The 118,975-nt window shown below is 44.9% G+C and overlaps 1 protein-coding gene and 1 long non-coding RNA gene across 2 annotated transcripts; one reads left to right on the top strand and one right to left on the bottom strand.

Moving 5' to 3' along the window:
* Positions 1-34,410: 34,410 nt before the first annotated feature.
* On the bottom strand, positions 34,411-82,567 carry LOC131423832 (uncharacterized). Its single transcript, XR_009225906.1, has 3 exons — positions 82,476-82,567; positions 39,392-39,507; positions 34,411-36,232 (listed from the first exon to the last, which is right to left on the bottom strand). It is a non-coding gene; the product is annotated as an uncharacterized LOC131423832 (long non-coding RNA).
* Positions 82,568-83,225: 658 nt separating this feature from the next.
* On the top strand, positions 83,226-86,691 carry Cbln1 (cerebellin 1 precursor). The gene is made up of 3 exons (XM_046435135.2): positions 83,226-83,502; positions 83,666-83,785; positions 85,042-86,691. The coding sequence occupies exons 1-3, from the start codon at positions 83,239-83,241 to the stop codon at positions 85,237-85,239; spliced, it is 582 nt and encodes a 193-aa protein (XP_046291091.1). The 5' UTR covers positions 83,226-83,238; the 3' UTR covers positions 85,240-86,691.
* The last annotated feature ends 32,284 nt before the right edge of the window (positions 86,692-118,975 follow it).

The following is a 118,975-nucleotide window of genomic DNA, read 5'->3' as shown; positions in this document are numbered from 1 at the left end:
AAACTGGTCACATCCACTTTATAGTCATGAGGGTCTGAGGATAAAGACCCTATTTGGGTCATCCCCACATCTCTTGTGGCATCAGGCACAGGGCCTGCCTGGCACAGAGCAGATGTGGGACAAGTGGTTTTTGAAATAACAAACATGCAGCAGATTAATATGCAAACAGTGACTGGATTGTCCAGAGGGACCACGGAGCAGATAAAACCCAGCAGGGGAGTCAATGAATGAGTCGAGGCTGGGAGGAGTCACTGCCTCGCTCTCTGTACTAGCCGTACTAGCCGGAGCCGAGGAACCAACTCACCCAAGTCCAGGTGAAAACAACCTCCACAACAAACAGACAGCTCAGAGGGGGCAGGCTTTGGCCAAAGCGCTGGGAGAGAGGAAAGGCTGCTGCTGCAGGGACTGGGCTGGGAGCTCCCACAGACCTCCCCTAGAGAGCTGTCGTGAGTACCTTGGGACCCTGGGCTCAGGGGACGAGGATCAGAAACCAAACAGGTGGGAGCCAGCGCTGGGGCTCCGTGTCCCTTCCACTTCTGTCCCTCTACCTGTCCAGCTGTCGCGCCCGGTCTCCTCTTATTCTGGCCATCTGCTTCTCTCTGTCACAACCAATGTCTCTTCGGTATTGCTTTCCTCGTGTCCTTGTTTCTTACGTGACATTTCAGCCTCAACGTTACCCATTGGCATTCTTCTTGGCTTGAGTTTCCAAAAAATAAGCGAAATCTGATATTGGAGTCCATGCCCTCTGGGCGAGGTTTGGTTTTCTCCTGGACAGCTGTCACCCTGATCTGGATGATGGCAGGGCTGGGTGGAGGCAGGCAGGGGACAGTCACTGGCTCTGTGGCCATTCCGCGGGAGCTGCCGACGGGGAGGCATTTCCTTGTATTTACAAGGAGCAAGAGTGATGGACCGTGCCCGGGGCATCTCCACCCAGGTTTCCTCTTCCTCAGATCTCTGGAGAGACCGGAAGGGCTGCTCATGTCTCCACAGGTGGCAACTGGAGGCTCTGTTAGGGGCTGGCATGGGAACGGGGCTTCCAGAACTCTACTCTTCAAACACGAGTTACTAGCTGTCTCTTTCAGCCGACCGACATTACGGTCGTCCTTTTTGGAAGAAACCTTGTTAGGGAGTGCGCGAGAATTACAGGCCACCACGCACAGGGGACCAAACTGAAAGGGAAAAAAGGTCCTTTAATGAGCAAGCCAGGCAAGCGACCGGGGGCAGCCTAGCACCTCAAAGAACTCCCGGCACCTGATTTTTGGAAGTACAGAGTTTATAAAGGCACAATCCACAAAAACCACAAGAACAATTGAGGTCCAGGTAGGTCAGACAGACCCTGTTGAGACATGTTTTGATTACATGAGAGAATTGTTTTGATTATACATTTCACAATCATTTTTTGTTACACACCAGGGCCATAGGGACACGGGAAGGTCCTACTGTACTGTCAACATAGATACAGCTGTCGGGGAGGCTGAAAAGACAACATTTAAGCAAGATACAAAGGAGTCAGGTCAGAACAAAATGGCGTTACTTTGGTTCTTTTTCATTTCAACCTAAAGTCAGGCCACCCAGGCCCCAGAGAGTCATGTGCAGGAACAGTGAGGAATTGAACTTGAGGACCGTCTGTGTTTGTGCATGTGGTGCCAGGTACAGTGCTGGGCACTGAGGAGGACAAGGCTGAGAAGAGCCAGTCTCTACCCTCAAGGTGCTTATCACTTCTTTGTGACAATATCTGTGGTCAAGTGGGCCTTGTGGTGTAGCCCCAGGTCCCTTCTCTGCTCTTCTGATATTTAGGTGAGTAAACAACACTTAGGTTGAGGGGGCAGGACCAAAATGCTCTAAGCCATTCAAAATCCAGTGGCTCTAACCGTCCCCAACCCCAGAGTGATTGACACAGGAGCCCAATCAACACGGAAGTGAGTGCTTTCACTGAGAATGTGGGGACAGACTGTCCCCCATGAATGGTAGGATATTTAGATGTGAAGCCTGGTGGTCATCTTGCCTTGGTGAGGGAGGCCAGCTACCCTGCAGATGAACCCCGTTCAGAGATGGGGGGCAGAGCCAAGAAGCTCCCTGAAAATGGAGCCAAAGTCTGGGTTTTCAGACTTGGAAGGTGTGACTCAATTTGAACTGTTCTGTCACTTGGAAAGTCTACGTGGTACAAGTTAACACAGGTGGGATGGTAAGAGCGCAATAGCAACCCCAGCAAAGAGCAGTGGGGCCCAGAGCAGGCCTTGGGCAAGTCTGCTTGGGGGAATCAGAGAAGCCCCTGTATCCGAGCTAGATCTTAAAGAGGGCTGAGGGCTGTGGCAGTGGGGACGTTACATTCCAGTGGGTGTGGACAGAGGCGTACCGGGAGGAGGAAATAACCTCAGGCCACCTAGGTTCCTGGAGACTTCTTCTGTCTAAAGAGTAGAGGCCCCTAGAACAGAGCTGGTTTGGAGCCAGAGGCTGAAGATGCACGAATACGTCACTGCTCTGGAAAGCTGCCTTGGTCCATTTTCTTTGTCAGTTGAATACCAGGCTGGGTAGCTTACCAGCAGTAGAAGTTTACTTAGTCTGGGGTTTATTTAGGCTGGGTTGTCCAAGTTCAAGGGTGAGAGTCTGGGGAGGGCCTCCTTTCTATGACATACCTGGTGGGAGGGCCTGTGAGCATGCACGAGACACAGAGAAGGGACAGGCAATGATTGGACTTCTAGCAAGGCCATCTCAAATAACGACCCCCCCGCCGTAGTAACAGCATTGAGGATACATGAGAACAGAGCTCCCATGACCTCATCACCTCTTCAAAGCCCCTCTTCTTAAAACTGCTACAATGGGAATTAAATTCCAACGTGCGTTTTGGAGGGGACATTCGAATCATAGCCAAAGCTTATTCATTCATTCAACCGGCCACTCTGAACGCCTCCTGTGGGGTGGGAACCTCTAGGTTGTCTGAGCGGAAATGGGGGTGGGTGGGGAGTGGGCAGGCTGAGTCAGAGACCCAGGAGGATGCTGTGGGTCAAACAAAGCCACACTGCTGGAAAGGCCTCGACTCCAAGTCCGGACCACACCTGGGACTGTATTGAGGGTTGGGAGAAAGAAATGAAGCTCGGGGCGCAGACATGGGGAAAGGGTAGGAGAGCATGTTTCCCCACCCCCACCAAGTGATAAGCATTGAAACCAGATTGTAAGGCAATTTATCTGTATGAGGTTTACTGAACCTTTGATTAAAAAGATGTTGGGAACAGCCGTGTCAAAGAAAGCAAGTGTGGCCCGGGAAGACCGTTTTTCCTGTGGTTTCTATTATCAGCACCAACATGTGGGCCTGTGCTTGGCTGGCCCACCCCCAGACGCTCCTCTGGCTCATGGGTGGGGGAGAGGAGATGGGTGGGCTAAGACAGAAGAGGTCTCCAGGAAGCTGAAGTGCACAGGGAGCCCTCCCTCTTGTCCTCCCCCCTCTTGGCCTCCTCTAAACGAGTGTCATGGCAGAACCTAAGAAGTCCAGGGGCTCTCTGAGTGCACCCGAAGAGCCACGATCCTAGGGCAGAACCCTGAGGCATTTAGCATCGGAGCTGGAAATGCCCCTGAAGGCCTCAGCATTTGCCCTCATTTCACAAATGGGAGGACACCAAACCCAGGGAGCCCAAGGTCACAGCAAAATCGTGGGGAACCCAGAAACTCCATCATAATGAATGAGGCCTGGGCTGAGTGCACTTCTGCCCAAATCTTTTCATATCTATCACACTGGATGGCAGGCGTTGGGGGTCTCCAGTTCAAGTGTAAGACAGAGAACCTAAAGGAGGGACGCTGACTGGATCTCCAACAGCAGGGAGCGTGGGGTGGATCACAGGCCACTCCTGAGAGGGCGACTGTCACTTGGTGTCAGGTGAATGTGGCCTTGTGGGAAGGGGACCCAGCACAGCCAGATATTCTGAAATTTTTTCTAGAGAAACTAGAAATCCTGCTTTGTATGTGAAACTAGTTGGAAACACATTTAAAAAGAAACGCTGGCTGGACAAAGCTCACGGGAGCCCTGCTCAGCCCTAGGGAGGCCCACTTCCTGCCTCTACTACCTCTACCTCCCCACCGCTGGGAGGCCTGTCAGGCCAAATGACAGGAGAAGAGTGAGGCCGAGAGAGTGGAGGGGGCTTTTTCAAGTCCACTGGTACCCCGTTCTCCCGACCCCCCCAGCCTGGTGGGCTTCCAAGGGTCACCCAGGTGTCACACTGTCAAGGGTCCAGGAGGCCTTGAATGCAGGGAAATGTATGACCACATCTTCACCCTGGCTCAGGCTGGGGAACCCAAGGGGGCGAAATCCACAGGGGCTTTCCACCTGGGTGCTGCATAGTCCTGAGGAGACAGGGTGGCTCTCTGTGTTGCTATTTTGTTCTACTTTCTGGCATTACTAGCCAGTGTCGCTGCATTATGCAAGGACAATTTAAAATATGTGTTTTCTTTTTAGTGAGAACTGTCTTCCCCGGGGCTCCTCCAAGTTCCAGAGAAAAGAGTGAAAAGGCATTGATCCCGAGTCTCAGCCAGGCGTCCCCGGCAGGAGGCTCTGACCTGGAGCAGCACCCCAGCCCTGTGTTCCAGGCTACTCCAGGCAAACGTCTCAGTTAGGTGGCAGGATGAGTGTGCGGTGGGGTGGGCTGCGACCCACTCATTCAGAGCCCTGCAGTCTGCTTCACCCTGAAATGTCCTTCCTCTGCTCTGCAGGACGCCACACAGGCTTCTGGCTTCCCAGGGGCACCAGCCTTGGGGCTGAATGGCCCTGAGTGTGCTGTGATAGACGGGAGAGCCGTGCAGGGCACTGTGGGGACAGGGCTGCCAGGAGCCAGGGAGCCCACAGGAGGCCCACCTGGCTGTGCTTCATTGCCAGTGACCTTGGTTTGCTACGTGGCCTCTTTCATCTTGCCTTCCAACTATGAAGAGACTAGAACTCAAGGAGGTGGCTGCAAACAGGTGACAGTGAGGTTTGGTTGACAGAGGTACTACCTGCCACCTGCAGCATGTTTTGGAGATCAAGGCGTTTCACACACTAAGATTTCAGATTTAATTACATAAATGGATGATCTGGTGTGACGGGGCCTGACTAGCACCCTGGGGTGGGGTGGGTGTCACCTGCTGCCACAGTCTCTACCTAGCCAACTGTACCCATCTATACAACATGCTGATCCCTTGAAGACATCTGAGTTTTTGACCTCAGGGTTACATAATAATTCTAACCACTAATAATTATAAAATCACAAAGTTACTTCACCCTGTCTCTGACCTAGAGAAACATACATTCTTTTTTAAAATTCTAATTTGTTATATATGATAGCAGAATGCATTGCAATCCATATTTCATGTATAGAGCACAATTTTTCATATCTCTGGTTGTGCACAAAGTAGAGTCACACCATTTATGCTTTCATACATGTACTTAGGGTCATGATATCCATCTCATTCCACCATCTTTTCTACCCCATGCCCCCTCCTTTGCCCTCCCACCCCTTTGTCCTATCTAGAGTTTGTCTAATCTTTCTCTGCTCCCCCTTAACCCCATTATGAATCAGCCTCCTTATATCAGAGAAAACATTCAGCATTTTGTTTTTTGGGGATTGGCTAACTTCACTTAGCATTATATTCTCCAACTCTGTCCATTTACCTGAAAATGCCATGAGTTTATTCTCTTTTAAGGCTGAATAATATTCCATTGTGTATATATACCACATTTTCTCTATCCATTCATCTACTGAAGGGCATCTAGGTTGGCTCCTCAGTTTATCTATTGTGAATTGTGCTGCTATAAACATTGATGTGGCTGTGTCCCTGTAGTAGGCTGTTTTTAAGTCCTTTGGGTATAGACTGAGTAGTGGGACAGCTGGGTCAAATGGTGGTTCCATTCCCAGTTTTCCAAGGACTCTCCATACTACTTTCCAGATTGGTTGCCCCAATTTGCAGTCCCACCAGCAATGTATGAGTGTACTATTCCCCCATATCCTCGCCAACAATTATTGTTGTTTGTCTTCATAATAGCTGCCATTCTGACTGGAGTGAGATGAAATCTTAGAGTAGTTTTGATTTGAATTTCTCTAATTGCTAGAGATGATGAGCATTTTTTTATATATAGGTGTTGACTGATTGTATATCCTCTTCTGAGAAGTATCTGTTCAGTTCCTTGGCCCATTTATTGATTGGGTTATTTGTTTTCTTGGTGTTTAGATTTTTGAGTTCTTTATATATACTGGAGATTAGTGCTCTATCTGATGTGTGTGTGGTAAAAATTTGCTCCCAAAATGTAGGCTCTCTATTCACCTCATTGATTATTGCTTTGCTAAGAAGGTTTTTAGTTTGAGACCATCCCATTTATTGATTCTTGATTTTAATTCTTGCACTATAGGAGGAGAAACAGACATTCTTAATCCTTACTACAGGTTTGGCACCCAAGGCTCAAAGGCATGTGGTCACCCAGGCCCTAGGGTGTCCAGTGACTGCGTGGTGAAGCAGGACTCACACCTGTCTGTACGCTGAACCCACCCTCCTTCCAGGCTGGTGTTAGGTGGCAAAGGAAACCCCAGTTCACCCCTCGATGGACTGTGGCTAAGGAACCTTTCAGCTCTCATTTCTGGAGACTTTACTGCTCTGCCACTGAGAGGAGAGTGGGAGAGGCTGAGAGGTTTGGAAAGGGTGGAAGGTTCTCTGATTACCTGCTCATTAGTCCCAGAAGGGGTAGGTGGGGAGGGGACATCTTTGCATGAAGGATTTATAGAGAGACTGGGCGGGGAGGTGGGCAGAGTTCAGGGTGAGGCGTAAGGGGAGTACGTCTGCATCTGTGACACCTCCCGACGCTCCCAGCTTCCCAGAAGGTGGACAGAAGCCCAGAAGCAGGGCAACTCGATCACAGGCCGGTGGCTTAGGTCTGGCTACAATCAGCCCGTCCTGCTCCGTAATGGCGGGAGGTTGGTGAGCAAGTCCCAGACCAATTATTTTCACTGTAATTTAAATAGGAAAACCCTCCTCACTCTCAGGAGTGTAGGGGAACACGCAGGGCTGCAGGAAGGCAGGATGGGATGCCACCGCCTTCCTTCTGTTGTGGGGAACCAGCCTCGGGGTTCCTCCTTGTAAAGAGCCCTGGGTGTGAGTTTTCATGCTTAGGGGACAGAAGGGGAGGTTGGGCTGACACGTGGCTCACAGTGGCGTGGCTCACAGTGGCACAGCTCACAGTGGCCCAGCTTTCTGCCATCCGACCCTATGATATCAGCTTTGGGTGAGAGGGAGGGGCAGGGGTGGGACTCATCCCCGGAGGGAATGTCTCCGATGGGGATCTCAGAGCAGGTGCTGGTTCCCGAGGGCTGCCGTCTTCCATGCCAGTCACCGTACTTGACATTTCTGTGTATTTCCTCATTTAATTTTCCGTATGAATCAGCAAAGGAGGTCTTATCGCCCCACACTACAGGTGGAGGGATTCAAAGAGCTCCAGGTGCTGGCTGAAGTCAGGGGAGCCCCTGTTCTTCCTCTTCCTCCTCCTTCTCAGGGAAGTGGTTATTATTCTTCTCATGGCACAGATAAAGGGACTGAGGCCCAGGAAGGGAAGTAATGGCCCCACAGTCAGCTGGTAGAGAGTCAAGAACTTGAACAACAGAAAGACCAGTGCCACACGATGTCACTCTTACGTAGAATGTGAAGAAGCTGTGCTCACAGAAGTGGGGCAGGGGGTGGGGAGTGCTGCTTCCCAGAGGTGGGGTGGGGGAGGGGCTGGTCAGTGGGTGCCCGGTGACAGGTATATAGGAGGAATAAGTTCTGTGTGCTGTCGCACAGCAGGTGACCCCAGCTAGCAGTGCTGTGCTATTTCCAAAGAGCGGGAAGAGAGGATTTTGAATGTTCTCATCACAAAGGAATAATGAATGTATAAGTGGATGGATATGCTAAGCACCCAAGTTATTAGTGAACCAAAACCCACGGTGGGCCTCCTAATTTGTACGATGGCATGTTGATGAAAGATGAAATTTAAAAATTAAAGCAAAGTTTAAGTGAGCCCCAGTCTTTGAATCCATTGCCCTTTCTACTTTGCTGAGCCCCAAAAGGTGCTTATGGTGAAACCGGAGAAGCCTCCGGCATGATCACATTCACAGGTGGAATCTGCAGAGACCTAAAGAGAGTGCCCAGGGGCTGGGGAGGGGAGCCCCTGGGGAAAGGCGAGGGTTACTCAAAGGCTGGAGACTCTGCCCTTGGCCTCTTTGACAAACCAACAAACACCACCACCAAATCCTCTCTTGCCTCCCTTTCCTCATCTGTGAAAAAGGACAAAATGACACTGGGTTTCTCATCAGTTATTGTGAAGTTACTTAATCAGCCACAGCTGGGAAGTAAAATTGCCTGCTGCCCTTATTTTGGTAAACAGCTGTGTGGGGTGGCAGGGAAGTCACCGGCCAGGTGCCCACTGCTGGGCCATTTCCACTCTCCTCTGAATTTTCCTGCGTCTGCTTGGGATCGTGGTGGGCCAGAGGAACCCCTTGGTAGTCCTATAGTTTGGAGGTTCAGTGACCCGCAAAGTGCCCATGTGAAGCCTTGGTCTCCAGGGTGGCAGTACTGGGAGGGCTGTGGACCTTTAGGAGGTGGGCCTGGCAGAGGTCCCCAAGTCACGGGGGTGTGCCCTCAGAAGGGGTTGTGGGTCCCTGTCTCTCAGCAGCGACAGGTTGAAGTGTAACCATGTGCCCACACAGGCTCCTGCTGTGGGGTGTCACCATCTGCTGCTGTGGTTGGAGACCCAACAAATAAGGCTGTCGATGTTGAACTTTGAACCTCCAAATGGGTCATCTAAATGAACCTTTTTTTCTGTATAAGTTAAATGCCTAGGTATTTTGTTGTAATGATGCTCAGCATGCAATGACCCAACATGGACTTAGGTTCCTGGATTCTGGGACACACAGGAGTGTCCCTCTGCAGTACATGAAGCCCTGAGGTCGTCCCCTCCCTGCCTTCTTACATCGGGACTTAGTTTCCCTCCTCCTTCCTCCTTTCATTTTCCAAGTGTCAGTGAACCGCCCTCCCCCCACCCACCAAGTCACATCCTGCCTCAGGGGACAGATGCTTCTTGTGCCTCAACATCTGTCACAGGGTCCCACACCCAGCACACATTCAGCAATGTCTGGAGATGCTTTGGGTTGTGTTTGGTGAGTGCTACTGGCATCCTGTGGGTAAGTGCCAGGGAGACTGCTAAATATCCTGTCCTGGCAAAGAATGATGAGCCTAACATGTCAACAGTGCTGAAGCTGGCATTTCCTGGTCTGTTGGGTGGCACAGACAAGTGTCTAAATGGCTAAAATTAAATGTTATGAGGTTATATAGTAGAAGTAGGTCCAGAGATGCATCAGAGGGAAGCAAAGAAAGTCCCCATGGAGGAAGTGACATCATCATGTCACCTGTTTATATTCGGTTGACTTGTTGGGGATGTCAGTACAGCTTTTCTAATAGTTCAAACCCCATCTGCTCTGGTCATTTCATTTGCACCCCTGGATCCAGCTGTGCCTGAAGTCCTGTACTGTCTGGTTAGGTGGTGCCTCTAGGTTTCTCTATTCCTTAGACCAGTCTGACTTGAGTTAGTTCTAATATGTAGAAAAGCCTCACACCCAAGTCATACTTGGATTTTGTGCAGGTTTTGCTAGCTTCTCACCCTTACCCACCTGATGGCCCCCAAATGATGGGGTGCCTCCTCCCTGTGGCTGGTGGCTTCCATTAGAGCTGCGGCTCTGGCATCAAAATATCCAAGCCTCCGTTGATCGAAGTGCTCCATCCGCCCAGACTCGGGAGCCACATTAGACGTGGCGTGCGGAACAGCTGCCCGCGCAGGGCTGGCAGTTAATTAAAAGCCCCGTGCATTTAGTGATTAACTAATCGCAGCGTGATGGCTGTCGGTGACGAGGCGGCGACTTCTCTGCTGGAGTCAGCTGAGAAACTCCAAATGTCTGCCTCCGGGCCACCAGCGGCAGCAGGAGGCTCAGGAGGCCCCCCGCGTTGACGTCCCAAGTATTTTGCCGAGTGGCTTCCCAGCTGTCTCTCCCGCTCACAGACAGCGAGAGGGGTGGGCGGGGCGGAGGGGCGAGGGCGGGGCGGAGGGGCGAGGGCGGGGCGGAGGGGCGAGGGCGGGGCGGAGGGGCGAGGGCGGGGCGGAGGGGCGAGGGCGGGGCGGAGGGGCGAGGGCGGGGCGGAGGGGCGAGGGCGGGGCGGAGGGGCGAGGGCGGGGCGGAGGGGCGAGGGCGGGGCGGAGGGGCGAGGGCGGGGCGGAGGCGTGGCTGTTCCTGCCGGGGCGGGAGAGGCCAGGAGGAGGTGCCCTAGGCGTCTGAGAACTGCGCAAACCTGTGCTCAGTGGGGCGGGAAGGAGGTGGCCTGGGCACTGGGCAGTCCTGGGATGAGCTCAGAAGTGTGCCAGATGACACAGACCTCTTGATTCCAGGGCAGTGTGGGACAGCGGTTAAGGGTACGGCGAGCCTGCAAACTGCCCAGACAGAAACAAGGCCGTCCGGGGGAGCAGGTCATCCCTGAAGACCCTCTGGAGCCTGGAGGGAAGAGGAGGATTTGGCCAGACTGCTGGTTGCCTCTCTCAGAGCTGCCTCGTTGCTTGTGTGGCCGCGGACGTGATTTTGAACCCCTCGGCCTCAGTTTCCTTTCCTGTAAAATCTAAGGTTAATGCCAGTGTCTCCATCCCAGAGTCATGGGAGGATTCTTCCATGTAAAGATCTGTGAACACAATTAACACGTGAAAAATATGAACTGGCCGCTGTCAGCTGGCGAAGCAGAGGGCGACTTGCTCACAGGGGAGAAATGGGGGTCATAAAAGAGAAAAGTGGCTTTGGCTCCCATCCCCCAGCTACTCCCCACTCCCCATCTCCCCCTAGACCAAGAAAGCTGGAGGCTGAGGCCAGGGGCCTTGGGCAGGGAGCCTAGGTGGGACCAAAGGGCTGCAGCTGCATCCGTCCCCTTCTGTCAGCAGAATTCCACAGGGGACTCAGGGGCTGTTTCCATGGCAGCCTGGGCTGGCACTCCCAGAGTGGTGTGGGGTGGTCAGCCCACTGCCTCTTTGCTGCCTCTGTTCTGCTCTTGGCTCCAGTTCTGTGGCTCCTAAGTCAGAGCCTGCTGGGCAGGGTGACCCTATACCTGGGAGTAGCTGTGACTTCCACGATATTAATGCTGCAGATTCTGGGGGCCACCACGTCTCAGTTCTATGTCTTGTTGCCACTGGGCTGCCTGCTTCTCCATAATTGTGACATCTGTGGCTGACACTTCTGTTTCTGGGCTGCTGGCCTTGTGTCCTGCTGAACTCAAACCCCTTGGAATCTCCCCTTGCTGGGTCTGGCTGAGTCACCAGGAAGACACTGGGCTGCCAACCCCAGCCACTGGCTCTGGCCAGCCCGAGCAAGGGTGCGGAGGAGAGGGTTGGGAAAGCAGGTCTTGGGAAGCCCAAGGTAGGGCAGAGCTGGGTCCAGTCCCCTCCTTGGGCTTTGCCATCTGTGTGTTCCTCTGCTTGACATTCCAGGGGACAAGAGAGCTGACAGGCTGAGCTGCTGTCACAGGATGCCCCCTCTGCCAGAGCATGTTCTTTGGGGAGGGATGGTGCCCATATTAGGGTGCTAGTGTCAGAAGGCAGGGGTGGATAACATGGGAAGCCTCGGCTGAGCCAGGTCCCAGAGCCCAGAAGGGGCCTGTGATATCCATGTCTGGGGGGTGGGAAGGAGATGACCTCTCCACTCCCCTAACATCTTTTCCAGGCCCTTCCCTGGGAGGCTAGGTCACAGCAGGGAAAAAGTCAGCAGGTAAATGTCCCTTCCCATTCCTCCCAAGTCCACCTCCCAAGTGTCTGGGAGAGTTTCCAAGTTCTGAGGAATGCTGAAGTAGGTTGACACAGGTTCTTGGGAGCAGAAGACGATCGACATTGCGGCAATGCTTCTGGCTGTTGTGTGACCTTGAGTAAGCCCCCTGATATCTCTGGGCCTTCGTCTCTTCACTGGGAATCAGAAAACACTGCAGACAAAGTGCTGGTCACAACTTAGGAAGGAGTGCTTCAGGGTCTGTCCTTCCACAGTGGGACCATGCTTCTTGTGGGCCTCCCCCTCCTTTTACCACCTGTCCTCTCCCTTCTCCAGCCCTTGCCCTTGGTGCTGGGACCTATCCCGGCATTGCTGCTGAAGAGGCTACTTTGGGAACCTTTCCCAGAACCTTGTCACTTCTCCTTAGCCTGGAGAGGTGACATGGCTGAGCAGTCAGCAGAAAGGGCTGGGTGACGGTGCAGGGGGGAGGCTGAGGTCCAAGGTGGCTGTTGGGTGGGGGAGTGGGGAGCCTGGGGAACAGCTGTGATGTGACTAAGGAGGGTAAGGACAGATCTTCAGCCTCCTTGGACAAGCTCAGTGCACCTTAGGTGCCTAATAGAGGACATTGAGGTCACATTCGCTACAGAAGAATCTCCAGAGTTGACTTCTCAGCCTGGATGGCTGGAGATAGGGTCAACAGGCAGGGCTCAGGGACCTTCATGGATTTGGGGGAAGTTCTTGGTCTTAACAGGGTCTGACCCTTATCAGATAATTCATCATGGATTTGGGGGAAGTTCTTGGTCTTAACCTTGTCTTAATTTGGGCTGCTATAGTAAAATATTGCAGACTGGTTGCCTGAAACAAGCATTTATTTTTCACAGTTCTGGAGGCTGGAATTCTGGTGTCAGGGGCCAGCATGGTAGGGCTCTGGTGGGGGCTCTCTTCCTGGTATACAGATGGCCGTCTTCTTGCTGTGTCCTTTCCTGGCAGGGAGCAGGGAAAGAGGGCACTAGGCCCATCCTGGGGGCTCTACCCTTGTGACTTAATCACCTCCCACAGGTCCCACCTCCCCATTATGTCGGAGGGTCAGGATTGCAATGTATGAATTTGGAGGGACACAAATCCTGGGTCTGTAACATGCCTTGGACTCGTGACAAATGATTCCTGTTCATGACTCATTGGCTTTATTTGAATTCCACAGAGAACTTAAGGCTAGAGATGCCGGAAGACTCGCTCAGGTTCATACAGTGGTGCCTTAGCTTGAGAGAAGTCTGTCATTCACGGAGGTGTGCCAGGGGCATGGTCCAGGGCTGGCCTCAGGCCTGCCTTGCTGGACACCTTATGGCCTGTGCAGGTCCAAGTGGGGCGGTGAGGGGAGTCTTGGGCCCCAGAAATAGAGCCCTGTGGAGGCCTTGGGTGAAAGTGGTTCATTAGGAAGTGTCCCGGCGTTCCAGGAAAGACCGGGTGGGGCTAGGGAGAGTGGGAGATAGAAAGGGCGGCTGGTGCAGCTGTTGGTTCTAGGGATGTGGCCTAGTGTCCTGCTGGGACCCAAATCTATTCCAAAGGAGTATAGATAAGTGGTCCAGGTCTAGCCTGACCTGTCCATGTCAGGGGCTTAGCTCTGAGTCTGTCTATCCTCAGGACCCTGCTTTTTTCTGTATGGCAGCACATGCTCCAGCCATCACATCTTCCTTTCCAGCCAGTGGGAGGAGGAAGGGAGAAGAACATTTCTCCAAATATCACATGACTCTTTGGCTTCCAGGTGTTTGGGGCCAGAAAGATCTAAGGTCCGTGGACACTTCAGCTAACAAGAGGGGTCAAGAAGTAAAGATTTTATTCCGGGCAGCCCATACCCAGCTAAAACAATTGGGTTCTGGTACTGAGGAAGGAGGAGAGATAGATGATGGGGGACAGAAGCAGCCACTGTCTTAGTTAGAAAGGATAAAAAATGAACTTGACCCATTTGCCTACCGCACTTGAGGACAGCACTGCCCTCTGCCTAGAGCTTGCCCTGTAGGATCCGATATGCAGTCCATCTTCACAGGGGTGCGTGGGGCTGGAAACTGGATTTCTGGGTCTATTAGACCCTTTCCCATGGGGATAAGACTCCACCCAAGGAACAACAGGCCCCACGGTGTGGACAGGGTCCCTGGAAACGTCCTGGGGGCGATGGAGGAACAGGCAGGGAGAACTTGGGACCAAGCCCTGAGCTGGGAGCCGGAGGCTGGGCTTTGAGCTCCTGAGTCTCTTAATTTTCAAGGTGACGTGGGACAGGCCTGTTAACCTCGAACACCCCTCAGTCTCAGCTCTGTGGTCAGTAGGATGAAGGCACTATGGGGAAGTCAGGTCAGGGTGAGGCAAGAAGCATTCCAATCCCGCTGTAGGAGAACAGGAACACCCCAGCAAACAAGAGAATGAGGATTTGAATGGAGCGGTTTTTTTTTTCACCACTGTAAATATACATAACAAAAAGGTGATTTTTACCATTTTAATCACTGAGTGGCATGCACACCCATTACCACCATCCACCTGCAAAAGTTTCTCATATTTTCCAACTAAACTCTATCTGCATAAAACACACACTCCCATCCCCTGCCCCATGCCACCAGCCACCATTCTACTTCCTGTCCCTGTGAATATGACCACTCTAGGAACCTCGGACAAGGGGAATCATACACATTTGTCTTTTTGTGTTGGCTGATTTCACTTAGCAAGATGTCTTCCAGGGCCATCGCTGTTGTAACCTATGTTAGAGTTTCCTTCCTTTTAAAGACCAAATAATATTCTATTGTATACGTTTTAGTCAACTTTTTTTTTTTGTGGCTGTGACCAAAAGACCTCACAAGGAAAATTTTGGAGGAGGAAAAGTTTATTTGGTGGCTCACCGTTTCAGTGGTCTCAGTCCATAAATCGCTAGCTCAATTCCCCAGGGCGCTAGGTGAGGCAGGACATCACCACAGGAGAGAGTGGTAAAGGGAGGCAGGTCAGGGTGCGACCACCAAGAAGCAGAGAGCTCCACTCAACAGGTACAAAATGCATACCTCAAAGGCATGTCCCCAGGGACCTACCTCCTCAACTACACCCTGTCTGCCTCTAGTTACCAGCCAGTTCATTCCTATCAGTGGATTAATGGACTGGTTAAGTTAAGGCTCTCCTAACCCCAGTGTTTCACCTCTAAACTTTCTTGCATTGTCTCACACTTGAGCTTTTGGGGGACACCACGTAGCTAAGCCATAACATTACGCTAAGCTGCATTTTCTCTGTCCTTCCACTGATGGACACTCTTTCCTTCCACCTTCTGGCTAGCGTGATTCATGCTGTTTTGAACTTGGGTATTTAAATAATCTGTTTGGGTCCCTGCTTTCTTTCCTACCTTATTATTTATTTAGTAATTATTTGTTGTGTGTCTGGGGGTTGAACCTAGATGCCCCACCACTGAGCTACTTCCCCAGTGCATTTTTTAAAAAAATTTGAGTTGAGATCTCAGTAAGTTACCTAGTTTGGCTTAAACTTGCAATCCTCCTGCCTCCGCCTTCCAAGTCATTGGGATTACAGGCGTGTGCCTGGCTCTAGGTTTCATCTTTCGTGAAATATTTAAAAAAATAAAATCTATGCCTAAAAGCTCATGACCAATAAAACATCAACATCTCAGGTAGACGCAAGATCAGTAAGGGCACCGCGGAGTCATCTGAGAGCACCCTGCACTGGGTGATTGTGTTTCTGGCATCTTCTTAAGGGTTCCTCCCGAGTGGCCTCGTTCTCTCAGCCTGGCGGTGGTGAGGTTGAAGTGAGCCTGCTCTGGGCACAGGGGACCTGGGGGCCTCAGCTGTGCTGACTTGGGGCCGGAGGAGCCCCCAGTTGGGAGGCTGGTCAGTGTTTCCTCTCCCTTTGGAGAGTTGTCTTCATTAGTCCCATCAGATGAGTTCCTCCTGAGGTCCAGGCAGCTGGATTACGGAGACTGGCACTGTGTCTTCCGTCCCTTTGAGTTGCTTTGCCAAGTGACAAAGCAAGAGCTGTATGTCCCTGCTCAGAGGTGGTACTCTGCGAGCTTGGCTTGAGGCCATTCTGGAGATGGGAGAGGACTGTTCCTAATGCGTTACCTGTTAGCTCAGCCCGACTGGGGGCTTAGTGCCGTGTGCAGGGGCGCGAGTCTCCCTGAGCGTGGCACACACTCCCGTGGAGGGTGTGAGGGAGGGCTTCTCCCAGGAGGATGCGCTCACACTTCTGAACTCATAGTTCCCTAGGATGAGAACCAGTTAACCCCTCCAAAGGGCAGTGTGGTCTTAGTCACTCCTCGAGCACCTGGTGACATTTGCGTTCCAGGCGGGAGTGAGCAGGGCATAGGAACTGATAAAGACACCATCCGTTGTGACCCTGATTTTAAAGAAGCTGATGCCTGAAAAAAAGTGTTCATATGTAGGGACATGTCAGGATATTTGCCATGTGGGAGAGCAAGTAAAGGGGTGACAAGAAGACACCTCAGCCCTTATCCGTGTGTGTGTGTGTGTGTGTGTGTGTGTGTGTGTGTGTGTGTGGCTGCGGAGGGATGCCCTGGCTCCAGCTGCCTTCGAGGGCTCATCCTTCCGAAGTGTGTACCTTGCCTGCTATCCTGAAGCTGACCAGCAGATGGCGAGAGTGTGACGGGAAAGACGGGGACTGCTGGTGCTGAGGCTGGGGGAGAGGGCGACAGAGGAGCGGAGGGGAGAGGAGAACCGGGGAGGAGAAGCCCGGGGAGGGGGCGGGGAGAGAATGAGAATGAACATTATTCTGTTTGGGCTCCCATAACACAAGCCAGACGCTGCGTGGCTTAAACCACAGAACTTTGTACAGCACCGTTCTGGAGGCTGGAAGTCCAAGGTCAAGGTGCTGGCAAGGCCGGAAAGGTTTTGCTCCGAGATTTCTTCTCTTGGCGAGTATGTTGCTCCTCTTGCTGTGTGCTCACAGGGCCTTTCCTGGTGGAGAGAGAGCTCTCTTCCTCTTTCAAGGATGCTGGTCCGATTGAATTAGGGCCGCTCCAAATAGACACACTGTCTTCTTACCTTGGAGATGAACTTCAGTTCGTGAATTTGTTCAATCCCTAGGGTAGAGAGACAGGAGGAAGAGAAACTGGGGGAGGTGAGGAGAGGGAGAGACAGAGGATGGGGGTGGCACCAGAAGTTGGGGAAGGAAAGCTGTGGTTCTGGGTTGGGTCAGGATTCTTGGTTCAGAACCAGTTTCCCTGTTAGATTAATTGTGACCTTGAGAACTCACTTCTCCCCTGGAGCTGCTCCGTCCTGAGGGGGGTAGTGACTGCTCTGTAGAGAGAGCTCTCGGGTGTCTGCCCTGCTACCCAAACTCATGTTGGGATTTAACTGCCATCGGAACAGTATTGAGATGGCACCTGTGAGAGGCGGTTAGGTCATGAGGGTTCTGCCCAGGTGACTGGATTAAGGCCACCATCTCAGGAGTGGGTTGGATATTGCAGAGAGGGGACCCTTCTGCCTTCCTCCACGGGGTGACACCAGATGCCAGCACCATGTTCCTGGACTTCCTAGCCTCTAGCATTGTAAGCCAAATAAATTTCTCTCATTTATAAATTCTCCATTCTGGTATTCTGCGGTAGGAGCAGAAAACGGACAGAACTGGCCCCTTTTGAGTTCTAAGTGACAGATACAGCAACCCTGTGAAATGGGCACTAACATTATCTCCGGTTTTTGGATGAGGAGATTTCAGATGAGGTCAGAGAAGTTAAGTGACCTGTGCAAGGTCACACAGAGGAACCCAGATCCTGGTATTCTCACCCTGTGGTCTAACTGGCAAGGCAAGAGCTCTGAGAGTCACAGAAGATACGACACAAAGGACCCCTTTTCTGAAGCCTCCAAAGGACTCTGGAGAAAGGGCTGGGATGAGGACGGCCCTTGCAGTGAGCAGGAGCCCCTGAAAACTGGCCCAGAAATCTAGGGACCCAGAAAAGTGCTTCCTGGACATCTGGTGACCAAATATGGCTACCTGACTGATGCTCTTCCAGCTCAGTTTGCTGAGGTGAGGCCCAGCTAGTTCTTGTCTTCTTCTCACCGTGTGCAGCGCCCTATGCAGAGAGGAGAATCCACTCCTCTCTCTCCGAGACACACGAGGGACGCCTAAATCTAATAAGTTAATCTAGACTCTGAGAAACAAGATTAAATTTTCAAATAAAGGCGAGCTCTGACAGCTCAGGCATAAATCTTTTATTTAAAATAGAGACTGAACCCATCCAAATGCAATCATTGAGGACAGATGCGGAGAGAAACAAGCTCTGAAAGAATGGACACGGCAAGGATTGCTCTTGGTGACACATCACACAGGGTGACCTTAAGCCCAGCCTGAGTGTCACCAGACAGTAGGGTCTTTGATTCCACTTCCATGCCACTTCTTGGTTGCAGGTGGTTCTGGGATCTGAAGGTGTCCCAAGGGCGCTTTTGAAGGGACACGATTCACATCCAAGCCATAACCCAGGGGGAAACCACACACCAACACCGACCTCCTGCTCTGCTGGGTGGGCGCTTCCGGTGTCAGATGCTGTCCATCCCCTGCCTGGTCACATTTCACCCTTGCAGCAAACCTTTGTACAGAAGGTAGGATGAGGCTCAGCAGGAGCAGGTTTCCGGGCCAAGGTCACACAGTTCATGACTGGCAGAGTTGAGATTCAGCCCGAGGCCTGCTGACTCCAGGGCCCGAGCTCCTTCTGTCTGACACTCTGGCTCGCAGACACCCAGAGATGCCAGGGACCTTGTGAAAAATACTGACACCTTGTTTATTCTAATTCAGGCAAAGAGAATAATTTCTCCTAAATACTGTCCCTTCTGGAAGCTGTTAGATGCTGTTACCTGACCTGTTTGCAGCAGCACAAATTCAAGAGTCACTCAGGTTAACTTATAGCTCTGGAGAACAAGGATTCCAAAATGGGCGATTCGTGATCCATGTTTGGGAAAATGTTTAACAGGATATTGCAAACAAAGCAACCCCCCCACCCATGCAAAACAGCATTTTTGTTAAATGTTAGGAAGTATTGCCTACTGTGACCCTTTCTAGAGAGTCCCGAAGTGCATTAGAATATTAAAGGCTCTGAGAAGCCCTGCAGAAAAGAATCCTGTCTAACCTCGTTTAGCCCAGCATTTCCTCAACTCCTTTGAATGTGAAATGTTTTGTTACCCTCATTGGACATGTGGCATGTGGACATTATGATGTCGCATAGACCTGTGCTATGTTTTGGATGTGGTTTGTCTCCCAAGGGCTTGTGTGTTGGAAGCTTGGTCTCCAGTGTGGTGATATTAAGACTTGGTGGGACCTTCAGGAGGTAGAGCCTAGTTGGGTCATTGGGATGTTGTGCTTGGAGGTCTTAAGTTAGACTTTGTGGGACCTTTAAATAGTTCTTGTGAGAGCAATTTGTTTTGAAAAACATGAGCTTGATCCCTACACTAGCTCTGGCTTACTGTTTTGCCATGGGGTCTCTCTCTTGCACAAGCTTCTGCATGATGTCCCATTCGCCATGATGTGACAAAGCCATAGGGTCAATTGCCAGAGCTGGCACTATGTTGTTTGGACTTTCAGCCTTATAAACCTCTTTTTGTTATAAGGTCTCTCTACCTCAGGTATTTCCTTATAGCAATGGAAAAATAACTAATCTATGTTCCAAGGAACCCATTTTGGGAAACAGTGATCTAAGCCAACCGTTATAAGTTGGCTCAGCTTCCTGCTTCTCCAGAATACAAATTTGTGGAATTTCACCATTAAATAATTGACACTATTGTAGAGATGTCCACAGAAGCAGCAACTGACACAGGTGATTCTCAATTCTGTTTAGAATGCACCTACTTGGTAATTTGATGAACATTGTGGGTATTTTCTGGTGTGACATACTCTTTCTCATATTTTATGCTCAGAGACACAGAATGTTGAGATCGGATTTTAGGGGTTCATGGGTCCTTGTTACCCTGAGGTTGGGTCATGAGCCTGTGCTTTAAGTCACTCTCAGCCAAAGTCCCTGGTGTCATTGCAGTCATGCACTAGGCCTTGGTCGGGTGGGACAAAGCTGTTGGGGGGGGAGCTACTGATGGAATCTGTGTCAAAGGGCCAGGTATACTCCTGGCTTTCTGACAAAGGGACCCTGGAGCGTTGTACCAAACTCCTGTGTTCAGTGAATGGGTGGGGGCGGGGACTGGAGGACTCCAGGCAGCTCTGAGAGCGACTTCTCCAGGGTCAGAGGGACTCTGCTCCCCAGAGCCCTGTGGAGGGCCTCAGAATCAGACCCCCACTTCTCTCTGAGCCTCCTCCCAGCCCAGCTGTTGCGATGCTTGCCCAACACCATCCCTGCCCTCTTTTTACAGCCTTGGGGAACAACCCACGCCCCACATTTAGCTTATTTTATGGAATGGGCCTCACCCCAGGATTCAGGTGTGGGCTCATGATTCAGGCCTGGACAATCAGATGGCACCATTCTTTGGTCACATGGATTGGATTAGGGGTAGGGAAGAGACCCGAGCCAGGACGATTAGTGCCGAAGGATCGCACCAGGTTTTTTTTTTTTTTTTTTTACTGAGAGAGAAGAGTTCTCATGGGGCTATTGATTAAAAGGTGTCTGGAGAGGCTGGTGGTCCCTCCCACCCATGAGGGGGGGGCTGCTGAGAATGGAGCCTCCATGGAGGAGGCCGGAGGTGAGAGGCGTAGAGTCCAGGTGTCCAGATGAAACTGTTAGAGGTCATGTCAAGCTGGGTCTGAGAGCAGGCTGCCCCCTACACTTTTGTGAGCCAATACATTCCTTTTCTTGCTTAAGACTATGTGAGCTGAACTCCTGTTACTTGCAATAGAAAAAAATGTCCTGATTCCCCTGTGTCAAAATCACATTCCCAGGCCTGTGCCAGTAGCTGAATAGGAACTCCCAAGAATAAGTACATAAGTACATCCTCAGGAATGTACTTATGATGATTTCCCCTGGTTCTGTACTATGGAGGATGAGGGAAGCCCACATGGAGAATGGGGGTGGGGGTGGGGGAAGGGAGGGAGAGAGAGAGAGAGAGAGAGAAGGGAGAAACGCTCAGTCCTAATATATCCAGCACAAGTAGGAGCCAGGCCACATGTCCCAGCTCCTGCTTGTAGGTCCATGTGGCAGGGGCTGGGTTCTCACCAACAGAATGTGAGCAGAAGTGGGGTCTGCCATTCTGGGGTCAGCTCATGAGAATCTCCCTGGGTATCTGTTCATGATTCTCCCCTCCTGAGTCAATGCCACAGACACGGTAACTACAGAAGCCAGGAAGGAAGGACCCTGGGCCTCAGCGTCATTCTGGGAGGCAAGTTTCAGAACAACACCAATCCGGTGAGGAAAAGCATCCATTGTGTTACGTCGGTGATACCTGGGTTACTTTTTCTGTTATTGCTGTTTCCGTAAGAGTGCATTTTTTAAATGAATTACAGAGAACTTTCCCATCTATGGATTCATCTGTGCCTTACACAAACTCTGGGTGGCAGTCTGAGAATGGCATTGTGCAAGACTTATCCTTATGTAGTTGGAGGGAGGATAAAACTGAATTCTAAGAAGAGCAAAGTTTGACATGGGTACAAAGAGAGCCGATGACGGGCCCTGCCTTGCTCTTAGCCCCCTTTGTCCTTGTGGGGCATCTCTCCCCAGAGTCTCAGAGACACCTTCCTACGGTGCGCCATCTGGCTTCCCCGGGGCTCCAGGGCTCTGCCTCTGTCCATGGTGCTGAACCCAGTTCTGTTTACAGAGCAGCATAATGAAAGGAGCCCGGATGCAAACAAGAGACAGAGCTGAGTTTTGCTTCTAAGCTCATGTTCCCTTGGCTTATCTTTTAACCTCGCCAATGTGAATTTTCTTATCTGTAAAAGGGAGGGTTATACCTTCCTCATGGGGTTGTTGTGAAGATCAAATACTGTGGAGAAACTGTTGATGTCATGTGCTTTCCCATCTCCTCTCCTCCCCTTTCTATATTGAACCTACTCCTTCTCCCTACAAGATCAGCAGGCGCACTGATGACAATTTCATAATCATATGCAATACTGACTTCAAGGGCCAGACCTCTTATGCTGGAGGTTTGTGTGAGTTAAGAGAAAAAGCAGACAGACTCTAGAGAGATTATCCTTCATATTCTACTGCCGTAGACTACAGAAAGTTACAGAATATTCTAAGAGTTTGAGAGAAATCTGAAACTTGAGGAAAAGTATGTCTGAATTTTTTGGGCCCCTGTTTTCTTCTTTTCTAACATGTAGGTAGTAGGTTCAGCTCAGCCCAATAGTTTCCAACCCTATAGAACAAGGACATAATTCAGTATCTCCTTACTCACTCATTGGTGCCCATCTTTGTAAAGATTTTGTCAACTAAACACACTGCACTTATTTAAGAATAATGAATTCTGGGCTGGGGCTGTAGCTCAGTGGTAGAGTGCTTGCCTAGCATATATGAGGCACTGGGTTTAATCCTCAGCACCACATAAAAATAAATAAAACAAAAGTATTGTGTCTATCTACAACTAAAAAATTTTTAAAAAAGGATAATGAATTAATTTCCTCAATTTTATTAATAAAAGACATTTAGAAGTGATTGTGCAATAAAACAGTATTAAGCTTCCCAGGTTAATTAGGTGGCTGATGCTTTAGTTAGTCTATGTGGTCTCATTATTGGCTAATATGTGGATCCCCCTAGGTTGTCTGAATTTTTGCCAAGAATCCAGACCCTGATGTTAATTCTGTGAATCTTGGGGCAGGAGTCATTGCTTTCAGTGGGCTCCCAGGACCTGTCCAGCTCTGACCTGATTCTGTTGAGCACTGTTGTGCTGAAAGGGATGGAGTGGAACCATAGACACCCATCCTCTGGTGTTCGGCTCCATCCACACCTGAAGCTGGAATTTATAGTTCCCACTATTCCCCTCATGAGGGACTGGAAATGCAAGAAGCATTCTGTGTGTGTGTGTGTGTGTGTGTGTGTGTGTATGTATGTGTGTCTGGAAGATTTATTTATTAATAAAAAATTGATTTATTAATTAAAAAACTGCAGCCCCTTGGTCTTCTTTCTCTTGACACACTGTCTTCCTGTTGCACATGACTTGGGGACATGGGGGGCCAATTTGAAACCAGAAGGATACTTAAAGCTAATGTTAGGGAGCTGATGTGATGGTTTCAATGACTGTCGTCACATTGCAGTGGCTGCTGGGATGTCACCTGATCCATCCTGGTGTGGTAAGCAAGGCCAGTCATTTATGTTGAAGGGCAGAAGAAGCTGTTCACCCACCCCCACCTGTAGGAGAGGATGTCACCATGAGAGAAGTGAGGCAGGACCAGGGACATCAAGGGCTACCTGGAGGCTTTGGCTTATTGTCAGCTGATGACATTGGCATCTGAAACTCAGATTCACTTGCCCTGCCCTAGACACTCAGTAAGGACTTGCTGAAGGTCGTCTCACTTCACAATGGATCTGTGATGATTTGTACCAAGAAATACACAAAATGGGGTAAAGCAAAGAGATGAAGAGATCAGGGCAAAAATAAGAGCAGGAAGACACAATAAGGCAAGATCATCACTGAATAATCTGAAATAAGATTAAGGGATAAGATCAGCGTGGACACCTACCTGCAGGAAGCCTGTCTGCAATAGTCTGAGAACGTGGGACTGGGCCTCCAAGTGGTCAAAGCATAGGTGGAAATATGATTGGTTCCGGAATTACCAGGCAGGTGACAAGGACTCTGAAAGGATCACATGGAGCAGTCCTGAGGATGCATGGAGGAAGGGGCCTGCCCTGACCTCAAGGGCTCAAGGGGGCTTCCTGTAGGAGATGGCACCCAGACCCTTGGGAATAAGCCTGTTTCTTCCAGGATTTTTGTTGGCACAGAAATAATTGGCCTCTATTAGGCTGGGGGAAAAGGCTGGTGCTGACTGTCTTAGGAGCAGCTATTTCAAAGTGAACTTTCAGAAATTATATCAATTATCTACTGGTGCATAACAAATCAGCCCCGAATTTAGTGGCTTGAATGAAAAGTAAACATGTATGACCTTCTAGCATTTTGTGAGTCAGGAATGGAGGAGCGACTGAGCTGGGTGGTTCTGGCTCAGGCTGTCTCTTGAGCTTGCAGACAAGAAGCCTCCTGGGGCTGCTGGCGGTTAGGGTTAGACTGCGTGGAGGACCTGCCTCCAAGGTGGCTCACCCACCCAGGTGACAAGTTAATGCTGACTGTGAGCAGGAGGCCCTGGCCCTTACCATGTGGACTTCAACAGAGCATGGCTTGCATGTCCTCATGACTTGACTCCCCCAGAGTGAGTCATCCAAGGCAGAGTGATGTGCAAGTCACAATGTCTTTGTGACCTCGTAGGGAAGGCACACTCTGTCATTCTTGCAACCTCCTATTAGTCCTGTTCAATTTGGGAGCGTGTGAACACCAAGGGGAAAAGCTCATTCAGAGTCATCTGGGAGGCTGGCACAAAAATAATAAGAAAATCAATAAAAATAGATGATAAAAACAACAACTATGGCTAACACACTCTGGAAGCCAAGTCTTTGTGCTACCTCTTTTATTCACATGACTCTCAATGAATCTTCTCAACAACTTACAGCTCGGGTGTTACCCTCAGCTCCACAATGCAGAGGAGGAAACAGATGCTTAGCAGTTGTGTGGGAGGTCCGAGATCACACAGCGAATTCCTGGTGGAGTCTGGATTTGAACCCAGGTCTTCGAGAGTCCAGAGTCCATTCTCCCGACTGTAGCCACATCACGCCTCTGCAGGCCCTTTCCCTCAGGAGGCACAGCTGCTCCCAGCCGTCTCTGTTCAGAAAGCTAAGCCACAGGGCCCAGGGAGCTGCAGCAGGAGGGCCGGTCCCTTAGAGTGGGACCTCAGCTCCGCAAGCTTCGTCTGGCGGAGGCCTTCCCCTCTTCCTGAGGAAGTCCCAGGGCTTCTCCCCTGATTTACAAACTGAGTAGGACCTTTTCAGTCTGCGGCTGCAGGGGCGGGAACTTCCTTGTGTTTTCCCAACCGCCAGCAGCCACAGGGAGGTGTAGGCAGGGAGGTGTAGGCGTGTCGCTTGCTGTAAGCCTGGGACCCCACCCTTCTTGCGGCTTGGTGGCTGCCACAGCTCAGATGCTAAGCAGGGGCATGGGGAACCCCAAACCTCTGTCAGCTGTCATCCCTGTAACAAAAGATGGGGGAGGATTAACTTGTCAAGAGGAAGGAAAAAGTTGACTTTGGCTCAGAATTTTGGAGGTTCCAGTCCATGGGCCTCACTTTGGGCCTGTGGGGAGGCAGTGCAGAGGGAACGGGTGGCGAAGGCGGACCACTGACCCCGGGCTAGGAGCAAGGAAGGAAGGAGGCCAGGTTCCCACAGTCCCCTCAGCACAACCTCTGACCTCAAGGATCCCCCAACAGGTCCCATCTCTCAAAGGTCCCAGCACCTCCCAATGGCCCCACCTCGGGACCAAGCCTTAAACACATGGACCCTCAGGGCCATTCACTATCCAAACGGTAGCAGGCCACGTGGTCCGTGTAGGCCATTAAATTTCAAATCTCCTCCAACGCCCCAGCCTCCTGCCTCGCTCCCAGCCCAGCCCCCCCCCCACCTGTCTTCCCAGCAAACTTGATGCACCTCCCCCATGCTGCTGCTTCCCAGAGGGGACACACTCCCCCACATTGAGGCCGTCAGTGTCCCCTGCCTCCTCCCAACCCACGCTCACCTCCTCAAGTCCTTCCACTGGGGACGAATCTCCGTCCTGGTGTTGCTCACTTTGTGTTGTGCATTGGGTGCTGTGTTCTTCCCTCTCTGTTGTGACCCCCTTTTGCTCCCAGTCTGGGGCTATACCTATCTGCAGGCTTTCTTTACAAGGTGCCATTGCTCTATCTCAAGACATTCTAGAACCTCCCCTCATCCTCTCTCTGCAATGCTGGTGTGTCTCTTGCCTCCCCGCAGTGGTGGGCTAATGGCAGAGAGTCAGGACGTCAACCTTACTCTGACACACAGGTGCCGGCAGCCTGAGAATAAAACCCCAACTCCTTTCCTGGTGGACGGGAACAGTGTGATTTGACCTCGCTCATCAGCCCTCACCTTCACTCTCTCCCCCGATTACTCACTGAGGTCCTGCCACACAGCTGGGATTCTGGTCCTCAGATGTGCCCCGCCGGTGCCTGCTCAGGGACTTTGCACCCACGGCTCCCTCTGCTGGAGCACACTGTCCCTGCACCCCTGCAGGGGCTCCTCCCTGTCTTTTGGACTCCCTGACACCTCTGTCTGCCTCCACACACCCCGGAGCCTGTCTGTTGTGATGCCCTGATGTATTTTTCGAGCTGCTTTATCAATTTCGAAAATGAGCCTTTGTAAAATTAGTTTCGCTTTATGATCTTTATCTTTTGGCAGGGACAAAGCTCTACCTGAACTGGGACCTTGCCCAGCTGGTTGCTGTCAGAGCCTCAGAAGGACTAGGCACATGGGCAGTTGTCACTGCATTAGCTGCTGCATGGAAAATTGCAACTTTGAAAGGTTCCTTCTCACTTGTCACCCAGACAGGCCTCCCCTGCACAGGTGGGTGGTCACAAATATGCTTATGTGAACGTCTGTCTCAGGGAGTCCTCTAAGCCCAGCCCTTTAGCATGGATGCATGGAGCAGGAGGTGAACTGAGGGGCCACCCCATTCTACACGATCTGCCTTTCAGAGCTCGGCCCTTGTGTGTCTCCAGCTCCCTCAAAATCCTGCGTGCAGCGCCTGGAGCACTTGTTGAGTGGGATCTTTTGAAACCATCGCGGCGACAACTTTGGTAATTGAAGAAGAAGGGTCTGTCAGGTCCTTCAGATGGAACTTGTGGGACAAGCTGACACCCGGAGTTCTCATTCTCAGTTGTGGGTTCCGGGTCACAGAGTGCAAAGGGCACGCCCCACTCTGCAGACGTGTTGATGGAAAACGGGACGACCTGCCGGAGACGCCGGGAGTCACAGGAGCGGCGCCATATCCTTCTGACACTTGAAAATTGCAACTTTGAAGGTTCCTTCTCACTTGTCACCCAGACAGGCCTCCCCTGCACAGACTGATTCCAGGCCTCGCCCTCCGAGGCTGGCTTTCCCACCTCCCCAGGACCAGTCGATGGGGATTGTTGAAACCCAGTTATGACCCCACAGCCTGCAAAGCACCTCAAGTGTCCTAGGCATGGGCGTTTCCGTGTTTAATCAGGACCTTCAGCTAGGACTGAAAATTGGACTGTGTCACCTCAAGCACTCCAGAGATGTTGGGCAGAGGTTGCTTCAGGCATGGCTGGCTCCAGGGGGCTCTGATAGTCTTTTCTTATTCATTTTATTGGCTCTTTTCATATGGTGGCTTAAGGGGGAAGGAGGTTCCTGGAAGCCCCAGATGCATTAATTTAATTGTGCAAATATTCTACGCATACCATTTCATTCACTCTTTTTTTTTCTTTCTGTTCCTTACATAAAAAAGGCAAAGTTTTACTTTAGGATATCTGTGCTGATACTCTAAGTGCTGAGAGACCCCTCCCTGTTCCCTCTAATTACATATCTTGCTCCCTGACCTCCTGCAAAGCTCTGTTCCCATTTCCCTTGTCAGTAAGGACAACCTTGACCACCTATTTGAATCTGGAATCCTCCTTCACACTCCTAATCCCTGCCTCCTTGCTCACCCTCCCCCACTGCACTTACTGCCTCCAAGGTCCTCTACACAGTACCTCATGGTTATCCCTCTTTTCCCCGGTGGCCCACTAGAGTGTCTGGTTTATTCACCAATGTATCCCAAGAACCTTATATAGTCCTGTTACATAGTAGTAGCTCAATTTGTTGGATGAATGAGTAAAGTAGAAAGAGAAACCAGGCACTAGAAATACACCATGAACAAACCTAAAATCCTCAGAGCTTTCCTGCCTTACCTTCCGGTGGGGATGGTGGACAGCAAACGAGATTTTAAAGGAGTACGAAATATCTGGAATTTCAAGTGGCAGTAAGTGCTGGGCAGGCAAGCACCGCAGATGCCCACGGTCCACATGAGATCCAGCCCCTGCTGTGGGCCAAGAACAAGGAGCCGCCTCTTCTGTTGTTTTAATTGTATTGTTTTTGGAAGCAGGAGAGGACGAGAATGCTGCTCATGATGGCAGTAAAGCTTCTCCAGACTGGTTTACAAGTTGTGTTTGCTTTTATTTTCATTCCTTCTCAATTTGGGAGTGGGAGTGGGCATCTCCCTGCCAATCCACCCTCCCCTTGACATTTCCCACTCCCATGATTTAAATGAAGGACGATGCAGATTGGCTGGGGGCTGCTGGTGTTCGGAAACCCTGGGCCTGGGCGTTGGCAGAGCCAGCTGCTGCGTGGAGGAGCCGCAACCCAAACCCATGAGCGGGTATTGACTCGTATTGGCGTTAATGCCTTTTTTTATTGACACAAGTGTTTTATCAAAATTCATCTGGGGAGGAACATCCATCTTCCCGTTGACTTAAAATAGAAGATATTACAGGGTGGGCTTTCTAGCTATCTAGTATGGACCTATGCATACAGATGGAGATGCACAATCAATACTTCATCATCAAATTATGATCTGGCTTTCAATGTTTTGCAGAAAGAGTCTGGAGATGAGTAATGAAGTACAACAATAATTTTGATGTTGCAAAGTGGTGTTTTGTTTTTTTTTTCTGTAAGAGGTGGAGCCTCCCCTTGGCCATCCTGTGCAGCCATAGGAGACCCCCACTGGCTGCAGAGGGATCTGGTGGATGGGATCTGGTGGAAGGCTGCCTAGGCTTTACTGCTTGCTTGGTAATTACTTGTGTGAAGGAACATGCACTCTTGTCTGTGTCGCTGGTGGCCCACCCAGGCCCTCTGATCCCTTTCTTCACTCTGTGAGCTTCTGCCAGCTCCACTGGACCCCAGGTCAGCAGGTGCTGCTCTTGGGGAAGGGCCTGGGTGTTTGTGCAGCTGGATCAGGAAGTCCCACTCCTGTCTCCTGTGCTCTCCCACTCACTTCCTATTACTTCTGCTCCCCTCTTGTTGTCCCCACCCCCAGGGACCCCTCCCTCCACTGAACACTGTCTCCAGTCCACTCAGCAGCCTGACTTCTGTGCTCACTCCAAGGCGACTGGGGAGGGGAGGCCGATGCCGGTACAGGGCTCTGCTGCTTTCCTCCCCTGTCCCTCTGCCCCTGGCCCTCCTGCCGCTCTGCTCTGGATATAATCACACATTCGCCATAGGTAGTATTGATTATTAAGTGCCAGGCACTGTGTAGGAGCTAGGGAGGGGCAGGGGGAGAGGTAGAGAAGGCCCAGGTCCCTGTGTCAATCTGGGCGCTTTTGGCTATAAAATCAGACAAATTAATAATCTCCGACGTCACATTGATGCAGAGTCAGAGAGCCCAGCTCTGGCTGTTCCAGCTGTTCCCTCTCCTCAGCCACATCAGGTGCTGGCTTTGTCCTCAGACTGGGAGCCACTGACCACAGCGACTCCAGCCGTCACACCCAGACACCAGGACATCCAGAGAGAGAAGAGAGACCATGGTTTCTTGTGGCTTTCTCTTTAAAGCAAAGGCACCTTCCCTAGAAGTCCCAACCTCCCTAGTGACAGTACCTTTGCCTGATTGGCCTAAATGAGCCGTGGTGCTCCTGCCTAAGCCATCCTGGCAAGGGACACATTTACCTCTGAGTCACACCCTGAACCTAAGGGCCGGGGTGGTTTCTCCTGAGGCTCTGGGGGTGGGGGGCAGGGGTGACCTATGAATGCACTGGGAGAAAGGGGGAGGTCCATGTTGGGTAGGGGGCTCAGCTCCGTGCTTCCTGTCATTCTGCCCTCGTCTGTGGGACTCCCCGGGATACAGTCACACATCCGTGCCTCTGCGGGATTTGACTGAGGGCTGCTGTACCTGTGGGATTAGTGCCGTGACCTGTGGGTGGTCTTGCTCAGTAAGTATGTGCTAGGTGAACGCATGGTGCTGGTGAAGGCAGGGAATGGCTGGGTGCGTGAACTTGTGCCATCTGGAGAGCAGACCTGAAGAGAAGGCGAGGGCAGTGCTTGCCACCACCTCTGTGGTCAGTGTCCTGTGAGGATGGCAGGGCCCGGAGGCCCCTCCTTGCCCAAGAAGCCCAAAGCAGTAAGGGCATCAACTCGGGGTCAGGAAGACCTAGGCTCCCCCTTGGTTCTGATACCATGGACTTCGGGCTATGTTCTTTTTTAAAAAAAAATATATTAATTTTTTTTGGTGTAAATGGACACAACACAGTGCCTTTATTTTTATGTGGTGCTGAGGATCGAACCCAGGTCCCGCCCTTGCTAGGGGAGCGCTCTACCACTGAGCCGCAATCCCAGCCCCTTCCTGTGTTCTTGAGAGAGACTGTGAGGACTCAGTCACTGAATGACTTGCTGAGCACTTACTCTGTGAAGATGCGGGGGATGCGTGTAGAACAGGGTGCCATGAAAGCATTTGTGGGGATCCACACAAGGGGCCCAGAGCCTGGTCCTCAAGCTGAGTCTGAGGGGTGCACAGGCCCCTGGGTGGGAAGTGGGAGTGGAGCATGGCAGGTGGAGAAGAGCGGGTCGGAGGGGCTGAGGTGGGGTGGGCGTGTTAGGGGAGAACCAGGCTGGTAAGGCCTGAACTGGGGGTGGGGGGGAGCATGGTGTGAGAGGAGAGAGGGTCAGAGGGCCCGCTCAAGGAGGGGCAAAGGCCATGGCACCTGTGCTTCACAGAGGAGACACTCTGAAGGTGTCTGGGTGGAGTGGCCGGAAGCTGTCGGGCTGCTGAATGGAGATGCTAAACCACGTGGGCCCCGGCAGCAGAGCAGGCTGCTGTGCTTCCCCAGCAGAGTCCAGGGGCTCGGGCTGGACGGCAACAAGGCGAAGGAGGGAAACAGACTGACCCGAGAGGTCCGGGAGGCAAACTTACAGCTGAGGAGAATCAGAGGTTCTTGCTGGACCTCAGGACCTCACCTGCCTATTGAGTGGAATGATCCAGATTCCCATAGAGAGGATGAGTCCCGAGGAATGAAGGGGAATCAAGCACAATGCGATTAAGAAATGCCATGTCACCAGTCACACGAGCTTAAATTAGATGCAACGTCCAAGCCTAACATCTTCCACACCAAGGCGGGGCCAAGGCGGGGCACTAGGTGGCTAGACCATCACTATTTGAAGCTGGAAGTGGGTGGGGGGCGACTCGTGGTTCTTGGTGGATTAGAAAGCTAGGGGAAAACAAAGGATGTGTTTGGGGGCCTAAGTTCTAGAAAAACTAACATTCTGGTCAGAATGGGCCTTTATGTGGAAAGTCGGTGGAATTTGGATTAGGAAGGGCTGCCTTTGAATCCCATTCATGCTACTTATTAGCTGTGTCACCTTGGTGGGTCACTTACCCTCTGATTCTTAATTTCCTCAGGGAGATGGTTATAGTTGCTTCAAAAGGCTACTGTGGGTATTAAGTGAAATAATATTGGTGAAAGTACTTCATCAGCTGCAAAACATTATTAAACTCTAGGGATCATCAAGAAAGTTTTTTTTTAAGTAAAAAAACTGGGTGACATTATTGAGTGTTAGTTTTGGAGTATTAGTAGGAGAACGTCTTGATCCCTAGGAGATGCAAGCTGAAGTATTTAGGAGTAAAATGTCAAGATGCTTAAAATGTTCGAATGCTCAGGAAACAAAATTGCATGGTCCACTGAGTTATCTAACTACATATTCACCCATTTCCATCTTCATCTGTATCTTGAGAAGATGTGGCAAAAGACAGCCGGAGGGTATCAGTGTTTACTAAGATACTTTAATTTTTCAGTAGACTTAAAAAGTTTCATAATGGAAGGAAGGGAAGTCAGTTCCTGGGGGAATGTAAATGGGGAAGGTGAAGTGACACCTGGAGGTAACAAAGGACAAAGCTCCGTGACCATGGGGAGAAGCTGTGGCCTTCAGCAAGGAGGAAGCACCTGGACTCCTCTCCCAGCTCCTCCTCTCTCCTCTGGGTGCCTGGAGGCAAGTCCAAGGGCAGAGGCCCCAAGATAACATCCAGGAGGTGGCCCCCCAGGGCGTGGGGAGTGACAGGCGGAGAAGGCCCAGGGTGGGCGTGCAGGGCGCTGGGGAATAACCAGCAGCCCTCCTTTTGCAGGGAATGCCAGGCAGAAGTGAAAACCCTTCTCTTCTCCCAGCCAGGCTGAAGGCTAAGAAACAGGAAAGAGATGGGCGGGCGCCAGGCCTTCCCTTGTGAAGTGAGATCTGTGGTTGGATCCTGGGAATATTTTCTTCTTGATTAGAGAATGATGCATGAGGAGAAGCTGGTCCCTCCCTCTGTGATTTTGGACAGGATCATGTGAGGACAGGATGCCAGGGCTGCCACCGCCACGAGAAGGGCAGCCCCTGAAGGGCCCTGGCGCAGGTCAGTGACAGCCACACCTGAGCACCTGCTGCCATGCTCCCAAGGCCTTGGCAGTGGCTGTTTTCTCTGGCCACCACCAGCATTCTAACTGGAGCACAGGTCAAGGTCAGCGTGGCCTCCTTGTCTCATTTCCTGTGGCCATGCCCCCCCCCCCATTCCCTTCTGATGTAACAGGAAGCAAAACACAACCCAGACAAGGAAATGGACTGAGAAAGAGGGCAGATTGAGAGACCTCAGGTGCCACCTGAGGGTTCCAGGGGACGGTGCTTCGGCTTTGGACCCAGCACTCCGCGACCCACCCAGACCCCTCTAGCTGCCTTGGCTCAGCTGCCCACCACCTCCCGGCTTCCGTCTGTGGCGCTGCTCCTCCCTGTGACCTTTGAGGACTGCTCCTGGGGCCATCACGTCACACCGAGAGCCCAGGGCTGTCAACGACCATCCCACTAACCCACGTGGAGCACAAACCCTTGCAGCGCCTTAGGCTCAGGCTGCACAAACCGCTGTGGCGTGGGGAGCCCTCCGGGGCAGGCGGGCCAGGCACTGCTCCTTCCCAGCGCCAGGTGGGCTCCTCACCTTCCTTCTGCAGCTCCCTGTGCTTTTGAGAGCTGTCCCAGGAGCACTAAAGGATGCAGAGGTGTGAAACCACACAGGGAGGCTGGGGGAAAAAACATCCTCCAGACTTCCACTGAAAACCTGGCCACAGCAGGTGACCCTGCACAGACCACCCACACTAGCCCCAGGGTGTCCCTGCAGACTGAGCTGACAAAGCCCTTTTGTGCTTAGCTTAGACTCTCCCCCAAGGACTGACTTCATTTGCCAGTGGCTTTTCTCCCCAGTGTCCTCCACTTAGGCCAACCTACAAGCCATGCGTTTACATGAAGGCCATGTCTGCATCTTCGGTCACTCTGCCCTGATGGGTGCATTCTCTATAGGGCAAGAAACAGGAAGTCCACAGGAGGACAGGGACATCTGCGTGGCCTGGGCTTACCTATCTTTCCCCTCTAAGGCCCCTCCCCTGCAGCCCTTGCCCTCTGCTGGCCGCGGCTGGCTGGAGTGTGCCGTGGACATCTCCTCCCTTGTTGCTCATGCCACTCCAGAGCCACATCAGTCCTCTCTACCCTGCGGCACTGAGACTCACCTGAGAACTCTTCCAAAGTACACAGATGCCCCACCTTCTCCTCCCCTCCACTTCCTGCCTGGAATCTGGCCCAGGGCTCAGGTGTGGGTTTCTTCCAGCAGGTGACGCCAACTGCAGCCAGGCCCAGTCCTGCTGCTCCTCTGTAGGGAGCACCTGTGCTGGGCACGCCTTCCCCGGGCCTGGAGGAGGGGCCGTGGAGCCTCAGGCCTCCCTCCTGCCATCCGGTTTTGATAAAGTAATGCTTTCTTTAAAAACTCAAGTATGTGGCTTCTCTGAAACTGATCATGGTCAACTGTTGGGAGCACCCCAGGACGAGGTCAGTGAGCCAGAAACCTGGAGACCCGGCACTGCTCCTCCTAGGGTCAGGCTTCCTGTGAGCTCTCCTGTGGATTCACCCTAAGGCGCTCTGCTTCCTTGCTGAGGGGTGTGTGTGGGGGGGGGTAGAGGGAGGACTGGAGTCCCGGGCTCACATTCTGCTTCCTTAGAACGAGTTAACTTACTTCTGTGAAGTGCTTACTAGATTGCAAACATTGCTTTTTAAAACCCCATAGTTAATCACTAGACAAAAGGCAAGAATAATTTTCCAAGGCACACTCAGAGGTACAACTCTGAATAATAATGCAGCCCTGATAAAGCCATTCTCACTTTCCTGCTCTATTTACGGGGTGCGGTGGGGAAGCAGAGCTTGATCTTCAACTGAATAACATAAACTTTAGTGACTGCTCAGAAAAATGGGCTTCTCCCTAGTCTTAGCACTCTACGGCCCACCGTCTGCACGGAGTCTAAGAAAGGGGTTTGGGTCATTCTCACCGTGGCACTTAAGGAAATTCTGACTTTTAAAATGAATTTTGGGCACTTCCTATTTCCTTCTCTTTGATGGTTATTCTATGAATTCTCATATTTTCCTTTCTCCCATGTCCGCTAATTAAGAAAGATATTATGTTTTTTTTTTAAAGATAGACTTTATTCAGCGAGAAAGAGAGAGAGAGAGAGAGAGAGAGAGAGAGAGAATTTTTCAATATTTATTTTTTAGTTCTTGGCGGACACAACATCTTTTTTTTTAATTTATTTTTTTTTCAGAGAGAGAGAGAGAGAGAGCGAGAGAGAGAGAGAGAGAAAGAATTTTTAACATTTATTTATTTTTTTTTAGTTTTCGGCGGACACAACATCTTTGTTTGTATGTGGTGCTGAGGATCGAACCCGGGCCGCATGCATGCCAGGTGAGTGCGCTACCGCTTGAGCCACATCCCTAGCCCCGGACACAACATCTTTATTTTATTTTTATGTGGTGCTGAGGATCGAACCCAGCACCCCGCGCCTGCCAGGCGAGCGCGCTACCGCTTGAGCCACATCCCCAGCCCAAGACATTATGTTTTAATAAAAACTCTTTATTTGAGCAAGTATACAACATCCAGTTCCTGGCTTATGTAGAAAAATAAGATCATTCATTTGGCCCCAGGTAAGGAAACTAATGAATTTAATGAATGATATCTACCATTCTTATCAGCTTGGGGTGGTAAGTAGGTGCAACACTAATCTACTGCACAGGAGCCAGCCTTTCTAATCCTTAAAATTCTGAGTTATCACTTGTACTGAGGGGAAATGTCACCATTTCTGAGCTCACACCTGCCAGCTGTGCTATGGCCACTGTCCACTGCTTTGTGGCTTTGCCACCCTTCCAGTAGACCAGTGGGTCAGAACCCTGGCTGCCTGTGCACAGCACTTGGGCTTATGACACAGAGACAGATGTGTAGGCACCAGGCTCCGAGATTCTGATTCCAATGGCCTGGGACAGGGCCTAGACAGAGGTGGATGCCATGAGATGCCAATGAGCAGGTGGGTTCTGGAACCACTACCAGCTCTTCCTAGTCGCTGAGCAATAGTGTCTCCTCCATCTGGGATCCCTAGCAGCTGCAATGGGGTCGGCGTAAGACAGACACAAGTCTGCTGTGAATTACATACTGAACATACCTGGAAAGCCCTTGGAATCGTGGTACCAAGACACTGCAGCATCACCCCCTTCTGATGGATTCCCCCCTGTGTATTAAGCAAGGAACCTCATACTGTTATTCTGAAGACAGGATTGCTCTAACCCTAACTTACATTGTAAACCCGGGCCCCGTGGCTTTGCTTGTTAATACAGACGATGCCACAGCGCTGGAGTCAGTGGAAGCAAGTCCATATATTAAAAAGAAACATTATTATGGTATTTAGAAATGCATGGCAATAGACTTTGGCCTTATGAAGTAAAATAGCACAGATATCAAAGTTACCTAATCACTGCACAGATCACTGCTCAGAGTAAACAACCATTTCTTCCACGTAGTTTTCAGGAAAAAATTTAAAATAGCCACCTGAATACAAAAGCAGAAGACTGTTCATTTTCAGTCTTAATTTTGGCTGGCTGGTTAGTTGGCTGGTTGAGCCTTCATTCACTCATTTACCTAGGGCCTCTTGAGCCTTTCTTTTTGTATGAGGCCCTGTTCTAGGCACTCGGCCATAGAGGTGAACTCAAGTGACGTGTGCCTGATCTCACGCAGCAGGCAGACTGCATATGACTCATGAAATGGTAAGTGCCGTGAGCCAAATGAAGCAGGCGGATCTGAAGCCCAGGGAGAGAGTCGGGCCCTAGTGGTCAGCGAGGGCATCTGAGGAGGTGACCTGGGAGCTGAGACCCGAATTTCTAAGGACAGGAGATCGTAGCCACACAGGTCCAGAGGCAGGGTTGAGCTGGAAGGCTGAGCAACAGGAAGGCTGGAGACTTCACACAGAGAGCAGCGTGGCTGTAGGGCACCTGCAGATCACCTGGGCCTGTGCGTGGAGAGGAGCCTGGGGAGAAGCAGGTAAAATGCCCAGTGGCGCCATCGCTTCTCACTTACAGAACTGCTCCGACAGAGGGGTCCACACGGAAAGTTGATAATATCGAGTGAGTTTTCTTGTCCTGGGAAAGCCACTCCATCGGGCCAAGCGTCACCTAACCCCTGAAGTAAAAAATAATAATAAAGGTGCTCCTTGACTAATGATGGGATCATGTCTCAATAAAGCCACATTTAAGTTGAAGATATCATAAACAAAAAATGCTTTTAACACATGTAACCTAGTGAACATCACAGCTTAGGCTAGCTTACCTTAAATGTGCTCAGAACGTTTTCATTAACCTCAAGTTGGGCAAACTCATCTAACACAATGTCTATTTTATGGCAAGGTGTTGAATAGCTCATTAAGGTTATTGCATATCTGTATCCAAAATGCTTTGGAAACAGCACACAGCAGAGCATCGGCCCCTTCCCCTCTAGACGGTGGGCTGCCCAGGAGCTTGGCTCCCTGGTGCTTGCTGCCCAGCATCGCGGCAGGAGTGACTGCAAACTGCCCATCCAGGAATGGCCGGGATTCAGAATCCAAAGCACAGTGTCTGCTGAATGCACTTCACTTTTGCACCACTGTACAGTTGAGAAGTCCTAAGTTGAACCACTGTAAGCAGGGCGTTTCTTTTCTTCTTAGTGCTGGATGGGAGCAGGAATGCTTGGCCAAATCATAAATACACTGTGCCCCTAGCTATCCACGTGGCTCATCTTTTTTCTTCATTTAAACCTCTTCCAAATGCCACTTCCCCAAAGAGGCCCTGCTCCTATCACCAAGACTGTCCTTCTCCCCAGCTGCTGGTGATCCTGGGTCTTACCGCTACTTGATATCCCATCTTCCCCCTCCCCACAGGAATGCAAGATCCCGAGGTCAAGGACTTCATTAGCTTTATTTTCTGCTGTACTCAGCACAATCCTTGGTACACAGTAGGTGCTTAATAAATATTTGTTGAATGAACTTTGAACAAATGCTCCTGGGTTTTGATGCATTTATCCAGGCACAAAGGACGTAAGACAGCCCCAGTGTTCCTGGCTGCTATTTCCCAAGCACATTCCTGTCCTTTCTAATCTTTCTGCCTTAATCACTTTAAATGTACTGACAAGCACAATTGACCAATTAATAGCGCTTATGCTCTTGTTACATCATTTGTAATCCATGATGCTCTTTCTATTTGCGATGGCCTTTCAATTTTTCATGACTCAAAATGGAGGACATGCATAATGAATACAAATAGCAAATTGATTAAATGTAATGCATATTCTACTGCTTGCTGGGTTTATGCCTGTTATTAATGACAGAAATCCAGCAAATTCTCATGAAAACACCAATGACATACAACCTCAATGCAAAATGTTGGAGCACTAGGGGTCTTAAATTTTCCTAATTACTGAGCAACAGCAGACATTAATTTCCCAGACGGCAACCTTTGTAAATAAGAACATTGGCATGGCTTCTTTGTCCAAATTCTTTTTGCTGAGCACAAAAACCATCATGCAACCCACAGACTGTTTGTGTGTGTTTGAGAGAGAGAGAGAGAGAGAGAGAGAGAGAGAGAGAGAGAGAGAGAGAGAGACACTTGAGAGACTGGCTTATAAGCAAAGTATAAAGGATGCCACTTGTGTGAAATCAAATTTATTGTCTACTACAGGGATCTCATAGTTTTTGGAATGCTAATATACTGTGATACAGATTCCACACAGCTTCTGCAGGTGTACTGAGCATTAAAACATCACAAAGGTGATAAAGCAAAATAAGAAAGAAGATCTGGACAAGAGTCTGAAATGGATAATAAGATAAAGCAGGCACTGTTAGGAGATCAGCTTTGCTGGGGTACAGTATTAGTCTTGGTCTCAGCCTGCCAAGGACAGGCTGGTTTGCAATAAGTGACTATGTGGACACATCTTATTTTTCCATTAGCAGAGAATCTTCTGGGAAGCAGGTGTTTTCTCTGACACACTGGTAGATATGGTAGTGAACTTACCTAGGTTTGTACTGGGAAATAGCAAAGCTTGTCTGCTAGATCTGAAAAGACAGGGGATGATGTAGACAGGAGCATTTTTCAAGCACCCATGCCTTGAAACCATCACCTTCACAGTGTGCTGACAGCAGCTATGACCATCCCCCCTTCTAGTACAAACTGGCTGTCTTGCAGAAGGAAGGCTGAATGAGAGAATGGATAGCTGTGGTCTTGGTTCACTCCCTGACAGGTCTGCATCCATGATGAAGTGGGCTCTGAATGGGTGGAATTCCAAACCTAGGGGAAGCAGGAGTCTGCCAAAATGTGCCCTGCTAATTTGGGACCCACAGTGATTTTGGCAAAACCTAATCCAGGTAATTCCCCTCTGCTTTTGAAAGTGTGTAAACCATCTTAGGTCAGAAAACCCAGAAGACACCCAGAGCCAAGGATTTGAGAGTGAGAGGTTGACTGGGAGGTGGAGAGTACCTGGGGAGGTGAGAGGGAAGTGAGACGGGGAAGGGAAGATGGCCAGACAATGAAGGGTTCATGATGACGTAAGCCACAGTTACATTTCACAGGGAATCTGGGGAATGGTGCAACACCCATGCCTCAACATGACTTCAGCTAAGGGGAGAGGGGGCTGGGGTACCTATATTACCATATGTAACAGAGGTTTATTCAAGTGCCCAAGAGATGTCATTTCCCAGGTACTTTCAGTCTCCCAGGCCTATGGACCAAGAGGATTTCAGGAGCCTAAGGGCAGCCTGTCTGGCAAAGACATAACAAATATGAGTGAAGCATTGGCAGAATCTGCTACATAAGTCACCCACGGGCTCAGGGTTCCCTCCTGCATATACAAAACCCACCCCAATCTCAAACTTCTGAAGGCTTCACCATTCATCATCATTAAAATGTCTGATTATTGCACCTAGTGCCCTGAGCACACTGTTGAATGTGGCTTGGAAGGTAATCAAACTAACAGACTTTCCTCACTGAATTTTCCAGTTTACAGAATAGGCAAGACAGATTTCTTGCAAAAATTTAGGAAATACACATGCCCTCCTCCCCCACTGTCATATGTCTATGTGAGAGAATAAAGAATTCACAACTAGTTCTAAAAAAAGAGTCCAACTAGGAAGAGAAATACATTCACAGACCATAGAGTAAGAGAAAGTGACAGAACTAACAGGCAAAAAGGAAGGAATATTTTATTTATTAAAATTGGAAAAAAAAAGGGACAAAAATTCTTGGTACCTTTAAGCATTTTTCCCAGATGAAGCCTAAGGTTTATAAATCTGTGCTGGAACATTCCCATTGTTACCTGGAATCTGGTTGTCAGGTCCTCTTATGTCCTGGAATTCATCCTTTAAAGCCAAAGAATTCCTCAGCACCTTCACTTCTTTTGATGTCTTAGTTGTAAAAATACTTTCTTAATGTCTAAAAATAAAAATCACACCAATTAGCATTTATTTAGTGCCTACTATGCTGACTTGTTTTGCATGTGTTAGTTGACTCTGTGACTACTCACAGCAACCTGTGGTTAACTCTTAGTTTCCCTGTCTCACAGAGAAAGAAGCTGAGGCTCTGAACCCAAGTGATCTGACTCCAGAACTCACATTTTTACATTATCTTTTTCTCATGTGCCCTTATTACTTCCCTTGGTACTCAAATGTTTTTACAAACATAAATCCTGTCTTAATTATTTCTGTTCCAAGGATGTGAGGGTCTGACATTCACATTTATGGCAAATGTAACAGCCTCATGTGAACTTCATTGTAAGACAGAGCCCATTCAAGGAGCAGAGAGACCAGCACTTGGTTTCTCCAACAGCACACCCAGGTCTTGCACTAGCAAAGTCTTGTGAGTTTCATCTCACACCCATCTTAAAGACATCTGCTCTCTAAATCTAGGGAACCTCACTGTGGGATACAGGAAATCAATTTTGATTGCATCTCTTGGCTACCATGAGCCTGTCCAACCACTGGACTCTATATTGAGTAAAAGGTGAAAAATGCAAATGGCACTGCATTCTGACTAGCTTCTATTGGCATTTACTAAATAAAAGAAGGATGCGTGTGGTTAGAGATGGAAGTGCTGCTTAGAAAGCACTTGAGCAATTGCTTAGACTCACATTTATTATAGTGTGATCCTGAGCCTAAAAAAGAATCGACATTTTTTTTCTCCAGTCAGGCTCATAAACGCAGACCCAGAGAGGCCTCTCCTTCTTCTAAACATCTCTTCAGGAGGAGATCAGAGGGGAAAAGCTCAAGCTTGACAGTGTAAAAAGCTTATGGTTTGCTTTTCCACGGTATTTCTATTACAGTGTAAGTGTGGATGTGGCATAAGCACATATGCACGTAAATGCTGTTTGCTAAATTTAAAAGAAAGATGGTTTTCCCACTTCTAACACTTAAGGGCTTATAAAAGATAATGCCTTAAGAGCCAGCAAAATCCACTACTACATACAGATAAAGGACCCTCTGATTTTGCTAAATATTTAGAGAACTGATCTAGAGAAGGACCACAATAGGAACTACCAAAGTTAGTCTGGGTAAAATGATCTGGGTAAAATGCACCTCAGGAATGGTTCTGTATCCAAGAGCCGGTGCGGGGCGTGTGCACAGTGTCCACATACACTCAAGAGAATAGGTAATATTTTACGCCAAAGCATTTAAGAATTTCATCATTTTGTCTTGTGCTTTCCACATGTTTGTGTTCAGTAACAATAGCAGCTTTGGAAGTGTCAGGCCCAAATCAGTCAGGAGGATTCATTTAGAAATTGTGACAGGTTACAATGTGCCTTTATTTAATCTCCACCGATATCTATTACCCAGGGCTGCTGTGGCTGAAGTGTGGCCTGCATGGCTAGACTCTCTTATCAGAAGCCCACAAAGCCCACACCATGGACACACATGTGGCACTGAATGGCACAGTGTGGGGAGGATGAGGAGGCAGGCAGGTGTGCAGAGTGTGCTGAGACCCTTTAGACGGCTGTCACATCTCCTGATGTGGCACAGCTCCAGGCTGTATTGACAATAACACCAATGAGGACATTGTGTGTCTGTCTACCTTGGCTCAAATACTCAGAAATGAGTGTAGGGACAGGATATGACATTGCAGGATATGCACACCGATCTCCCAAAGATGGCGTTATCCAGACAGACCACTAAATTAAAAGAAGTCAATACATATTTCAAGAAGTCATTAACTGAGTCATATATTTACAAAGTATGGTCACAGTGTACTGCTGATTACGCTTTCTTAGGAACCTCTTAATAATTGGAACCATGACATACAGGATGATAATGACCCAGATGATGTTAAATTGAAAACTGCAAACACTAATGACAAAACAGGTAAGCAGGCTAAAAAATGGAAAAAGCATGGTGAATCAAAAGTCTCTTTCTAACCAGTTCAGCAAATTTCACAAACCCCAGATCTCTGAAATTGGAACATTATAGAAAATAGGGATGCGAAATTAGAAAGGAACTCAATAAGGTTGGAAAACACATCTACGGTGTTGAAATGTCGCAGGTAACAGCTGAATAACAAAGATGAGAGTTGATTTTGAATATGTGATGGGAAACCTCTAGCACCAACTTGGCAGTGGGGAGGGGTCAGTTCAGAGGCAGCAGGATTGAGGAAAACTGAAGGTTCAAGAACCCAATGGGGGTAAAATTTGCCAAACATAACCCAATGAAATAAGTGGGGAGAGAAGCGTTGATATGTAGAGGATCTAGAAAAGTGCTTTTCCCTTGCTAGTCATTGATATGTAGAGGATCTAGAAAAGTGCTTTTCCCTTGCTAGTCAACGGCTCCCCTGAAACGCAGGCTGCTCACCTATGACATATCGTGATAAAGCAGAATGGGATTTTTGCTTCTTGGAAAAGGCAAACTGGATAAAATGCTGAAATATGCAGTCAAGCCTTATTTTTACTTTGCTCTGTTTCACTTAATTTTATTTTTAAGCTAATGCTTATGTTATACTCAACCATGTGTCTGCATCATTTATAGCATTTCATAAGCAATAACCAGTTTGATCTTCTTAACAAATCTAGAAAGTGCTGCTATTACCCTATTGGATAGATGAGAAACTGAGGTATGGAGAGGTAAGTCCCCCAAAGTCACACAGCCAGCAGCTGGGGCTCGACCCAGGCTGTTAGGCCCAGGACTGACCCCCTGTGCGGTCTACCTCGTGAGCAAAGGATCAACATGGCACATTTTCTCACTCTGATTTCTGAGCTTCTGAACCTCGGGAAGATGGAGTGAATGTATGGAAGAATTCTGGATGCTGTAGGAGAGGAACAGTAATGAGGAAACTTGACCTTAAAATGGATACATTGTCTTTATTGTTAGAGTCTGTAAACAAGTCTGGATGGCACCTGGCATTTTGCAGAGGGAGTGGTTTGTGAAGTAAAGCCAGCGAGCCATTAAGTGTGGAGATTCCTTATTGGTTGACTGCTGTATCTAGTTTATGTTAATTAGATAAGCTGTGTGGAATGTATAAATACCCTTCCTGTCCTACAATAAAGGGCTCCCACTCCTGCTGTATCAATCTACACAAGTTCCTCATCACCCCCCGGCTATTTTGCTGCTGCCGGACTGTGGCGTTTATAACTAAACATGAGACCTTAAGGATCCTTTAGAGGATTAAATTGGTGTTACACAAAAAATAAAACAAGAGGGTAGATGGATTGGAAAGATACATATTTTTTTTCTGTTATTCCACAATGATTTTCACACTCGGATCAGCTTAGAAAACAACCAGGACAAATGGCCAAGAATAAAATTCCCCCAGTGTTACTGCCTCATTCTAGAGGGAATGGTGTGCCGCAGCATTCTTAAGTGTTTCCTGCCACAAAGGCGGGGCAGGTGCCAATGGTAACAGCTCCCCCAAAACCATAGCCTAATAGAATGACGTCTTGGGGTAAACTGCTCTTCCCTACAAAGATGTCAATTAATCACCCTCACCTTCAGTCTTTGTTCCTTATAGTTGTGATCTTATCAATAAGATAACATCGTTCACTCATGTATTCATTCAACAGTCATAGAGCTCCAATTTAGCACTGAGATGATCCCAAAATGAATGAGACAGACACAGTGTCCACTCCTCAGGAAGCCCACTCAGAGAATACGGATTAAAAAAAAAATGTGAGAGGTGCTTCTGGATCAGTATGGTGGGATGAACACACACGCTATTTCCTCTACAAATGAAACCCCACTGCTAAGAGAGTAAATGCCAAATTTCCATTTCTAGACCAAACCAAGTAACAGACACTCATCTTACCTAAGACCAGGAAAGAACGGGCAGAGTATGTGAAGCAAGAGGTGCCAGACCACAGACACCAGCCAACAAAAAGCAGTGCTCCCCAAGGGGGGAAGCAGACGAGATGCGCCCTGCGGCGGCTGAGTTTCCTCCTGGAGGGAAGTCCCAGGCCACAGCTAAAGGAGGATTGAAGCCAGGGAGAGCACTGATCCCTGGAGTCGAGAAGTGTGGGGTCTGAGAGAACCTAAGCTGATAGAGTTTACAGAGAAGAGAGCTGGAGAGGACCCAGCTGCCCAGAGACTGCTCTAGAGACCTGGAGATGCCCCCCGTCCTTGAGTATTCAGTTGACTATTGGAAGGTGCATGCATGTGAGGACACTCCGGAGGTCAGGTGGAAACCACACAGAAGGGTTAGAAATGGTTCATTTTACTCATACAGACTCAGGAATAGGAGTTATTTCCACCAGTCAAACTGGACAACATCCAGATCATTGGGTTATAGAGAAAACTTGGCCTTCATTGTGGGGAATAATTAATTAGCCCTCAACCAAACAGTGCTTGGGTACCACATAACAAATCTTTGAAGTAAGTACGAAGGATAAAACTGTTTCTGAATTGTAGGTCAGATTGAAGAGTGAGGATATTTATAGGAATATGAAAGTATCCTGCACCAACAAAGTAAATTTAATAATATCTGGCACATGGTCAAAAATTACTTAGCATACAAAAAAATCAGGAAAGTAGGGTCCATATGAGAAGATAAATCAATCAAAATAGACCTCAAATTAATACAGAATTAGTAAAGATAACTTAAAAAGTTATTATGAACTGCATTATACATGCTCAACAAGTAGAGACATAGAACATATTTTCAAAAGGCTGAAATCAAATTACCAGAGAGGAAAACTACAATGTTCGTTTAAGAGAAAGATTACATTGGATAGGCATGATAGAAAATTAGACATTGCAGAAAACAAGATGAGTGAACTTAAAGACATGGCATAGAAAATGATCAAAACGAAAGGCAAGAGAATGGCATAAATGAGCAGGGAATTGTGAGCTGTGAGATGACTTTATGTGGCCTGAACACGGGAGCCTCACTCTCTAAAACAGAGGGCAGGACAGAAAAACAAAATTCATAAAAATAATGGCTAAAAAATTTTCAGTTATGATAAAAACAATAAAAGCACACATCCATGAGACTCGATGAGTAAAGCACAGTAAAAATGAAGAAAATTACAGCAAGTTATGCCGATGATCAATTTGCTCAAAACTAGTAACAAAAGTAAAATCTTGAAAGTAGCTTCATAACAGGCACATTATGTAGAGAGGATCAAAGGTAAGGAGGACTGCAGATTTCTAGACAGAAATAATGCATGTGAGAAGCCAGTGGGGCTTGATTTTTTTAATGTTGGAATTGAACCCTGGACCTTGCACATACTAAGCATGTACTCTATCAGCCGAGTTACACCCCCAGCCATGGAATAATATTTTTAAAGTACTGAAAGGAAAAAACTGCCAACCCAGAATTCTATAGTTAATAAAAATATCTTTAAAAAATGAAGGAGACTTACAGACGTTACAGACATACAAAGGTTAAAAAAATCCATCATCAGAAGCCTTTACTGCAAGACATATTAAAAACCTTTAAGCAAAAGTAATATATATATATATATATATATATATATATATATATATATATTTATATTTATATTTATATATATATATTTATATATATATTTATATATATATATATTTATATATATTATATATATATATATATTTTAAAAATAACTTTAAAACACAATTGACTATTTAAAAAAACAATAGAATGTGGAATTGGTAATATCTGTAAAAGTTAATTGTATGACAATAATTACAAAAAAGATTGAGAGGAAAGAAACAAATATGTTATTGTGAAATTATTTCATTATATGTGAAGTGGCACAAAATCACTAGAAGGTAGGCTGTGATAAAGTATATATATTATACATACACACAAACACACATACCATGAATCCTATGAATATGTGTGTGTGTGTGTGTGTGTGTGTGTGTATATATATATATATATATATACACACACACACACACACTATGATTTCTAATGTAATAACTAAAATAACAAAAGAAAGTGTTGTTGCTGATAAACCAATCAATAAAGGAGACAAAATAGAATGGTTAAAAATAACAAATATAATTAGAAAAAAAGAGAACAAAGAATGAATGGCACAAAAAGCAAACAAATAGCTTTTAAACCTAAATTAAAATACAAATTGTCTAAATGCTCCAATTAAAAGGAAGAGATTGTCAGATTGGATAAAAAAGGAAGTTGTTTCTATGTTGCTTACAAGTAACATTTCAATTATGATGGCACAAAGTGATCGAAAATAAAAGGATGGAAAAAGTACACCATGCTAACACCAATAAAAAGAAAGCTACATTAACATTAAACAAAGGAGAGTTTAGAACAAAGAGTACTGCCTGGGACGATGAATGCCATTTCATAATGACAAAAGAGTCAATTCATCAAGAAGACATAACAACCATAAATGTTTATGTATCTGGTAACAGAGCTTCACAATACAGGAAACAGATACTAGTATATTTACAAGAAGAAATAGCAAGTCCACAAAAATACTTACCTATTTTCATTTTCCTGTCTCTATGATATACAGAACAAGTAGACAGAAAATCAAAAAGGAAACAGAAGATCTAAACAACACAACGATGCATTTTTTCAAACAACTTTTTAAGCTTGACATTTATAAAACATTCACCCCTAAACACATGAATACACATTCTTTCCAATAACACATAGATATTTACAACAATAGACCACACTGTGGGCCAGGAGAGATGCTTCAGTAGCTGAGAAAAGACTCAGGTCACATAAAGTATTTTCTCTGACCAATGGAATTAAATTTAAAAATCAGCAATGGAAAATCTTCAGATGTTTGGAAACAACATATTGTTAAATAACACACAGGTCAAAGATAAATTCAAGAGAAATTTTAGTGATCATTTTGAACTGAATGAAAATTAAAAGATTATTTTAGAAGTTAGAGAATGCTACTAAACTAGAATTAAGGAGACATTTTATATATTAGCTGCATATATTAGGACACAAGAAATCTCTTAGCTTCCTCTTCAGAAAACAAAAACAAAAACCAAACTAAACTTAACAAGAAGGAAGGAGCAGAAGAGAAAATAGGAACAGAAAACAATGACATGGAAACAAAGAAAAGTAAAAGAAAAAATTAACGACACTAAAAGATTGTTCATGGGGAAGACCCATAAAACTGATAAGCCTCCAGCCAGATTAGTGAGGAAACAGAAATTACCATAAACAGAACTGACTGAAATAATGTTGTACATACGCCTCATGTGTTAAAAAAATAAAAGCAGAACTGGGTGCAGTAGCCATCCCTGCCTATAATCCCTGATTTGGAAGCTGAGGCAGGAGGATCACAAGTTTGAGGTTAGCTTCAGCAACTCAGCAAGACCCTACCTAAAAAAATTCAAGGCGGGGGCTGGAAATGTAGCTTGGTGGTAGAGTGCCCCTGGGTTCAATCCACAGTACTTCAAAGAAAGAGAAAGAAAGGCAGAAAGGAAGAAAGAAAAAATGAGAGATATTATTATGAAGAACTTTATGCCAATACATTTAAAAACTTAAATTAAATGGACAAATTTCTTGAAAGACAAAAATTACCAAAGCTCACTCAAGAAGAAATGATAATCTAACAGCCCTTTTTCCCTTCAAGAAGTTGAATTGGTAACTTCAAGCAAGATGGCTTTGCTGTTGAATTATATCAAATTTTAAGGAAGAAATGATCCAATTCTGTACATCTCTTCAATGTAATGAAAAGCAGGAAATATGTCCTGATTTATTTTATGAGGTCAGCATTGTTCTACTACTAAAACAAAACAAAGACATGATAAGCAAAGAAAATAGACATCCATAAACCAAGGAAATTCTAAACAAAATTTTAGTAAACTGAATCTAATGAAATGTAAAATGAATGATATATCATCACCAAGAAACAGTTTATTTCAGCAATGCAAAACTGGTTTAATACTAGATCAATGAAGAATCAATGCAATGCATTATATTATTAAACTATACATTTCCAAAGAAAAATCATATGGTGATCTTAATGGGTGTAGGCATTTGAGAAAATCTAACATTAGCTCCTGATACTAGTCTCAAATATGAAAACACAAGTTGAAGGGAACATCCTCAATATGAAAAAGGGCATCTGCAAAAAGCATATAGCTGAAGCTAAAGATTGAACTTCCCGCTAAGATCAGAAACAAGACAAGGATGTCCAATTTCTCCATTTCTATTAATAATGTACTGGAGTTTCTGACCAGTGGAATAAATTAAGTAAAAGAAGTAAAAGGTCAGATTGGAAAGGAAGATGTTAAATTGTCTTTTTTGGGCGCACTCCACCACTGAGCCACACCCCCAGCCCTATTTTGTATTTTATTTGTGACAGGGTCTCACTGAATTGCTTAGTAGATCACTTTTGTTGCGGCTGGTTTTGAACTCATGATCCTCTGCCTCAGCCTCCTGAGCTGCTAGAATTACAGACGTGTGCCACCACGGCCAACAGTTAAACTGTATTTTCATAGAACACGATTTTTCCACATAGAAAATCCAAAGCGATGTCCAAAAATATATAACTAATATGAATTATAAAACATTAATTTTATGTTTATATGATAACAATGAATAATCATATATTGAAATTTTTAAAAATATACCATTTATAAGCTGAGTGTGGTGACCCAAGCCTGTAATCCCAGTGACTTTGGAAGCTGAGACAGGAGGATCGCAGTTCAATACCAGCCTCAGCAACTGAATGAGAGCCTCAGCAACTTAGCAAGACTGAACTCAATGTAAAAAAGGGCTGGGGATGTGGCTCAGTGATAAAGCACCTCTGGGTTCAATACCCAGTATCAAAATCAAACAAGACAAAAAAAAAAAAAAAAAAAAGAAAACATTTACAATAGCATCAAAAGACATGAAATACTTAGGAATTTTTGAAAATAACTGAGTTAATACATTTCAAAACATTCTAAATACGTGGGCATTAACGTCTTGTATATCATTGTGAAATTTCAGAGCCATGAAAATAGAGGATCCTGAAAATCTCCATGAGGAGTAAAGAGAGCACTGCACAGGACAGACTGCATTAGACTTCTCACAGCCAAAACATGAGGAAGGGGAAACGAGACGGTGACGTTATTAACTGAATTCTCATCGAACACAGGAAGAAGTTGCTAGACATTGTTTAAAGGCGGCAAACTACCAAATAAAAATAGATGCATATTAGTTAGAAATGTAGAGCTCAGTACCAGGAGGCTTATAAATAGGATGGGTTAAAAGTGGCTGCGTCTGGGAGTAAAGTGCAGGAGAAAAGTGGGCGAGGGAGTAAATGCAGTCATTAAAAACCGTATTTGCATTACCTGTTTTTAATTACATTCATGATTTCAAAATGCTTTAAAAACACCATGGGTACACTTTGACATCAGAGCAAATTAGGGTTACCTGGCTGCACTCTTCATATGGCCAGGCATCCTGCCACATGTCACCTCCAGCACCCAGCTGTTTTCTTCCCCAAACACACAGAGACTCCACTGATTTTATTGTTTTCTCTTCTCTTCTCTCTCTCTCTCTCTCTCTCTGACAAGGAGCCTTGTGGGACCTGGACTCTGCCACAGCAGTGCTTATGTGTGAAGGACAGTGATGTAGAAACAAGGCAGCCTCACAGAGTTTGTGATCTGGGTTTGGAGCAGTGACCTCACGCCAGTGGGGACCTGCAGGCACCCAAGTTCTGGAGCTGGTGCACACCGTCAGCTGAGCTCCAAGGAGAGATGCAGCAAAGCATGGGCTTCCAGGGAGGAGACAACTCTACCGGGATTACCAGGGAAGCAGGTGAAGGAATGTCCTTGTCCTCCCTTGTAAGCTGAGGATGCTCTGTCTCATTGGGACACCTCATCTACTGTTCATGCCAGTGTTTTCCTAAATGTGGCAGACTGTAGGCAGTATAGCAGTGAGTCTCACAGGAAGGAAGCTGTTCCTTTTTCAAATCTCTTGATTTTTTTAAAATCAAGGGCAAAACCTCAGTTTGGTACCATTATGTATTTAACACCTTTTTCCCTGTGATAGTTACTAAATTTTCCTTTTAGAAGGCCCCGTTCCCAGACCTCATGCTCAGAGTATTTCACTAGTGTCAACTGTTGTGTTTCTGTTTACTTTCACAGATGCTGTCTATTTTTATAGACAAGGGAAACTGGCTTTCCACTTATGATATTAAGGTTAAATTGACCCTCTTAAATAAATTTATTTGATTTAAGAAAAAAAGGTGATTTAAGAAGAATATTAAAGGAACAACAGCACAGGAGGAAAGTTATTAAGGCAACAATTATAAAGTGTTCCCAGATCCCTGAAGTTTGGGGAACACTGATGTAATCGCAGCTCTGTCCTGGTTTACCTTCAAACAGCTCCTGGCAGGACAGTGAAACACGAAGGGAAGAGTGGCCTCATTTAGGCTAGCCACCAGCAGCATTTTCAGGGGGAGACACTTTGCTCATGGTTTTTAATAATCTCCCAATTAAATGCAAGGGTTGCACGATATATCCCAATTTAAAGCATACAATAAAACCTAGAATACAGCCTTGGGAGTTGTGGGCCCATAGTTTCTGAAAAGTAGAAGGCAGATAAACTGCTGAGCTGTTTTTCCTTTCCAATTATACCTAAAAAAGAACACACACACACACACACACACACACACACACACTCCAAGCAAACCCATAAAGCAAAAGACCCTTCCACATTTAACAAATGTACTCAACATCCCCACATATGTGTCCCTCCAAACTTGGAGCCTCCAGACACTTAGGTGGGAGAGAAGTTTCACACCAAAGCTGCTCGACCCTCCCAGCCTGGGGAAGTGATTTTAGCAGCAGTCACTGTTCCCTTGCCACATGAGACTCCCACAGCTGTGAATGGCAGACAGAGGTGAGGTCACTGCAGCGGTCCCAGCTCCAAACCGTAATGAATATGATTATTTGGAAAAATAACCAGTGTGTGAGAAGCTTCCAATGACAGTTGTGGCATGTTTACAAGTAAATCTGGGGAGAAAAGATTGAGAAAAGTAGATCTAGGTCTAAGACAATGGGGACCAAAGATAACCATTAATGAATTTAAAAGATCCTGGTCTGGGAGAATGTGTTATATCCAACAGACATCAGGATCGCAATGCCGTGCACGTGCAACCAACACACACACACACACACACACACACACACACACAACCTCCTACAAATTAGTAAGATAAATGACCTGATAGAAAAATGGTTGAAGTGTTTGAAAAAGCAAATCATAGGCAGGAAATACCAATAGCCAATAAACATGACAAGTGCTTCAATCTCCTTAGTGATGAGAGATGTACATTAAAATAAAGAGATCCAATTTTGCACCTATTAAAAGCACTAGGCATTTTAATGTCTGACAATATCAAGAGTTGGTGTGGATGCAGGTGGAAATATAGATCAAAAGTTCTACTTTGGAAGCAATTTGACCCTGTCTATTAAACTGTAAAACATGCAAATTCTGTGACCCAGCAATTCCTCTTGTAGGTATAAACCTAGAGAAGCACTCATGAGCACAAGAAGTCACATACTACAGTGACATTTCCAATAGTGGGAAACTAGAAAAACAAATGCCCTTGAGTAAGAGAGAAGTTAAATAAACTACAACATGGGCACACCATGAAATATCATAAAACGCAGTAAATCTATATGGATTAACATGGAAAGAGCTTCAACATTAATCTGAAAATTCCAGTTGTAAAAAGATACATATATTACACCAATATGGGAGAGAAACCTTTTGAAAACAATGCTAACTACTCACTTAATACTATCAATTTCCATGTACTGTGCTTAAAGGGATAAATAATATTTTGGAGGATACAAACTAAACTCTAACAACCCCTGGAAGATAGGGGAGCACTGGGAAGGGGAAGAAATGGCAACTGGTATTGGAGGGAGGGTCCAAGGTGGCTTCAGCTGCTCTGTAATGTTTTAATTATTTTCAAAGGTTGGTATTTATGTATTGCTTGAGTAATTTAAGTAATACAACAAAAAGTTGAAAAGAATAACACTAATAATACTTGAAGGAGGACAGAGAGAAGGAGACAGAAAATTTAGATCAGCAGCAGTATGGGGAGTGTCTATCACCAAAGTCCTGAGGTCAGCAACTGTCCCAAGTCCAGCAAAGGTTGGGGCCTCACCAATAAGACTCAAAGCTGCAGCCTGGAAACCCTTGGGCAGGGAATTCAAAAGGCGAACCTGCAGGCACTGTAAAGGACTCTTCCTCTACTTCTTATTAAATGGTTACATCCAGCCACAGCACTTAAGCAGCTAAAATAAAATTCCCTAATGGGGTCTTGTGGTCATCATATTGTAAAACAATGTAAAATGGCCATAACTCTCCCATTTCTGGAGGTGGAGTTCCGAAATCCACAGTGCTTTTCTCAAGAACCACAATTTTGGTAAAACGCACAGCGATTAGAAAGCAGATTCTTGTTCTAAATGCCTGAAATCCATGTCCTTTTTAATTGCCCAGAATTCATGTCACTTGCATGAAAAAAAATATAAAGATACACAATCATAAAAACACACTTAGACATCCTGAGCAAAATCAATGCCATATTATCTTAGTTTATTATTCCTTGTAGAGTTCACACTGGTCTTCCTACGTGGATATTTATTTATACCAAAGAAGTGAAAGAACATAAATGTCACACTTGGGACAACACTAATGCTAGGGTTGAGTAGAATACATATAACATCCACCTTAATTTCAAAAATGAAAGCAGTCTTTACAAAGCAACCTCACATAACACAGGACAAAGCTGAAGGTCACTGTATTATTCATTTAAAAAGGCACTGATAAGGATTAAAATTAAGGTTCAGGAGATTTGAAGAACTGTTAGCTTGAGTAAATGGCTTCTTCTTAACAGGAGATGAGGGCTGGGTGGGGGTGGGGATGATAAACAGTCTAAGAAAGAATATGCTCCTCCCACCCCTGGGGCTTTGTTAGTCCTCTCTTTGGAACCTCTAAGCTCTTTATTCAAGAGGTCCTCTGCTATTCACAACTTTGCTGCTCTTATGAAAAATTAAAGACTGCTTTCTCTTCAACAGAAAACTGCCTTATTTTGCAGAAGATTAACAAAGAGTCAGTGCAGAAGTGAGTCCCCAGCAGGAAAAGCTTCTCGCACACCAATCCATTTATGGCTGGGGGAAAAGAGGCCCTGTGAGTTCAAGGATAGCAAGGAAATAGATGGTGTGCAGCCTGGTACAGGCGGTAGAACAAGACTACATCCTTCACAAAAGGGACCTGCCAACAATAGCAGCCTGCCCACAACAGCAGGCTGACCCCATGCCCTGCTCACAGACTCCTTTATGCTGACACCCCAGTGCCACGCTGGGTCTGCAAGCTATTGTTCGCAGGAGGATTATCTGCTAGGGGGTTAACAGGTGAGAGCGGTTATCTCATATGCAACGCAAGAGCAAAATAGAAAGGATGCTTCAGTTCGGCTGCCACTGCTCGGCAAACACTTCTGAAAGCATCACAGTGCAGGCCTGCATTCTTCTGGAATGGAGAAGCTGAAGGCAGGGGTCTTGCTTGACCCAAAATGAGTTACCAAAATAGTGGGAGAGAGTGGAACTGCATAAAGAAAAGAATCTGGTTCTGGTCCTGTCACGGGCGTGCATCAGTCTTCATTTTAATATCCAGTTGTGACAGTCAAAGTAATTTCTGGTGAAATTCCACCTTTGCTACTTGAAAGGCCTACATTCTGATAGCTCTTTACATGTCAACCGCACTCGATCTTTGGTGATCACATCTCCCTTAGTGAGAAGAAATTGAAGCCAAAATTAGGTTACATCAGTTATCAGCTAGTAGCAGCGCTGGGTCTGAAACTCAGCTCTTCGCACTGGAGTCCAGGGCTTGGTGGTGAGCTGCTCAAAGGGCATCTTCATGCCCGGAGCCAGGCACCTAGCCAGCCAGGGACTGCAGCAGGACACATTGTAAGAATCTGGTAAGAGCAAAGGGGTCCTTTTCTTACAGTTTGCACGACTACTTTAAAAAGATGAAAGGTAACAAGTGCTGGTGAGGATGTGGAGGAAAGGGAGCCTTGGTCATTGTTGGGGGAAGGTAAATCAGTATAGCCATTATGCAAAACCCAAGGAAGTTCCACAGAAACTAAAAATAGAATTACTGTAGGATCCAGGAGTTCTGCTTCTGGGTTAATAGCCAAAGGAATTGAAAGCAGTTGTTGAGGAGATATCTGCACTCCCTTGTCCCCTGCAGCATTATTCCCAAGATCTGAGATATGGAAGCAAACCTGGTGCATCAACAGATGGGTAAAGAAAATGTAGTATTACACAACAGATTATTAGGTAGCCCCTAAAATGGAAATCCTGTCATTGAGGACAAGGAGGCTGAACCTGAAGGGTGTTATGTTAAGTGGAATAGACCAGGCACAAGAGGACTAATGCCACAGCATCTCTCTCACAGTTGAATCTAAAAGTGTGGAACTCAGAAGGAGAGAGTGGATGGTGGTTACCGGAAGCTGAGGGCAGGGAGTGGAAGGAGAACAGGGAAACGGTGATGGAAGGGTATACAATTTCAGTGAGGAGGAACAGCTTCAGTGTTCAATTGCACAGGATGGTAACACAAATAACAATGCATTGTATAGTTCAGAGTTGAGAAAAAAGTAGATTTTAAATGTTTTGTTCTTTTTTTTTTGCCATAAAAATAATCAGTGTAAAGTGATGGATTGGCTAATGAGTGCAATTTAATCATTCAACAAAATAAACATATATCAAAACGTACATTGTACTCAATATATATGATTGTTGGTTGTTAATTAAAAAAAAAAGAACGAAGGGGCCACCCATCTAATGCCAAATGCACGCCATGAGTGATTCTATGAACATGCATCATGGAGCTTACAGACTAGTGGGAGAGGTAAAGCCATTGGTGAAGGGCCAGACTTTTAGAGATGTATATATCTTTTTTAAAAAATATTTTTTAAGTTGTCAATGGATGTTTCTTTTATTTATTTATATGTGGTGCTGAGAATTGAACCCAGTGCTGCACACAGACTAGGTAAGCACTCTACCACTGAGCTAAAACCCCAGCCCTGGAGATGTATACATCTTGTGTTTTTTATTTTTTATTTTCAATATTGTTTTTTAAGCATTTGCAGTAAGCAAGTACTGAGCTTGGTGGTTAAAAGCGTGTAATGCACAATCTACAAGATAGTTTTGTATTGAACACTTGTGTTCAGCAGGGTTTGTATTTGTCTATTTTTTCTGAATTATTAATGGTATACGAAATGACAATTTGAGAAGTCAGCTGCTGTTTAACTTTACTACACTCTTCAGAAAGCACTAAATCTGCAATGTTTCCCCTCATTTGTATGACTCTTAAGACATTCAAAGGACATGAATACCAGTCTCTATACTGTGCTTTTCCCATTCTGAGCACTATCCTAGAACATTCTGATGAATTATGACTCATTTAATATTCCCAATAATCTCATGAGGCTGGTGTTATTATTACTCCATTTTACAGATGAGAAAACCAAGAAGAGTTAAAGTGCCTTGCCTAATGCTTCCGCTTAGCAGGTGGTAGAGCTGGGATTCAAAGCTGGTAAACAGACTCTAGTCTGCTGTAATTGCAGTCTGAAGAGAGATGTTATTTAAAATAATTTTTAAACATATGAAATTCACTTTGAGCATAATTATAGATAGCAGATCCCAATAACTAAAAAAAAATCCAGGAAAAGGAGCCATGAATAAACACTTTCAAAGAACGAGCAATGAAAAGCAAAATCAATTCTTGTTTTAAAATCTATTGCAAGGCTTTTACCACTGTCAACATTTTATTATTAGATGTCAAAAAGTCATAACTACTACAGCAAAATATTTCACAATGATATAAAAATGAACTTCATTCCTTAAGCAAGTATGCACAAGAGAATTTTTTTTTTTAGAAATGGCAATCAGCCAATAAGTCAAAAAAAGTCATAAATTAGTTTCATCTCTTCTAGAATCTAATACATGAAGATTTAGTACAACTTGTAATCAGTTCAACAGGAATGAGAGAACTGTTAGAAGCCACCATTAAAGTCTAAAAGACTAAAATTTCCCCATAACAAAATAAGTCATAAGAAGGCTAAGAGACCTGTGAATAAGAAATAAATATTTGCAACATACCTAGTAAATAAGATTGCTCACCAGACATTACAGAGAATTCTTACAAATCAGTAAGAAAACAACAGTAATAAATATAAATGATATATTAGAGTTTCACAAAAAAAGGAAATTCAAGTAGCAAATAAAGCAGGGAAGGAAGTTGGGCCTCATTAATAATTAGGGGAATATAAATTAAAATCACAATTTGGTGTCTATTTCAGTGGATGAAAATTTTAAGTTGGCCAATATCAGCTGTTGGTTATAAGCGTGGGGAAATGAATGCTTTCTTACACTGCTGGTGGGAGTATAAATGGCACAGCTAATTGGAGGCATTTTGAAAGTACCTAGTGATATGTAAAACCATCAGATTCTATGATCTTATAATTATCTGCTTAGAGAAACAGTTGCAAAGATGCACTTGGAGGATACATACAAGGACATTTGCCGCAACATAATTTAAAATAACGAAAGGCTGGACACAAACTAAATATTCATCAGCAAAGGAATGGATACCTAAATTGTACAATGTTTATATAATGTAATAATTAAGAAAACCAAAATGTAATAAATAAATATACCAAAAACAATGATGAGTGAAAAAAGTTATGGAACAAAATACAGTGTGATATAATGTATACAAATGTTAAAATACATTCTACATAATCATGTGGTTCTAAAGATTTGCATATATACACATAAAAATATAAATAAGCTAAAAGGATACATTCCAATTTCAGAATACTATTTATTTCTGAGGAGTGAGGGAAGGAGCTGGGTTTGGAGGGACAGATAATGAAGAATTATATCAATAATGTGCTATTGTTTGAAATAAAGGATTCATTCACATATTACTTGTATAATTTAAAAAATATTACATATATAGAAAAACCAAACATTTTCTATATACAAAGGAAAAAATATTCTACTGATGATCTCAGGTGGTGAAAATTTGTTCAATAAGTCTTTTCTTTTTTTTTAAAAAAAATGATTTTATATATTTTCTAAAATAAAAAATATATATAATTTAAAAACCGATGGCGGGGTTGGGGATATAACTCAGAAGTACAGCACTTGCCTAGCATGTACAAGGTCTTGAGTTCAATCCCTAGCACTGAAAAAAAAAGAAAAAAAGAAAAGAAAAAAGAAAAAGGAAAGAAAAAACCAAAAAGAAATCAATAGAAATATAACTTATAATTTTGATTGAGCTGAACTTGTAATGTCATGCTCTACCTCTTGTGATTAACTTTTATTTATTTTTATCTTCCAAAATTATGCTCTTAAATAAGGACAAATTAGAGTCAGAACACTTTGATCCTTCGTTTCTTTCAACAAAAAGGAACATAATGTATTTTTTTTTTTTTTTGTCTGAGAATGCTTTAAAATTAGAGAGGCATATGTTTCATGAGTTGTGAATGACACTGTTGGGAAGACTTCAAGGGTCATGAGGGCTACCCTAATGAGAACAGACCAGAGAGGACAGGGTGGCAGTAGGGACGACAGTGATAAAGAGGACGATGCACACAGAGTTCTAGTAACAAAAACAGCATGGTATTGGCATCAAAATAGACACGAAGACCACTGGAATAGAATAGAAAACAGAGAGACAAACCCACATAGTTACAATCATCAGATACTTGACAAAGGTGCTAAAAACATATGTTGGGGAAAAAATAACTTTTTTAACAAATGGCATTGGGAGAACTGGATATCCATATGTAGAGGAATGAAACTATAGTCCTCTCTCTCACCAGGCACAAAAGTCAAGTCAAAGTGGATCAAAGACTTAGGAACTAGACCAGAAAGTTTGCAACAGCTAGAAGAAAACATACAGGTTCAACCAGTCAGCATACTGGTACAGGAACCAACTTCCTTAATAAGAACCTGAAAGCGCAAGAAAAAACCCCAAGATTCCATAAGTGTGACAGCATCAAATTAAAAGCTTCTGCACAGCAAATGCAATGATTAAGAGCATGAAGAAACTATCTATAGAATGGGAGAAAATCTTTGCCAACTACTTCTCTAACAGGGGATTAATATCCAGAATGTATAAAGAACTCAACACAGAAACACCAATTAAACTTAACACCAAAAAGAGCAATTAATAAATGGAAAAAAGAATTAAAGGAATTTCCCAAAGAAGAAATAAAAATGGCCCCCAAATTTATGGATAACTGTTCCACAGACATAGCAATCAAAGAAATGCAAATCAAAACTACATTGAGCTTTTTGATTTCACTCCAACTAGAATGGCAACCATCAAGAATGCAAACAATAACCAATGCTGGTGAGGATGAGGGTGGAAAGGTACACTCATCATTGTTGGTGGGACTGCAAATTAGTAAATTTGGAAAGCAGTATGGAGATTACTCAAAAGATAGAGCCACCATATGACCCAGCTAACCCATTTCTTGGTGTTTATCCAAAAGAACTAAAATCAGCATACTATAGTGATACAGCTTCATCAATGTTTATAGGAGTGCAATTCACAATAGCCAAGTTATGGAACCAGCCCAGATGCCTATAAATATATAAATGGATCAAGAAAATGTGACACACACACACACACACACACACACACACACACAAACACAAATGGTTTTACTCGGCCATAAAGAAGAATGAAACTATGCCTTTGCCAGTTAAATGGAAGGAACCAGAAAACATCATACTAAGTGAAATAAGCCAGACCCAGAAAATCAAGGGTTGAATGTTTTCTCTCACATGTGGAAGCCAGAAAAAATAAGAGGGAAGAAAGTGAGTGCATGTATGTGTGTGTGTGTGTGTGTGTGTGTGTGTGTGTGTGTGTTGGGGGGTCAGATCTCATCAGGATGGAGGGAAGATCAGTGGAGTGGAGGAAGGAGCTGGAGAGGAGGAGGGAGAAACAAGAAAGGGGAGGAAATGCAGAATAAATTTGACAAAATTGCACTATGTATATGTATAAATATAACACAGTGAATTCCACCTTTATGTATATCTATAAAGCACCAATTAAAAAAATAAATAGAAGAAGACCAGTAGAGTAAAGGATGGGGAATAGGCAGAGGGAGGAGGAGGTGAGAAAAAGTAGGCACTGGAACGGAAAAGAAGCCAATTAAATCCCATGCATGTCTGATTATGACAAAATGAATACAGTTATTATGTGTGGCTATAATGCACTAATACAAGCATTAGAAGGGGAGGGCCTGGCAGTAATCCCAGCAACAGTAATGTCCCTGGCATGGTAAGAAGTGGTCAGGCCTTGGATTTTGAAGTTGAATCTTGAGAGATCAGACATGGCACACAAGGAAGAAGAGTGGATATCTGCAGAAATCTGCCTAAAACTTGTTTGGTGACTGTATTTAATACTTTGAAGTAGAAGCCCAAATCAAAGACTTGTATTTGCCACCAAGAAATAATCACCAGATTAAATTAAGTGAAAACAACTAGAAGGAGAAAAGTGTTTACAGTCTGCTTCTGTTATCTAAGAGAAGAGGAATACTAACATATAGACATGCTTTATTTTTTTTTAAATTGTTCTTTTTAGTTAAACGTGACAGTAGAGTGTATTTTGACATGTCATACATACATGGAGTATAACTTATTCTAATTAGAACCCCATTCTTGTGGTTGTACATGATGTAGAGTTACCCTGGTCATAACATTCGAAAATTATGTCCAAGTCCTTCTACTCTCTTCTCTAGCCCCTCCCCCTCCCTTCCCTTTATTCCTGTGTCTAATCCAATGAACTTCTATTCTTCCCCCCTCTCCCCTTATTATGTGTCAGCATCTGCACATCAGAGAGAATATTTGGCCTTTTGTTTGTTGGGATTGGCTTATTTTACTTAGCAGGATAGTCTCTAGTTCTATCCATTTACCAGCAAATAATGTAATTTCATTCTTCATTATGGCTATATAATATTCCGTTGTGTATATGTACCACATTTTCTTTACCATACATCAGTTGAAGGTCACCTAGGTTGGTTCCATAGCTTAGCTATTGTGAATTGAGTTGCTATAAACACTGATGTGGCTGTGTCACTTTAGTATGCTGATTTTAAATCCTTTGGGTATAAACCAAGGAGTGGGATAGCTGGGTCAAATGGTGGTTCCACCTCAAGTTTTCTGAGGAATCTCCATACTGCTTTCCAGAGTGGTTGCACCAATTTGCAGTTCCACCAGCAATCTTCACATTTTTCACCCATATCCTCACCAACATTTATTGTTATTTGTATTTTTGATAATTGCCATATTTTTCTTACATAAAAAGGAAAGGATAAATCAAATATTTAAATAACTGTTCATGGGGAAGGATGAGGGAATGGCAGACTTTGAATATATCTTGTTTTGTAGATTTCGCTTTGCAACCATGTAAATATTTTTATAGTTATAAAATTAATTTAAAGGGAATTTTAAAAAATATAAAGCCTAAAATAAAACAAGTAAGCATAACCATATAAATGGTTCATAGTATAGCCACCTCCCCACACAGGAACTATGCTCAAGGAAGAAGCCTTGATTCTATAACACAATAACAGGATGACATATCCCTGTACACATCCCTGGTGGGATACATCCAAAAGACAAAGAGGAAAAAAAACTGTTTTAATTAGTCATAATGTTGACTGGATTTTTATATAATTATTCTGAGGCTGTAGCATGGAATATAGCAAATTAGTAATTATATTGGTAATATTTAGAACTGGAATTTTCAGCATAGAAGAAAGTAGAAACATAGTTTTCCTGAATTTGAATTATTAGGTATATCATAATGGGTAAACCATTTTATTTTTAAAAAACCCCACATTTTCTACCTTTGTCTACTGAAAATAATAGCCCGTAAGCAATGAGCACATTTACTGTCCAACTAATGGTATCTAAATAATATTCCCCATTGTAAGGAACCAGGAGTTCTAGAGAAATGGCTGATTCCAAGTTTAGGGAAAGATTTATATAAGATAATCCTGGAATATACCAGAAAGCATGGAAACTTCCAAAGAGAAATAGGGTCACGTCAAAAGTTCTGCCAATAAGAACATCCAATTTGGAAGAGGGACAGAGGGAGAGAGATTAAAAGAGTCTTAGAAAACACAGCAGTGAATCAAAATGCAGGTTGATGTAGATTCGAATTCAAACAAAGGAACAAGACCAGCAGAGTAATCGGCAAAAGAGGACAATCAGGAAAATGCAGGCACTGACTGTATACCCAGTGACATGGAGACATTATCAACTGTTTTGTTTGCATTCTCTCTTCTTAATGCTTTTTAGGAGTGCTATTATGGTTTTTATTTTATTTTTGCAGTGCTAGAGATCAAGCCCGAGGGCCTCACACATGCCAGACAAGTGCTCCAATGAGCCAATCCCCAGCCCTACGACAGCTGTTTTTTAGACTTATTTTAGAGATATGGGCTTGGATATTTAAAAAGGAAATCATAAAATGTCTGATTTGCTCCAAAATAATCCATTGTGTGGGTGAGTGGGGGCAGGAGGAGGAAGGACATAAGGGTGTAGAGGAACAGGACCGACCCAGGAGTTGATAGGCAGCATTGTTGGGTGCTGGGCATGTAATTGTATTTCCCTTGTAATTTTGTTCCTGCTGATGTGGATGCCTCCTCTGACTGGAGGCTTTAGCCTTTTGGATTCCTTCCGTCCTTTGTTTGCTGTCTGTATTTACTATTTTGGACTCTGCCCCCACATGCAACCCATCCACAGGTCCTGAAAACTCTACAGTTAAGAGTAGGGGGTAGGCCTCCTTCACTCCAATCCCCTATCATCAGCCACCCTCACCTCTCAGCTGGACCACATCAGTAGCTCCAGACTTCCCACCCCATTCTGTAACAAGACACAGCAGTTATAAAGTGAGCAACTACATCTGGACTTCAAGGGTGAGAAGTTTGCCAGGCCAAGGAAAAGTGTGTGCAAACCAGGAAGGAGTCTGTTGGAAGATACCATGTGAAAAGTGTAGGAAGATCCAGCAACTCAGTGTGACTAGAGGTCAAGACATGATGCTGGTGAGCAAGAGAGGAGCTGAGCACAAAGGCCAGGAAGACCATGGCCTGCTTTACCCAGGGAGTGAGCCTGTCACTTAGGAATGCTCAACACAGGCAGTGGAATGACAAGATTTGCATGCTCAGGAAAAACTCTACAGGCATGTGGGAAGCCATCCTCGCACGTGATTTGAGTTACCTCCCTGTCTGGGTGAGAGGCGCTTAGACAACTGTGTCAGAGCCTTCCCCACCCTGTCCCAGGTGCGAGGGCTTGTCCGTGTGGGGGTGTGCCTGACCACTGACCCGAAGACCAATCACTGACCCTGACCTTGGAATGCTGCCCCCCTCGACCTTCATTGGATGGAATTTTCCCTTGAATTTTTTGTTCCCCAATAAAAGCTCACTCCCTGGCCTGCTCTCCCTCTCTCGCTAGCCTCTTGAGTTAACCTCGCCACCGCATTAGGTGGCTGGAGGCGGGAGCTAGGAGGAGCCGTCTCTGGAGCTGGGCAGTAAAGGTAACGAGAATGTCTCTTTAATTTTAAAACTCACTAGTTAATTTTTATGCTTCGAACCTCTTTTATGAAGCTCGCGTGCTGGTCGCGTGGCACACAGAGGGGGATGAGTTTGAGGTGCCTGGATTTAAAACTGAGAGTCCAGTTAGGGGTAACCCTCCAGGTAACAGAAGATAAGTGGCTTCACTAGGAAGGTGACACTGGAACGAAGAGGTGGCAAGGTATTTGTAGGAGGACAAATCAGTGGAGTGATTTGGTGGTTAACTGGATGTGCAGGCAGTGAGCAAGGAATGTAGGCTCCAGGTGGGATGTGGAATCATAAAGGCAATGCATTCAAAAGGAGGGGCAGGGATTTGGAGGGCAGGGGGTACAATGAGTTAAGTTCTACACATGTTGATTTGAAATTGTGTAAGTGTTACCTTTGGTGGCTCATAGGAAATCCAGGCTTCCTATCTGTCAGGAAACTGGATATTTGAGGGAGACTACAGGAGGATGTACATGACAAAGTAATGATCTACAAGACAAAGATGTACATTTATATGCAACATGTAGCCAAAGGAAAATATTTAAAGAAACCTATTTTAGCAAATTCCACAGAAAAATAGCAACAATAAAGCATTTTAGGTAGTAAAGGTGGAAGCACTTGAGTAATTTTAGAAGCAAGCAGCTCAAACTGGTTTTCTCCAGTCCTTCTTTCTTTCCTTCCTTGTGTTCCCTCCTCTTTTCCTTCTTCCAGCATTTTAAAATAAATATTTATGAAGAGTTTACCATGTACCACTGGTACTGGCACAGAATGATAAATAGATAATGGTTCCGAGCATAATGGGTCTGGTACCTGCTTTCCTGGACCTTACAGTCTAATGGGGAAAAGAGACAACAGGCAAATGCTTACACAAATATGTCTGATTACCAATCGTGGCAGTCCCCCTGAGGAGGTAGGTGCATGGCAATCCACACGCAAGGGCCTTAGGGGAAGCATCATTCATGATGTGATGATTAACTGAGAATGATAGGGAGTAGAGGAGTCTTCTAGGCAGAGGCTCAGAGTGTGCAAAGGGCCAGGGTGGGTCAGGCCACGGAGCTCCTCCTACAGGGCAAAGTGCATGAGCAGCTTTCAAAACCCTTGTAACACATCTGAAAATCCAGGTGGAGAACCTCATGTGTTTGGTGTGATATTGGAAACCAGTATTTTTTATGTTTACATTAAATATCAACTATATTCATTTCATGCACACCTCCTTCTAACGAACTGTACATATTGTGCTCTTGGCAAGCAACTGATATCTACAAATGCCAAGAATCATACCTAAGAATTTCAAATATTCATCATTTTTAAAATAATAAAGAAAATTTCTATTTTGGTAGGAGAGTGGTAAATCAGAAATACACAATTAAGCACTTAAAATAAATAGATAGATAGAAGTCATTCAGGAATCCATTGCAGGTGGCAGCCATGTGACACATCCCAGGTTTGCAGCTTTGCGAATGGTTGTTTGTTCTCATAAAGTGAGATGCACCGTGCACTCTGTCTCAGGCTTGGAGACCCAAGGGCTGCCTACATCTTGCAAGCACAGCTGAGTACATACTGCTGAGACCCCATCCTCAGCAACCCTGAGGACACAGCATGTAGTAACATGATTACACAGATCTCTTTCTGCCATACTGTTAATGTTGTATAGTGAGGACAGAGGGAAGAAGGAGTGGTACACTCTTTGGTTCTTTGCTTTGCTCTCTCTCTTTGATTTGTATTTTAAAATGAGAATTCTATTAATGTCATTTTAAAAATAATCAGGACAAATGGATATTTTTCTCTTATCTAGATTCTTCATGCTATACCTCAATTCTCTTAGTCAAGGCTTATGGGAAAACAGTTGCTTTCCACATTCTGGGAAGGAATGCATCTTGCAATCAAAGATAATAATGATGCTTTCCCCATAGTACTCTTTGCCCAAGTAAATAACTGCTTATTTAGCACAAGTTATCATGTGCTTCAAAGGGATTGGGAGTTACATTGTAACTATCCTTAGGGGAATTTATGGGCCTGTAACTGCTGGTAATGGCATGGGGCTTATACTAATGACCATTCTTATATCTGCTTTGTTTTCAAAAGGCTTGATATTAATGAGGAGCAGGCATGGATGAGCAGCAGGAAATCTCATGTGCTGAGATTTTATGCAGAGAGGATTTCTGCGTGAAGCTTTGGAAAAGAAGATTCCTGACAAGTGTGTTTGTACAGGTCACATGTTTCATGCTTTTTCTCCTAAGCTTGGGAAGGGGAAAAAAATGGCCTTGTTGGCATTTGCTAACCTTTAATGGTGCAGATTCTAAATAGCAAATGGGGGAAACCGCATCTCATTAAATTCAGTAAGAGAAATACCTTCAGAGCATTGATCTTGTGGGCTGGGGTATTGAAAATGTAAAGTGACACCCCTAAAGGAGATATTGAATTAAAACAGAAAGAAGAATGTTGGTGACATTCATGAAGCCTCACGTGCAGCATAACTTCCATTTGTTTTTCTCTTGTGCTCCCTGCCCTTCTTCACATGCTTGGCTCCAGTTTTGATATGAGTATGAGCAGCCTGCATGGGTTTCCTGGCCTCTGGATGGTGTAGGTGGCAGCTCAGTATATCACAGGAAAGGAAGGAGAGAACAGGGGCACCACTCCTCTTGTCTACTCCTTGCAAGGGTCTCCAGAGCTGGCTGCTCCTTAAAATGGTCCTCTCCATGCACAAATACAGCCCTGTGTCTGTCTTTGGGTCTGAGAACTATTCTCTCCCCTGGCTTCTTCAGGCCTGGAGTGGTAAGCACTTCCCACTACTGTTCATCTGGAGTGCTAACTGTCCCTTGTGGTGTCCTCTGTATGCATTGCCATCATGAGATTCTCCTTAAATCACTCAATTTGGGCATGACATTTTTAATTAAGGCTTAGGTGTCCTCAAAGAAAGTTCCAATAGACATTTTTCACCCTTCTGTTACCTCTTGACCTTGCCACTGCCAATCATCTGAACTGACCCTTTTGGCTAGGGACCTCCCTTCCTCATAAGCCTGGGTGGGAGGCAGAGACTGAATAATACCAGGACATCAGATGCTCACCAGCCTTCCTTGCAGCTGAGTCCCTAACAGGAGCCCATGTTCAATTAATCAGATGGCTTTTGACTCTTGGCACAACATGGGACAGGCAGGGAATGTAGGGACCCATTTTGACTGAGATGGCACAGGCTTGGGACCCGTATCAATTTCTAGAGGGAGCATCAGAGTCTAGCGTTAGGCTTGAGGTGTGGGTGTTGCATCTGGCAGAGTCTGTACCCAGCAGTGGGGTAGAGTTGGTTCTCTGTACAGATTTTCTATATTGCTTCTTCCTCTGGGTCCACCAAGACCTCCCAGAGCAACTTGATAGCCTTGAATTCTTTTCTTTCCTGATCAAATGAGTCAGAGTTGTTATATAGCTTGACACTGAGAACACTGTGTGATGTAAAAACCAAGCCTCATCTCTTTGACCCACAAAGTCTGGCAACACAAAATACTCTTATCTCATTTTAAGTTAAAAATAAGTCCATGTTTGAGCATCTACTCTGTTTTGGTTACTGTGCTAGGTGTTACAGAGCTAATTAAGCTGACAAGTAAATAACTATAATCAACTTGATAAACACTGTTGTGGAGCCCAGGCTTCCGGAATACAGATACAGAGGAGAGAAATTCTGCTGGGAGTGTTTTGGAACACTTCAGAGAGGTAGTGAGCTGGGCAGAGGGAGAGAAGAGCTCAGGTAAGGAATGGGGACGTGAAAGTGTGTGGCATGTAGAGAATGAAGGTGAGCTCAGAGGGACAGGAGCAGAGCAGAGGAGGTCGTTCCCGGTGGCCACGCTGAGAAAGAGAGCCAAGTCCCAACTGCAAAGCATCTGAACTTCATCCTCTAAGCAGGAAGAACAGAACCACAAAATCCATGACCACAGCAGAGCCCACGGGGTTGAGAGGAAGGCGGAGACCTGAGGAACATCCAGGGAGAGGTAAGGAAGGCTGCTGCCGTGCTGTGTGGAGAACTGGGGAGGATTCCAAGGTGCTCTCAAGTTCCAGTTTGAAGCAAGGTGGGGAGCTAATTCTATCAAAGGGAAAACATCAAGCAGCATGGGTTTGGGGTGGAGGGAGAAAAATGACATCGGCTGTAGGAATGCCCAGAGCTTAGAGATGGACTACTGCATGCATTTATCTATGCTGGTAATTTGCCCCTGACTACTGCTCCATTCAGAAGCGAGGACAATGGCATTTCAAACCTGGCTATGTCATTTGATTTCCCCACTACCTATGGGACTATTTCCTTTGGGTGTTCCACAGTCTTAAATTTCATGGACATCTGGGATAGGTTGACAGTTAGGAACATTAAATTCTTAGGACAAAAGTGGGTCTTTTAAAATTCGCTCCACACTATTTTTCCCTGTTAGTGTCAATGGGACCTGATTGGACTTACCTGTCTACTGCCAGACCTACCCTAGAACCCTGGGGAGATCCCTGAGCCCAGAACCAGCACTAGCCCTCTCCCTGGTCCATCTCCTGCTGACCTTCTCCATTCCATTCTTGACCTTGACTTCTGCCATGCTCAATGCTGAGAGCTGACAATGACAAGCCATGGCTTCCCAATACATCCTTTTTATGTCAACTTCAAGAACACATCTGGCTCTGCCTCATTCTGGACAGCATCTGACTTTGCTGTAAACAGTACAGTTCTTCTAGTTGGTTTTTTGTTCAGAAGTGTCTGGACCCAGGGTCTGATGACATCTTTAGACTTGGATTCTAAAAAGGCGTTTACCACTGTGCACTTGGCAAAAGGAAACACTTAGATTTACCAGTGAATGACTTTCATTTATCAAGTTCTCAGCCAGCACAAAAAGCTAAGGGCATGCAGTAAGTACTATCTTATAATGCTACTCATTTCTGAAAGCTTAAAATGATGACTGGTACCTTTGAGATGTTTTCTGGAAACCAAATACAGCAATAGCTTTGTTACTCCACTCCTAGAGAAACAGAAGATAGGGAGTCCTTTATTTGCTGGCGCTTCCTTTGTGAACAACCAACCAAGAAATAGTGTGATTGTATACTTAATCATGAACTCTTTGAGGATAGAGTCAGGTCCAAATCCATATCTAAATCCACACCACCTGGCATAATCCACATTACATGGTTGGGGCCAAATAATCGGTTGAATTACTCAATAACCTGTGGCATTAGAATGTGCAAAGAGAAGAGAGTAATCTCTCAGCCACGATGATTGGGCATGTGAAATTGTCTTGCCACTGGTAGCAGGGGAGACACAGTTGGTGACCACTGCCGTCCAATGAGAACATGTCAAATGCATGAAGAAGCTGCATCCATGGATAAGCAAAGTCATGAAAACAACACTGTCTTGAAGATTTTTTTGTAAAGTCATAACCATGCTACATAAGCAATAAATTATGAAGGCTGAGCATGTGAATAAAATTTAACATTGTCATAAATTTTACATATTAAATGACACATATTTAATGACACATATTTAATGACAAGAAATCATTATTATGCAACACTGTAATCAGACATTCATAATAAGCAGTTCACACCAATGACTGTAAAAGTCTTTACTTGTGTTCAGTGAAACCAACTGCTTGGTATTTTTTCTTCCATCTAGTTGTTAATTCTCCACACCTACAACAGCCATCAGTGATGATGGGCTGCTCTGGTGATATGAATAATTTAATCCTCTTTAATCACTGATACAGAAACCCTTACTGAAGACTGTCTCAAGCAGGTAAGGCTCTCTGCAGTCCTCCCATCACTAAAACATCCTAGAGAGATGGAAACAGCCCTGCCAGCAGCCCTCAGACCTTGCCAATTTTGTGGGTCCCAGCAACACCCACCTCTGGCCCTTGGATCTTTGCCTGAATGGTTTCTCTGAAACTAAAGTAAGTCTCAAAAAAAGCCTCTGCAACCCAAGGAAGCATACTGAAATTGAGATAATTGACAGCCCCCACTCAGAGAGAGCTTGTGGATAAAAGTCCTCAACTAGCTAGGCTTGTGTCCCACACGGACTCCCAGAGTTCCCAATGAACTGCCCACGGTGGTTAGCAACTTACTATTAATATGCTCTTCCTTTCCTTGGCTCATTTTTCTTTTCCTTCCTCTTTCCTACCAGTGTTTCTGGAATCACATCCAAAATAAACCAACTACACTTGAATTCTTGTCTCTAGGATGGCTTTTAGGGGACCAAAGTAAAATAGCACTCCAGTGACAGGGATGGAGGTCTCTAGGCTTCCTCGAGTATTTGCAAAACCTCTACTGAAAAGGTTCTTCCTATTCTACAGGCATGCGTATGTGTGTCTGTGTGCATGTGTGTATGCATTCACGTGTTTGCACACACATGTACATCACATCTGGTCTCTCTGGATACCAGTATCAGAAAAGCTGCACTTTAAGTCTGTGGCTGCTCCTAAGGGCAGCTCAGTTACTATGTTGTTGGCCACAGGAAGATAAAAGAATATGTGATCACTGGGAAGATGGGGAATGCTCTCTGGATCCTTAACAAAATGGAAGGGGTTGGAGGGCAGGAATCCATCTGACAAGCAGAGAGTTGGGAAGAGGGTTGGGGCATGTGCACACAGAGTGCAAGCCTGCGCTGAGAGTCCCTTTATTTGAAAAAGGCTGCTCCAGATGCCAGATCTACAGCAATTGTGCATCCAAGCATCTCCAGGCAACAGGTCTCTAGTGGTCCTGATGTTTAGATCAAGGGTTGCCGGCTCATCTTCTCAGCTAAGGAGCAAGGAGAGTCCAGAGACCAACTTTTATTCTGTGGTTGGAGAAAAGGAGTTAAGCACAAACAGCCTTGGGAAAGTCACGAAAGCACATTCGTACTAAAGTGTAAATGACTCACAGTCCTTTCTATTTTTATGGTGGGGAGGTGCTTTAGAACATAAGGGCACTAATGAAGTAAAAGGGGAAGGAAGGAATGTTCCCTTAGACAAAAGGCAGGGAAGGGGGAAGGTGGCAATGACCAAAACAAACCATCTCTTTTCATGTGGCCAGCTCCACCTAGTCCAGCTCCAGGGGTGTGCGGGAACAAAGAGATGTCATATACAGAGGTGTCTATGCCATCCTACTGAGGTGGGTACAGCTTAGGGGGGACACAGATCAAGAGACTCTCAGAGTGATTATTCCAAGACCGAAACGGAAATGTATCCAATAGCCTCTCTAGGCCAGAGGAGAACTGAGTATGACAGGAGCATAGGAAAGACCACTCCGTCTCAAGTATCACGACCACTGGCAGCCCCCGTGTCACTCTTCCTTACCTTGTAATTCAGGCAGGTCACTTGAAGTCTCTGGGCCTCAGTTTTGCCATATGTAAACAGGGAAAATACTACCTTCACTTCACATCTCATAGGTGGGTGACAAGGCTGTGTGGGGCACAACTGGGATCATGGGTTGTTAATAGCTAAGAACACAGTCTCCGGAGTCTGAATGAACAGGCTGAGATCTGCACCCCATGTTCTCACAGGGCATAGTGCGATCTATCTAACCTTTCATTTCTCATCAGCAAAATGAGACAAAAGTACCTTGTCCATAAGATTATTTCAATGACTAACTGAAATAATGCATGTGGAGAACTGAGTATATAGCATTTATTACTTTTTATATTAACTATTAAAAGCAATATGAAAAATATTACAGAGTATTATAGGGATGTTTAGCACATGGAATATAAACTCTTTGCTTGTTGTAATAGTTCTGAGCCCTTTCAGATAGCTAAAGTCAGATTTTGATATGTAAATGTGGCAAACTTCTCTTTGCTCTGCAAAGGACTAATCTTATTATTAGCATTGCTTAGTGGATATTGAGCTTCCTTGAGGCCCAGCATTTAGTTCTAGATATTAGTTTAAATATTTTCTTTGAATGATATTTGAATTGCCAGATTCTAGATTCTTCTGGCTGTCAAAGTCTCCTTTGTAATTTTGTAAAGAGGCTAAAACTGCTGTTCTGACTACAGAAGGGATGTGTCATTTTCCAAGGTATATTAAACCTGTGGTTCACTATAACTCTGTGCCTGCTGGCATAGAAACAGAGTAACCTGAACTTTATTTGGTGAAGAAACATTGAGTGGAAGAGCTAGGACATTATTTTAGCTATCTTTCATTTTCAAGTCATTGTGGCTTAAGCCTGTTAAGACACTGGCCATTCTCCTTTCCTCCTTCTGCCTTCAGTTTGCTGAGCAAGTGACTCAGTAACTTTCTAATTCACAGGTTTTTCCTTAAAAAAAGAAAAGAAAATGTAATTTGATAGTCAAATCAACATTAAGCATTATAAACTAGAAGCACACACACACACACACACACACAAATCTGATGGCATTCATTTGGTTCTCAGACCCTTACTACCTTTTTTTCTCAAGCACTTTTTTCATGCTAAAGGGCCAATAGAACATGAATGTAAAGCAGATGCATTTTGGAAAACAAAATAAAACACATCTGAAAATCTTACACACCTCAAAGTTATGCTTAATTAAGTTTGAGAATGTAATAAGTTCATTGGGTTAAACTTTGGATGGCTTGGTGATTCCCATGGGACGTCCCTGTCTGTGTAATACACAATGGTCAGACGACACTTTGCAAATTACTGCTCTGATCACAGCACACAAGGAAAATTCATATTTTTTACAATACATTTTGGAAAATGAGGTTGGTCTTTATAAAATAAAGCTCTTTTTGGTGGTATGAGGTTAGGTGAACCTCCTTGTCAATGCAAAAAGGAAGTGATAGGTACAAAAGTTGGGTAGGAGAGGGGGCAACAGAATAAAGGGCTTTGTGTAAGTGATGGGAAAGAAACATTAGTAGCACATTTCAATAAAATGAGATTTTAACATATTTGAAACACTAAATCTTCAAAATGACAGAAAAGATAAACGATTCACGAACTCATTAGGTCCTGTTAAATCCCCAATTGGGAAGTGCAGTGAGTATCTACACATTTAACCCATCAGCTCACTTTGCACAGAGTTGTTAATATATTTATTATATTATATATATATATATATATATATATATATATATATATATATATATTTAATATATTTGCACATGTTATTGATATATTTTTTTCCAAAAGGACATATTGGTGGATTGCCCACATCCACTACTAGCCATTATCATTTAACCTGGCAAAAATAAGCATTCATCCTACAGTTAAACAAACAAACAAACAAACAAAAAAAACTGAATGGAATAAGAATTAGGAATAAATATAGGAATAAGTGTCTTATCATTATGTTGTGACCAGGTTTAAGGCATATGAATTTTATTTTCATACAGTAACTGATTAAAACCTATATGTTAAAAGATAGTGCAGTATCAGCAACATATTACCCTCAACGCACTCCCAAAATGTCAGATGGCAAAAGCGTCATTTACATAACTGCTTGTAGTTTGTTCCTTTGCTTTTGTCTTTTCTCTGTGCATCCTTGTAACAATTTTTTAAAGTAGAATATAATTGTTACATTAACAGCTGTAGAAATAATTACAAGGTATAGAAAAGCCAATAATCTCTTTCTGGCAGTAATATATATGGAACACCATTTAAGAACAGAGGGGAAAAAAAAGAGCAAAAGGTTTATCATCTTTAAGAATTTTCAAACTAAATGTTATTGCCTAAAGAAAAAAAATATTTGTATTTAAGGTCAAATTAGAGTTAACTACTAGTTAAAACACCAGATAGCCATCATCCAAGTCAGCAGAAGTGTCTTTTTGAGGGGCAGGGTTACAGGAGAAAGGGAACAGGTTTTTAGAGGTAGAAGACAGAAAATCATCTCACCTCTGCCAGTTGAATGATCTTGGAAAATCAGTTTGCCTCTGCTGTACTACATTTAGACATCCCAAAAATTGATAATAAACACCTGAAAGCTACATGCTGAGGTAAATATGCATTTGTCTGTGAAAGTAATGGTAGTTTTTCAATATAAAGTACTCTGCAATTCCATCCAGCTATACATACCTGTGTAGGTTCCTAATGGTGTTTTCTAAATGGTTAAAAGATAATTTTCCTAATGGGATTAACCTGATGCTTTTCTTAAACATGTAACCTTGATTCTGCTCAACAAAACAATGCTTTAATTAGAGCACTGCACATAATAAAGGTTATCCTACTTTCTTAGACATTCACAAAAGAGAACTACTTTTGAAAAAGATGTGTTTGTGCTGGGAAGAAAGGATGCCTACTGCTAATTACGAATAATGTATTGTTGAAAGCCAAAAAGGGCCTGAGAGGCACTTCTGTGAACATCCTTATGTGTGGTTTGCAAGGTTGAAGAAGAGGGGGAAAAAGTGCCTCCGTGATACCAATGGATATGTACATTTCAATGTTATTAAAAGGAAACTCTCTTTGAGGCATACAGGAAAACTGTATTAAAATACATTTCCTCAAGTATGGAAGTAGAACGCCAGAACTACAAAAAAAAGTTGAAAAAAATTATACTTCTAACCCAAAATAATAAATCAGTGTGTTGATAGACATTCTCCAGTCTTCTTCTATAAAAATGCTTTTTACAGAAATGTTATAATTTTAAAAATACTTCCTATAATCTGTCTCTTGTTTTTTTTTCCCATTTAGTATGAAATAGATTTTTGTGGGCATTCATTTGGAAATTGCTTCAAAAACAAAGGGAAAGCACATTTTAATTGAAATAATTCAGTGGGAATGGAGAAATCATGAAGTGCCCCAAATAATTCTCATGTCATTGGACTGAAGCAAATATATTTTCATTTAAAATGAATGGGGATAACGAAACTGATTTAGGTCTCTATATTTATCCTGTTGTCAAAACAAAAACAACTCTGTAGTTCTATCTAGCAACAATATTATAGGGAACAAAAGAAAAAGGTAACTCTAAATTTGCAAAAGGGTCATTTCTTCAGACTACCAAACCCCATCTGTTTATCAACTCCATCCCTTAGGCCTAAAACGAATCTTCCTGAAGCAATGACAGAATTCTTGCCAAGTGACTAGGATGTAAACACCCTTTTGGTGGCAGAATGAGACATATGCTCTAAAGAAAGTGGTTCAAACAGGCAAGTGGGTTTCCACAGAGCAAACGAGAGCCCTCATACACGGCTTCGTCTTCAGAGCTTGGTCTGCGCTTGCGTGGTAGCTCTTTGTTTCATCCCCGGGTAATGGCGGCACACTGTTTCTGTGATTCCTTACACTAATGAACTGCTATAAATTTGTTTTTTATATTCCAGAGAGCCCTAACTTCAGCTTCTGTGCAATGCTTAGGATGCACCCTATATTCCAGGCTCACCTTTTGCAAGGTGTACTCTCAGCATTGTGGGCGATTTCATGGGAGAATATTCTATTTAAAGAACTACTGTCCCAGCATAATATAAAAAAAAATCATTTATGAAGATGCAAAAGACATGAAACCTCTCAATAATGTTTGCACAAGCACAATGCTAGAGCCTCCCTTCCCCACTCCCCAGTGGGGTTGGGGGAGAGTACTCATTTGTCAGAAGAGGGATAGGAAAATGTCTGGAGTGGTCATAGGAGGGGAAATTCTCTAGGGAAGATCCTCCAGAGGATACATGCCTTCTTGGGCCCCAAAGTGTAAGGTCAGACAGGCAAGATGCTGGTTATCTGATGCAAAAGAGAGAGGGAAGGAAGGAAGTCTGATCCAGAAACAGTCTCTATACATCTTAGTTTTGACTTCAAACACAGGTATCAAATTTTTCTCTTGGACAATACACTTTAAAAGAATATTTTAAAAACAAGGAATATTTAAAGGACACATCAAAATTTATTTAAAAAACTTAAAGACTAAAACCCAGGAAACCACTCTCAAATGGCAAAATGTACCAATGCAACATCATAACTACCTTCACCTTTCATTTTGAGGCAGCCAGACTCAATCTTTGAAGTTGCTTAAATTTAAAAACAGAAATGACAACATAAAATTTATAATGTTGATTTTCCAATTAAATCCCTAGATAGAAATGGAAAGAAACTTAAATGTCATATAGAAAACAGCCAAATCTGAGTTGTGAGATATCTTTTTAAGGATATTTCGACAGGAAAAAACCCAACTTTTATAATTGTGTAGCTGTCTAGATTAGGTGGTCACCCTCATCCATAAAGTGGGGAATAATTTTAAATTAGAATTAGAGTGATACATTTATAAGCATAATGACATGATTGCTACAAAATTTAATCTCTTCCTCAGATGGCAGGATGTTTTGTTGGTTTTGTTCACTGATAAATGTCCAGTTCCTACAACCTATATCACGTGATAGGTGTTCAATACACATTTGTTGAATAAACATAGGGGAAAAAGCTAGGTAGGTGGCACAGGCAACTTAGGGAGACCCTGTCTCCAACTGAAAAGGGCCAGGGATCTAGCTCAGTGGTACCCAGTACAGTACACACACATACACACACATGCACACACAAATGCATGATGTGATTGTGAAACTGAATCAACTGTGCATACATTGTTATTGAAGTACAAAAAGAGCCTTTTTTTTTCAAATTTAGGGATGAGGACTTTCAATAGAATATAACTATCCATCAATATTAAAGAAAGATATTATTGTTGCCTGGATTTTTATACAACAAAACAAAAGCCAATGGCCAAGAACAAAGTCACCTGGCAGTAGAGAATACACCTGAGTTCCAATTCTAAAACTCCTGCTACCTGGGTATCTGAAGAGGAGGCAGCGCTCAGGTATTGGTCAGCATGTGCCCAAGTGCTAGGCTAAGGCTAATCATATAGATGGCTTCACTCCATCCTTACAATCAGCCTTTAAGGTTGACACCTGTTATTTGATGGTGAGGATACTAAGTGCAGAGGTTACACAGCTCATCACAGGGCTCTCATCCAAAGAATACTGGAATGGGACTTTAGCCCTTCCTTGCATTCTGGTTTTAGAGTCACTGCACAAGAACCACTGTGTCATGCACACTGGCTCACAGGAATTTAACCTCCCTGGGCCTCAATCTGTAAAATGTAGGCAACTGGTTCAATAAGAATTAGGGTTTGAGACAATTAAAGTTCAAGGTACTCCAAAATTCTGGTCTTTATCTAAAAATTCCATAGAAATATCACCTCAATGATACCCTAGTATCTTAATACTGATGATGCATTAAAATTGGCACCAATTTCATAGTAACAGAATCTTTAAAAGCTTCATGATATTTTATATATGGTGACAAAGCTATGGATAAATTCTCATGCATCTGTAATTACTTAAAACTGTTACTGTGCAGTGTGTTGCCACAACAACCAGAGGAAACAGAAATTCAACCAGTTTGTTCTTCTAGATAAGTAAACCATAGGATTGAATAGATATTTTTTTTTTAAATTTATTTTAGCTTTCAGTACAATGTGTGGATAGCTTACTGGTCAAATAATTACTTTCTAATTTTTTTTGTATTTCCTAACTAGCCTTTAGTACTATTTTTTAATTAATTAATTAATTTGTTCTAATTTGTTGTACATGACAGCAGAATGCATTTTGATTCATAGGACACAAATGGAGCACAATTTTGCATTTCTCTGGTTGTACACAGAATCACACCATTTGTGTCTTCATACATGTACCTAGGGTAATGATGTTCATCTCATTCTACCATCTTTCCTAACTCCATACCCCCTCCCTTCTCCTCCCTCCCCTTTGCCCTATCCAAAGTTCCTCCATTCCTCCCATTCTCCCCCCCACCACCATTATCAGAGAAAACATTTGGCCTTTGGTTTTTTGGGATTGGCTTACTTCACTTAACATGATATTCTCCAACTCCGTTTACCTGCAAACTTTAGTACTATTTTGGTAAGAACCTCAAACAATACTAGGATATAGGTGTAAAATGGATAGTTAAATTAAATGACTGACTAAAAGTCCCTCATAAGTATATAAATATTAAAATATATTTTATTGAGACTTGCTTCCAATCTGTTATTCTAAAATCTAAGATATCACCTATTTTATATAATAATAAAATCCTTATTTGTTTAGAACATGCATAGATAAAAGTTTATAAGCTTAAAAATTGAATAGTAGGAATTGTCATGCTTTCCCAATAATAAAATACATTTTGGTTCACCTATTTTAAATACAATAGCTTTATGAATTCACAAAATAATATGATACTTCTCAAGATACTAATATATTCTTGTTCTGCAAGACTATAGGATGAAATCTATTTGGAAATTTAGCATTTGCTACTTTAAAAAATAGTACTTTAATATCTCCACCTTAATACTCTCAAGACTACATATATAAACTTACATTTATCAATAATAAATTCTTAAAATTTAGGAAGAATACATTTGTTTGAAATACATAACTTTGGTAATGTCATGCAGCTAATTTAAATTTGTAATCAATCAGGGTTTAATGTACCACATTTTTTTTCCTATGATACCATTAATGACCAAACAACTAATGGTTCTATAAAAAGGATAAAATACATCAAATTTATCTTATTTCTAAAGGTGAAGCAAGATTTTATACTGATACAGGATATCCATGAGCTCCCAGGAGGCAATAAAATTAAATTCCCTTCAAATGGAGAGATTTTAATGAAAAGGTGTTGGCAGGACAAAGGGGCCCAACATGAGATGCCGAGAACCCACTGGCAAAGCTCCACCCTCAGACAGAAGTCAGAAAGGGAGGAAAGAGTGCTATGGGAGTGAGAGATGGAGCTGGCAGAGCAGGGCCACCGAGCAGAGTTGTGATACTGAGGGGGAAGCCACAGACAGAGACTTATCAGCATCATTTCTACACACTGCCTGGCTGAAACAGGAAGGGAGCAGGAAGAAACATCCTAGTTTCTCTGTTCCCATCTGTCTGTGATCTCTGGCTGGTATCTTCCACAGGCAGACCCAGTGGAAGACCATTGGTAGGGGTCAGCTTCAGGGGCCAGCACAGGGAAGGAGGCAGAATGGCTCAGTGGTGGGAAGCACATTCCTCTGCGAGCTCAAATTTTTATGCATAATCTGTCACTGAGGCCTGATGTGTGTCAGGGGAGACGGAACATGCTTTTCTGATCTAATTTCTAGTAGAAAATATCATTTGGGTATATTCCCCCAGAACAGAATAGTTTTAAAAAAAATGCAAGCCCTCACCCCCCATTTTCTGCATTTTCCTCCCTTCAAACTCTATTTAAATTTTCTTATTCCTTTTCCTTCTTGTAACATGGAAATCCATGATTCAATAAATCCTCCAGTTGGGGAATTTTTTCTAAGATCCCATCCTAAGAGCTTTCTGAACCATGGGGAAACTTTATACAATCATCAATGAATATAAGATGCAGGAAAGTTCCCTGAGATTTTCATTAAAACTGGTGATAACTTTTCCCAAATGTTATTCTAGCCACCTACAGATAACACAGTTGCTTTGATAAATGCCAGATGCATTTGAAGTACATCCCTGAAATATTTGTATGAATGCTCTCAAATCTGTTAATTTTATATGTGTAACTTTTGTCTGTCTTTTGGTTATAGGATAAAGGTAGACAAATACAAAGAATAATCAAAACTACTACTTTCAAGAAGACTTCTTAGTAAAACTGGAAGGAAGAGTCATAATGTGGGTTCTTCAGCTTTGCATTGCTGACAGTGGCTCACATGAACCCTGGTCTTGCACATTGTGGGCCCTCTGTGGATGTTTGCTGAATTGGCTAAACCCTGGTTTGTCCCATAATCAACCATCCCAAACAGTGCACAGATAATTACTTATTGGAAACATTCCAACTAGTGTTTGATGTTACCTATGTGTTTTTTTCTCTCAAGAGCAGCTCTGTAGGATTATATTATGTTTTTTTCCCTTGACCTTAATGTCATCTACTTGAATAACAGCTTCATACAAAATTCCTGCCAGCACATACCACAGCAGATTCTAGGCATCATTTTGAAAATGGTGTCAGCATCTTTTAATTGAGAAGACATACAGTCTCTCCTTCTGAACACAGGCTTAAAAAAAATGCATACTTGATACTAACATAAGAGCTAAAGATATTTTAAATGTATTCTTTGATTTTTTAAGATCAAAAAAAATATTTCAAAGATTCAAAACCTGGCCTTTGTTAAAAATTAATACTGCCTTTCCTGCATTTAATAAAGGTGTCCAATTACAAAGTTAATTTCAAAACACAACTTTTAAAATTTAAACAGCAAAAACGTTGCATTTAATATAAACATAAATTGGCAAGAAATGCAAACCCATTAAGATGGAGGTATTGGTGAAAGTTAAAATATTACTTCACAATTCATACAGCTTAGAATCATTCCTATATTTTATACTGTATATCTAGGCATTAACTTGAAATGACCTTGACCCTTGATACCTAAATTTAACAGTCTTCAGAACAAAGTAGACTTTCTCATCTGCTTTAAGAGCAAATGAAACAAGTCCTAGGAAGGATACTGTCTGGGCCTTTGAACCAAGACTAAAAGAGATGAAATCCTGTTTGATATATATAAACATTAGAGAATCCATTTTGATTTAATAAAAAGAGGAGTTTGTTTCATATCCTGTGAGAAAGTATTCCCTTTTCCTGAAAATGCTCTCATCCCAACAGAGGGTTCCCCCCTTCCAGAGTGGGGTAGGGAGCAAGTGGGTTGCCATGAATATAAAATATCAATCAAGATTGCTACTACATTCACTTCTCAAAATGCACTGTGGTGGAGAATTCAAAGCATATTGAGGAAATAAACCTTTGACTTCACCAAAATGTAAAGCCCCATTTAAAGCCAAAGGTGAAGAATATAACAGCAATGGTAGAAATTATTTGTTATTTTGCAGTTCTCTACATCTTCATAACACATTACTGAAAAAGCTTCAGAGAAGTGGCCTTTATATACTTTACCAATATTCCAACACCTGAAAAACCTTAGAAAGTTAAACCCTATGGTCACACATTTCAGAAACAATGAGATTCAATACTTTTCCTTTTTAGACTCTAAGATTTTCATTAGCTAAGGAATAATGAGGAATTTTACGTAGCTCTCCATAAAGAAACGAAATTTTCACCTTTCTAGGAACCTAATAATAAAAGACAAAACTGATTCCTACAAAATATCGCTTTTAAAATCTTTTAGAATTGAATGTTACAATTGTTTATTTATACTGACGGAGGTCTACCATTTAAGGGACATTGACTTCAAAGTCAAACCTCAAATAATATCATGGTTGACAGTATCTAATTTCATGTCTACCTGAGTCTTGAAGACTGAAAAGAACCACGACAAACACATCTATCCTTTCAGCTACTCCATCATTGTTCATCACTATTTTTATGTGTAGAATGTACTGCTGCTGACCCTTTGAGAAGATCTAGGGTAGATGTCTGAGGCTTCTGCCTGCCCAGCATCCCTTTTCTAATTTCCCTCTACTCTAGACCATGAGGAGCAAACACCAAATCCTTCTTAGGGGAGAGCAGCTGGATCCAATCTTAGTCAACCAACAGTCCATTCACATTCAGGGAGAGGATGTGACTCATACAATCCTTGTAAGAACAGTTATGGGACTTTAGCTGCAAATATTGACCAAAAAAAGTACCCTCTTTTTCTTGCTAGGTCTAATTTGGGAGTACTTTCTCAGGGGATATCATATGGAAATAATCTGTCTAACAGTGAAGCCAAAACTGGAAAAGAGATCCTGGTAACCTTGACTGACAGGCCCAACCATGCCTTAAATGGCAAGACCTATCCTAGAGTTTTTGCATAAAATAAACGAAATCCTTAAGCTAGTTTGAATTGGTGTTGTCACTTGCAGCTAAAAGAATCCTGACTCCACAAACAGGAGAAGCCCAAAAATTAACAAGACTAATTTTGAGGTTTCTAATGGGCTTTTCCCTCATACACGACTTCCTTTAATCCTTAAAATTCAGTAAGACATCTATTAACATTTTAAATTAATATACATTAGATTTTGAACACATATTATATGGAAAGGGGCGGGGAAATCTAGGAGAGTGATGGATTTGAAACCTCACATGGGAGAAAAGTGGAGGTTCCTTATATCAAGGCTTAATAGATATTCATCAGAAGAAAGAATAGACACTGGGGCTGGGGTTGTGGCTCAGTGGTAGAGCACTCGGCTAGCATGTGCAAGGTCCTGGGTTCGATCCTCAGCACCACATATAAATAGAGGTATTGTGTGCAATTACAACTAAAAAATAAATAAATTTTTAAAAAAAGAATAGACACTAATTCCTGAATGACACCTTAGGAGGCTGGTGTAAGTAGGCAGTCTAGAGGTGGTATACCCCAAATGGGCAGCCTTATGAGAATGGCTCAAACAACAGAACACAGAGTCAGGCTAGATGTGAGGGTCCTTAGACTTTTCACATCTAGGTCAGTGCAGCCATTGTCACTGAGGTAGGGAAATAAGAGAGGCTGAGTTTGGGAGACAGGGAGAGAGACAAAAGGAAGGATCTAATCATGCCTGCAGGGTATGTAAACACAGAGGTCTAGCAGGCCCTTAAAATGACAGGTCTGGACCAAAGAGAAGCTGAGATGGAAATACAAGATGGAGGATCACTGGCTGCTACATGGCATTTCAGGGCCCAGCAAAACCCGCTTGAGCTTCAATGAAGAGAAAACCAAGAGGCTGGTGACCACCTGCCTGTAGGTAATACTAGTCCTACCTGGGCGCTCCATGAAAACAGCACTACCTCCGACCCCCCAAATCTCTGGCTCTTGGACCCAACCCCACAAGGAGGCACTCAGTAAACATCTGTGGAATGACCGACAATGTCACTAGCTCCAGGGCACTGAGAGAATGAGACTGGTCCTACACAGGTGTTTTTCCAGGTACCTGCCACGGTTGGCGCTGCCAGTGCTCTCACATTAGGCCTGATCACAGCTGGCAATGCTTTCTGGGGATGTCTCAAAAAGACAGAAGCTGGAAAAATATACTCTTGTTTTAATTTAAAGGTAAACGGCTGCCTCTTTGTCCACCCCTTCCCTTTCTCCTGGCTCACCCAGTGACCCGGCCAGCCTCTGCCAGAGGCGGGGGTTGGAGATGGGGTTTCTCCTGGTAGGTCTTTAAACTATCAAATAAGTCTCAAAGAAACAAAGGAGATGGAGAAGAGGACAGGTGTGGCTGCTGGGGATTCTGAGGGCTTGTCACCGAGGGTAGAGACTATTCTAGGAGGGACGGCAGACCCTGTCAACCATAAGTCCTGATGCGGAGGGTAGTTGCCATCAGCAGGGGCCCCGTGTCTCTCCAGATCCCAAGGTCGGCGCCAGCCCACTACTGGACCACGTCGATGGCTTGGCTGAACACGGTTGCTTCAAGGCGACCCGGCAGAAGACCAGAGCGCCAAGAGTCCCTTAGTCAGCATCCCCGACTCGCCTTTGCTTGGGATCTGAAGCAGGAACCTTTGCTTTGGAATTGACAGATCCGCTGGCTCTCCAGCCTCCCTCGGTTTAAAGGCGCGCGTCCATCCTTCAGGTATCCGCCATCCCACACCCAAGCTGGGGCGCTCCCTTTCTCTTCCGATCTCCTCCTCATTTCCTCTCTCTCCGGCAGTTAGCAAACCCATATTTTTACTTTCATGTTTATGTATTTGGTTTTAAGTCTAAGAGAGGGGGGAGAGAATTCCTTTGAGGTCAAAATGACCCTCGAAAAATAGTCCAGAAATTATTTTGGTGTCAACGCTCAAGGCAATGAAGTGCAAGTACACGTGGATAAAGCATGCAGTAAAGGTGCACAAAAATACGGATGCAAATATAAATTTTAAATGCAAAAGAGAAAAACTATTAAGTAAGCAGCCTGTGCGCGATGCCCCGTACTTGCTACTCCCTTGCACACTGGATTGTAAGGGGCACGAAGCCTGGCCTCAAAGGCAGGCCTCATTCTCTTCTGCCCACCACCGCATCCTCAGCTCCCACCCCAGTGCTAGTACTTCATACGGGTTCAATAATTTATCCTGAATAAGCGACGAATGAGTAAGTGAAGGAATGGACGCTCCATCTGCCCTCCGGAGCCCGCAGAGCCAGCGCTTTGATGGGTGGGCGAGAGCGGGAGGCCAAGCTCCACCCCAGTGGCCAGGAGCTGGGGAAGGAACTACCAAGATCCTCAAACCCCAGCGCCCAGCCTGAACACCCAGGCTAGTCTTTGGAGTCCGGAGAGAGCCGGCACCCCACTGCGCCACGTGCGCCTCCCCCTGAGACCACGGCGCAGACCCCGCCCCTGTCGCGCACGCACGCGCTCTGCAGCCAGGCCTCCAGGCCGGCCCCTAAACAGACTGGCCCCGCGCTCCGGCTGCCCCGCGCATCTGTGCCCACTGGGGGGCGCTCCCCTTCCACCCCGCGCACCCACCAGCGGGCGCCTCTAGGTCCTCCGCGATTCTACTAGCGACCGTGGCGCGCGCCGCCTCCTACCTGAGGGCTGGCGAGGGAGGCGCGCGGGAAGGACCGAGGGGGCTGAACGGAATCGTGGTGTGAGGCGGGAGGAGAGAGGGCGAGCGGCCGCGGCAGACGGTCCAGACGAGGGCGCGCGCGCGCGCGCGCGCGCGCTCCCCGCCCTCGCTCCCTCAGTCGACTCCCGGCCAGAGCCCAACCCTGCTGCCGCGCGCCGCCCGCCTTGCCGCGCCTAATAACATCGGCGCCCAGGGTCAGGTGGCCGCGCGCGGACAGGCCTGCCATTGGCCCGGCGGGGAGCGCGGCGCGTCAGGATTGGATAGTGGGCGGAGCCTCATCCAGGGAGGAGGCGGGGCTGCAGGAGGAGGCGGGCCAGGAGGGGCGGGGGCGGGGCCAGGCCGCGGTCCGCGCCTTTGTGCCCGGCGCGCGCTCACCGCCGGCTCCGGCTGCAGCGCCTGCTGCATCAATAATTCAGAGCGGCGGCGGCGGCAGCAGCGGCGGATGCGGGCAGGAGGCGGCGGCAACAGCGGGGACCAAGCAGCAGCGGCTATGCATCCAAGTGCGGCTGGGCAGCCGCGGCACCCCTGAGGCCCGGGTGGGGCTCCCAGAACATCGCGCGGAGGGACGCTTGTCCCATAGTGCGAGAAACAGCAGTTGTGTCCGGGGCGGCGTCGGCGAAGCTGCGCACGGAGCTGAGGAGGGGGCTTCGGAGCAGGGCTGGGGAGGGGGGGCGGCTGGCGCAGGCAGCCCCCGGGGTGGGGGCGGGGTGGGCGCGGGTGCCGCGATGCTGGGCGTCGTGGAGCTGCTGCTGCTGGGGGCTGCGTGGCTGGCAGGCCCGGCCCGAGGGCAGAATGAGACGGAGCCCATCGTGCTCGAGGGCAAGTGCCTGGTGGTGTGCGACTCCAACCCCACGTCGGATCCCACGGGCACAGCTCTGGGCATCTCTGTGCGCTCCGGAAGCGCCAAGGTGGCTTTCTCCGCTATCAGGAGCACCAACCACGAACCGTCCGAGATGAGTAATCGCACCATGATCATCTACTTCGACCAGGTGAGTGCTTCTTGCTCCCGCGGCACGCAGATTGGATTGGTGGGGGGTGGGGGGAGCGATGGAAGACGGATGCCCCATCCTGTTCAAGGGCTCTGCGGAGGCGCGGGGATGACCGTCTGGGACTGAATCCTGTCCGCTCCCCTTGGTTCCCGTTTCGTTATAGGTACTAGTGAACATCGGGAACAACTTTGATTCAGAACGCAGCACTTTCATCGCCCCGCGCAAAGGGATCTACAGTTTTAACTTCCACGTGGTAAAAGTCTACAACAGACAGACCATCCAGGTCAGCAGCCGCCTTGGGGCCAGGCCCCGGCCCCCGTAGGGGACTGCTAGCCTCGGGGGTGCGCAGGCTCTATAGAGGTGGGAGACATGACAGCTGCATGTACCCCAGGATGCTCCGAGGGACAGATAGTGGGGCCTCACAGTTCTGTGACTTGGACTGTCCCTTGCTTTCCCTGTCGCTGGCTCTTGGGACCCAGTCCCATCCCCAGAGACAGTTTTCTGCTTCCGCCTTCTGGGCCCCTCCGAACGGGGACTTTCTGTCTTGGTTGTTGCTAGCACCGCAGACAGCTCCCGTTTCCGTAAGCTTCCCGAGACTCCCGCCTTCTCCACCACCGACTGTACTCCCTACCTCTCGCCGCAGCCTAGAAGCCTGCGGGGCAGCTTGTATGCTTGCCTTCAACACCACGGACAGGCTCTTCCCCCTAACCTGACGCCCGGTGCGGACATCCCTTTGCGGACCAACGTGGGTTTTTGAACTAGCAACTCCGAACCCTGTCGGATGAAGGGTGGAGAGAGAAGGGAGGGGGCGTAGTGCCACTCCCTCCTGGCTCCAGCCACGTTCCATTCAGCATTTGCAGGCTCCCCAGGTTTCCAAAGAGATCCATATTTTCTTTGAGCGCAGACCGAGGTGTAAAGCGCTGCCGGGGCGAGGACGCTTGGCTCTGGACTGACGCTGCCGCAGCAAGGGCAAAACCAGGCAGGGGCGGGCGCGGCCAGAGCTGGGGCGGGCACTGAACCCGTGGTTCAGAGATAAAGCGCAGAGTGCAGATTGGCCTGTGATGTCTACCTAGCCAGAAGCCCTATCCCGCTTCTTCATTACCTCTCCACAGAGTCCCGGCAACTGGGACCTGGAGGGACCAGGATTTTTGTTTGTTTGTTTTTGTTTTCCGGGCACCAGAAGCTGAGTTGCCCGAGTTTCTCTTTGAGGCTAGAGAAAGCAAAGTGGTCAAAGGTCTCAGGGAGCTCTAAAGCCACCCGCTGGTTAAGGCTCAAGGGGATTTACTTGGGGCGCTCATTTGAGGAACTGGAATGAAGGTGAATCCCATTTAGCAGGCAGACCCTTCCTCTCCCACAGGTTTATGGTCTTTCCTTCCCCATTGGACCCTCAGCCTAAGCTGCAAAGCCCCCTTACTCTCGCCAAACCCTCCCAGCCAGTCCTTGGCGGCTATTATCCAAGCGCGGAGGAGGATCGCTTCTCCACCGCAGCTTGCGGACCCGCCTTGGCTGCACCTCTGAAGCTGGCTTTTCTCTTTCTAGGTGAGCCTCATGTTAAACGGGTGGCCAGTGATTTCAGCATTCGCTGGCGACCAGGACGTGACGCGGGAGGCCGCCAGCAACGGAGTCCTAATTCAAATGGAGAAAGGCGACCGAGCATACCTCAAGCTGGAGCGGGGGAACTTGATGGGGGGCTGGAAGTACTCGACCTTCTCTGGATTCCTCGTGTTTCCCCTCTGAATGGCCCAAAGCCTGGATGGAGGCCAGGAGAGGGGGGAAGGCAGGAGAAAACAGGAGGGGGAGAAAAAGTCTGAAATTAAGAGGGCGAGAAAGTAGCACCACTTGAAACTTCCTACATGTTCGCTGGCTGTATCTGGGCAAAAATGTGCGCATCTGCGGTTGGACAACTTTGTCCATTTCCTTATTAGGAGAAGTAAATTCCGCTTAGCTCTGCGCACTCACGTTTCCAAAAATAAACTCGCCTCCCCATTCCAGGTTCAGCGATCAAGCAAGTGACTGCCTCGTCATTGTTTCTGACCCCCATGTTCTGTTCCCAACAATTTATTTAAAAGAAACTTTGTACTTAACTAATAATGTAAAATCTCTCTCCCTGTCCCTCCTCTAAATCCTTCCACTTATTGAACCCTAACATGTTTCCTCTTTCTTTTTTGTTTGGAGAGGGGGTCAAATTTTTTTGTTCTCTGTTTTTGCTTTGGAATGGGGGAGGTAGTTTTAACTTGACAAGTATTGCTCTTCTTAAAACACCGCTCATGAGTTAATTAGCTGAAGATACTCTGTATCCTCGGCTGCTTGCTAGCCGAGAAAGGACTCACCGTAGTGGTGACTGGTTTAAAATATACATAAATATCTATCATTTGTACACGAAGAACTCTTCCCAGTGGAAACTGGCTGTATTTCTGTATTTCTATGTCCTATTCGGAGTGATCGTGAAATCTAAGGCTGCTCGATGTTCTGATGCTTGTCCATGCCCGCGTGCTCTGTGGCTCCACAAGGAGGTTCTTCCGGACGCTTCCTCGTCCTCTGTAACATACGTGTGAATAGCCAAGATTTAATTTTGCTTTGATCCAATAAAGTCGAAGTGGGACTTTTATTTTTCTGAAACAGCTTTCCAAACTCCGCATCTTCCCCAGTTGTGAGGTCGCAGGGGCCTGGGGTGTCCGAAGGGCGAGCAAGATTCAGAGACAGGAGAATACCACCAGAGAAAGGCCAGGCGCAAAGGCTTCTTGGAAAAGCCAGTCCCGCGCTTCTTGAACAAGGCCTAGGGCCAGCCCTGCCTTCGCCCGTGCTCGCTGCTTTGGCGCAAACGTTATGAAATTTGCCCGAAATCGTGGTAGGCCAGGCTTCAGCCATTGGCCTGGGAGTGAAGTTTGGGTTTTTCGAATTCCAAACGCATCAGGATTCATCCCAATTCGAAGACCCGAACCAGCCTGTCAGCTTTCCCACGCCTTCTGTCCCTGGATGTCCCCAACCCTCGTCGGCTCCGCAGTTCCCGAAGCAGTGTATACCACCATTGGAAGCAGTTTTATACCACCACCTCTGAATTCCGAGTCCACCCGCCGGATTACCCGGGTGTGCAGGACTGGTGATTGCGCTCATTCGCAAGACTTTTGTTCAAGAGGTTCGTCCAGGAGTTTTGATTGTATCGGAACACAATGTGAAAGCAAAATTGAAATAAACGACTTCATTTTAAGTCTGGAAGGCTGGCCCAGTAGCTTCGGCGGCCGGGAGCACCGGCAATGGGAAGCCAGGGGTGGGGGTGGGGGGCGACAAAGGGGGGGGCGGCAAGGTCAAAGGGCCAGGATTCACAGCCGGGGTGGTCCTCTCTAGTTGTGGTTTCTACTTAGAGGCTTTTTCCTGGTCGGAGGTTCAGGGTTGAATTTAATTGACTCGGGCAGAAGGATGGGAAAAGGGGGTTGGTTAATAATAGCACAACAGGCAACATTTCCCTTTGGAGAAATTTTTTTTCCTGGAGCTTTTCTGAGTTAAAGATTCACCAAGCACCGGCCTTCATTTGAAACCCGGGCCCTGATTCTCCTCCACGCGCAATCCAGAGACCGCCGGTTATTCGTAGCGGGCGCCTTCCTTGCAACCCTAGAGGCCCTAAGTCCTGCCCGGATAGGTAGGGGGTAGGTAGGAGCGGACAGAGTGCTTTTCTCCTTCTGCCCAACAGTCCCCCTTCTCCCCAGCTAGTGCCTATTCGAGGTGAGGAGGAGGATAAGGGATCTTAAAGGAATTTCAAAGAAAAACTACTCCTTTTATAAGGAGACACACTCTGTGGTCTTCCTTTTGGGAAGAAGTCAGGGACAAAAGGAGTCTTTGACCGAAGAACTACCTCCGAACAACAGCGCTGCGGGTGCAGAAACTGCTCTCCAGGTGTGTAGGGATGCTGCCAGTTGCTTCGCCCTAGATTTGAAGCTTGGAGGCCCTGTGGTTGGGGAGCCACACCCGAGGAAGCTTTGTCCAGAACACCTCGGAGTTCGGCTGGCTGAGGGGCGTTCCCCTTCCTGAGGGCAGGAACAGCAGGGTTTTGTTCTCCTGGCTGAGGCAATAGGGGACCACAGGAGTGTGTTCCAGCTAGGTGAGCGACAAGTCTCCTCTCTGGGCCTCAGTTTGTCCATCTGTATTCAGGAATGGGAGGAATCACGACAGCCCCAGGAGTTTCTCCCGCTAGGTGGACTCAGCCATCATTTATTCTTAGACCAGGGCAGGATGGGTTCTTTCGGATCCTCACGTCTGGAGTGGTTGGTGAGTCCTGGCTGGAGCCTGTGCTGACTAGGCCAGGGGAAAGCCCACCTGTCCAGGAACTGGGGCTCACTCCTGACAAGCAGCTCTAGGGCCTGGAAAGCAAAAATAGCCAAAGTAAATGGGCCCCCAGGGGGAGGAAGAGGGAGAAGTGCCCCCTGACTACTGTCCCCCCCTTCCTGGGGGAGAGTCCCTGCTTACCCCCAAAACTTAACTTGGCATTGGAGATCCTGCTCAATCTGACTCCAGCCTCCTTTTCTCCCACTTGCTGACCTTCCTTCTGCCATTTAATGAACCCATCTTCCATGATTCTTTATGCCTCCACACCTGCTGCTCCTGTCCTTGAAGTAGCTTTTCTACTTCACTTTTCAAAATCCTACCCCCTGAGGATCTAGGAAGTTCAGCTAAAAGGTGGCTTCCTTTGGGAGGCTGTCATGCCCACCCAGGACAAGGCACTCACTACCTCCTTAGTCTAGGCCTTGCTTGCCTGTGGTGAGGAAGGGGACACCTGGGGCTGGGCTCCTCCTCTCCCACTCGCTTTATGATTCATGGGGCAGTGGTGGCCCATGCCAAGCAAGCACTTAGGAGTACTAAATTGATGCCGGTGCCCCAGAGGGCTCTGGGGTTCTTACTTTTCCAAACAGGACAGCTCCCCCCATTGGCCTCCCTCACTTCTGGGGTGAAGATGGGGGTGAGTGTTCCTTTTGTCAGGGACAAGTACATCAACCTTTGCCTGAAAATTGAGCTCCCAATGAGAGGACATCAGAGACTCCAACTGGAGTGCTGGGAATTGAGAGGGATGGAGAAGAAAGTGCCCAGGGCTCAGTAGGGACTTCCTCCCCACCGGGGACCTGAGGCTGGGGAGGGGGTTGTGGGATGGTTCTAAAAACTACACCTCACTGTGGCTTCCTTTAAAGCTTTAAATCCTCTAAGTCCTTGCAGATCTGGGCCCTGCCTCCTGCTTTCATCTAAAATAAAATGCTTTAGAGCAGAGCCTCTAGGGGTTCCAGAGCCCCTCCTCCCACAGCCACCATTCAGCCTCACCCTTTGTCTGAAAGGTTTCTCCCCAGCCCAGGTCACCTTGGTTACTTCCTTGTCCCCTGCTTTCATACTAAAGGACACTTCTTCCAGGGAGCTTTCTACCTCCCAGGTAGGCAAGAATTGTCATCTCTTCTTTGACCTCCCTCTTTGGAGGATGGCCTCTCCTGCAACCCTGCCTTCCCAACCCGCCTCTCTGAGGGCAGAGGCCGTGTCTTGCTTGGCAGAGTCCAGCACCCAGCTAGGCCTAGGGCTGTGGTGAGGGGAATCCAGGCAGGCTTCTGGCACCCAACGAACTGGCTACCCCACCCGGTTCTCCACACCGTGCCAAGCGTTCCTAGCAGCCTGGGCACTGCCATCTCTGCTTTCCGAGAAGTCGCGCGGGGTCGCGCAAGGTCCTACTGGGGCTGCGGGCTTACCTGCTCGCCGGCCACGGTTTCCACCCTCAGCAGAGCTGAGCGCGCGCCTCCCAAGCTGCGCCAAGGAGCGCTAATGCTCACAGCGCGCGCGGATGGGCTCCTAATGAGAACATAATTATCCAGATGGAGAGGGAGCCTCGCCCCGCTCCTTAATTGTTGCCTTAATGGGGTGGCGATGGGGGAGACTGCCGGGAGGAGGGAAGGGCCCGGACTCTCCTTCGGGGGTCAGGGTGGGTCCTGGGGTCCGGAGGACTGAGTGGTAAGCGAAAGACCCCGAGGTCCAGCGGTGCGCGCTGCACGCAGCCTGTGGCTTTGCGTGTGACCTTACGCTACTTTCCTCCCCAATCGGCACCTTATTTTTCTCAGCTCATAAATGCGAGGGGTGGGCTAGAAGACGTCTAGGTTTTCTTCCAGGTGTTCTTTTCTGATCCACACGTCTGGAGTCTAAGCCTTCGCTGGCCATTCAGCCACCCACATTCCAGGAGGTGCTCGGTCAAGTTCTTGCCACCGCCACGAGCATTCAAACCACACCGCGAAACCCATTAAGGACTTGGGGAAGGGCGGGCTCCTGGAACTGAAGGTCAAGCCCAGAGGGAACTCTCAGGCACACGTCCCGTTAAGCTAATTCCTTGGAGGGTGAAAAGGTTCCCAGGGGAGAGATCAAGGGTTTCTTGATCTCTGTGTAAGGCCCGTCATTGACGATGTAAACACCCTTTCTGAGTCTCGGGTTTCTCATATTTCAAGTGCGGACAATAACATCCTTAGGACAAGGGTAGCTGTGAACTGGTATGAAGACTATGCTAAAAGGTATTGGTACATAATAGGCGCTGAATGAATGAAATAAAGCGCAACAGACATCTGGTGTATCACAACTGGCACAGAAGCAGTACATAAGGGAACATCTGGTAGATCCCCACACTGATCAGAGGGGAAAACTGAAACGGGGGGGGGGGACACAGAGCGAATGAATTTATTGAATGGTCGATGCAGGGAAAGGATCCGGTGTTCTTTCTTTTACCTGAAGGCTCCTCCCACCATCAATCACCAAGAGCGGGAGATTTCACCCCCTAAACATCGTTCAAATCCACCCCTGTGCTTATATTTGTGTTGCCCACCGTGGGTGCACATTCTCCGTCGGCATTCCGCATGCTCCTTCGCTGGCGCAGGAGCACTGTTTGCTCGCCTGTGTCCCTTTATAGGGTATTCCCTTCCAGGCAGTAACCGTGTCCTCCTCATCTTGCTTTGCTCAGTGGCTCCCATGGTGCTGGGCACAGAGTAAGTGTCCTGTGACGGTGTCGTGAGCTAAACCAAATTGGGGCTGGCACAATTGCAGGATATGAACACAGCCACTGAAAATGTCCTTTAGGGGATTTCCTGGACCTCTCAGTCTCTCCTGTCCTGCCCTATCCCCCTATATAGCTAACAGGAACACTGACAAGGAAGTACTTTCTGACCTTTGGGCAGACAGGGAAGCATTCCTCTGCACTGGCACTTACTCTCATCTCCTCTGTGTCGGGTGCATCCCCAGGAAGTCCCAGCTGTGACCCTAGGAAGGCAGCAAGCAGAGACACTTGGGGTGGTATTTGGATTCCTTGCTCCGACTTCTCACTGAGCTTCACTGTGTGCAGATGAGACTGTGCTTCTGCAGCAGCAAGGACCCATGGCACAGCTGATGCCAACATGGATATAAAAAGAGGTCTCCACTTGATCAGCCACAGCCCAGCGCCTAAGCCTAAGAACCTCTTTGCTTGCCTTGCTAGGTTCCAAAGAGTACACTGCAGGGGACCAGAAACTGACTCCCTCCTAACCTGGGCAGGCTCCAACCTGCCTCTGCTTGAGCTCCACTTCATTTGCAAAGCCCTCTCTGATCCCCACCCACAGAGGGGATCAGAGGGCCACACCCTCTTCTGACCACCTGCATACTCCTATTCAGGACACACCCTGACCACAATTCTGTTGGATCTAGGCTTGGTAGGGATTGGGCGCTGGACTGCACATCCCTTGCTGTGTGTGCCCAGGGGCTGGTCGCATCTGATGTTCTTTAAATGTTCCTTGAATATACAAATGAACGTGTGAATGAGTGGGCAGGTAGATGGAGGACTACTCATTCGCTGTGGGTACATCTGCTTGACCCACCCAACTGTGAATTCCATGAAGTATTCTACCATTATCTCCCTTGTTTACAATTATATTCTAAGTGCCTGGCACAGTGTCTAGAATACAGTCAGTATTAAGAGTACTTCTTGAATGAATGGTATTTTATGTATGGGACTCACTGGATCATGAGATTCCAGAGTGCAGGCTTGGAATTGTGCTCCTCTCTCAATCCTCACCATGCCCCCCACCCCCAAACATCCACATTTATTCTAGAATGAAACTGCTTGCATCTGTTGTCTCTGGAGTTGACCCTATAGTACAAGTTGTCTTTGCACGCTACTTGCCCCTCCCCCTGCCCAATATGAGCACCATATTTATTTTCCTTAATGGATAGGAACACCCTTCCCTTCCATCCAGCCTTGAATAATACGATTTAGTAGAGGTTGACCGGTATTTTCACTAAGTCCAGGATCAAGTCGTTTAGCCTGTGGCCCTCTGTAAGCATCCAAGTTCTAAATGATAGTTGTAAGTGACAAAGAGCCCATGGTGCCAATGAGCTGATGAAGCCAGTGGGTGGTTGTCCGGTGCGCAATCAGGAGCTGCCTAGGTCCCTAACCAACACAAAAGCTGGTAAGTCCCTGCTTATGCTAGACCTAGGGTCTCTGGGTTTTGTTTCACCTCAAAGCAGAGTAAACTCTGAAAACCCTTCACAGTTTTGGGTTCTGCTGAAGATCATGGAGGTGGAGTGGGCTCAGCTGATTTCCTCTAAGAAATCAAGGATTCCCCCAATCCCCTCCATTCCTCATCCTCAGCGTCCACCTGGAAGTTCAGCCTAACAAAGAACTCTGGGGAATGCTCTGCTAGCCAGCAGCAACCTGCTTACTCAGGTAAGGTGCCAAGAGCTTTTTCCTCCATCATCAGAAATTACTGCGCACTTTCAGGGAAACTTTCAAAGAGGGAAGAGGGAATTACTAACAAAGGAGAAGCCACTGGGCATTTCTTCCTCCTCATTTAAAAGGAAGCTGTGTGCTCTGCCCAGATCTGGTGTTAGAAAGACTCTCCTTTGTATTCTGAGAGACTCAAAAATAAACTCCCCAATGTATACTTTGCTGAGGAGTTCAGATGATTTTATAATGACTGAGTGGCTCCAAATATGGTATTAAAATGCAGCTGATGAGAAGTCTGCTATTTTACTAACTCATCTGGATCAAAGTTGGTCAATTTAGGTCTCAGCAATGTTCTGAACGCTCTCTCTCTCTCCCTCCTCTTGAAGGAGTTCATTTCAGGTAGATGGATTATTTACTGATTCTGGAGATGCTGAGGGAGAGGGCACGTGTGCAATACCAATTGAGCCCTAGGTGCCGACTCACCCTTCACCCTCCTGTACTATCTGCTCTGGTGCTTTTCCTTCCTTCTCCTCTGGGCTCTTGACGCATCCCTTACTGGGCAGGTTCTCCAGCCCGCGGGCCTACAACATCTCCTGCACCAATGTGAGTGACAGTCGTGTTCTGAGGCTGTGAGGTCTTCAGATGCGTTCTTTGATTGCTGAAATGTGTCCCTGCCTCTGTCCCAAGAATTTGGGATCCCAGATGAAGGCAGAAATAATAAGCCTGTTCCCCAGGGAGGGACACCAGGTGACCTGCAGGGTCCTTTGCCACCTAGGAGTCTGTGTAATATAGGACTCCCCAGGAAGCAGTCAGGGCTTCGTGTCTGATTTTCAGTTTCAAGTGGTCACCAGAATCCTGCCATATAACACCAGTCCACAGCAAAAGCCATCTGATGGTCAGCTCTTGGGGCTGTGACTGGTCTTCTCTTAACTTTTCTCATCCATTTTTTCTCTTTAGAAGCCTGAATGAGCTTCTCAAAACAGGAACAAAACTGCATGATTCCTTCACCTAAAACCCACCCCGGCTGAACCCGACTCCTCCCAGTGTCCCTTCAGGATCTGATGCCTGCTGACCTCTGTGACCTCATCTCCCACTCTTTTCTTCGCACACCTGGTAGCTCACTCTAGCTTTCTGTTAGTTCCCAGAAAATGCCAAGCTTTCTTCTGCGCCAGAAACTTTGTACCTGTGGATCCTTCAGGAGCAAGGAATTTTCTCCCATCTTCCACTTGTTGGGTGACTCTTCCCTCCTCTTCTTTTGAATCTGAGCTGAGAAACCACCTTTCCAGCAGGACCACCTGATAACTTTGTAATACAGAGAAGCTTCCTCTGCTCCCAGCTGAGCTCTATCACATTTCCCTGGTTTACTTCTCCTCCAGCAGTTATGACCTTGGGATTTTCCGAATCATGACCTTGGGACACAGTTCATTTATCTGCTGACTTTGTTGAGGGCCACAGCCGAGTCGGGATGACGCATGGCATTTTTGCCAGAAGTAGTGGTTGAGAGGTGACGCCAGCGAGCCATTGAGATGATGACTTTTAAGTTCTCGCGGAGTTCCCGTTGAGTTCCGGTTGAGCTCTCGCGGGGATTCCTGAAGAGTTCGCATTGGTTGGGGAAGTGCTGGAGGAGGGATTTCCGGTTGGTGGTTGCTGGAGGAGCCCCGTGGTGTTCGGAGAGTTCCCAGGGAACGTGTGTGGAGTGTGCTGGTGGAGTTCAGAAATAAAGTTTGTTCCTGCTTCAGTGGCTCGTGATTTGTGCCCAGCCAGACTGCGGCATGACTTGTTTACTGACTTGCTCCCTCCTTAAAGATAGGGACCTGATCTGTCCTGTGCCTTACCTGATTCCCAGAGTCTGGATGTGAACCTGGAGTAGAGGAGGCTTGATCATAAGTGCACGGACCAGCCATCCAGTCGTGTTCCTCCATCATCTCCTCATTCTTCCCTCACCCCAGGAGCTTGGGAGGAGCTGTGGCCTAAAGGAGGCATTAAATATGTCACCCATCAGCCACACTCAGGGGGAGGGTGCAGGCAACTCTGTGGACAGGAGCTGGTCTTTGAGCCACCTGCTTAAGGAATGGCTGCACCATGCTGCGGGGCTAGGGGAAAGCAGAAGTTTAGCTGTGAATGATAGATTTTTTTCCCCTACTGAAGTTTTCCTGCAATAAACAAGCAAATATAAAAGGAGAAAAGGGACCTTGGTCCGAGGCAGAGGGGTGAGCAGCCAGGATGTCGTTCCTGGGACTGGAACTCAGCTTGGGGCAGAGGTGGGTGGCAAGGTGAGGGCTGAGGGAGGAGGAGGAAGGCTGAGGAATCACCCAGGAAAGAAAGCAGCTTCCTCACCCTCCCTGAGATGAGATAAGGCAGCAGTGGGGACCGGAAGTGCAGCCAAGTGAGCCTGGAGAGGTTGAAAAGATGCAAGGACCCTCCACAGGAATATTCAGGTGGCCTGGGGGTGTCAGTCAAATACTCACCTGACAATTCTCACTTCATGATCACTGTGAGCATGCCTAGCCCCAGCCTTGCCTCTTGGGTCCTACAGAAGATCCCAGGCATGGGGGCTACCTTCCCCACAGTCCAGATGAAGGGTACACAGAAGAGGAGGATTAGAAATTAGGGTTGGGGCATGGGTCTATGCTACTTGCATTCATTCTCTCCCTCCCATTATAAGCTCTTCATGATCCAACTCGATTCTCATGACCTTTGGATTTCACTCTCTTTTGCAGGGAAGAGCAGAGGACCTTGATTCAGAGACGAGGCATTGAAGCAGAGCTGGTTTGGAAGGCTCGCTTTATCACTGTGCTCATCAGGACTCTTGTGGTTTCAAATGACAGAAACTCAAACTGGCCTTAATATCACCCTCCCAAAAGGATCTACTGCCTCCTAGAACCCCCAAGCCCAAAAGGTTTTGAGTTCAGGTATGGCTAGATCCAGGAGCCTAAACAGGTCATCAGAAATCAGCCTCTTTCCATATTCAGATTTATTTCTAGGTGTTGTAACTGGGCTGTAGACAGAGTATGTTCTTCTTGCCTAGTTTCCCCATTAGGAAGAGTGCACTTTTTCTCCCCACTGTGTCAACAAAAATGAATATTGAATAGCGAACTGATTGAGGTCATATATACTTCCAGAACAAATCTCTATCATCAAACAGAAAAAAAAATGAGCCAATTGGCCAGGCATGGAGCCAGTTTCGGGCAGGGGCAGCAGTAGGAAAAGGTAGCCCTATTTGGGAATAGCTGCTACCAAATAAGGGGAAATACATGTGAGGTTAGATTTTCTGGCTGTGTGCCTTGGGGCCAAGAGCCTAGCATCTCTGAGCATTAGTTTCCTTGTCTTTTAAGATTAATTAAGCAAAACACATCTAATTCCATTAGGATTAGTGATATAATACCTATGAAAATGGGAACTAGAATTTCCACAGAAGTTCAAAAGCAAAACTTTGTACTTTATTAACTGGGGCACCTGATAATTTAAAGCTCATCTTAATCTTTGTCATAACATTGTAAGGTGCCTCTTGGATCACGATCTGAAGGCTCTTCTTTGCTTACAGCTGAATCCCAACTGTGGCAAAGCCACATGCCATCTGTCAGATTTTCTCTCTCTCCTTCCCCCTTTCTCTCCTAATTCTTTCTTCCTTTCTTTCCTTTTCAACTGAATCCAAGGATGCTCTATCACTAAGCTGCATCCTCAGCCTTTTAAAATTTTTTTTGAGATAGAGTGTCATTAAATTGACAAACTTAGCCTCGAACTTGCAATCCTCCTGCCTCAGCCTCCTGAGTCACTAGGATTACAGGAATGTGTCACCCTGTTGGCCAGTCAGCTAGCAGCAAGTTGGGCAGATGGCTGCATATAGTATGTGCACTGCAAATGAGAGCTATTAATGTTGCTCCCAGGCAATTTTTGCCAATGCCTACGCACTCTGGTGTTGCTAATTAATTATATCACAATGTGTCTTTTATTATTATTTTTTCCTCAGAATAGTACAAGCTCCTTTGATCTACTAATGTTTATTTGTGCACACAAGATCATTTGGAGACCTTGTTAAAAATGGCAATTTTCGTTCCTTAAATACGGGTTCGGGGCTGAGATTTTCCAGTTCTAACAAGCCTCCTTTGAGTTTGCAGACCAACTTGCAGTAATAGCATAGGAGTGTGTGTGTGTGTGTGTGTGTGTGTGTGTGTGTGTGAGAGAGAGAGAGAGAGAGAGAGAGAGAGAGAGAGAGAGAGAGAGAGAGAACAGTTAATTACAAATGCCAATCCACAGATGTGTTGTTTCAGAATCAAATCAACTGGGATTTTTTTTTTTTTTTGGAAGAGAACTTGATGGGGATCATATAACAGAAAACATGACAGACAAAATTTATTGTAGGCAGAACTTTATCACTAATACCTGGTTCTGTCTTTCATGAGCATACACATTCAACAAACTTCACTCTTTACAGTGACAGTATAGCTGCAGAAGCTCCAGCCCTTTCATTGTTTCTGTTCAAATGTTCTACCCTAGAAGTCTTTGCAAAATTCTCATGATATCTCATTGATTGCAAAGGCATTTCATAAAACTTTCTAAATCTATTATTTTGAGAAGACTCTGACCCAGCAGTCCTAAGTCATATTCTCCTGGAAAAGTTGGAAAATGGAGTTCACTTCATCTAAGCATGAAGAATTTTTTTTTGTGTGTGTGTGTATGTGTGTGTAGGAGGAAGAGGGTATTTCCAAACTAAAGTTGAAAGATAACACTGAAAGTCAAGGACCACCCAGGTTCCATCCCAACCCCGGAACTCATTCCAACTCTCCCTTCCACATGTTGGCTTCCATGGTCAGCAGCCATCTCCAGTATCATCTAATGGACATACTCAACATAGAGCCCTGGTCTTCTCTCCCAAGTTGGCTCCTGTAAAAGTCTTTTCCGTTTCAATTATTGGCAATCCCTTTCTTCTGGTAGCTCCACCGGCCACGGTGGCACCGTGCCTGACTCTTATAGTCAATATCCAATCCATCAGTAAAGTCCTATGAACTTCACCTTCAAAGTAAATCCAACAGTCAATTGATGCCGACCAGCATCATCCCCCCTTGGACAGGGCCATCGCCTATCTCGTCCTGGTCCCCCCTCTTGCTGCCCTGGGTCTCTTCACCTCCCAGCACGACCCTGATGAAACGGGAGTCAATCAGGAGAGTTCCTGCTTCCAAGTGGGCTCCCCGCTCCTGTAGAACTGAATGTCAACCATTTATCGTGGCCTTGGTGACGTGTCCTGCGCCCCTCTCCACCTCTGCCCTCCTCTGCTACTCACCTGGGAGCCCCCATGAAGTGCACCGGTTGCTTCTGGCCCCTGGGCTGGAGCTTCAGCATCATTTCTGGTCCTACGCGGGAGTCTGAGGTGGGTCATTTTTGTCGACCCCTGTTCCTGGGGCCTGGCCTGTGCTACAGCGTGGAGGTGGTGAGCCACACCTGCTGACTTAGCCTGTTGGTGTTCCTGTGTGATTTCCAGGTGAAGTGGAAGGTGGGAGAGGAGCAGGGTGACTAATCACTTCCCATAATGAAACCTGATTATACAAAGGATGCTGAAGAGATCATCTGAGACTGGTAGTGAGCCTGGGCTGGCTCTGCAGGAGGAAGGGGTGCCCTGCCCTTGGTGGTTGACGCTCACCTCTCCATAGGATGCCTGGGGGGCTGCATAGTGCCTGCTTCCTCCCTTTTGGCCTTAATGGTGACATCCCACCGCAGCACCGTGTTCCTGTCTGACTTCCCCATGGATAAAGAAGGTGACTCCATCTGAGCCCCTGTGCCAGCTGTCCCCGCAGGGGAGCCTGACCACCCAACCCTGTCACTCTGGCCCTTCACACTGCCAGAGCCACCTTGGCTGCTGTTCATTCCTGGCCTGCTTCTCCCCTTAAGTGTGAGCACCCCACTTCTCCTCTCCCTCCTCCCTCCTCCCTGGGCCGTGTGACCCCAACCCCCTGGTATGGTCACAGAGGGAGCTGCCCACCTCCACCTTCCTGAGTGGTCACTATGGCCCTGCTGTCTTCTTTTTGCTAAATTGTCAGCTTAATTTCCAAGTCCAAGTGAACCTGCCGGAGACATCAAAGGCCCTCCGCCATCACCTTCGGATCTGAGTCTGGTTTCCAAGTTCTTTTAGGACTCTTTGGTGGCAAGGGACAGAAACTGACTATTTTACATAAAAAAAGGAATTTCTTCATACGCCCTTGGGCAGCTCACAGAAGGCTGGAGTGAAGGATGAAGAAGGAGGGAAAGTCAGGGAGCAGGAGGCATCTGCGGTTAGGTCCAGGGAACAGGACATCATGACAGTCCTTTGGGGAGCCCACCTTCCAGGGGCAGCAAAGGTAGTGACTTTCCTTCTCACACCACGAGGCTCGGTGTTTCACATCCCTGGAGAGAGGACTCCATCCCAAGCTCACGCTCCACCTAGGGCAGGACTGGGCATCTTGACTTTTTGGCCATGCTGGGGCTGTGGGCAGTGGAAGATGGGGGACCCAGTGTGTGCCTCAGGTTGAAGTGATGGTGGAGATGTGGACCTGGGGCGGTGTCCTAGCTCTGCTCTGGTTAGTTGTGCGGTTTCCAGTACGTCACTTACTTATTTTTGGTGTGGGGACATCAGTTTTCCCATCTGAAAAATGAGAATGATAATAATGCCTACGGATTGTGGCAAGGCTTATTCAACGACATAGCAGATGCTCAATAAATATTAGTTATTAGGGAGAGAGAGAGGGGGAGAGAACTCTTCCCTTGGATTTCTGGGTAACTTTCCCCAATCCCTGGCTCTGATTTCCCTGTGGTTTTTTTCATCCTCTCCCTCCAGATTGGTGGCATCTGGTCAGAAAGAAGGAAGTTTCAAGACCTTCCTGGCCTGTAGGTCTGTGAACAGAGGGATGGAAACCATGGGCTTTAGGGACAACTAGACCTTTTCCAGATTCTGATTGTGCTACCTGCCGTCATGCAGTGGGGCTCTGTGGCAGAATATCTCTAGCTGTTAGGAAGAAGCAGGACAAAAATCTACTTCCTGGTTGTTAGGGACACCCATTCATTCATGGAGAAAACAGTGACCAAAGCCCTACCCTGAGCCAGACCCTGCTGCAGGGTCTGAGAGGGCAGCATGGAGCAGAAGACAAGGTCCTGTCCCTGACCTCAGGCTAGCAGCCCTACTGGGATCCCAAGGTCACACAGAGTCACACAGTTACCAGGACTTATCAGTGCCGTGGAGGAGACGCCTGTGTCAGGAGCTCAGCCACGGGGAGCCTGATTTGGAGCTGAGGTTTGAAGTTGGGGTGGGGAGAGCATTCTTGGCAGAAGCAACGGTATGTGCAAACCCTAGGGAGGGACATGTCTTCTGTGGAAGCTCTGGAAGGACTGAGCAAGGGCTAGTGTGGTCCCCAACAGGAGGACCAGGAAAGCAGGTCAAAAGGAGGCTGGAGAGTGGCAGAGCCAGAGCTTGCAAGCCTGGGGCTAAGGTGGGGACTCGAGCCCAGCACAGGGAGAGAAGGAAAGATTGAAAGCCAAAGTCTTCCATTTACAGCATGCCAGGCTGACTGCTAGGAAGAGAAAGGCCCAGGAGGGGACAGGAACGGGGGCATGCAGACAAGGGACAAGGCCGTGACCGCCATCAGGCTTAGGGATCAAAGCAGTTGGACTAGCGCAGTGACAATGAGGTTCAAGAACACGTCTGGAGTCAGATCTGGCAGCTAACTCCTTAGGATTTAGTGATGGATGGTGACATGGAGCTGAGGGAGGGACACGTTGAGGGGTGGTCTCTGACTTCCCCATGAATTTTGGACAGCAGCACTGCCACTCCCATAGGGGAGAACCAGATCTGCAGGGAAGAGGGGCTGTGAGGCCAGTGCCCTGGGGACATGTCACATTTGAGGTTCCTTTGAGATATCACATGTCGATGTCAAATAGCCAGATACCAGGTCTGGTGGCTGGGAGGTCAGGTCTGAGCTGAAGGAATAGAGTGGAACTTTATCAGCGTTAACTTTATCAGCGTCAAGAAGCTTCTCAAGAAGCCCTGAGCAGAAATGAGTGAGCCCAGGGGAACATGAAGGCCACCTGGGGAAGCTCTTGGAAAGTGCAGCCTCATTATTGCAGAGACTTGCATGTCTGCCATGTGTGTGTGAGTGTGTGTGTGTATGTGTGTGTGTGCACATTCCCACAGCCAAATCTATCCGCTTAGGCTGCTGCTGTGATTGGCCCCAGGGAGAGCGGGCCTTGCCTGAGATTGGGACTTTTTACTTGATCAGGCCCTCGTGTCACCTAATGAGGGTGAGGACCCAGAAGGGACTCTGTTACGGTGGGCAGGGGGAGGGGAAATACTGAGGCCCAGAAGGGGGTCTTATTAGGCTCCTCTCCCCTCCACCAACAACTGCAGCCTGACACTTTGATTGAACTTCATTTCTTTCTTTCTAACACCTTCCCTGGAAGAATTACGAGCTCAGTTCCCCCCAACAGCACCAGAGGGAGGGCGGTATTGGCGATGGCATAAAAGCCAAGGAAGAGAGGCAAGGGCAGAAGAGGGAGCGTTTATCCTGCCCGAGTCCTGGAGCACCAGCCACCTCCTGAGCCAGACAGAGAGAAACCCAGGGCTTTAAAAATAGAACCGCTTAATGGCTTCAGGTGGGCCAAACAATTCAGACGGCAGCTGACATTCCTACTCCAAGCAACGGATCCCCAGAGAAGGCCAGGAGGGCCCCTGAGCCCAGAGCAGAGGTAAAGAGCAGCTTGGCCGGAGCAGGAGGGTGAGCTGGACCCTGGTCCCGCGTTTTGTTGTTAACATCTCCCTGAACAGAGGGGGCGAATCCCTAGGGACAGACGTGTCTCTTACTGTGGGCAGTAGTGTACCCAGAGATGGTAACAAGTGGTAGGACAGGCTGTTTCCAGAACAGACCAGAACATCTGTCTGCAAGCACAGGTCGCTGTCTGCAAAACAATTCTCAGAAGATGCAATTGTCTTTTCAAATGATGGCAGGGTTGGTGCCCTGGGGAGGCCGAGGGACGGGTAGAGGTAGATGTGGGACAATGTGCTCAGTGCCATGGTAGAGAGGAGAGCCAAAGGTGCCATGAGATCTTGGTGGAGGCTGGGGGGCTTCAGGGAGGAGGTGACTTGTTCTGAAAAGCCTTTATTTGTCAAAAGGGTTTTAAATTTATAGGAAAATGACAAGACAGCACTGAGTTCCCATATACCCTCCTCACCTGGCTTCTCCAGTTATTGGCATTTTAATATTCCTAGGCTACATTGGTCACGATTAATAAGCCAATATGAGTCCATTAGGATGGGCTAAAGTCCATACTCTATCCGATTCCTTTCATGTTTACCTACCATCCTCCAGGACACCACCCAGGACACAACATTATATCCTTAGGCTCCCTTGGCTCTGATGACCTTGACAGTTCTGGAGAGAACTGTCAAGTAATTTTTAGGATGTGCCTGTATAGGAATTTGCCTAATGTTTTTCCTCAGAATTGGACCAGTGTTATGGATTTTGGGGAAGAAGATGCAGAAGTAAAATGTATATTTTTTTATCATGTTATATCAGAGGTATATCCCATCAACATGGCTTGTCACTGTTGATGCTGACCTTGGTCACCTGGATGGAGATGCATTTGCCAGGTTTCTCCATGGTAAAGTGAATCTCCGCTCTCCTCCTCCCATACTGTCTTGTTTGGCAGGAAATCACTACTTTTAAGAAGTGAGGAGTTATTTTTCCCTCCTCAAGTGCCAAGAGCATCAGTTACTTCAGATTATTTTACAAGGGAGATTACTTATTCTTTCATTCATTCATCCATCCATTCATTCTCTGGGTCATTTATTTACGTTGCTATGGGCTCATGGATATTTACTTTATAACTGGATTATAATTTTGAGGCTCCTGTTGCTCCAGATTTGGGCTTTGGGGGCTCTCTCAGTGGGCAGCTGATATATTTCCTTCATTGTATACACCCTCTGGACCTTTCTCACTTTTTGGCACATCAAGATGCTCTAAACTCATCTTGAACATTTCCTGCTTCCGTCTTAGAACCAGCCATTTTTCTAACAAGTCCTGGCTTTTTAAAATTGAAGGATGATGTTAGAACCTGCTAAGGCTTGGATGTGGACCTCCAGGGTTTGTTGTGAGTGGAGGCTTGGTCACCAGGGTAGTGATATTGGAAGGTGGAACCTTTAAGGGGTGGAGCCTAGTGGGAAGACTTGACATCATTGGGAGCATATCCTCAAAGGAACTGCGGGACCCCAGTCTCTCTCTTTGCTTCCTGGCTTGAGATGTGACCACTTTCTTCACATGTACTCCAGTCATTGCTGCCCACCATCTACCATCTACAAACTGGGTCCTCACCGGAATAGAGGCACGGAAGGTGCCAAGCCCTCGAATCTCCAAAACTGTGAGCTAAAGAGACCTTTTCTCTTTGTGAAGAAGCTTGTCTCAGGTGTTTTTTGTTATGGTAATGAAAAGCTGGCTAATATGAAAGTCAAAATCTGTGTGGTCATGAGGTGTCCTTGCTTTAGAAGATCTCTTAGCTCACAGAACAACCAAATATATGTATCTACTAACCAGTGTATATACATATAGCAATAAATATTTCTATAGATAACCACCTATGTCTGTATTAAGCTAAAGATGAGTTCACACCAGTGTCTCAACTCTAATTCATTACATCTGGATCATTGTAACCTCTACCTCTTGCTTATCTGTAAATTTCCACTCTAATAGTGAGAAAAATGGCTCTCATCATCTACCACCCATTGAATTCATTTTAATATTCCAGTATACATGTCTAGCAGTTCAGAATTGTTAACCTGCACCCATGCGGGAAACCACTTTATCAAAGGGAGTACAGTACCCACACGGACCTCCTTTTGTCTTTCAGACTCTCCTTTCCAAAGTTACTTAGGTCAGCTCAGTTTCTCCCCACCCCCTTCAACTGAGGTCAGCCCAGACATTTGTAATACACTTAAAATTTTATTGTGACAGTTTGTATTCCTTGGAGGGAACCACCTCCTCCTCCTCTAATTGTTGAAAATTTGCATACATTGAGGTTTACTATTTGTGTTGAAAAACTTCTATGGGTTTTCAAAAATGCTTATGCTCATGCAGCCACCATTACAATGTCATACATAATAATTTCAGGGCTCTAAAATCCTCTAAGCTTCATGTATTCTTTCCTAACTCCTGGCAACTGCTATTTTTGTTTCATTGCGGGGGATCAAACCCAAGGGGTACTCTAGCACTGTGCTACATCTCCAGACTTTTAATTTTTAATTTAGAGACAGAGTCTTGCCAAGTTGCTGAGGCTATCCTTAAGTATGCAATCCTCCTGCCTCAGCCTCCAGAACTGCTGGGATTACAGGCATGCTTGGCTTAATTTTTCAACTGCCTCTACGTATTTGTCTATTTTTCTTTTCTAGAATGCATAGTTGGAATCATACAGTATGTCTCTTGGAATGCTTCTTTTACTTAGCAATTACAAAGTTCTTTTCTGTTTTTTCCTGCTAGATAGCTGTTTCATTTTTATTGACATCCAATGCATGGATGTACCAATTTATTTACCCATCCAGCTAGTGAAGGTTGTGTTGGTTTCTTATGGTTTGGGGCAATTATGAATAAAGATGCAAAAACATTTGCATGCAGGTTTTTGTGTGGACGCAAGTTTTCATATTAGTTTGATGAATACCTGGAACCAAAATTGATGGATCATAAAACATTATCTTTAGCCTTCTAAGAAACTGCCAAGCTGTCTTACAATGTAGCAATACATTTTGCATCCCCCCCTTCAACAATGAATGAAAGATTCTGTTGTTCTGCATCTTTACCAGTGTTTAATATTTTTAGTTTTGGATTTTTATCTATTCTAATAGTTTTAATTTGTAATTCACTAATGGCAAATGATGTTTAATATCTTTTAATATGCTTAATTTTCATTGGTATATTTTCTTTAGTGAGATGGCTTTTCTGATCATTTGCCCATTTAAAACTTGGTTTAATTGTGCTTTACCATTAAGTTTTTAGTGTTCTTTGTATATTGGAGATGCAAATCCTTCATCAGATATGTGTTTTTAAAATATCTTCTCTCAGCTTGTGACTTGTCTTTTGATTTTTAAACCTTTTTTTTAGTTTTTATTTTTGCACAGCAGAAGTTTTAAGTTTTAATAAAGTTCAACTTTTTCTTTCATGTGTTTTGGGTGTTACATTGAGAAACTCATTGTCAAACTCATGGTCACCTAGATTTTCTCCTGTTTTCTTTCAGAAGCTTTGTAGTTTTACACTTTACAGTTAAGTCTTTAATCCATTTGAGCTAATTTTTGGAAAGGGTATAAGGTCTATATCTAGCCTTTTTTTTTGGGGGGGGGGCACATCGATGGATTTTTCCATCACAGTTTTGTAGTTTTTCTGCATTTAGATAATGCACACATTTTGCTAAATGTATATCTAAGTCTTTAACATTTTTAGTGCTATTGTAAATGATGTTTTGTAGTTTCCAGATTTCAATTGTTCATTGCAAACATAAAGGAAAGGTTAATATAAATATTAACCTTGTAACTTGCAACCTTGCTATAATCATGAGTTACAGGAGGTTTTGTGTTGGTTCTTGGAATTTTCATCATAGAAGCTTGCTTGTGCCATCTGCAAACAAAGATTTTAATTTTTTTTCAATGTTCACACCTTTTATTTTCTGTTCTTCTCTTATTGCACTAGCTAGGAATTCCAGCACAATGATGAATACGAGTGGTGACAGGGGACATCAATGTGCTATTTTCAATTATTGGGAGAAAAGCATCCAGGTTTTTAAACCTACTTATGAAGTTAGCTATAGAATGTCCATAGATGATCTTTATCAATTTGAGAAAGTTCTCCTTTACTCCTAGTTAGCATGAGTGGATGTTGGATTTTGTCAAATGCCTTTTCTCCATCAATTGATAAAATAATATAATGTCTTCTCATTTTTTAAATCTGTTGATGTTGTGAATTATTTTATTTGATTTTAAATGTGGAATCAGCCTTGCACACCTGGGATAAATCCCACTTTGTTATTCTGTAGAATTCTTTTTATACATTATTGTATTTGATTTGATAGTATTTCATTATGGATTGCATCTATGCTCATGAGGGGTATTGGTTTGTAGTCTTTTTCTTACAGTGTCTTTGATTTTGGTATCATGATAATTCTGGTCTTGTTGGATGAATTAGAAAGTGATCCCTCTGCTTCTATTTTCTGGAAGAGTTATAGAGAGCTGGTATTATACGTTCCTTAAGCTTTTGGTAGAATTCATAGTAAAATCATTTGGACCTGGTACTTTCTTTTTGAAAGGTTATTAATTATTGATTTTTTAAAGTACACATAGGTCTATTCAGATAATTTTTCCTTGAATGAGCTTATGTCTTTCAAAAAATTGGTTCATTTCACTTAGGTTGTCCAATTATGGTTATTCATATTCCTTTGTGATACTTCTAATGTCCATGGAATCAGTAGTAATAGATTCCTTTTATTCCTGATATTGGCAATTTGTATCTTATTTCTCCTTTTTTTCCTTGGTTAGCCTGACTAGAGTTTTTATCAATTATATTGATCTTTTCCAAGAACCAGTTTTTGTTTGATTTATTTTTCTCTCTCATTTTCCTCTCTTCAATTTCATTTATTTCTAAAGTAGCCATAGACAATATGTTAACAAATGAGCATGGCTATGTTTCAACAAAATTTTATAAACATTGACATTCGATTTTCATATAATTTTTACTGTTGTGGAAAAAATACTTCTTCTTTTAATATTTTTAAAACCACTTATAATGGGCTAGGTTGTGGCTCAGCAGTAGAGCGCTTGTCAACACATGTGAGGCACTGGGTTTGATCCTCAGAACCACATATAAATAAATAAAATAAAAGACATTGTGTCCACCTACAATTAAAAATTAAAAAAAAGAAAAAAAAATAAATACAAAATACAGGTGGTAGACTAGATTTGGTGCAAAATTTGCCAACTCCCGGGTTTAATGGTCTCCAAGTCTCCAGTTGGAATTCTGAAGGTGTTTTATATGCATTTTTGAGTCGCTCTCTCCCTGTCTCCATGGGTGAGGTAGGAGCCCCCCGAGGTAGGAGCCCCCCAACTCCACTGCTTCACCTTCTTTAGGGGCCCTGGCAGGCCTTTGAGTATATATGGCTCTAGTTGACTCCCTCTAAGTGAAAGCTATAGGTGATCTTAAACTCACACTAAATGGGAGTGTGTGTGTGTGTGTGAAGACACCAAGGATATCAAATTTCAGGGAAAGACCAACTCATCTTCAAGAAAATATCTTAAACATCTTAAAATCCCATGCAAGAATGGGCCACCCAAATCAGAAACAGAGAGTCCCCCAGTTCATGATGGTTTGATTTAGGATTTTTTTGACTTTATGATGCTGCAAACATAATTCAAATTCAGTAGAAAGCAACTTCAAATTTTAAGTTTTGCTCTTTTCTTGGGCTGGCAATACACCGTGCAATATTCTCTTGAGATGCTGGACAGTGGCAGGGAATCACAGCTTCCTGTCAGCCATTCAATCAGAAGGAAAAGCTGTTCACACTCCACAGTGTACTGGGGTTGCTAAGCCAGGTTGTTCAGTAGGTTTGGTGTATTTCTGTATTTTCAATTCATGGTGTTTTCAGTTTACTTTGGGTTTCTTAGGATGCAGCCCAACTTTGTACTGGGAAAACTGCCCAGTAAACTTTGGGTAAAGAGAAGATAATAGTTGAATAAAAAGAGCCCCAGCAAACAAGAACACATATAGTACCCATACCCAGGGTGTGGGCACATATTTGATAGGACGTGAATTGTATCTCTCCTAATGAGTTCTGAAATTCTTCCATGAAAGTCCATCTCCTTTGTTAAGGGCACTGTTCTTTGGAATAATAGAGTTTATTGACCACAGATTTCTGTTTCAATCAGGACCATTTTTGTTTGATAGCAAAAGTAAAGTCACTCTGGTAGCAAAGGGTTTCTGTGAGTTTAAAGTAGAGGCAGCTGGAGGCAGAAACAATATCACAAGAACATGGTTTTTCTTCAAACTGCTCCAATGCTTTCCCTCCAGGTTAATGTGAGTACCATCAAGCTCCTCCCTTCTGATGTCATAATTCTCTCTAGTAGCTCCAGAACGGTGGTTCCTTTCATATTCCATTGGCTCTAATGGAATCATGGGAACATCCCTGAACCAATCAGTGTCCAGAAAGACTCAAGGCTCTGAGTGGCCAGGTCAGAGTCACATGCTTGGATGCCCAGAAACTGACTGCAGCTGAAGCACAGAGATGGCAGTGAGGGGCAAAGGTACATCTCTAGGGAAAACTAAGGACTGCCACAAAAGGTAGAGCAAATCAATGGCTGGGTTGTCCAAATGTAGCCGGTGTTCATATCTTACTTTCAAGACTGTAAAGTCCTGTGTACAGGGAGAAAGAGAGTCTTTGCTCAAGGCAGACAGGTCTGGATAAGGGCACCGGATCTCCTTCCTGAGATGAAGACAATAAGAAAGTTGGAAGGCAGATCTGAGAGCCAGAGACCTGGAGGGAATTGCCAAAGTTCTCAGCCCCGTCTCCTTGAGGAGCCTTGATGATGATCATGACAGGCAACAGGTGTGGTGAGGTGGCCTTTTCTACCAGAGAGATCATGCTTGTCCTTCAGGACCCAGTTCAAAAGTTGCATCTTGGACTTCAGTTTCAACATGTTGAATGACGGCTTGTAAACTGTCATTCCTATCCTGACAATAAGGAAAAGCTTAAAAAAAAAAACAAAACCCTGATTATCAATAACTTTTCTTGGACTCATTAGAGAATTGAAGATTCAGGGCAAACTGCCATCTCCAAATCTGGAGAGACAGGCAAATACACAGACACAGTCAAGATCACCTAACTTGGGGCAGAAAACACTGGAGTCTAACGATAATACACTTCAATGGTAATTTTCGGTGAGTTGCTGGAGATTGAATGTGAACTAGCTTTGGAAAGAGAAAAATTAGGGTAGGGATTTGCAGCAGAGGTTTAGAGATGCCCTTACACTTGCATGTGTTTGACCTGCAGGAATCCTACCAGGTTCTTATAGTGAAGAACCAAGAAAAATCCCTCATGTTTATGGCAAAGAGAGAGGAATAGCAAACATTTTTGAAATCTTCTCAGTGAATTATCTATAACAAAAGTCAGGTGGAAAGGACTTTATCAGTCTTATCTCATAGAGGTAGTCCCCTCTACCCTTGATGTTCCACCATGCAGACAGGTAAGAAACCCTTGGGAAGGTCACAGCTCAGGAGGAAGAGACACTAAAACACTAACATTGAACCACAAGATTATGGGAAGCTTTCCCTGCCACACATTAACAGGGCTCCAGGGTTGTAACAGAGAATTATAACTGGAAGAGCTGTAAGACTCAGATTCTATATAAGAAGGAAAATTTAAGAAAACTAATAGATAATGGGAAAGACAAAAATAAGAACATTAGAGGGATCTGAAGCCACTAGCTCTTATGGCTATAAAAAGCATTAAATCTAGACTATCACCTAACCAGAGGAATATAAAACTTCACACTAAAGCCCTACTTACCTCAGTTCCTATTAGCAACAACAGCAAAATTATAAGAGATTTTCAACAACTACAGTTAATATGTTAAGTTCTCTAATGGAAAAAGTAGATGGTGAGCAAGAACAGGCAGGTGATGTGAAAGAGAGTCAAAAGGAGATACTAGAAACCAAAGGCACTGTAACAGAAATGGAAAAATGCCTCCCATAGGCTTATTAGAAGGCTGGGTATGGATGAAGAAGGAGTCAGGAAACTTGGAGAAATTTTGGCAGAAATTTCCCAGAATAGAATACAAAAAGTAAAATGAGTGGGGAAAAAATCCAGAATAAGATATTAAAAAACCATGGAATCATTGCAAAAGGTTTAACACACACACGATTTAAATACCAGGAAAAGGAGAAAGAATGGGACAGAAAGAATACTGAAGTAATAACAGCCAAGAACTTTCCAAAGTCAGTGATAGGCACCAAACTCTGTATCCTGAAGCTCAGAGTAACACCAAGCATGATAAACCCCCAACACACTAAACCTGGGAAATCACAATCACGCTTCAGAAAACCAAAGATCAGACAAAACTGTGAAAGAAGTCAAAGAAAAGCAAACGCCTTACCTATAGAGGAACAAGGATAAAAATTAGAGCAGGCTTCTCATTAGAGACCATGTAAGCCACAAGAAAGTGGAGAAAAAGATTGAAGTGTTGAGAGAAAAAAAAAAACTGAATAAACTAAAATCCTGTGTCTAGCAAAATCATTCCCCAGGAGTGAAGAGAAAACAAAGACTTTCTTAGACAAAAAGTGAGGGAATTCATTGCCAGCAGATCTTCCCTGTAAGAAATGATAAAAAGAAATTCTAGAGGAACAAGGGAAATTATATAGTTCAGAAACTCGGATTTATGTGACAAAAGGCAAAGCCTTAGAGAAGGAAAAAATAAAAATAATAAAATATTTTCTTATTAATTGATCTTGTAAGTAAATGTTTATTCAAAGTTGTAGAACTAGCAAGTTACCATGTGGATGTAACATATGTATTAATAATGCATGAAATTAATGAAAACAATTTTGTTTTTTAATTTTATTTGTTCTTTTTAGATATACATGACAGTAGGGTGTATTTTGACGTATTATACAAAACTTGGAGTACATCTTATTCTAATTAGGATCCCAGTCTGTGGTTGTACATGATGTGGACATTCATCGTGGTGTATTCATATATGTACACAGGAAAGTTGTGTGGGATTCATGGCACTGTCTTTCCTATTCCTATTTCTCCTCCCCTCCTTTCATTCAGGTGAGTGGGAGGAATTGGGAATATCCTGTTATAAGGTGCCTATACTACCCGTGATACATTACAGTGTCATTTGAAAGTACACATAGATTAGTCATAAAGGTATATTGCAAATTGTAGGGTAACTACTAAAATTTGTTTAAAAGAAGTATAAGGGGTATGCAAAAAGAGGAGAGGAAGTGGAATAATATAATGTTCAATTCAAAACAGAGAAAGAACAAGAAGGGGTGGGGGAGGGAGAACGAGTACAATGAATAAAAAGCAGTTGCAAACAAGATAGATATCAATAAATACTTCAAATGTGAATGGCATATGTATGAATGTTAGAATAAATTGTTTTAAAGACCAAATTATGTGTAATCTAAAGAAATCCACTTTATATAAGCCCCCTTAAAAGTAAAGCAATAATGTACTCTACATTTCAAAATAGCTCAACAAAAGGATTTTAAATGTTCTCACAACAAAGAAATACTAAGTATTTGAGGTGATGGAGATGCTCATTAGACTGATTTGATCATTCCACAATGTGCACATGTATTGAATCATCACGCTGTTTGATACACACACACACACACACACACACACACTTTTTAAAAAAGTGATAAGTTGACTGATACCAAATCCACACAGAAACACTATTAGAAAACAAAATTATAGGCCCATATTTCTGGTGAATACAGATATGCTGTTATGGTTTGGATATGAGGTGTCCCCCAAAAGCTCACATGTGAGACATTGCAAGAGGTTTGGAGGAGAGATGATTGGGTTATAGCCTTAACCCAATCAGTGATTTAATCCCCTGATAGGGATTAACTGAGTGGTAATTGAAGTGGTGGGGTGTGGTTGGAGGAGGTGGGAATTGGGGCGTGGCTTTGGGTATATTTTTATCTGGCGAGTAGAGTATTTCTCTGCTTTCTATCACCATGTGAGCTGCTTCCCTCAGCTACACTCTTCTGCCTTGATGTTCTGCCTCACCTCATGCCCTGAGGAATGGAGCCAGCCTTCTGTGGGCTAAGACCTCTGAAACTGTGAGCCCTCAAATAAACCTTTTCCTCTTCTACAATTGTTCTGGTTGGATCCTCAAGTCGCAGCAGTGAAAAAGCTGGCAAATACTCATACAAAAATCCTGAACCCCCAAACTAGCAAATGTAATGCAGCAACACAATAAAATAATCATGCACTATGATTGCACTACGTGGGCTTTATCTCTGATATGCAAGAATGGTTCAACATGCAAATCAATAAGCATGCTATACCACATTAACAGAAAGAAGGCTAAAAATCATATGATAACACGTACTGAAAAAGCATTTGGCAAAATTCGACATATTTGCATGATTAAATCTCTCAGCAAATTAGAAAAGAAGAAGTGTATCTCAACAAAATAAAGACCACATATGAAAAGTCCACAACTAATATCATAGTCAACAACAGTAAGACCAAAATGTGTCCTCTAAGGTTAGGAACAAGACAAGGGTGCCTACTCTCATTGCTTCTAACCAGCTTGGTGTCGGAAATGCTAATCAGAGAAATTAAGCAAGCAAAAGAAGTAAGAGGCATCTAAGTGGGAAGGAAAAAGGAAAATTGTCTGTGTTTGTAGATGATGTGATCTTTTATACAGATAACCCTAAAGATCACTAAAAACCATAATAAATGAATTTAGTGAAAAATTTCAGAGTACAAAATCAATATACAAAACTCAGTTGTGGTTCTCCACCTATGGTAAATTGTTTGAGAAATAAATAAATCTTACTTCTCATAGCATCAAAAATAATAAAATACTTCAGGATAAATTTAACTCAAGAGGCGAAAGAAATAAAAACTGTAAGACGTTGATGAAAGAAACTGAAGATACAAACAAGCAGAATAATATCCCATGTTCATGGATTAGAAGAATTAACATTGTTAACCCGGTGCAGTAGTGCAGGCCTGTAATCCCAGTGGTTTGGGAGGCTGAGGCAGGAGGATCATGAGTTCTAAGCTAGCCTCAGCAACTTAGTGAGGCCCTAAGAAACTCAGTGAGACCCTGTCTATAAATAAAATACAAAAAGGGCTGGGGAGGTGCTTCAGTGTTTAAGTGCCCCTGAGTTTAATCCTTGGGACAAAGAAGAAAATAAGAATTAACATTGTTAAAATATCTGTACAAAAGCAATATGCAGATTCAAAATTCCAGTGATTTCCCATAATTATATACAATATTATGTGCCAAAAAATTTTTAAAAATTCAAATGACATTTTCTTAGAAATAGTAAAAATAGTCTTAAAATTCATACTGAACCACAAAAGACCCCAAGTATCTAAAAAAATCTTTAGTTAAAAATAACAAAGCTATAACAGAATAGGGTGCCCAGAAATAACCCCCTGCTTTTAAAGCCAACTTATTTTTGAGCCAAGAAATTGCAATGGGCAAAGGGCAATCTTTTTAATAAATGATGCTTGGAAAACCGGATATCCACATGCAAAAGAATGAAACTGAATGCAAATCTTGCCATTACAAAAATAAATCAACTAACAATAATTATATATAAAACCTGACATTGAGAAATTACTAGAAGAAAACATTGGAAGGAAGCTCTATATTATTGCTTTATACCATGATTTTTAAGATGATCTTGAGAGCACATGCAACAAAAAGAAAAAGAGACCCATGGATGGCATCAAACTAGAAAACTTCTGCACAGCAAAAGAAACAATTAAAAAAGCAAAAAGAAAACCCACAGACTGTGCGTTTGAAAGTATATTCAAATTGTACATCTGATGAACAATATCAAAAACATAATTCAATGCAATTCAATTGGATTTAAAAATGGGCAAAGCACCTGAACAGACATCTCTCAGATGACATACAAATGTCAAAGAAGACATACAGATGTCCAAGAGGTACATGAAAAAATTCTGCAGTACCAATCTTTAGAGAAATGCAGATAAAATCACATGTCACATCTGTTAGAATGGATTTTATTAGGGGCACATGCCTGTAATCCCAGCAACTTGGGAGGCTGAGGTAGGAGGATTGCAAGTCTATAGCCAGCCTCAGCAAAAGGGAGATACTAAGCAACTCAGTGAGACCCTGTCTCTAAATAAAATACAAAATAGGGCTGGGGATAGGGCTCAGTGGCTGAGTGCTACTGAATTCAATCCCTGGTACCCAAAGGAGAAAAAAATAATGGATTTTATTAAAAATATGAACGATAACAGGTGCTGGAGAGGATGCAGAGAAAATGGATGATGTAAATTGGTACAACCACTGTGAAATATGGTATAGATTTTCCTCAAAATTGTAAAAATAAAACTACCATGGGCCTGGGGTTGTGGCTCAGTGGTAGCACGCTTGCCTAGCATGTGTGAGGCACTGGGTTTGATCCTCAGCACCGCATAAAAAATAAACATAAAATAAAGGTATTATGTCCATTTATTTAAAACAAAACAAAACAAAACCTACAATATAACCCATAATCCCACTTCTGGGTATATATCCAAAGGAAATGAAATCCATAACGCAAAGAGACCCCCTCAAATTTCACATTCATTGTAGCATTTTTCATAATAGCCAAGATATGGAAAACAACCAAGTATCCATTGGAAGATGAATAACGTATGACGTTTATACACAAAAAATGCTGCTCAGTCTTTAAAAAGGAGGTTAATTCTATAATTTGTGGCAATGTGTTTGTGCCTGGAGGACATTATACTAAGTGAAATAAGCCAGGCACAAAAAGACAAATCCTGGTTGATCTCACTTATTTGTGGAATCTAAAATTGTTGAACTCACAGAGCAGAGGATACAATGGTGATCGCTAGGGGCCAGGCTGTGGGAGAAATGGGGCTAAAGGGCACAAACAGAGTGTCTCATTGCAAGCGTAGGCGCACACACAGGCACAGACAGACAAATAGTAATTATATGAGGTAGTAGATGTTAATAACCTTGGATGTGGTAATTATTTCACAATGTGTATACATATCAGAACATCACCTTAAATATATACATTTTTTATTGTTAATTATACCTCAGTAAAGTTGAGGGAAATGAATCATTTTAAAGGTAAATGGGTTTTGAAAACAAAGATGGAGCATCTATATTGATTTCGGGCAACATACATTTCAAAACAAGAAAAATTATCTGGTATAAAAAGGGGCATAAGGGGTAAATTTCTAAAAAAAAAAAAATCCCCAAACCAAAAAACAAACCCCAACCAAAACCAAAACAAGACACAATTTCTCTTAACATGTGTGTACCCAACAACAGAGTATCAAATTACATGAGTACAAACTGATAGAGCTACAGGGAAATACAGACAAATCCACTCTCAGAGCTGAAACTTCAACAGCATTCTTTAAGTAATTAATAGATTAAATATCTAGAAATACAATAAGGATATAATTCACCTGAACAAATCTAATAAGTAAGTTCAACCAATTGACGTTCATAGAATACCCCACACAACAGAGGAATATACATTTTTTTTTTCAAATTCACATGGAACACTCTTCAAGATAGACTATATTCTGAGCCATAAAATGTGCCTTAACAAGTTTTTAAAAAATAGAATAAAATATGTTCTCAGACCATCATGAAATTAAAATAGAAATCAATAACAGTAGAGGCAAAAAAGAGTCTCCAAATATTTGGAGATTAAACGAGCATTTCTAAATAACACATGGGTCAGAGAAGTAGTAGCCAGAGAAATTTTAAACTAAAAGAAAATGAAAATAAGACATAACAAAATGTGTGTGGCATATGGCAAAAACAATAGTTAGAAATTTATAACATGAAATACATATTTTAGAAAAGAAGAAAGATCTAAAATCAAGTAATCTATCCTTTTACCTTGGGAAACAAAGTTTTTTAAAAAAAGCAATTTAAGCCTAGAGAAAGCAGAAGAAAAATAGTAGAACTTAAAGATAATACAATGATAGCATTTATGTATGATTAAATTATGTAATCTGAGATTGCATGAGACAGAGATGACAAATTTATGTCATAAAAGCAAAAAACGTGAATGGAAATAATGCATACTAGTTTTAAGTAGGAGTTGCCTCTGGGTAGAAGAATGAAATGTGAAAGCGTACAAAACAGACCTAACATATTCCTGTGATATTTTATATCTTGAAAGAACAAAGGATTTAAAATAAATCTAGAAAGTACTAATAGTTGTTAAAGTCAAGGGTAGATACACAAGTGTTCATTATGTGACTTTGAATTTTTTCTGCATGCTTGAAATGCATTTAAAAAAACATTTAAAGGAAAATAGAGTGAACTCATCAAACCCATAACTTTATGGATATTATTAGGCAAGCAAACAAAGTGAATTGATTTAAGGTCAATTTAATAAAAATCCTCAGTAAATGTAGTGGGTGGAATCGAGTCTTCCAAAAAGGTATGTCAGAGTCCTAACATTCAGGACCCATGACGCGAACTTATTTGGAAATGGGGACTTCACACTTGTCATTTATTCACTTGTCACTTGTCAAGATGTCCCAGATATTTTGAGATGATAGCACATTGGATTTAGGGCGGGCTCTAATCCAGTGATTGCTGTTCTTATAAGAAAAAGAAAGAGCACGGAGATACCTAGTGGGGGAATATTTTGTGCCAGTTACTGATTGTTTTGAATACCGTCTCTTCTCTGGAAATTGGAATCTCATGAACAATGACAGGAAATCCTACCCTCTGAATTATGCACAGTGTATATCATATACAGTAGGTCTGGCTCTTCATCCAACATGACTGGTGTCCTTAAGATAGAAGGAGACATGAGGGAGAAAGCCAGGTGGCGCTGGAGGCAGAGAGCCACATGTTGCTGCCATCAGTTAAGGTACAGCGGGAGCCACCAGGAATTGGAGGAGGCAGAGAAAGATCTTCCCCTACAGCCTTCAGAAGGAGTGCAGCCCTGCGGACACCTTGATTTCAGTCGCCTGGACTCCAGAGTTGTGAGAGAACAAGTTGTTGTTGTTGCTGTTATTATTATTATTATTATTTTAGCCATCTAGTCAGTGGTAATTTGCTAAAGCAGACTGGGAAGTGAATCCAGTTACTCACAGTACAATCAGCTTATGGGTATGGCAACCATTCTGTACCCGAGTCCTTCAGTGATGGACTTTGGAGAAGACTGATTGAGCCCAGTGACTTGTTTGTGAGATGGAAAAGGACATAGGAGAAGGAACCGGGCACAAGGGCACACAGATGGATGGTGGCAGAACTAGGAATTTGGTCCAAGGAAAATGGTTCACTGACCTGCTATTTTTTCTCTCTGCTGTGGACAAATGCATACTAGGTCTCCCACTGCCATCACCAGGAAATTCCTCCAGAAATATCTGACCTGTCCTTGCAGTACGGAGCACAGGAACATTTGAGTACTTCTCAGACATAACCCTGACACCTGCACCCCTCGAAAGTGGTTTTGCTGCTTGGCAACTGTTGCCATTCTTACCCACCGGCGTTCTGGACTGCGGATTCATTGGCTCCCTCACCCATAGCAGGACGTGGCCTTAAGTCTCTCTGCCTTAGGCAACTTGGGCCGCCATAACAGAATACAACAGACTGGGTGGCTTAAACAACAGGAATTTATTTCTCACAGTTCTGGAGGCTAAAGGTCAATATCAAGGTGTCTATGGATTTGGTTTCTTTCTTTTCTTTTTTCTTTTTTTTTTTTTGGTACTAGGGATTGAACCCAGGGGTTTTTTACCATTGAACCACATCCCTAGCCCTTTTTATTTATTTATTTTTTTATCTTTCTTAAAAAATCTATTTCCATTAGGTATAAATGACAGCAGAATGCGCTTTAATCCATTGTACACAACTGCGGTACAACTTTAGATTTCTATGGTTGTACATGATGTAGTGTCACACCGTATGTGCAGTCATACATGTACCTAGGGTAATGATGTCCATCTCATTCAACCATCTTTTCTCACCCCATACCCACTCTCTGCCTTATTTTTTATCTTGAGACAGGGTCCCACTATGTTGCTGAGTCTGGCTTTGAACCTGCAATCCTCCTGCCTCAGTCTCCCGAGCTGCTGGGATTTCAGGCACACGCCACCACATGGGGCCTGCAGATTTGATTTCTTCTGAGGCTTCTCTCCTTGGCTTGTAGATGGTCAACTTCTTACTGTGTCCATGTGTCCTTTTCTATGAGCATGTACATGCCTGGTGGGTCTTCATAAGGACATCTGTCTATTGGTCTAGAGCTTCTATCCTTATGACCTCATTTACTGTTCATGACCTCCCTCATTAATATTAATTATCTTCAAATACAGTCACATTGGGACTTAGGACTTCAACATGAATTTGGGAAGTGGGGATACAATTCAGTCCATAGCACCGTCTTTCAGCCAGTCCTGGTAATTCCCCTGAATTGTGGATGGATTTTATTTATTTGTTTTTTATTTGTTCTTTTTAGTTATACATGACAGTAGAGTGTATTTTGACATATCATACATACATGGGGTTTAACTTCCCATTCTTGTGGTTGTACATGCTGTGGAGTTACGCTGGTTGTGTATCATATATGAACCCAGGAAAGTTATGTCTGACTCATTCTATTGTCTTTTCCATTCTCATTTCCCCCAGCTGCCCACACCCCCCTGTCCAATTCTGTGAACCTTCACTTCCTTACTCCTTGCCTATCTGCCTATTGTGAGTCAGCATCCACATATCATAGAAAATATTAAGCCTTTGGTTTTTTGGGTTTGGCTTATTTCATTTAGCATGATAGTCTCCAGGTCCATCCATCTACCAGCAAATGACATAATTTCATCCTTCTTATGGCTGAATAATATTCCATTGTGTATACACATTTTCTTTATTCATTCATCTGTTGAAGTGTACCTAGGTTGGTTTCAAAGGTTAACTATTGTGAATTGAGCTTGTGTGAACATTGATGTGGCCATGTCATTATAGTGTTCTGATTTTAAGTCTTTGGGGGTGTATGCTGAGGAGTGGGATTACTGGGTCAAATCGTGGTTCCATTCCAAGTTTTCTGAGGAATCTCCATAATGCTTTTGTGGATGTATTTTAATTGACTCTATGGAATTATCATGGTGGTTGAGGTTGGTGTGGGGGTAGGTTAGGGCAAGAAAAAGCTCTATAGAAGGGTCTGAGGTAGTCCTGGAGACAAGGAGGACCTCAACTCAAGATCAGCAGGGTCCTTGGCTTATGGAACAGAATTTCAGCACATGCTGGTCAGAGTCACATACAGAGGTTTATTTTAGGAAAGCAGATATACATTCAAGGGAAAATGCAGGCCATCTTGAGAGTGAGAGAAGCATTTTGGAGGGTCTCAGATCTTCCTTCAAATGAAAATTGGCGAAAGGGATATGGGAAGGTAGGTAAGAATGGTATTAAGATGATTTATGAAGGTCTGGGGCCTCTCAGGTCCTTGGGCCGACATAGTCTTCATTATGCCATCAGTAGACAGCATTGGAAAGTCCCCTACATCACAGGTTTCTTAAAATGTCACAGCTCTCTTTGCTGAATCTATTTATTGGGGAGTTAATTAACAGTGCACAGGTGTATTTCCAGATTTCCCAGGAATTTAGGAGTAACAGATCTGGGAAAGAGAGACTGCCTTGGGGAGGGACAGGCCTGGAAAACTGTGCAGAACTTTTGAATTAAAAATTTATTTCCTTAGCTGGGCACGATGACCCATGCCTGTAATTCCAGCGAATTGGGAAGCTGAGCAGGAAGACGGCACATTCAAGGTCAGCCTGGGCAACTTAACAAGACCCTGTCTCCAAATAAAAAATAAAAAGGCCTGGGGATATAGCTTGGTGGTAAAGCACCCAGTACTGATTTTTTTTTTTTTAAATTTCCTTGTCTTTTCTTTATGTCTCCTTTCTACCTAACTTTTTTTTCTCCATCCTACCTCAGGATGATGATTAGAAGCCTAAGGTTGCAAGGCTGCTTCATGGACATTCAGTAGGCCCTGCTTGTACCAGCTGCTGGGCACATCAAGGGGG

Source organism: Marmota monax, unplaced genomic scaffold (genome assembly GCF_021218885.2).
Source record: "Marmota monax isolate L192 unplaced genomic scaffold, Marmota_monax_Labrador192_F-V1.1 WCK01_AAM20220418_F8-fsc00024, whole genome shotgun sequence".
NCBI classification, from domain to species: Eukaryota; Metazoa; Chordata; class Mammalia; order Rodentia; family Sciuridae; genus Marmota; species Marmota monax.
This window is presented reverse-complemented; position numbering and strand designations above follow the sequence as displayed.

Coding starts and splice junctions, on each gene's coding strand:
- Cbln1 (XM_046435135.2), top strand. CDS start 83,239: ATGCTGGGCGTCGTGGAGCTGCTGCTGCTGGGGGCTGCGTGGCTGGCA. Junction 83,503..83,665: donor TGATCATCTACTTCGACCAG/GTGAGTGCTTCT, acceptor GTTTCGTTATAG/GTACTAGTGAACATCGGGAA. Junction 83,786..85,041: donor ACAACAGACAGACCATCCAG/GTCAGCAGCCGC, acceptor TTCTCTTTCTAG/GTGAGCCTCATGTTAAACGG.